General features: G+C 37.1%; 2 protein-coding genes across 5 annotated transcripts; one reads left to right on the forward strand and one right to left on the reverse strand.

The window, feature by feature from the left end:
* Positions 1-10,297: 10,297 nt before the first annotated feature.
* Positions 10,298-44,446, reverse strand: LOC139937042 (polycystin-1-like). Of its 2 annotated transcripts, none has more exons than XM_071932004.1 (28): positions 44,027-44,153; positions 42,783-43,112; positions 40,868-41,104; positions 40,258-40,395; positions 39,596-39,765; positions 36,563-38,927; positions 35,722-35,865; positions 35,212-35,343; positions 34,283-34,474; positions 31,091-33,997; positions 30,373-30,568; positions 29,678-29,844; positions 28,811-29,029; positions 27,382-27,632; positions 26,829-27,059; positions 26,280-26,405; positions 25,534-25,642; positions 24,908-25,072; positions 24,373-24,449; positions 23,841-24,092; positions 22,775-22,868; positions 21,135-21,685; positions 19,135-19,368; positions 18,668-18,754; positions 16,759-16,937; positions 14,510-16,328; positions 13,997-14,147; positions 10,298-13,428 (listed from the first exon to the last, which is right to left on the reverse strand). In XM_071932004.1, the coding sequence occupies exons 1-28, from the start codon at positions 44,076-44,078 to the stop codon at positions 11,990-11,992; spliced, it is 13,014 nt and encodes a 4,337-aa protein (XP_071788105.1). In that variant the 5' UTR covers positions 44,079-44,153; the 3' UTR covers positions 10,298-11,989. The 2 variants fall into 2 exon arrangements, with proteins under 2 accessions (XP_071788105.1, XP_071788104.1); XM_071932003.1 differs by lacking the exon at positions 44,027-44,153 and adding an exon at positions 44,319-44,446 and having other exon boundaries at positions 10,299-13,428.
* A 2,230-nt stretch (positions 44,447-46,676) lies between these two features.
* On the forward strand, positions 46,677-94,045 carry LOC139937647 (protogenin B-like). 3 transcript variants are annotated; one of them, XM_071932890.1, is made up of 19 exons: positions 46,677-46,967; positions 50,193-50,477; positions 72,324-72,471; positions 75,154-75,431; positions 76,194-76,358; positions 78,803-79,069; positions 83,981-84,100; positions 84,647-84,808; positions 85,519-85,679; positions 86,243-86,390; positions 87,101-87,286; positions 87,602-87,697; positions 88,107-88,275; positions 88,641-88,768; positions 89,124-89,300; positions 90,202-90,351; positions 91,122-91,227; positions 91,925-92,099; positions 92,486-94,045. In XM_071932890.1, exons 1-19 carry the CDS (start codon positions 46,892-46,894, stop codon positions 92,894-92,896), a joined length of 3,408 nt encoding a protein of 1,135 aa, XP_071788991.1. In that variant the 5' UTR covers positions 46,677-46,891; the 3' UTR covers positions 92,897-94,045. The 3 variants fall into 3 exon arrangements, with proteins under 3 accessions (XP_071788991.1, XP_071788993.1, XP_071788992.1); XM_071932892.1 differs by having other exon boundaries at positions 91,128-91,227; XM_071932891.1 differs by having other exon boundaries at positions 50,196-50,477.
* The last annotated feature ends 8,215 nt before the right edge of the window (positions 94,046-102,260 follow it).

The following is a 102,260-nucleotide window of genomic DNA, read 5'->3' on the forward strand; positions in this document are numbered from 1 at the left end:
GTATAGCGTTCGGATTTATGAAAGTAAAATGCGAGCTGCGAAATAACACTGCGGTCGAGAGTCATGAATGAACACAACTTGAGGGAAGCCCTCCGTGGGGAATTTGACTCAAGGCTTGAAGAGAGAAGACCCAGGGGTAGAATGGCATAAAAGTTTAAAAGGGAGATCTGACAAAAATTATGTCATTTGGAGCATTCAAATACATCGCTAATATAAACCAAGGCTGTCAGGAGAATGTAGCCCGGTCCTTTTCTTGGTTTGTGTAAGAATGAGCCGTGATTTCACAAAGAACAAGGGGAACCAGACGAAGATGAGGTGATTGATAATGGTATCATGGTGCTTTGACTAAAAGGAGGGTTGGGAACAAACACCTGACACCGTTATCTCAGACACACCAATATTTAGGTTCAGTTACGGCAACACTCAAGACTCACTACAGGGTTTGAATTCGCCATGGGTTGGAATGTGAAAACAGCTCAATCCGTTAGGTACCAATAATATGAAGAGATTTCAATCTTGCAGCCTCTGGCAAGCTCACTTTGTTTTCTTTCTGGCTCCAGTTGAAGGGGAGAGAGGCAATGTTTCACGGATGAGGGGACGAGGATTTTATTGACTGGTTGCGAGGATGGAGAAAGTTAATATATCAGGTGTATTTTGAGATTGAAGACTATTTCTGGAGGACGCTGTGAAGGTGATATCACACATCAGTATAGGTTCTTAGCAAGTGGCCGACCATTAATGAAATGGGTTCTTGGCAAGTGGATATCAACTAATGGTTCTATAGCAACCCTAACCGATTGGTTGACCCCAAGACGGGCAATAATGACCAGGAAATGAATCTGGGAGAGAGACGCATCCTTGAGTAAATTTTGACCCGGGACCCTGTTTTGAATGTAGATTTATTAGAAACACACCACACGTAACCCATTTCATGCGATAAAAACAGAACTCGTATTCTTTGAGTTTGCTTCTAAATGGATCACTGCAAATGGTCCATTTAAGGTTTGACATCCATTCAGTACAACATGCTGTATTTTAAATTGATTATTTGTCTTTAGAAAAAGTAGAGTTTGGAAATAAGCATTTGCTTTTTATTTGTGCGTCGGGGGAAGAACAGCCCCAAACGTACGATGTCACATGTTTTGTTTGTAATGAGGAAGTGAAACTTGACAAACAGAATGTTAACAGTGTTTCATCACCATTGTGTCTGCTGTACCAAATTAAGTCATTCAAAATGCAGTGCTTTTCAACGACATAACAAAGATTGAACATTTTGCTGTCATCGTGTCTATTTCAAGAAGCAAATGCCAATTGAAGTGTTTCTTAATGTGTTAAAACAATTACAGAGTCCGAAATGACATCAGCCAACACTAAACATAGTTCATATTTCAGCAAGTAACTCAATCACATCAACAAGGCATAGGCCTACATCTGCAGTTTGTCAACGAGACAAACAGGAAAGTGTCAGTCATAGTGATACTTTATACTGTGCTTTTCAATATTCAATGGCACATCTGAGAAACCCCAAGAAGAGCGAATCAGCCAATCAGCTTAAAACGAGTTGCATGCATGCCTTCGCAACACAAAGCTTCAATTATAAGTCCTTATAATGTGAATTTTTTGTTCTCACCATTAAGTTGTTTGAATCTTAATAAGCCTCTTTTCTAATTAATAAAGGTATAATTATCTTGTTAGATTTGGAGTGCATGATTAAAATGCAAATTTGAATACGGCATTATAAGGATTATGTCCTACTTTTGAGAAGTTGTAAATTTTAAAATGTCTGGATATTTTTTTTTTTTACTTTTACTTTGCGTAGTATACGCTAATCAAGTGGAAATGTTTAGTAAATATTAAGACAATTTGATTAATGTGAGTCAACTATCTTCAGAAGTAATTGTCTTCATAATGTCTTACTGTTTCCTTGAAGACAGTCTTCGTGTTCCCTTGAGTCTTCTCCCTTGAGAGGACAACCCGGTCATTAGTTCGAGAGAGTTGCGTCATGTTTCAGTGAAACGTAAGCAATTGAATGTTACACCTCGATGATTTCACAGTACACACCAGAGTACGAAGTGTTCAAGCGAAACTAGTTATCTAGACGTCTTTCTGGTCTAACACGTCAGGATGCTACATAAGGAATCACAACAGGTTGTAGAGACAGCGTGAAGAAAAGTTGAAGATGCTTCTTAAGGCCGGTGGAGCGTTCAAGTTATCTCTCATCTACCACCTCCGAAGTGAAGTGTCTGAGATTAGTCTTATTTAGCTTGGTGACGGCATTTCTCCGAAGATGTGAGGACTATGAGATAGTCTTTTTCAGCCTGAGAAAAAGACTAATCTTTGACTCTTTACATCTATGGAGGTGTTAGATGGGAGAGATAACTTGACACCCTAACGACCTTAAGAAGCGTCTTCATAGTTTGTTCACGGTTTCTACAACCTGTTGTGATGTATGGATGTAGCACCTTGTGTTTAACAAGAAAAGTCACTTGTCGTGTGACATGTATTGGTACACCCAAAGTGACTGGCTTTTCGAGAAGAAAAACAACAACAACCCTAAAACCAGCTGTACGAGCCAACTACACAACACTCTCGAGATTGCCATAACCGCTCTATGAAGAGGAAAACAAATTAAGAATTAATAATTCAAAGTTACATACAAATCGTATATATATAGCCCGTTTTCCCGCATGCTGATTTCAACCAAGGACACGAACGTCACACAATGCTTGTCTCGTTAAAGGTAGTGGACACTATTGGCAATTGTCAAAGACTAGCCTTCACAGTTGGTGTATCTCAACATATGCATAAAATAACAAACCTGTGAAAATTTGAGCTCAATCGGTCATCGAAGTTGCGAGATAATAATGAAAGAAAAATAACCCTTGTCACCCGAAGTTGTGTGCTTTTAGATGGTTGATTTCGAGACCTCAAGTTCTAAGTCTGAGGTCTCAATATCAAATTCGTGGAAAATTACTTCTTTCACGAAAACTATGGCACTTCAAAGGGAGCCGTTTCTCACAATGTTTTATACCATCAACCTCTCCCCATTACTCGTCACCAAGAAAGGTTTTATGCCAATAATTATTTTGAGTAATTACCAATAGTGTCCACTGCCTTTAACACAAACTGGTGAAATTGTAGCCAAGGGTCCTGAATTGACAAGATTCCGGAAATGTTTAAATTATTGTTCATAGGAAAATTATTATTTTAAGCTTTACGTTCAAGGAGGAAATTACTTGACGGATGACCAATATGATTGGAAAAATCTCTCCTTAGTGAGAAGGTGCGGTTCATATGTGTGAAACTGGGAATCTTGCGTCTCGTCTACGGCCGGGAATCTAAAAGCAATCACTATGTTTAGTACAGGTATGCCAAGTTTTGTTTTTTTGGTACCCATTTATGTACACCTTCTAAGATTTGACAATGTGATGCAGCGCAGTCTACATGAATACCCATGAGCATCCGCATCCGGGACGCATGGTGTTACGTCCAAGCCGTGTCTCACCAAAAGCTCTTGCTTAATAAAGGGCACAAGTGTCAAGACCGGGACTCGAACCCACACTCTGCTGATCAGAAACACCATGGCCTGAGTCCAGTGAGCTAGACTGCTCGGCCACGAATCGCCACATTGTGACCAATCAAACACCGGACGTGTCGGACCCGGTACATCAAAGCGTTACCATACAGCAATATCCAGTTAGTAATTAAAACAAATTAACAAGAACTCAACATCAATCTTCCAATAATCTACAACAGATTGTCATTTTGAAAGAAAATGTCAATTGCTCTTGAAGTGGCTACTCAGCAGTGTCCAGGCAACCAGCGAGGGAGGAATCTTCAAGTGCTTAAAACAAATCGTTTGTCCTTATTGTGGGTTTTCTTTCAAGTAGGTCTACCGTAAACCCACGACTTTTTACGGAAGCAAAAGATGAAATTATAAGCCTCACTCAGGAGATAAGATTTAAAATCTTCCCACGCCGTTACCAAAAAATGATTAATAGTGACAACAACATTTCAAAACGCTTAATCAAGCTTGATAAATCGTGACAACAAAATCATGACATCTCACTATGTTTACTGCTCTCAAAAACCAATGTCTTTGTTCCAGAAAAGTGGCTGCCATTAAAGTGCAAATATTGCGAATTATAGAGGAATAAATATGCAAATTCGCATTTATTTGCATACTTTCAAAAGTGGTACGAGACGCGAATTATTTAGTCATACTTTCAATATGAATGAATCAGACTATAAGAACGTCGTCTACTTCAGCAAGATAACATAAAATAAATAGCTTTACACTCTGGATATTGACCTATATGAGTTCTTGTTAGTGTCTATCGTACCGTAAGATTCTGAGTTTATAACGACTGAACTTGGGATAAGTTCACGTCCATGTTGGATTGAATGCCGACTCTATTAGATTATTGCACAGCTTAGTCAATAATCCAAAGCAATAAAGCTCAAAGTATTTCGTAACTCGATTTCCAAAAAGGCAGAGATCTTAGTGATAAAAGATGCAACAGAAATGACATGTATAGGCCTACATTCGAGGACCCAATTTCATAGCGCTGCTTCAAACGGTCAGCACATTTTTGTACAAACCGTAGCACGAAAACTTTCTATGGTGTAAGCGTATTTCACAGATTACAAAATAAGGCGGCCATCTTGCACGTTCACCCTCGATTTGCATTGTGACGTCATTCCGCCTCGTGCAGAAAGCACCGGAAGGTAAGCACGCCTTTTCGTTGTGTGCTTACGGTTAGCAGCGCTATGAAATGAAAATCGCACAGAAATGAGCACAACATCGTCCGTAAGCAGCTCTATGAAATTGAGCCCCAAAAAAGTCCGCATTCGCCAGAGAACTATGTCTTTTCTTCGAACCACATGATTAAAGGTCAAGGTATTACGCAAGGCAGGCGTAGATATGAAATAGACATTAGTATCTAACCTCACCTTAAGTGGCGATAGTTTAATTACACAGGATCGTGTTGATAAAATCATTCGTGCGAGGAATTATTGGACCTATGCCAATCATAATGACATCTTCTCTATGAATACATGACAAGTTTGATTAGGAAAAAATGATTTATCTCTCCCATTAAAGAAATTCAAGTTTTTCTTTCATTTCTTCTCGCTTCGGTTTGCGTGGCCCGGTAGCGATATTAAACATGGTTACTAAGCAAATTTGTTAAGATTTTTGTGTGTGTGTGTGTGGGGGGGGGGGGGGGGGGGGGGTGAATGATTGCTGTAAAAAATAAATCTGGACAATGTGCATTTTCTTTATCATTAAAGGCACTGGACACTATTGGTAATTAATACTCGAAATAGTTGTGCGCATAAAAACCTGATAACGAGCAATAGAGAGTTGTTGATATGATAGCATAAAACATTGTGAGAAATGGCTCCCCTTAAGTTTTGCTCACTCAAATAGTTACAAACTTCAGCTGAAGCACTTTGTTAAATGCATCTGAAAGCACACAAATTTATGCAACAAGGGTGTTTTTCTCTCATTATTCTCCTGCAAATTCTGTGACCAATTGAGCCCAACTTTTTACAGGTTTGTTAGTATTCTACGCATAATAATGTTGGGATACACCAAATGAGAGTACTGGTCTTTGACAATTACCAAACGTGTCCAGTGCCTTTAACGATAATGGATTAGACGGTTTCTTGAATAGACAATGAAATGGCTGAATTGCGGTCTATACAAAACAAAAATATAATCAAAGGCAACAATTGCTCACGATTTTGTCAGTCATTCTTTGTTTGAACATTTCAATCAGACTAGCTTTTCAGCATGCTTACATTAGATAATGTCTAATATTTAAGCTCAAATTATTGCGATTTAAAACAATTATAAGAGAATATAAAACCAACTCGATTGTTTCCGTTTTTGTACGACGTCGTAAAAATACTGCATTGACAAAATCATTGATCACAGAAAACATTTGCTCACCTACGCCGCGCACGGAATATAATTTTACAGCCAATCAGGGAACAAACGATACACAAAGTCATTACGTATACAAGTCCTTTGACCAATCACAGACAATGGTAAGTACGTCATCGAATACGAACACGCATTTGGCCAATCAAAACAGACTGTTCAAGTCTACGTCATTATTGATGACGTAGTTGACAAGCTGTTACCACCCATGGTGTCCTGAGGATTTCGCGTGCAATCCAAATCACCTTCGCCGGTCGTTGGAATGAGAATAAATGGACTATGGACAACAATTTGTAATAATTCAGAACCTTTCCTAAACATGATTCTCAAATTTCTTATTGACAACAATCCCTCAATTAAATGCAACTCAAAGTAAATCGAGGTTTACCGGTCTATTCCCCTAGCTAATAAAAAATCACAAACGGTTCAATTTTCCGCTACTAGGTGATCCTGAAACATCCCTTGCGACAGAAAGGAGGTTGCTTTGGGGCAAGTTTCTTGAGAACCATAGGCCGATAACAATGCCGCAAGCCCGGCGGGATAGATACCTCCTAATGCTGGCTTCCTAAAAAGGCCGTTAAGATTTCCCCAGCACCTGCTAGTCCATGCAGGTGCTATAGGTCCTAAAGTGCAACTTCGATGTGAATTTAAATCGAAATCTAAACGGCAAGTTTATTTTAAACGGTACTTCTGGGAATTATTGCAAATAAGTGGGTCACTTTGGCATTGATTCAAAACTTGCGGAGTTGATGTTTGAATGGCTTAGTCTATTTGGGCTAGACTAAATTGGCAGCTAATAATTCGTATAGAGCCACGTAATATACGCGTTTATGAGTTTACAAAGTGGGCTTACTGAGTGAAGTGGCAATGCACAGCATGTACAAGAACAGTCACGTGTGGCCAGGACTGAACATACGTCGAGTGTTGTGTTTTTACTATAAGTTGGTTGTACTAGGTCTACCTGACGATCATCCTACTCACATTTCTCAATATTTAGTTTCACAACTTTTTATGTCAAGTGTTTTCCTTCGACCTACATCGTGCACGTCATATAATTTATAAATTAAGGATAGCTTAGTCTTAATTAGTGCAGACAGCGTCAAATTATTAGTATTTAAATTAAACAAGAACAGGTAAAATCTTCTCAAAATGGCTTGCAAAATACTCGGGTATTCCTTCCGTATCGAAGCGCTGTGCAGTAGCAATGTTCTTTGCCATCTAGCAAACTAGAAAAAGCATCGCTATAACATTTTGGTCAAAAACATTAGCCGAAGTGAGCCATTCAATTACTTCACATTCATAAAGCATTTATGACAATCGAATTCCAACAGTTTAAAAATAGGTGCATGTACTGTGTATAAAGATACCGCTAGATGCGAGGCACAAAACAAAAGTGCGCCACGACCTCGTGCCCAATGTTCAACCTACGTCATAAAGACTCGTCATAGGTATGCGTCAAACAGAAGCAGTCGATACATGGAGATCGTTCCCAGGACAGATGAACGGCCATCGATCACCATAACACCCCTGGACTTCTGAGCAAGACGCCATCCAACCCACAATTACATTAACTAGCTGTCAATCAGAGAGAAAAGGAAAAGGTCTTGCCTTGGCCATAGAATGCATCAAGGATGTATGCCAAGAGAGTCATGATATACAATTTAGCAACTATCCGGAGGGAAAAATGACATTTATTAATAAATAATCAATTATATTGTCGAGTTTAATTTTAGAATAGGTAATACACTAATAGCAGATGTGTTACTCCGAGGCTGACAATGAAATGGTGTATGACGAAGGGTAGAGTTAACTTAGTTAGATAGGTATTGCTTTCCGGAAAATCAAATAACGGAAGCAATAGTTTGTGAATCGTAAATGAGTGCAGACGTGTCGAGGTATGTGACAAAACCTATCACTCTGCTTCTACAAAAATACAGAGTATGACCGAACATTCTACTTATCATATTGGAATGTATTTTTAAGCACGAAAGCCAAGGAAACAACAATTAGCAGTTCTTGTATAGCGCATAATACAATAAAGTTTGTATGTGCTTCTGTAATTAAAAAGGTGGGTTTTAAGTTTAGATATAAATTGTTCTAGCAATAGTCTTTGGCATTGTCGGGAAGAGAGTTCCAGTCTTTGGCATTGTCGGGAAGAGAGTTCCAGTCTTTGGCATTGTCGGAAAGAGAGTTCCAGTCTTTGGCATTGTCGGGAAGAGAGTCCCAGTCTTTGGCATTGTCGGGAAGAGAGTTCCAGTCTTTGGCATTGTCGGGAAGAGAGTTCCAGTCTTTGGCATTGTCGGAAAGAGAGTTCCAGTCTTTGGCATTGTCGGGAAGAGAGTTCCAGTCTTTGGCATTGTCGGGAAGAGAGTTCCAGTCTTTGGCATCGTCGGGAAGAGAGTTCCAGTCTTTGGCATTGTCGGAAAGAGAGTTCCAGTCTTTGGCATTGTCGGGAAGAGAGTTCCAGTCTTTGGCATTGTCGGGAAGAGAGTTCCAGTCTTTGGCATTGTCGGGAAGAGAGTTCCAGTCTTTGGCATTGTCGGGAAGGGAGTTCCAGTCTTTGGCATTGTCGGGAAGAGAGTTCCAGTCTTTGGCATTGTCGGGAAGAGAGTTCCAGTCTATGGCATTGTCGGGAAGAGAGTTCCAGTCTTTGGCATTGTCGGGAAGGGAGTTCCAGTCTTTGGCATTGTCGGGAAGAGAGTTCCAGTCTTTGGCATTGTCGGGAAGAGAGTTCCAGTCTTTGGCATTGTCGGGAAGAGAGTTCCAGTCTTTGGCATTGTCGGGAAGAGAGTTCCAGTCTTTGGCATTGTCGGGAAGAGAGTTCCATGTCATAAATTTGAAGAGTACGAGTTTGAAATAATAAAGAGCAAACGTGCGTGCATGTTCTTCGTAAAAATAAAAAATAAATATGTAAATTGAACAATATAACCAGAGAGATTGATCAACTTTGAAAGTGTGAGGTCAACTTATTAGAGGCTGCTTTGGCATTAGGTGCCCTTTCCAACCAACGCGACATGGCAATCCATTTAACAACTCAAGATACATGTACACGTAAACAGGTTGATGTTAAATTATAAACCCTCCACACGAGAACAAGACGCCATTCTATTTTGAGGGCAAATTAGTGACGACGTGAAAGAGCAAGAGGTAGCAGCTCTCATCAACAAAGGATAACAAGACAGACTTCGTCAGAAGCAACGATATTCGATAGCAGCTTGCTAATGCACTGGCTTGAACGTTCAACATCAACTAAGAACCCCAGGCACTTTGCGTGTAGAATGCTTCACTCTAAACTCAAGTTACATCCACTGCGCTTAACATCAAAAGATGTCTATGTCTGTTTCATAAACTTAGGTGTCAGATGACTGGGGTGGGTGGGGAAGATCCACACTTTAAGATGTCACATGAGATATGATATGCTAAGAGGTGTAAAATGTGAAGACGTTTCTTAAGATACTTGTCATGTTAAACGGACGTTTTCATTGGGAAAGTTCCATTGGGAAACAATTAATGTTCACCATCATGTTAATTTATAATATCAAAGTCGCTTGATTAAAGCTCGAGGCAATTAGCTGGGTGTGTTTTCCTGTGAACATACAACAACAAGGGTGGGGAGGGGGGCAGTGCGGGATAAATACCCCTGGGCTAAGTTCAACGTACTGGCACGGCACCATACGGTGAAAGATAGAACCGGTTTACCAGGAGCTGGGAGGTTATTATGCGTCTTATCTTTATAGATTTATTTACAAGTCACCGTCTTGGGAAACCCCTTTCTTTAAATATGTCACTGTCCAATCATTAGGAGGATCTCAACGGAGATACCGTTATACTGCTCGCCATTGGATAATAATTACAACAAATTGATTGCATATTTTCTTTTCTTAGCTTCCTCATGGGATGTCGCATCATGAAACTTCAAGCATTCCCTTCTACTACAAGTGACAGATGAAGAAAACAATTCGATTGTTTGATTCATATCCTTTGGGTGAATGTAAAGCCATTGTGTGGTACGAGTCACAATATGTCTCTGTTTATATCTAAACAAAATTATGTCACTCACAATCTCTATGAACTGAGAGTATCCTCCGCAGGTGTCATAACACTGCAGGGGTACTTGGAAGTAACACGGCTTGACATGCAAACTGGAAGCAAGGGGTTCGTATCCGACCTATACGGTTGAGTGTGGACCAAAATCCTAGTTTTGGTTTGAATAGGGTCCGATTTTGAGCAGATTTTAAAGGCATATTTAGATTTAAATTTTAAATGGCAATGTTTCTTAGATTCGAACAAATTACAAACCAATGATTGCAGTTAATCAAAAACTAAAAACTGGTTACTTTAGGGATCTGAACATTACATCATGTACAGCCAATTGCGCATGTAGTTTCGTTCAGAGAAAATATTCTAAAAAAGAAAAACCAAAATACCGCAAAACTTCCGGGCCATTTATGGCAAGTCCAGCTTTTGTGCATTGTTAATCAGACAGAAATTAACATATAAGCTCTACAACACCAACACAAAGCAGTTTCTAAATCAACCAAGGAAAATATAAGCTTCAATAAATTCCATTTTAATGGACCCTGAGTTTTGAAGCTACTAACTAACGATGCAAAAACAACAATAACAATATTTCATAACCTATTATTATCAAATGTAAATATGTGAACATCAGTTCAAGAATTAATTTGGTATCAAAGCAATTACTATTGCAATATCAAGTACATTATTGTTTCTTAACAATTCATAGTAAAATTCAGTTTAAAAAATTAGCCTGCAATTCATAGTTAAAATTTTCAATTCACAAATTCGTAAAAAACTCAACTGCAAAATTACGTACAAGAAACCAAATTTAGGAACATTTCATAATTGAAATTATTACAAAAACATTCAATACTTTTATCTTCAACATTAAAAACATGAGCAGCAAAAAGTCAATGATAAAGATGATTTATATTTTCCCCACAACACCAAACCTAAACCAATACCAAGCAGTGATTCAATTCAATCAAGAGTGATTTTATATTGAACCAGTAATTAACTCAATTAGTCTTGGATCGTAAGAGTAACACAAATAAAACATTGTTATTTAAAACAAGAAAGACTCATTCAAATTCTTTGCCTGACTGAATCATCAAATTTTCCTGCAGTAATCCATCCTCTGTTTCCCTCTGCTCAAAATTTATAAAATACAAGTTAATAACAAGTTAAAGGTACAAAAAAAGAGTACAAAAAGAAAAACCCATGTCATTATGGTCCCCTTTGATTTCTCACAGCAAAGGACCTGATTTCCTAAAGCTGTATTAGCCCAAGTACAAAATCTAGCTTAGCACAAAACAAGTTTTCTTACCAGTATAAAGTTACCAGTGATAATATCAATTGGATAATAGTATATTAAACGTCTTTGACTGGTTTCTTGTTCAGCAAAATTTGTTTAAGCAAATCCGTGAAATTGTTCCCTGGATTGGAATAGGACAACCTGTAGAGGGCAGCAGAGCTGATTCCTAACCAAATGAACAACATTTTAAGATGGATCAAGACGGAATCTATTTATAAATTTTGTAAAGTCTATTTATGTACAGACGGTGTCAACTTTAAATCATTTTCCAAAATTTAACAACTAATCTCAAATAATCCCACAGGAATATGGCAATCTAATTCAAACTTTGACATACAAAAAGTGTAAAAAATGTTTAGTAAAACAAATATAATTGGTTGACCGATTGCACATGGCATTATCTTGTACTATTGTAAGGTCATTGTGAACATACCGCTTTGCACATACATAACTAACAATACGTCAGACATCACCTACTGGACACATCAGGATTAATAGTTTCTTCATTGCTTTAATACGGAAGAGGTGTTAATTAAGTATTCATCTATTTCTTTTCATATTGTTGTTGATGTTATGTTGTTCAAGTTGAAAAAACAATTATTGATGAATAGTAGGTCAAGCAAGGTTGTTCAAAGTCTAAACACAATTATATTAATTGTTTGTTCCCTGTGGGGAGAAGGTGTTTTACTTGAGAAGATGAACGTGTTTTACTTGAGAGATCCTGTTTTCTTCAGTGCCTTAAGGAGATTGTACTCTCTTACAATAACTCTAGACAGCATCTTAGTATCACTAAACAAAACCTCATTGTCAGACTTTGCGCTCTCTAACAACCTCTCCACTCGATCTTCAATTTGTTTAATGGCAAGCATTGGAGGAATAACTGGCAGACGATTTCTCAAAGCTCGAGACTGTCGCAGGGTTATATATCTCCTTACCTCCATTTTACGATGTGTCTTCTTCACTATAAGACGATGTTTAAGAATGCAGACATATCTTGTTAAGCATCCTGTACTAACAAACTGAGACATTATCTTATAGAAGCGAGATGATTTATACGTCTGAAGGATGATAACGGTAATAAAGAGCAAGACGCTAAATCCAAAGAATGTCAAGAAGACCATAATGAAGACTGGGAAGGTTCTCTGTTGATTCGTCTCCACAGTTAACCCACCGATGAAGATGTTAAACAAGGTAACAGCACTCCTTGGCAAGCTATGGAAATCTCTCAAATGACCACTGTATAAAGTCCAACCTGTGAAGACAAACGTCATCAACATAGCGACGAACATCACAACAGACTTCAAGACTTGCTGGAACGATGTCTCACAGGAGTAGAGAAGCAGAGAGATCCGTTGATGACACTCGAGTTGAAAGAGTACTTTTATCATCGTTGTGAAGACTAAGACGCCACTAAGGGTTGTTACATAATACTGCATCGACTGAACCGTAATAAAAGCTCCAAATGATGGACTGGATACCATTCCTTGACTGGTAGTCATTAATTGGTAACCCATCAATGCAACAGTGAGCAGCGCAACGATGAAGTTAAGGAAACCAACAAGATGTCTCATAGAGGTGTAGTAAGTCCGACCCCATCGTAACATACAATGAGCTTCAGTAAATATCATGGCATACACTGAGACACCAAGGAGGCCTAAACAACCAAGATACATCATCCCTAACCAATATGAGGACTCACCAACATTGACTAACCCTACACACACAACAGGTTCTTGATAACCAGTGGGTAAGACCTCTGATACAAGTCTCACAACACTCGTCAGGTTTAGCTGCACATTTAGAAGTAAAAACTCCACAAACACTGCTCGAGTGTATTCATCGATCCACTGGCTGGTTTCCAGAGACTGAAACATCTCAACGACCTTGAGGTAATCTCCAACCAGATCAGCGGTGTAACCACCACCGTGATAGGTGGCATACTTACCAACATAAGGTGCACCCAGTAGCTCTTCGGATGTGTAGAAGCGGTAACCAGATGGCTGAAGAGCAGGGGAGATGTCTGGACTAGTCGGTTGCCAAGAGTTGAGGTATTGTGATGTGTCTTCATTGAGAGGGGTGTAGGAAGAGCTGCATGGAGGCGAGGAGCTTAGGGGAACGTCTCCAATTATGGTGTCTCGACAGGTATCTAAAGAATGTAAAGAAAAACATCTGCTATCAAATGTGACACTAATATTTCCTGTATTTTGATCATTAGTTGTAAAGTGAGTGACACATTAAAAGGTTCCTTGATAATATTTTAACATATGTATACTGCCACGTCTCAGACAAAACAATTTTAAAACTTTACAGTAGTCTACTGTTTACTTTTACAGTAGTCACAAAACGAAAATATAAAATAACTTTTTGCTTCATTGTGTACACAATAGTAAGACTCACAGATTTAGACATAACACATATTGTGTGAAGTCATGGTGGAAAAGATCCTTTGAAAAAAGTTTGCCATGAAATGCTTTAGTCTTTTATATGACTAAAACAATTACTCTGATCTTGCGAGTCCAAAGCCAAATATTTGGAAACCATGAAAGATTTGAACTTGTTTTTCTCTATTTTCTTGTGACTTTGAGAACACATTGAGCCTAAACTTTCAACGGCTTGTAATTTCATGTATTTATTGGTTAACATAAAGAGGGGATACTTGTTTATAGCAATTACCAACGTTGTCCAAGTTTTAGAGATTTCTAAACCTGTCTTACCTGCCACAGTCTGATTAACTCTAAGCTGTCTTAGTCTAGGAGTCCCTATCAGCTGAAGATATTGATAATTCCTCTCAGCGGTCATGATTGGTGCTAGTCCAGGCAGGAAGGTTTCATTTGACCATTGCCAGAACTGATCAGCAGTGTGTACCTGTAGCATACATCAATCAGAAGAAACTATCATTATAATTTACTGTAGTAGAAGCAAGAATTAGAAACAAACATGGCCCAGTGTCATCAAGCTGCTTAAAGAGGGTCGGAGCTGTTATTATTTTCACCAGAAAAAAAAATTAGCAGCAAAATACCATGTCACATCTGTGACTGCTACTGTTTAAGCAATGGTGTCGCAGCTCTGTGTCATGAAACAAAACAGTCTTTCCAGTTTCGAGACAAGCTCCAATTGTAACTGAAAAAAACACACACCCAGAAATATATCAATAAAAAGGGGTACATTATGGACCCACTGAACTGACTCAATAAAAAGGTGACTTGTTTATAGAATGATATTTGTACCTTAATAAAAGACATAGTCCTTCTCTGGGCACCATTGATGAACATATCTTTAGTTGTAGACGTCATGTAGAAGTGACTGACATCTCTCTTCCCATGTGCTAAGAAGACTACAAGTGCTAAGAACAGCAAACCAGCAACATGTTTCTTGATAGCTGTCTTGATGTTGCTGCGAGCTCCTGAAGACTCTTGGTGTTTGCCTAGCTGATGACCTCTCATTATACGACTTGTATTTTGTTGAATGTCATTCTCCTCCATTTTGATGTTGGGAGTAGTTTTACTTTTAAAGCTAGATGTTGTTGCTTCATATGCAATAGATGCTCTCGTCAAACAGTCCCGTTTAACAAACAAGGATTCAAATATGGCACTAAGAAATGCAAGAATGGGTTGAATCAGGAACAGATTTTGTGCAAAGGCAATCATGACAGGTAGAAGCCAGTTGATGGCCTTCCCAAGGGTGTAGCCCATGGTTAGATAGACTGTTAAAGCAACTGATCCACTAATTGATAGTAACATTATAAACCAGATGATAATAGAGGACCACCAAGGGAGGAAGAACTGTCTGTTTGTATGTTGTCCGCAGCAAGTCGACTTCCTTTCTCCTTGAGACTCATCCTCAGGCTGGTTGAACACCCTCTTGGAGAAACCAGGTTTTTGAGAGCGACTTTGTCTTTTGTTTTCATCAGCTCTTCCAAGAGTTTGAGCGGGTTTCTTTAGACTGCTGCCTGGGCTTGGGGTACCAGTTTGGGCATTTTGATTTATATTAGGGTTTTTACCCACTAACAAATGCTGCCCGTTCCCTCCCCCATGTCCCCGTTTATGAAGTTTGGTAGGCTCACTGTGGTCGCCATCTTGGGAATCCTTTGGGCTTGTGCTTTTTCTATGTCTAGATAGAGACCATCTTGAATGACCACTGTTTGTCTTGCAGGCAAACTGCAGAGTTCCTGCATCTGAATCTCCTTCAGGATTAGCATTCTGGTTTTGGTTTGCGCCTTTCATGTACTCTTCCCAAGATGGCCAGTTAGCATTCTGATTGATGTTACGGGGAGAAGGAGCATCTTCAAAAGTATCATCATAATCAGACCAATCTTCAGATTCCCAACTAGATGAGGACATTATTCTTGGAATGCCTACTGCAGCAGCAAGAGCTGAGCCAGCTTCGGTCACCATCTTATCTGAACTTCTACTCTTCATCGACAACGCACCAAGGTCTTGAACTTGTTTGTTTCTGATCCCAGGAATGTCAACTTTGACTTCTTCCAGTGACCTTGTTTTCTTTGCCAGCCGAAACCGTCTACTTTTTGGTTTCTTCACATTGACAGCGTCAGAGGTAGTCGCAGATGATTCCTTACTTCTCTTGGAAGCTGTCTTGTTACCAGTTGGTCGACGCCTGCAGACACTGAAGACATAGACTAGGAGGTAGTAGACAAGAAGAGCCACTGCCCCAGCTTCTATTCCAATCATAATATTACTCATGTCTAAGTTTAGGGATACACTTTCTTCATTTGACGAATCTTGAAACCATTTCAGGAGAGTGACAGTCAACGTAGACAAGAAAAATGGAGTAAAGAATGAAGCTACTCTTTGAGAATGTGTGAATTGAGAGAAGATTGATCTTGAGATTATATTCCAAAGTGGGAAATGTTTCACCAGAGGTCTGTAACTTGGTTCAGTTTCAAACAGGTGAAGTTTTTGGTTTAGTTGAGCAGGAGATGCAACATTGAATGTTACTTGAGTGTTGGAGGATGCTAAGACATGATTGCAGAGGAAGTAGATTTTCTCTCCTGTTACGTAATTTTGAACCAAGATGCGACTGAGGTGCCTGCAAATAAATAAAAAAAACATTCTTGATTATTTTGATGAAATCGATATTTCAAACATAAGTTTTGGAATTTTGGCAACAATAAAAAATGTCAAGTGACTTTTGATTACATGTGTTTGTTCTGAGGTGTTGTTTGCAGTAGCACCATGTGGAAATCTCTTTTTAGCAGTGTCGGTTCGGAAAAGAACTGGATGTAATGAACCGGTTCAGAACTTGTTCTTTTCATGAACCACCACTACTCAAAAGAGATTTACACATGGTGCTACCGCAAACCCTGACCTTATTATTCTCCCAGCAATCAAAGTTCAAGACCAATTTGTCTTTATTCTCCCAAACTAATTTTTCTTTTACTAAGTACACCACGATAGTATTGACACCTCCTTATACAAAGACTAATGTTGAAAAGTTAAGATTTTCAAAACCAACTTACCATTGTGGACTATAACCCTGGTCATCATGCCATACAGTCACACTATTCACCTTGCCTAACTCTGTCCTTGTAGTCACTAGGAAGGAATCCACGCAGCTACCTTTGAAGGCAATATGATCTGGATTCTTTAGCTGTATGGGTTCTGTAGTCATAGAAGAACTATGTAGACTCAAATACACCTGTTGGCAAGAAGATAACGAGATCAATGAGTTAACGATTATTATAATAGAACAAAGGATGCCATTCATAATGGATTGCCGTAAAAAAAACAATTAATGATGAAAAAAATGTCATTTGTAATGGATTGCAAAAAAATGTTATTCATAATTGATTGATACAAACATCATTAATTACATCACGTAATGAGTCAACATTAATGCAAAAGTACAACACTAGGATTGACATTACTACTACTACAAGTTCACAGTAAATAATTTATAGACAAATTAAACCGAATGATATGGTCAAGAAATATGTAAAAATATCAAATATTAAAATTATATTTCAATCTTGTATTAATGATGAATGTCTGAAGGCAATAACCTTGTCTACAAAAACTTAATATGTTATCTTTTTGAAAAAAACCTTTAAGCGGGACCCGATTTATAGAGCTGATTCAGCAGATAATACTACTTAACAATTTCCTCGCTAAGCAAGAATAAGCAGATTACCAGTCACAGTAGTAAATGTGAAATGGTATTTTGTCTGGTAACCTTAATCTGGCAAGCATAGCTGTGTTGTGCTCAGCTAGTAGTTTGTGCATATGCAGCTTAATTAGCCTTTCTGAGATATGGCAAACACTATAGGAGTATACAATTTGGTTTGGGTGTATGCACAGACAGATTTACCCCGTACCAAACAGTGCAATTAAAATATGTCTGCCATTACTCAAAACGGCTGATGAAACTGAACCAAGAGGACTTTGCAATAGTGGATTTCAAACACACAGAGGTCAAAGGTTAAAAGTTAATACTGGGATCGGTTCAGGAAAATTGCAATAAGACAACAACATGAAGAAATACAGTTTTGATTAATAAGAATTGCATTGAAAATCAACCATAAAAATACATCTGATAAAACAAGCAGAATATCAACTGGTAATAATGAAGTAGTATTCATTTTATTTATTGCCACACACCAATGTGTGGCAATAAGACCCTTCCACTCAGACCCTTTCAAGATCTGAAAATACACACACATGGAACTCTACCATTACTGAATCTTAACAAGAGAAACCTGCAACAAAATAGAAAAGTAAAATAATCAAAGACATCAAATTGAGACAATTAGTGAATGAAACATGATGTGACGGGCAAGCAGTCAAGCGTGCTGGACTTGAACTCAGCTGAGTGTGGGTTCAAGTACAGGTCATGAGACAATTAGTGAATGAAACATAATGTGACAGACAAGCAGTCAAGCGTGCTGTACTTGAACTCAGCAGAGTGCTGTACTTGAACTCAGCAGAGTGTGGGTTCAAGTACAGGTCATGACACTTCTCAGAATATTAATATTACTCATGGTTTATCAAAACACTGCAATACAAAAATATAAACACACGGGTAACACATGGGTAACAGAAATATTTGTGACAGAAAAACATTAGAAATGAGTACAAAAACATTTGTGGGAACAGATGGGAAGTAAAGATGGGAAGTAAAGCTGTAGATCCCATGTGTTGTGGGATGTACGTCAGAAACTGGAACGTCAAGAGGTTTGCCCCAGTATTTCTGGCATGGTAGGCTGTATTTAGTTTGAAAATCATTACAAGGTGCTACACATATAAACATACAGTAAAACAGGTTTATAATTCCAGATATAGTTCTGCATACCTGTAGTAAAAAACATAATTACCGCTTTTAAGAACTGTGTATTATTATATTACTTTGTTTTGAATCGACAAGAGACTTACTTTTGCTGTAGTTCCTGAGTTTAGATCCATCCCAGTAAAGAACGTCACAATGTAACTAGATTTCTTTAATTCCATGTCACCATAAAGCTAGAAATAAGACAATAAAGTATACATCTCAATCTAGTGTCTCTGATTACTGTGTCTAGAAGCAGACTTTAATAAATGAATTCATTTCCAGGTTTCTTCATATTGAGGTTTAAGATTTGAATTAAAAAAAGTAAGGGGAAGAGAAGGTAAGATAAAAGAAGTACTGTGCAGAGCTGGGAGGTAAACTGGAAGCTGGAAAAAAAACAGTCATGGCCATTTACAATTGTTGAGATTCATTATGATAAAGAACAAAACAACATTACACACAAGCAGTGTATTTAAATACAGCATGCTTGGTGTTCTTATCATTATTCATTAAAGAATCACCTATGAACATTCTGAAAACTATTCAAATCTCTTCTACATTTACTTCACTTTACCTGTTTAGAGAACCTCCAATCAGCTACTAGACCACACCCTAGAACCATAAGAAACACGCCCAATGCCACGCCCATCACATATAAGATCATGAATGTTGTAGTGTGGTCAATTACTTCCACTTGTTCTTCTGGGATGAATACTTGGCGGTTTGGAGGAACAAAGAAAGATCCTCCAAATGACGATAGATGATTGCAAAGACAATGAGTGAAGGATGCAGTAGTTAGGCTTCCAACCTGAGAAATACAAGAATATTATTTAAATAGCTGACTGCATTTCATTCATCAAGCAAGAATGGTAACACTTTAAAATGAAATAAATTAGAATATTCTAAATAGATTTAAATACATTCTAAACACAAAAACACACGCACGAAATTAAATATTTTAGATAAATAGCAAAACAGTTCATAGATACAAAAGTAGGCCTATAACAAACATTACATGATTAATATACATGTCAACAATTGTGAATAATAATAAATACATTTGCCACAAATACAATAAAAAGCACCAAAGAGCAAAGAAAGTAAATAATGTAAAGAAAGGGTTTGAATCTGTTCAGAAAAAAATCTGAACAACTAAAATACACACACAGAAAAATACAAGTACAATGCAACCATTAAAAGGGAAAGGCAACAATCACATAAAATACTTATCAAATATGAAAACAATTCTCAATTGAAAAAGCAAAGGCAACAATTCGAATAAACCACTTATCAAAAATGCAAACTTTCTCAAGTAAAAAGGCAAACTAAACATAAAACATAGCTCAAATATGAAAATAAAAACTTAATTAAAAAAACAAAGGCAATAATTAAAACTGCGAAGAGAGAAATAATGAAGAAATAGACAATGCAGGTAGAATATCCCCCGTTTGGGAACAAGGTCATCAGGTGTCACATACAAGGAGAAAGGTCAATGGAAAGGAATTGCACGCTCTATCTAAGAATTCAATCCTAGACTCTTGGGATCACTAGGTGGCAGTAGACTTACCAGGTAAATCCATTAATCTCACAAATGTGCACTTGCTCAAAACAATGGAGGAGAACCTGGGCCCAATTTCATAAAGCTATTTAGCGGAAAATACTGCTGAACAATTGTATTTGCTAAGCAAATATTTTGTTGAGCATCAGTCGAAACAAAAAAAACCAATGCAAACTTTGTGGAATGCTGGCTGGTAACTTGTTTCTTGTAGGCTAGATTTGTCTGTGCTTAGCAGTTTTTTGTGCTTACAGGCTTTATGAAATTGATCCCTGGTATGCCTGCTGCCTTGCCACTATCCGTCTCTCCAAACAGTTCCTAAGTCTTCAATTGCTTCAACGGAGAAACTCCCTCCCTTTTTCCTGACACAAAATAACAAATGATAAATAACACAGGAATAATAATTGCAAAGCTAGTCATAACAAACATCATTAGTGAAACATGATAAATAACCCAGGTATAATTGCAATGCCAGTCATAACAATTGCCATGTTTAGTAAAATATGATAAACAGTCCACAAACAATTGCAATGCCAGTCATAACAAATGCCATGTTTAGTAAAATATGATTAACAGTCAACAAAAGAATTGCAATGTCAGTCATAACAAATGCCATGATTAGAAAAACATGATTAATGACCCAAAGAGAATTGCAATGGAAGTCATAACAGACATCATTAGTGAAATATGGTAAACAAAACAGGATTAATAATTGCAAAGGTGTAGTCATAAACAATAACTCCTGTTTAGTCATCTCTGCAAGAATGGCTTTGGCAGTAGCTATGGCAATAGATCAATGATAAGACATATTCCTTAACATTGCTGCTGCTAACAGCCATAAGCCCAGTTCATACTTCCTGCAAATTCAAATGCGATACAAATTTTGACGTAACAATTCACAACAAATATTTTTGCGTAGTAGACATGTGCAGAACTTCTGCGAAACATCGCTGCGATGCCCTGTGATGTAAAAATTTGCTTCGTATTCGCAGGAAGTATAAACAGGGTTTCATTCTCACCTCACATCCATGTGGAAACCATTGCTCATACACAGTTGACCAGTACAAACATCTTGCTGTATAAATCTTGACATTCATGTCTACTTCAATCTCCTCAACCTCTACATCAGTCTTATTCCCACCTCCTTGAGATCTGCGTTCCTCTTCATCTCCAGTTAGGGGTCTCACACCCAAGTAATACGCCCCAACAGCATACAGCATGTTCTCAGGAATGAACCATGTATAGGGGTTGGTTGTTAGGTTTTGGGTTTGGTTGAAGATTGATGAGTAGAGATGTTCCTTTGGGATGGGTAGTGTGATCTTAAGATCATATTCCTCCAATGTGGGGTAGAAACCATAGCGGATGAACGCATCTAGAGGAACATCTTGAAGTGTCTCATCGGGATAGATATCAATATGAATGGAACTATGACTCTCAGTCACATTGAAATGAATGTAGAGAAGTTTAATGTTAGAGGCTTTCATTGAATCAAACTGGATGGAGCTATCATCACCTCTTGGAATTAACATCTCAATCTTAGAGGAAAGGTCAGTCACAATCAACTCCTCACCTAAGAAAAAAAACGGGGAAAAAAACACCCCATTTCTATTAATTACAACATATCACATAAATGGTGTTTGAAGCTTTGCATGGTGTGGAGAATAAGACTAACTATGAATAGTAAATTTGCGGGTACAAGCATGAGTAAAATCTCTTATGAAGGAGTGGTGGCTCTGAAAAGAGCCGGTTTGGTCTCGACGTTTTGAACAGTATACTCTGCTTGTTAGTGCTGGGCGAATAGTGAAATTTTGATACTCGGATACCGCTGGCCAACTATCCGAAATTAAGCGGATATTCGAATAGTTTTTTTTGCCGCTAGAGGGCGCTGTTCGTTTGTGAATGAGATCGTATGGGCGGATTGATATTAGTTTTAGACAGTGTCACTCGGTTCATTCATAAAAATAACCGGATCTAATTTAAAGATGGCGATTTGCTTTTTCTTTTGATCGTGATTGACTCTACGTGAAGGAAAACTTTCGTAATCTTTGAACAAATTACGTCAGAAATGTCATTGTTTTAACTCTTCACGGACGTGAGCATAGTTAAATACTTAATTTATGCTGTTTTATGCCGTCTTAATAGAAGTTTCACAAGGATTCAGACAAAACATTCCTATCAGTTGTCGCCCGACGTCCACGGATATTCGGATATTAATAGAATATCCGGTTACTTGGTTGTAATTACAGAACTATCCGGTTTATAAATAGGTATTCGCACCCTATGCGGATATCCGGTTAAGAAAAAAAAGGCGTTCGCGGTTACGGATAGGAAAACCTATTCGCCATTAACCGGATATTCAAATAATTCGCCCAGGCCTACTGCTCGTCTTCAGGAGAATGACATTCAGAGCCACCACACCTTCAAAAGAGATTTTACTCATGGTTGTACCAGCAAGTTTACTATTTATATTTATATTTATAGTTACTCTTAACATACCACATGTCCTTACAATGACATTTCTGAAAGTTCATGTTGTGACCAAAATAATGTTTAGGAAGTTGACTTGGAGCATCTGACTGCCTTGACTGTAGTCGTTGTTTCCCAAATTGTTATTTGCATTTTGTAAACTATTTCCTACAAGGCACTGCTGTCATCTTACCATTGTCATCTTTAAGACTAAGACCAATCACAGATGTCTTGATTTCAGATGCACTTAGATGCCAGGAGTAAGGGTTCTCGGACAAACTTAAAACCTACAAAATAAAAAATAAAACGGAATGGATAAAAGCGAGATCAAACCCCAAATTTCTATGCATGAGTCAAACTTCTTGTTCCAAATACTTTATGACAACAAAAAACCACAAACCCAGGCGCATGGATCTTAAATCAAACAAGTAAAAGAAATCTAACTCAACATGGTTTAAAACCTTCTACACTAAATAAATATTATTTTCTTCTTTTTAAAAAACTGATGCTCCCTTCTCTTCTTGAAAAGTAGTTTATAAAAAAAAAAGCAAGAGATGTTTTAGCTTTGCATGATGTGGATATTAAGAAACAATTTAGTAGTCAATGTGTGGGTACAACCATGTGTACAACTCTCTGGGAGAAATGTTCTGAAAAGAATTGAGGTAGTTTGGACATTGCAAACAGTGTACTCTGTGCTCATCTGCATTCTCCTAAAGAGGAGCAGAGTACACTGTTCAAGACGGCAAGACCACACCAGTTCAATAAAGAGGAGCAGAGTACACTATTCAAGACATAAAGACCACACCAGTTCAATAAAGAGGAGCAGAGTACACTGTTCAAGACGTCAAGACCACACCAGTTCTTCTCACCATCAACACTTCTCTAAATGAGTTTTATACACGTTTCTACCCACAAGTTCACTATTAAAGTCTTTCTTTGATATCACCCATATCACCTTATGGATACACAAAACAGTTTACCTTTTACACTTCCCTCAAATGTACAGTGTGTTTACAATTAATAAACAAATCCATCATCTCAACAATGAACAAGTAATCTTAATTTAATGGTCGTACACCCAAGCATCCAATTAACCCTGGGCACCACAGCAATAACCGTGGTGCCCTGTGCTTTTGCTGTGGTGCCCTTTGCAAAGTTCAAATACAAATTGACCTTCCCCCATCGAAGTGCCCCTTATCAGAAGACAATTACTATGCCCCTTCTAGAGTGAAGTTCAAGACCTGAATCCCTATGCCTACCTGTGTACTGATGTCATCTTGACCATAAGACCCAGCAATTTCAGCCATAGCTTCTGATGGTATCTTAAACCAAGCACCGTCCTCAACATGGTAGAATCTTACGCTGAGGTCTCTAAGGTTTTCTCGTTGAAGCATAAGGAGTATAGCATCTGTATGAATCTTCGTAGCCAGCTCACCAGGAACCTTAGCGCTTAAGATTGTAGTAGACACTTCATCAATTATGGCAAAGACTTTCTTGGTTACGTTACGGCTCTGGAAGAAAGAATCAAAATAAGACAACATTATTAAGGAGAGCAGAGACTTTACCGGACAAAACTGAACACAATAATCTATTTCAAGCAAGTATTTGATTTGACAAGTATAACTGTTTATGGATATTCTAAATCTAGTGACTGGTTTCCTGCTCATTTTGCTTGGCAAACCTATTAAATTAGGCCCTTGTCTCTGGAAAAGAGTTCCTCTGACAGACTATTTTGAAGTATTTTTAATAACAGTCATATTTGTGGGGGTGTTTGTTTGTTTGTTTGTTTACCGTTTGGAGTTGATACGGCACCCATGGTTCCTGCTCTATAATATCAATGTCTGGTACACTCAAATCAACGTCTGTATCTGTCAGAGAGAAACAAGACAGGAAAAATAATTATTACAACTTAGGAATGTTCTACATTTCTAATGACAAACATGAAAAACAAGCCATATTTCAAATTAATACGTCTGATTTTACAATTTAAAAGAATAAAATCCATTGACAGTTCTGTATGATTGAAGAAGTCAGCTGTAATGTGGTAGTTAAATTTTTAGGTAAAAATCAGACACCCGTCTCAGAAATGTCTCTGAGCAGTTTAAAGAATACTTCACTTTTAAACAAGAATTTTGCACATGAACTATGGCTGTCAGGCCAATTTTATTTTTGAAAATTTCTTTTAAAGTTTGTTAATTGTTTACAAATAAATTAATTCAGCCTACAGGCTATGAGAGTTATTGTTATTGTAGTCAGTTTCAACTTCAATTTCAATTGGCCATTTTCGATCTTCTCTCAATTTTACATTCACAAATCCTAAACTTACCTGAGCTTTTGCTGAGTGTCAGAGCTACAGTCTCTGGGTAGGTCACATTACTAAAAGAAGCTCCTTCAGAATTCCAGAAGTTATCCCATTCTTTAGGATCACCTTCTAGTTCCTTATAGAAGCTTTGTACTTGCCTTGCTGCTGCTTGAAGCAAACTTGACGCTCCTAAAATTGTGTCATCGGATAAGACAAAAAAAGCTTAGTGAGAGACCGGGGATTTGACTTTTCGTACAGGATACTCTTTCCTTTCTCCTGATGTCAAACAGAATATACTGCTTGAAATGTTGAGTCCCAACATACTCGACTCCAGTTTTTTCAGAAACATCACTTCTTCAGAGAAGAGATTATTTTTACAGAGTTGAAACCTGCAGTTACTTGTATATCCCAAACTATGCAAAGCTTCAGATGTTACTGAAAGCATTCTGGCAATATTGGAAATTGTCAGAGACAAGTATCTGTGCTTATTTTACTCAACATACACATGAAATAACAAACCTGTGAAAGTTTATGCTCAATCGGTCATTGGTCAAACAAATCACTGTTTAACACCGGTTTCACTCAACGGATTTCAGATTTACGAGATCAAAACTAATTGTAGAAACTAAAAACTTGTTTTGACTTCTCACCTGAGTAGAAGTTTCTTGAAGTGTCTTCAATAACATCAATGCCAGTTCCTTCTCTTGATTCATCCTTTAAGATATCAATCATACTCAGGTATGAATCCGCTGCTAAAACCTGAAATAGTCAATAATAAATAAAGGTTTAAAGCCATTGGACCCTTTCGGTACAGAAAAAAAAAAAAAAGTTCACAGATTTACAAATAACTTACAGGGTTTACAGAAGGTAGTGGTGAAATACTTCTCTTGAAATATTATTCCATGAAATGCTTTACTTTTTGAGAAAACAGTAAAACAATATTAATTCTCGTTAACGAGAATTACGGATTTATGTTAAACACATGTCATGACACGGCAAAACGCGCGGATACAAGGGTGGGTTTTTCCCGTTATTTTCTCCCGACTCCGATGATCGATTAAGCCCAAATTTTCACAGGTTTGTTTTTTGATATAGAAGTTGTGATACACGATGTGTGGGCCTTGGACAATACTGTTTACCGAAAGGGTCCAATGGCTTTAAAGGAAGGACAGGAAGGTTCTGAACAGGTGGGGGGGGGGGTTGCCATCTCTCAATTTTAAGAAAGGAGGCGATCAGAGTTATTTAACCACCAGGGTCCAAATTCATGGAGATGCATAAGGAGAAATATTGCCTACAATATTTCTGCTAAGCAACAATTACCAGGATACCAGTTACAGGTGCAACATGGAAAATGGTTCTTGGTTGTTATAATCAGAGAGATACTAGATGTAGTTACCTGAGTATCTAATGAGATTTCATCTGGGTTATAGATTGCTTGAGTCATAGCAGCTGAAGTTTGTTTAGTTATATCCAAGTTAAGTATCTTTATATCAGACAGCTTCTCCACTAGTTTGAATCGCACCTGTTAAGGAAAGAATCAAATAATAATAATACATTCTCTGTTACTTTAAGAGAGAGGTACTTAAATTGCCCCCCCCCCCCCCCGAAAAAAATAAAAATAATAATAATAAAACAATAAACAAACAAAATAAATGTATATAAAATTTAAAATAAAAGGCTGAAATTGAATGTTCAATACATTTGTGGTTTAATATCTCTGCTTTCTGTTACTGTGTGCCCCACACTTCAATTGAAGTTTTATTTTTTTATTTTGCAGTTAGTAATGTTTATTTTACACCTTTGAATTAAGGTGGAAACACAAATTAAATAAAAATATCTAACCCATTTTTCATAAAATCTAAAAATATACTTTTCAGCGTAATGTCTTTGATCTTTTTTTCTGATAGATCTGTAAGCTTTTCTCAGGGGTATTAAGGTAACTTACGTTTTCCTTTTGCAGTAACCAATCTGCATCTTGGTCTACATCTTCATCATCTAGTCCAGATCCTTCTGACTGTTCCCCAGTGTTCTCATTAAGAACTGAAGCTAAAGTATTAATGAGCTTAGTAGCAGACTGGGTGTCTCCCTTCTCAAGATATAGACCGAGTGTCGATGTAGAGCCTTCGCTCAGAGCAGTTAGCTCTGTAGTTAGCTTACTATCATCTGGAGGTAGTACCTGAGGAATAAAACCAATAGAAACTTAGTCCATAAAAACATGTTGATGTAGAACGTTCACTTTGCAGAGTATCATCGATCCAGAATGGCAACAACTTTATTATGATATGAGAAGTAAATGCCAAAATACATCTGGGGCTAATTTCAGGAAAAAGCTAAGATTGATCTCAAGATGTGTATATATTTAATGCTAAAAGCAAAGTGTCATGTCATAATATAGATCACTATGGGGATATTTGCCACTCATCTGAACATCAATCATAGCTCTTTGTGAATGGGCCCCTGAATCAATTTAAATTCTAGGTTACTTTATGATTACTTACTTTGACTTGAAGTCGTTGATGTACACCGATACCCAATGAATCCGTCACTTCAATATGAATCTCTACCATGTAGGATTTACTAGCCACACCCATCGGTAAGGTCATGGGCGGAGTCACTCCCTCTGGGCTGTAGTACAGTAATGTAAACATCTCATCAGGTGTAGTCTCAGCTCCAGTCACTTTAGTTACATCTTCATTTCCAGTACTGTATAGAAACTCATGATGAAGAGGCAACTCAGCGGAGTGAAAACCTGATGAGAAATAAACAAGACTATGGTATCAAAGTCATGAAAAACCTGTCGTCTTTTCCTGCAGTATTGATGTTGGGTTTACAGTGATTTCATAAACGCATCATTAAGAGCTTGGGAAAGCAACGAGTAAACAATGCTTACCAAATATCAATGTCAAGGGAACTAAAACCAGAATATTACTAATCTCATTTATTTCAAGCTTACTCAATGAAATGATTGTTTAAAAAATGTACCGAGGACCGTGTCACACAAGGCACTTTACAGGCAACCAGTTCCAGGCAATCTTCAAGAAGGGCACAGTTACATGCTAATTGGGTAGTGAGCCAACAACTAATCCAATTTATGATTGGTTCATCAGTTATATGCTAATCAGAGAAGCAAACCATTATCTAATCCAGTTTAGGATTGGTTCATCAGTTATATGCTAATCAGAGTAGCAAACCATTATCTAATCCAGTTCAGGATTGGTTGACCAGTTATATGCTAATCAATGTAACCAGACCCATTTAAGAGCAACAACCTTAGTGAACAAACCAGCCTGGCCAAACGTCATAGAGTTGCTTAAGCACAAATAAACTGATAAGCAAAAAGCATTTTAGCTTTAATGTTAGCCAAGTATTTTCTGCATAGGCAGCTCCATGACATTGTGTTTAGGTCCAGAGCTTGAATTTAGGAGAGTAGTCCACAAGATCGCACGGCTTGTAGGTCAAAAGTTTTACTGGACCAATGGACTGTTTTTACTATCAAAACATTTTACTTGAACAGGCAATCATAGACAAATTGTTTTTCATGGGAGACTTTTGGGACGCTTAGTGGCAGTAGACTTATCGGGAAAAATCCATTGTTCTCGGTAGTGTGCGCATGCTAAGAACTACGTAAACAATGGAAATTTACCTTGTAAGTCTGCTACCACCTAGCGCTCCAAAGTCTCCCATTGTCTTACATGTCTTATGGGTAAGTGTACTTCAATACTCAACAGAACGGAGAGACATTTATCAGATTATTCAAAGTCAACATTTGAACATCAAAGTGATGTTCTTATTCCATTGAAAGAAACACAAGAATGTCGGATTTATCCAGTCATGAGTTTAGTGGCCTGCCGCTTAATTCAGTGGCCTCAGTGGCTTGCAGTCAGGTCTGATCACAGATGGCCCCCAGAGACCTCAAACTGTACCTACCTGTACATGTGATAACAAACTGTGTACTAAGAGCTACACCTTCAGCTGGTGTAATGCTACAGCTCCCTCTATCAGGTACTTCTCCAATCACATACTGGTATTCTGAGTAACCAAATGACTGTAATTGACGGTTATAGACGGTAATTCCTACTGAGAATCTTGAGTCTTGATGAAGGAGAAATAAAGATGGTCTCAAGATGAAGTACGGACCTTTGCTTCCTGTGAATTGAAAATACAAAAATAGATCATCTAAAAAAAAATTACAATATTATTCCTTGTAAATATCATTTTCTCCAGTTAATAATTTGTTTTGTGGGTTTTACTTTCACCCAGTAGTACACTTAATCAAAATTGATATTTCTCATTAATCTACTCATGCTAACTGATTTTTGTTAGTGTGCATTTCTGTTATTTTTTAGTCTCAGCTGTTCTGAACTTAAATATTGCTTCTTTTTATGTAAATAATATCGTCAATGTCATGTAATTCAGCCTGTTTTGTCTGCAATGTAATTTTGTCAACAATAAACCAATTATATACCATCCGAGTAGTATACCTGTGAATTTCTTTCTATAGGAATCAGAAAAGCACTGAATAGTATTACAATAATCTTGGTTGTGCTATTTTGAAAGTCAATGTCCCCAAAAGTTATACAGCGCACTTTAGGCAAACATTTACACTTTTATCTTAATTTTTACTTGCAATTTGACTTTGGCGAGTGAGCCGACAGTTATGTGACATTGGTGCAAGTGGTCAAAGCATACCAGAAAATAACAAGAGATGCAGAGAAGCAATAGATGGTTAGAAACAAGACTTACTGGGTTTAACATTGATGGTTAAAAGTGGGATAACAAATAAGCATTATTTACCAGTGACTGTTTCTACATCCTGCTGAAATCCACTCTGTTCAGATCCTAGACTTGTCACATTCCATGTATACTCCAACTCTTCAGTAGTATTCCAGCATTGAACGCATTCCACTTCTAAGGCTAATCGTTTCTGAGGATTTATTTTATATCCACAGTTACGGATACATCTAAAAGGGCGAAAGTCAAGAAAATATTATGAGTTGGTTTTCAGGCTATAAAACTCTGAACATCTTGCGAAATGATTGTTATGAGAAGAACCAGCGTGAGATCAAGTTTTTTCATTCAGTTCCTCTAAGGAAAAAAATAAAGTAACATAGCCGTACCAGAAAGAAGTATGAACCAGTTGCTCTAAGGAAAAAAAATAAAGTAACATAGCCGTACCAGAAAGAAGTATGAACCAGTTCTAATTTCCCCAGAGTGGGATAATAAAGAGGATCAGGTTGGCCCAGTATTTTTTATCCTGCCATTCACCTCTGTGGGGTCCAGGTTCGAAACCCACCTCAGACCAGAGCCTTGCTTGTGGATCGGGTTTTCACTCCATACCTGATTGCGTGGGGTTTTTCCCCATTTTGGTTTTCCTCCCACATCTAAACTGAACATTTCTTCTTGTTCCCTATTCATCCAAATTGACGCTAATTTTGCTGTTGAATGTATATTCAAATAATAATAAAGTTGTTACAATAATCTCATCTCACCTGATTTGAAGTTTTGGAGGCTCACTGTGGATGACTCTAACAGTCTGAATGAAGTATTGAGCATCTCGTCCCTCCTTGCTACCTACGACACCAAACACATACTGACTACTCCTTGTAAGATTCTCCAATAGGATGTTATAAGATGAAGTCCCTGTTGCTATGGTTACATCAGGACCATCACCAAGACAACCGGGATCTGATCAATTAAGACAAATGGAAACAAAGATTTGATCAAACCTGTAAAAGCTGCACAAATGACATTATTAATACAAAGGTCATTTTTCAGTTTCTTTTTGTTTTATGGTCCGAATCTCTTTCTTTGAGGAGGGACCTGTCTATCGCAATATGTCCTTGATAAATTTTACAAACTACTACTGAGAGAGTTATTGTCACATTAAGCGGTAAAATACGTGCAGACAAAAGGAACATACTAACCAAAAAATTACTCAGAATTCCCCCTTGCAAAAGCTAGCGAATTGCAGCCAAAACGTGTAAATTACAGCGTCAAGAAAAACACATTCCAATTACCTCAATTTAATTCCCTTTTTGAAAAATCCCTGAACTCATAAAGAAATCATCTTTACAAGGAAAATAAAAACTGGATGGCCCCTTCAGAAAAATGAAGAAACAATCCTGGGGATAATTTTTCAATTCATCAGATTTATAAAAAACTTTAATTTACTAATATTTTGAGTGAATAATTAAAAGGTACACTTACTGTCTGGGTTAGGAGCAATGAATCCTTCCTCAAACTGGAAGATCTCATCTTGAAGTCTACAGTACCAGGAGAATATTATGGGATCATTCTTATATAGTGGAGTAGTTTGGTTTCCAGACGCTAGCCTATCCTTCAAGGTCATCTCATCAGGGTCAAAGGACTTGGACGCGTCTAATGAGATACTTTCATTCCAGCTTATGGTCACTGCACTACCTCCGATTATGCTAATTACAAGGTCAGAGGGCATGACCTCTATGAAGGTCTGATTCTTATTCAGGACTTTGGCATCGTTGTCCATAGTGACGGTCAACTGTAAGAGGTAAGTGTTGTAATCTAGAGTACGTCGTGGTATAACCAAATCAGCATTGGTTGCTTTGACGCTAGCTGATAACCCGTATCCAAAGAGCTGGTTAGCAGGAAGAGGTTTATCATTGAAGTATGAGACAACGTATGCATCCCACTGGAACAGCGCCCTCATAGTGGATGCGCAGTCTAATGTGACCTCTGAAACCAGGATGATGAGCTGGTTGCGTTTGACTCGCCAAGGGTTTGAGATATTCTTACTCCCTCCATGGATTACAACATGAGGTAGTCTACATGGATCGTCAGTAATAGGAAGGAGAGTCGTAACGCTGAGGGACGAGGCGTAGTTTGAACCTGTTATCACAACCTCATGGTCTCCTGATGCATTAAAGGTGAGATTATACATAGTGACTGCATGAGTGTACGGATCAAATGGAAGAAAGATGTTTGGATTCATCAGGGCTAAAGCTGATTTAACAGCATCTTCATTAATGACTGGTGTCGTTAACACATTGCTGTAGTTTCCAACTTGTACTGTGTAAGTAGCTTGTGTCCCAGGCTGAGCAGCAAAAACAATCAATGTGATTAACTCAAACTGTGCTACAGGGCCAGAGTGAGCGGCAAACAACCCAATCACACTCTCCTGCAGGATCAGAGTGGCTGACGAATCCTCAAAGTTAAAGATGTTCATGGTGAGTAGACGTATGCTGAAAGTGGTTGAATCAGTGTATAGATGCGCAATGTGTGCATCTGAACTTGACTCGACTACACCATCACCGAATCGCCATATATACTTCACAGCAGTACCTTCCGTGACATGAGCCATTAGATGAACAGGATACTCAACTGGGAAGTAGTTTTGATTTGGGCCTCCACCAGGTGTGCCATATTTCACTCCGGGTCGGTCAACATTGTGAGATGTTATGGAACAATTGAAGATTGGAACTTCAGTTTGGACTTTAACTGTAAACACTTGCTGGCTAACAAGGTTGTGAACCGTTACAACAGCCGGGTACATACCAGGGGAATAGGTATGGGTGAGGGTTAGGAAATTAACAATCGGACCATCTACAAAAGCATCTGTAAAATTGGCGCTACACAAAGGGTTGTTGATGCTCTCCTCTGGGCTATCACAGTTGGTTCCTCTTGTAAGATTGTACTCAATCCAATTGATGATGTCAAGACTTCCTAGATCTATTGTAAGGAGAGGGTTTAACCATTCACCAAAGTCAAATGTAATACTGGCGTTAGTGGGTAGTTTTTGAACACGGGTATCCCAGTAGAGATTGAATGTAATGTTACCATCGGGGTATCTTACCGGCGTATCGGTGGTCAGACTAAACCCCCATACTTTATCCTCAACAGCAATGAGAAGTGGTGTATGCGTCATCATGCCGATTTCATTACTAGCAACGACAAAAGCAGCGTACAGACCCAAGGCTGGATACAGATGCTGCTTGGTGTCCGTCTTCTTTGTTGTTGTTGCATTCAGTGTGGATGTGATGACAAAATTAGTTCCAAAATGCCATTCTAAGAGAACATTAGTCCCAGTGGCTATTGACACATATAATGTGACGGGTTCTCCTAGAGCAACAAATGGTGTCTCAGCCCAGACTTCAATACCTGAGATTTCAGCTTCTATATAGATCTGATCATGAAGAGTTAGTACAGGAGGTACGAGATTCCTTGCTGTAATGCTCACATTCTGCCAGCCTGATTCATTAATGTGTCCTCCTGGTATAATGGCTTGACCAAATGATCCATTCATAACAAAAGTGTAGTTTCTACTGTTGAGTTCTAATACTGACTCAACATCAGTGCCGGTGATGAGACTTATATTCACAATAAGATCCAAACCATACTGGCCTATCTTCCTACTTGTTATATTAAGACCACTAGCAGGTACCTGAACGATAATGACTTTGCTTGCGAAGACCTCAGGATGAAAGAAGTTTGTACAATTCACTTGTATCACATATTCACCAATCTGACTATAGGTATGGTTGATGGGAATGTAAACAAAATACTGATCAAGTTTCAAAATGGTGGAATTATCTCCAAAATCCCAAGTGCAGTTAAAACGGTTACCACGGAAACGGTTTAGCCTGAAGACGGTCATCTGATCCTGAATAGCGGCTTGGGGAGCTCCGACAGCGAGTCCTTTAATCTGATGAGGAGTAGGAGGTAGGAGGACGTTGTAGGTATCGTTGGCTAGAACAAGAGCACTACTAAGATGGTTAGTTGCCATGACAGTCACAAGATGATACCCGATGTCAATGAACATATGTTTGCAGTACAGTTTAGTGGTGACTATTGGATGGGAACCATCGTGGTAATCACATGTATACTCAACATTAGTACCTTGCTGAATCTCGATAAGGATAAATGCTGATTGGTCGGTGTGGGTTGTTTTATTACCACGGATATACGCTCGGAGTCCCTCTATAGCGTACTCAACATAAGCAATTGTTGAAACTGTTAATGAGTTGAGTTTATTAGACGCTGTAACTGTGATATCATAAGACCCTGGACCACTGTAGATGTATTCTACAGACCACACTTTACCAACATCCTTCTGCTCAAATATCTGCTCTGTGCCATCTCCTATATAGAAGAAAACAAAACAAGATTCTGGTTTTAGTTTGGTGTGTAACTCCAAAAAGCAGGAAAAAGCCAAGACACGACTGGTACAGGTCTGGAATTTTATCTTTAAGAGGGCAAGGCCATTTTCATTTTGCAAAGGGCACTTACATTGGAAAACCTTAAAGTCTTAGAGAAACTAAAAGGGGCACCAAGGCCAAGATCAGGGGCAACAGAGGCTGTGGTCTCCATGGCCTCCGTGTAATTCCAGGCCTGCTGGTATAAAATGTTGACAAAATGTTTTCCTACCTAGATCGATGGTAAAGACGACTTCAGTGCCGTACGTTATCTCCCAAGCTAAGAGGATGGGTTGTGATGGGATGACAGGGTATACGTCAGCTAGCAGCATCAGACCTACGACGTGCTCTTGGACATAAAACAACTGCATTATGCTGAACTCACTCACAAGATTCTGGGCTCGTACAGTCACCTCATAATGTCCTAAAATTTAAAAAATTCAATGTTTACTTAAAGTATGAAAACAGTTCCCTTTATTCAAGTTTCAAATAAAAGATTTGAAGATGAATTCCATTGGTAGCATTATAAAGAATCCAGTGATCATTTCAATCCATTAAAAAAAAATATTCAAATTTAACATATTTGTATGATATTGTGAGATTCTGTTTATTCACCTCACTTGGACTGAATGCCCATAAAACTAAAAAGCTTTTTGTAATGAACAAATATTTGAAAATAGCATTGTCATAAATGGTAAAAATGAAGAATACAACAAAATTTAACACGCTACAGTCATACATGCTGGGAGATCTAGGGTCGATTTTACAACGAGTTAGGGCTAGTCCTAACTTAGAACTAGTCCTAAGAGATATCAAACTCGAAATAAGACTAGTCCTAACTCATTGTGAAATCCACCCCAGCACTTATGGCTTTCTAGGGTAACTCTCTACCATTTCAACAAATTGAAGCGGATAGTTTACTATGTATGTTTTGAGAAAGTAGAATTAGCTGTTGCAAACTGATTCCCATTCAAAATGACCTGTGATATAAATGCAAAATATGGTTTAGTGGCCTGATATTTTGACCCTAGTAGAGTCTTTCTTGAAGGCTTTATGACAACACAACAAATACAGACAGGTTTTCATTATTAGCCTTTGAGAAAAACTCTGCTGAGGTAAAAACGCCAGGTCAATATATATTTTTGGGAAAAGTATTATTACCTGCGTCTCTGTAAACATACTGATGAGTAAAAGCGTCTGTAGTAAACTGCATACCATCATCATAATCCCAGAATAATAAAACATCTCGGCTATCACCAACAAACGGAGGCACCACAAAGTCAAAGATTTTACCTGATGGAAAATCAGTACAATGTGTTGTTTATATTTATTGAATATTAAAATGTTAGATATACATTAATGTTAATGTAAAATAATGTTATATTATATTGGACATTTTTTGTAAAACCAGCCAGCCTTGCATATGAATTGAGTTTCCAGTTCCTTCCTAATTGCATTCAAGTGGGTTTTTTTTTCCACTCCATCATCTTGAAGATAATTCCTATGGGTTCAGTGCCATTAAATGGGTGACTTTGGCCAGGCTTAATTTATCTTGAGAAGATAAATCAGTTTATCTCAATGAGGCAAATGTCTACTGGAAGATTTCGAGGGGCACCAAGGCAGTGGCCAGGGGGCATGGAGGCAAAGCATCAGACCAATCAGATTACTTACCTTTAACACAGACCTCCGGTTGGAATAGTAGAGCTACAATTTCCTCCTGGACAATGACTTGACGGAATGTGAATCCACTAGCCCAAGGGTTCTCAGAAAAGCAGGTAACGTTGAAGGTTCCTTCAGATTGGTAGGTATGGGAATCTGTGCATTCAAATCAATAATAATCTCATGGCTGAGTTTTCAATATCAAAAATATCTGTAAGCGTATTACAAGAAAGTTTTTTCTTTCTGAATTAGCGGAAGTGGCTACATCACCATGTCAACATGCATTATATAAACCTAAGCATACACTGTATTATAGGTTGTCCTTAGCAACACCCTTAGCAACAGCCACAGCTGCAGCCAATTCAGACCTGTCTTATCTTTTAACATCTCAACTTGGTCTGGAGCCTCATAGTATTAGACTCTCTATAATTCTATGGGCCATAAGTGCGGAATTCCGTAGTAAATACAGCCATAATTGGCGTTTACTTTCTTAATTATTTCATTAGTGAATGATTCATTCAGGAACAGCAGGCTCAACACCTGAAAACACTTTGCCTTTTCAGAGTAGAAAAGCAATCAATCACTTCTATCCAACCATTCAAGGTTTAACAAAAATGTAATGCAAGTTTGTCCAAACAAGGCAAAAGGCCACTTTTGGTAAGGGGTAAACGAAAAAAAGAAGAAGATGAAAATAGGGCAGGGGAGCTTTTTAAGGTAGGAATTGATATTACTCTTGAAACTCTAGATTGTAGGATGGAGGGAAACATGCACCAGGCAAGGTTCCAAGGAGATATAATATGTGGCATAAAGATGTTTGAACAAAATGTAAATTTGCAACAAATTGCTAACTTACCAGTGTAGTCAGATCCAATGTCGAAGAAGGCTGCATTATACTTGCTGGATACTGTACCATCACCCCAGTCAAACGTCATGAGTACGTTACTACCATTATTAGCAACACACCTTGCTTCTAATACATTAGCTCTGATATGAGGAGTGGTGAGAAACAGATCTGTACTACTGATGCTAGCATCAATTTGGATCGAGGTTGTAGCTGATTCATCACTCACGTTATTGTAGGCTCGGATTGTGACCGTGTATGTTTCTGGGAGGGTGTAGGTGTGAATGAAGCTTGAGTTGAGGAGGTGAGTTACGTTTGAGGAATCTCCGAATACGTAGTCATACCAAACTTTGTTCCCGGTAGCGATGATTGCGGTGATTAAAACTGGGGTGTAAATGAGATTATCTTGAGCTACTGCCTCGACGTCTGTTACTCTCTCTTGAATCTCTACTATGATAGGATCGGATAGCATCCAAGAGACCATGTTGGAGACATTGACGGTAACGTTATAGTAACCAATCCTAGTGTAGACATATTCTACTGAGGGTGCTGAGGTTGTGTCTTCACCATCATCACCGAAATACCAATCAAAATGGACGTCATTACCTCTGGACCATGTTACAATGAACTCTACAGTATCTCCTGTTGCTTGGACGTCAGTCTTGTTGTGAAGTATGACTCCCTCCACTGGGTCTTGGACAATAATAGATTGAATATCCGATACAGCTGGGTAGTTACTAATAGTACACTCTACATCATAGGTATTGAAGGTGGAATAATTATGCCAGATAAAACCTGTGTTTTCAATAGTGACCGAAGCTCCATCACCGAAATCCCAATTGAAGGTTAAACCTTCTCCAGTATGCCAAGTAACCTCACAGAAGAACAGCGTTTGTATCTCACTAGTTGTGTATTCTTGGCATTGGACGTAGTTAGGTTTCACTGCCGTTACATCAAAGGTATGATCTAAAGTACTTGCTATATTGTCTGATTTAATGAGTACAGTGTAGATGCCAGGATCAAGGTAGAAATGATCATGAGTCGTGTCAAAACTCCAATCTCCCGATGTTGATCCGTCACCATGATCCCACTGGTACTGAACGACATTACCGCTCATTATGAATGAACTGTAGTTAAACCAACAACCTGACAGAATGGTATTCCATTCACTGGTCGTGTTATCTCCAGGATACAGCTCAATCGTACCATTGAGTCCAGTGATTCTATACCTAGAGATAATTGATAGGATGATGTCTACAGAGCTCACATTGTTATAAGCTTTGACATGAGTTGTATAGTTACCAATAACTGAGAAGAGATAACTCTGGGTGTCGGTTGTCTTCACATCAGGTCCATCCGTGATATCATTCGTTAAGAATGGTAGACTCGTATTCGTTGAGCTGTCAGGAAAGGTCCAAGTGAATCTTACGTATGTACCTTGGGTTATCTCAACATACATTGGGTAGGCTTCATCATTGCAAGCATAGTAGATACCAAGATTACGAGTGAATTGAAGACCTTGTATGGTGAGTATTCTATACTGGGATGCAATCCATTGAGGTAATGCTTCAACCTCCTTCCCAAGTAAGTTATTGTACTTGGTGTTAATCTCAAACATCCCTGAGGTACTGTAGCTATGTGATACCCAAGACATTGATGGTTTAGAGACATGTGCTCTGATGTAGAAACTAATATCCATCCGGTCCGCATCTTCACGTCTTACATCTCGCTCTTGGGAAAGCAGGTCTTGCTCCTTGAAGAACACCGTTTCATTATCAGTTAGAAAATGTGCAACCTCTCCAACTAGTGGGTAGGCTGCTTGCCGGTAATAGTCAGGGAACTTCTGCTGGTAGGGTCCGAACCCCACCCAATCATGAGACTGGACTGTGAAGCGATCAGTTTCATTGACAGTGAAGATGTTATAACCTTCTTGAAGATACACTATGGTCTGCCCAATGACACCATAAGGAATCCTCATTGATCTTTGCTTTCTTTCCGATGAACACGACCAAAAGAAGTGTTGAGGCATTCTCACAAATGGTTCGGAATAGTTGCACATCTTGATTTGACCATCGGAAGAAATGTTTCCATTAACTGTTCCATTTATGGTCCCATTTGTAGTTCCATTTGTGGTTCCATTATTACTCTGTACGCTTTGTGTCTGATTCTCACATGGTGCAATGGTGAATGTTGAATTGGATTCTGCAAAGTAGTATGTTGTATGAAAAGGTTGGCATGACGCTGACTCCAAGCAGAACGCTGTGTAGTTATCCTTACATGGAGTCTCAGTGACAGGTGGACATGGGAAGTACTTAGTGATACAGGTTCTGTTGTGTGGACAATATTTCTCATTCTCATCGCACAGCGGTCTGTAAACCTACAAAGATAAAAAGGCAAGGTGTGGTTAATATCAATCACAATCTACCATACAAGATTCCTGATAGGAACTGAAATATACCAAGTGAATTCTTCACCTTTCTTGGATTTGTAAACCAATATCTACTTTAACATTGACAATCATGGAGGCTTTATCAAATTTCTGTTCCCCATTTATAATCATGATCATAGAATTATAATCAATGCTTTACACAGATACGGGCCCAATTGATTTTTATTATTTTTTTTTATTACAAATCCAACCGCACATAAGTAGCGCCAAAAACAGGATGAATAGAAAACAAGAAATGTTCAGTTTCTGATGTGGGAGGAAACCCCCAATCGGGTGGAAACCCCCAATTGGGTGGGAAAACCCCACCCATCAGGTGGGTACTGAAAACCCAAACCATATCATAAGGCTCTGGTTTGAGATGGAATTCGAACCGGGGTTCACAGAGGTGAGAAACCACTGAGCCAGCTTGATGCCCCATATTCTGTTTAAGACTCTCACCTGTATTCAATTTGGTTTTACACTGATGTGTGTTAGCACTGTATACTCAGTACTTTCCCGAGTTCTGTAAAAACAAATCACAGGCATATTACTCGGTCGGGATTTGAACCCACAACCTTACCAATTCTAGAGTAGTGTCATACCAACTAGACTCTCACCTGTAGTTTAATTCTTCCTTCTTTGACAGCAAACACCTCCCATGCTTCTAGCTTAGCCTCCTGCATGAATTCCAATGCTGGGATAAGATACACACCTTGAAGGTTTAACGCAGGTTCAATGTTGTCAAGACGTCTTGGGATTGGTGATCCTACTGAGAAACGCTGGGCATCTGTCAATCGATCAATCAATTATATTTCCATTTTATCAATCAGTATCAAATAAACAATTATCAGGTGGATTTGAAACTTTATATGGTTGAAGTACTTTCAGATGAGGTTTGCAGCAGCACCATGTAAAAATCTCTTTGGAGTAGTGTTCAACCACTGGTTCTTTTCAGAACTAAAACAACTCAAAAGGGATTTTCACATGGTGCTATTGCAAAATTCACCTAAACGACAATCAGTTTGACACAAAGAGGTCATAGGAATCTCAAACAAATAAAGCTTGTCAAGTAGATATCCTTATGACAGGTTAACAAAAACAATGTAATGGCATAATACAAAACAGCCTGAAATACTTTACTACACACACAAGTTTAATTGAATAGTTTCATGAAGTCGGTGTAGTTACATGGGTACAATACATCAATCAAAAAATTTTATTACAAAATTAATATTTAGTAAAACAAAAGAAACTGCCATTTACATATTAAAAAACTGACCTGCAATTTTCATATTCACTTCAGTTGAACCATCGTTAAAGTTCCATGTTACATCCATGTTATTTCCCTGTCCGACACGACCTATGCATTCAAATGGAAAGTCAACCTCAATGAAAGAGTTGCATACCGTCCTCAGATCTGATAAGAATCAAAGAAAAGAAAAACAAACATTAATCCCATGTTAATTCAAAGATACAGAGTCTACATTAAACAGATACAAACTTCAACAATGTTCTAAAAGAACAATCGCTCTTAGTTAGGGATATTTTTAATAGCTCAATCAATATTTGAAAAATATCTGAAGACAAATGACAAAATTGAAGTACAAAATTTCATAAAGCCTGTAAGCACAAAAACTTGCTAAGCAACAGCACATATAAATATTGCTAAGAAAAGCTGGTTACCAGCCAAAAGTCCATAAAATTTACACTGTTGTGACTGGTGCCCACTAATTTTTGCTTAGCACAGAAATTTGCTACGCAGTATTTTCTGCTTAACACCTTTATGAAATTGGTCCCTGAAGGAAGTTGAAATTTTTGTGGGATGAAAGCTTGAAGTCATAATGGTATGAGGTCAACCCAGCTTATTAAGAATCACGATGATAACAAACCTGATATAGGAGCTTCTATGTAGACTTCTTTTCTTGCTTCTAGATCTCCAGATGCATCATTCTTGACCCAGACCTTGACGAGATACACCCCAACATCTGAGAAGACATGAGGTTGAGGTCCTGGTGTCCAGTCTGCGATACCAGTAGAATCACCAAAGTCAAAACTATAGACTGCAGTGTCTGAACCAGCCTCTAGTGTCGTCTCTATTACTGCTTCCTTGAAGACTACAATGTAACCTTGAAGTAAATTATGGAACAGATTATTTAATTGATATTGACTTAATTTCAAATGACAAAGCGTCACGACAAATGCTAAGATACAAAAAGTGGATAAGAAATCAAATCAAATAATCAGGCCTAGAATTTCATAACTGAGGGCACGGTCATCTCCCTTTAGCAAATGGCACTTCCGTTGGAAAATCTTAAGGGCAGGGTTTATCAAGGCAAGTCTGCAAGACCAGGGCTGTACAGGCAATGAACTACATGGGTGGTCTCTGTGTAGATTAAAGCCCTGAATGATTGCCATGACATTTGAAAACAATCAGGACAAATTTCATTCAATAAAGTGAACCTCTATGATGATTTGAGGCATTGCATGGTGAGGTATCAATATATATTTGGTTTGCGGTAGCACCATGTGTGTATCTTCATGAAGTGAACCTCATTATATTTAAAGATTATACATGTACTACTTGAAGCACACATAAAATGTAAAGTTTACACACAAACTAGAACCCTCGAGACTCTAATACATTGTTGGAAAAAAAAAACCACACATATAGATTTAACTAATTCTAATCAGCTTTAAGAGATTCTTACAAAATCACCTGAAAAGACTACAGTCATTTGACCAGTTCGGGATCATTGACCAGTTCGGGATCACTTCAACTTTGCAATAACCAAATAATTATATCACTTCTCATTATTACCAATTTCTGTTGATAAATGTGAAGATTAACACCCATTAAACCAACAAACCCAAAATAAGGTGCCAAATATCATCAGCAAATAAATTATGGCTGTTTTCCTGAAGGTTGTCTGCGAAATTTATCATTTTTTTGTTTAAAAATGTTGGTTGAAAAACACTGTTAAAACTTCTTACCTTTAGAATTGGAGTGCCGGGGCAAAAAATATTTATGTAAAATGATAAGAATGTGTAAAAAAACATTCCTGTAAATACTGTGCAGTCATCTTGTTTTTTTGAGGTGACGAAGATCCCAAAATCTTCTTTAGGGGGGCAACTTACCCTTGACCAGTTCGGAATCACTCAACATCTCATTGCGTCAAATGGTGCCGCACTAACTTACTAAGTATGGTAAAATCATACTACTGCAGTAGAAAGTTTATTTAGTTGATTTTGAGAAACGTTACTTCAACAAATTCTTGTAGATTTTTTATTTTGTGAGAAAATTAAACTTGGAGGGGTCAATAATGCTTTTTAGGTTCGCTTCACTTTTTCATTTGCCTTTGCTGTTGTTTTGAGGTTTTGTCGCTGGGTTTTTGCGCTGCTATTGAGGACACTTGCATGACATTCATTAAAGAAAGGAAGTCCAAGTCCATGCCAACACACCTCTGAAGTTTCGTGTCCTTGAGAGACAGTTCTATGAATGGGAGTATGGGTTTGCAATAAAGGGCACTCTACTGATTCAGAATAGATTCAACTGATCCTGAACTGGTCAAACAGGTGACGATATTTTTCTCAAAGCCTCTTCAAAAGAACTAATCTTTTTTTGTCAGTGAATACTTGCTGAGTTTTATGACATGTTTAGGTAAACTGCTAAAAAAATTTGTTTAAGATATCAAAGAGATTGCAACAAAAAACAATGTGAATTCAAAAAGTGATCCCGAACTGGTCAAACGACTGTACCTTGCATTAGATAAAAACAAAGTAACCCTTTGATCATTAAGTCTTTACCTGGATCCACAAGAACGACACTTTTGACTGATGTTGAAGTACTGTACACACTACTAAAGTCCATTCCTCCACAGAAATCAGTTGGACTTCCAGCACATCTTAAGTTACACCCAAACTGGGACCCGTTACTGTGAGTACCAACAGTCTCTCCACATAAACACATGTACCCTCGTTGCAAGGCTGCGTGAGGGTAATCCATAGACTTGCATAATGCTTTACAAAGTTTGGGGTTGACATTGTTGAAGTCATGGTCACCACCGGCAACAATAAACTCTCGTTGAGATGGGTCTTCTCTGAAACATCCCTCATAAGTTTCATCCGTAGAAGCATCTAAAGAATACAACATTCAAATATAAGGACGTTATTAACATTATGTCAGCCAATTTATGGCCCCATGTGCCACAACGAACAAATGTTTTTAAATCTCTTAATTATTTATCAATTCCTTACTACTTTTTACAAGCTATTCTCAGCGTTTGTTGATTGATGAATACAAAATGCGTAATTATTCAAATTTGACTCATGTTTTTGTGGAGAACTTTCAAAATCGTAATCTCAAGCAATTACAATTACTGTTAAAAACCGCAGAGTTCTCCTACGAGAATCTAGTGTTGTCACTGTTTTGAAGTATGGCTGTAGCTATCCCTAACCAACCTAGCTAGACTAATGTTAAAAAAAGAGAGACCATCAGCCCAACTAACTACAAAAACATGAAGCACTTGAAGTGTGCTAAAACTACTCCTAGAACTATGACGTTCATTCTGCTATCGTCTCCCGTTGTTCGTTCCGCTATTATTATTAAATAAAACCTACCCTACTACCCTCCTGGCCTACAGTACACTACACCATTTATAGAGTATAAAGACTGTCCCTACATGCTCTATGACTACACATTGTCACCATGATGCAGTGCCAGTCACTCAGCCCAGGCTGCTGGGTCAGCTACCTAGACTAGAGCTAGTGTTATTTGCTGATGAGTTGTGAATGTGAGTGGCCAGCCCAATGTACACCCCATGACTGTGACATGGGGTTCCTACTAGTAGTAGTACTTGTACTTCTTGCCCGACCTGCCCATGGCATAATTAATAATAAGGCATAAAATATCTATCTCATTATCTGAATTCTGACCTAATTAAAAGTTAAAACTAAAACTAAAAGTTAAAACACTGTTTAATTAACAGAAAGTAGGGGGCCTAATGTGTATATATCAAACCTAAACCAACACAACAGCATGGATACCCTACATGCTCTATGACTATGTAAGAAGTACGATCTCCACTGAATCATTATGACCATGGAGGTAGCACGATGTGACACTGACTCTCACTGTCAGTTCATTCTTTCTCCATTTTTTACCATTCATACAGCGCGGTGTATGACAAATCCAAAAGAGGGCGCTATTTTTACCCGCCATTCGGAAACTGTAGTCTGTGTGTGACCGTCTGACTGGATACATTGACTCTAAAAACAGTAATTTCAGTGAAATTGAGAACTCAAAAATAATCGTTAGGTAAACCGCTTTCACGACAAACTCACCAAACAGGCTCCCTGGAATAGAAAACAAAATCAAAAGAAATATTCTCCCCTTAAAATGGTGGGAAACCATGGTTGGAAGTCACCAACGCCACTGACATAATCGTTGACTTGTTGAAAGTTTGGCGGAGTATTTACACTGACCAAAACCAGAGTTATTCGACCCGTCAGCCACACTGCCATGTCCATACATCTAAACAAAGTAGATCGATGGATATAGCAGCTCATAGAGCTATAATTATAAAAGAAATAGCTCTATGATAGCGGCATGAAAACAAATAAATAAACATTCATAAATACCTCAGACAGTTTCGCTATTCCTCCTGGTGGAGAGCGCGTCACGTGGGTGTGTATAAACCTTGTTTATGACCGGTAAAAGGTGTTAATTCGTGACAAGCGACCTTGCACCTATTCTTAAGACAGTTTCTTCATTCCTATTGGTCGAGAGCATGCAACGGCTGAAACAGTTGTGCCACATCACGCGAAACGCGCGACGCGCACAGCATTCCCTTATATAGACCTTATGCACATGACGTCATTTCAGTAGGGCGCCTACCTAGAGGTACATTGGCTAATCCTGTGTGCCGTGCGTACAAATCTGTGCGTTTCGATTGTTTCGTCACCGCTTTTCCACTAAGATGGCCGCTGGATGACGTCAATGCATAAGGTCTATATAAGGAGTTGTTTACCCGAGGACGGCGGAGGGCTTTACCATTTCATAGCTGGAGGGGTGTTGTGTTGAAAGAAATCACTTAACAATTATAATTTTTGCATTTATTTTACTTTTTTCATAAAAAGTGATGATGTTTTTGACCGAAAAGTTATTTATGAATGGGAATCAAAGTATGTTGAATCGGTTTTCAACTAGTGGTTTAAACCCGCCGAGGCCTGGTTCTTTATAATTTACCTCGACTTCGTCTCGGTAAAATTATCAAGAACCAGCCGTCGATTTCACAAAACTCTTCCTATCTTAAGACTAATCTTATGACTTAGGACGAGTCCTAACCCTGCACTGTAGCATGAAGACTTTAAGATTAATCCTAAGTTAGGACGAGTAACTCGTCCTAACTCGAGATAAGACGAGTCCTAATTCTTTGTGAAATCGACGGCAGGCCTCTCTTCACCACACATTGATTCCCTTATTAAACAAACAGCCCATGCAAGTTCAGTGTCGGTGGGATGTAAACAAATTTTTTTTATAGGCCTACTGGAAATGAGATATTCAATTAGGATGCCCTGGAAAATCTGTTTTTATTTTGTCACTAATCTATGGTATCGGGCGCACCCAGCTGTTGTTTACAATAATTGCATATTGTTCTAAAAAAAGAAAAGAAAGGTAATTTGTTCCTTTTTGCTCCCACTCCAACTTTTTTTTCCTTTCGTCATTTTTGAGCACATCAATCTATACTATAGGTTTTCTCAGTCAAATTCGGCAAATGAGCAGTCAATTTAATTTTCATGCGTTCGATCGAATTAAAGCTGTTTTGCTTTTCCAGTTGTTACTGTGTTTCAAATTCAGAATTCGGCCATTCAATTTCGTTTTGGGTCGAGTCAAATTCCTTAAGCACTCTGTTTAACTTAACGTAGCGTCATTCTTTTTCGTGACACACACGCCTCAAGAAGCGTCTGCGAATTTGAATGCTGCTTTGATGAATTATTAAATTGAATGATTATTTTGTTAATTCGAATGACGCAACATTACATTTGACTAATCCCAAAACGAAATCGAATTACCCTTTTGAGTAGCATTCGATTTTGCGCGAAATAGAATAGCTTGGTGGTTAAATTGGCTGCTCTTTTTCTGAAATTGACCGAGAAAACCTATATAACATCCCCATCGAATGTTAGAAAAGTATAATAAATGTCCTCACCCTTCTCTATAATTTTTTCCCCCAGCACAGTGTAGTTAAAGAAAGAAAAGGGGAATCCTGGCGGTTGATCTTGGGACTGTAAAACAAAATTAAATTTTCCTTTTCTTGTAGTCGTATTAATTTTAAACATTCATCTCTACATTTTCACACAAAGATTTAAAACAATTTGAACATGCGTTAACTGACTGGATCCCGTTTGGACACAACCATGTATATTTTGCACCTGATTGGGCTTACGGTCTCATGGTTTCACGCGTGCGCCCAGCCGCAGTGTGGTACTCTTCATTTATTGAAGCAGCACTTGAAAGGAAGAAGAAGAAGAAGATGACGCAACTCAAGAAGTAGGTCAATAAACCCATTATGGCGTTTCCAGGCCACCGTACTGACATCATGTATGCAAATCTCATTCACGTAGTCGTACCGTTATGTGTGTAGTGTTTGTACGCAGTGTGTACATAAATTATTCAAAGCTAAACCTTCACAATATATGCATGCACTATACAATACAACGTACAACATGTACGAGTCAAATCACGTGTAATTTTCAATCTCGAACGTGGGTATGTTTGTGTAAAAAATGCGCAGGAACAGTCTTCGTTAACAAGCTCCCACGTGTGAAATATACCAGAATAACAGTTCATTGATGTGGCGAATGGATCGAAATAAACTACCGAAAGATGTGAACCATTCTGGTCCTCCAACAGCATGGTAGGGAGATCATATTTGGGAGTATTTGCGGTGCAGGTTTTTGTGACTGCCTGGATAATTGAAACTACGAAAGGTAAGCTCTCGCATTTGTTGACATGATTGGCCGTGTAGTTTGCGGTCTAAGTTTACTAGTTGTGGTTAAACGACTTCCGGCCCGTCGTCAACGGCCATGGTAGGAGTTAGAAAGTAGTAGGAATGTTTGTATGTTGGAGGATAAACCATATAGAGCAATGATGGATAAACCATATCGTATGGAACAAACTCAGTATTGCAGTTGTACTTGTGCTCATTTCTTTGCATGACATCGGTTTGTTTAGCCCCATAATTAAATTGGTCCAATTCATGGGGCTACGGTTTGTTATGGGACTTATGATAGGTAATTTTATTTTCGCAAACTAGGCAGTTTGGATGTTCTATTGCTGTTTTATTTGTGTTGGTGTTTTGCTCATCCTCCTCATGATGATGTTGTGACTATATACCCTGTGAACATGCTGGTGAATGATAGTCACAGTCACTGTTTGTTTGTTTTTGCCTTCTACTAGCAGTCGACTAGTAGAAACCCGTAGGAGAAATGCCAGTATTACAATGATGTATCGGATCTCTCAAAACCAACTACCATCCATAAATCCACTCAACTTTCTGACTCTTGTTCCCCCCGCGGTATATCAACACGCAGTTACCATCCACTGAAATATAATCTCTTTTCACCCCGCACCAACATCTACAAAAACTCTTTTCCCCCAAGAATTACCCCTGCATGGAACAATCTTCCACTGCCTGTTGTCACTGCCTCGCTCTCTCAGTTCAAATCCACTCTTAATCTACCCAAGTTTCTCACAACGTTTTAAATACTTTATAAACCTCTCTCCATTACTCGTTGCCAAGTAAGTTTTTATGCTAATAATTATTTTGAGTAATTACCAATAGTGTCCACTGCCTTTAAGAAGGATTTTGAACAGACTTTGTTAATAAAATAAATTAATAAAAATACCGCATACATTTTAATTTCAATACGCTGTACTCCCTCCTGACATGTTCAGTCCTTTGCCGATTGCCCCACGCCACATCACAGACATGACGACCGAGGCCATCAGGAACTTTGATGTTGATGATCTTTCAAAGGGAAAATCACATTTTTTGGTTTGTTTTAGGAATGTAGGCAGTGCAGTCAACTTTGTGTACAGATTTCTCCGCATACAAACCCCCTGCCCTCTAAAAAAGAGCAAAGCACTAAAACATTACCATTTTCTATGTTTATTATTATAATATTATTTATTATTACTATTTATTCGGCCAAGTTTCAAGGACAATAACGTTCACACACAAAAAGTATACTTGTAAGTAAACAGAATTAAGAAAAATTGCAAAAATATAATTCTTTAAAAAATAATAATAATCATGACGTTTCAAAAACTAAATAATAATACAAACCGAAGTTGGAAGAAAAATGGTGGGATAGGTAGGGGGTGGTTTAGCAACCAAGCAAGACAACGGTGGAAAAAACCCCCAGAGAAAACAACAACACTAGCAGCAACAACAACAAATCAACAACAACAAATCAACAACAACAACAACACAAATAAACAACATAACTATTAATAATTACAGTGTATATTATGCACAAAGATATTGCCTCTGCAAATGTTTTTGTTGACGTACTTCTAGTTATGATCATAATTACGGCGTACTTTGTGAAGGATCCGGAGTTTGCAATCTTTGGAACCATAACAGTATTTTTATGGTTCAGTTAGTAAAGCTGTACCAGCAATAATTGTGATAGCAGATTTGTGGTGCTAGGGTTGGGGATTATGTGCTAAAATGACTATATTCATAGTCATACTGCCCTATTACTCAGTACTCCTACCTGTGTGGGGAACAGTCAAAAATGGCGACCTGATTTCAACGCTATTCAAGGATTGAACTAATTTGAATATATTAAATCAAATTTGCATAATGACTTTTGTTTTTAATTGCACATTGTACCCGATATATGATCCTAAATCTTAACAACCCCATGTAGATAATTTGTGTCTCTCAATAGGATGATCAATTTGCCTCTATGTTACCTAGCAGTTTGGTTTGCGTTGCAGTAGCTACGTTGCAGTAAACAACAAAATATATTGTCATGTAAATAAGAAAATTGTCTTTGTCACAATATTTTGGTATCAAAAGTAAAAATCACCATCACTATTGTATCACAATGATAATATGGCAATGTCATCTAGCATTACCTGATACATTTATGTTGCTGAGGGTGCCGCCCCCCTCCCATAACACACTCCTCTTGTACAGAAATACTCCCCCACAAAACAAATTCTAAAGATTTCATAATATTTCCAGATCACAATAAATATACAGTAGGGGCTGTAGTGTACACCTTGCCACAGATGCACCATTGCATTCTAAGGGTCTCTTTTACCACACACTGTTACATAGTAAAAAAAGTCATTTTCAAAGGCACATATTTGAAACCTAAACACTCAATGGTTTTGATTGAATACTGCCTTCTGAAGCATGGTAGAGTAAGCTATTCCATTGTATTTTATAATATTGAAGTTTAGCAGTGCTTATGAATTGTACCTTTTTGTCAATGTCATTATAGGATGCACGCATTTTTATTTATTTAACAGGGAAATTTCCACATTTCAATTAATGCTTGGAATCCGCAGGGCATGAAGATAGTGCAATTTGCTTTTCCAATTTTTATAATTGATTAAAGTTGTTTCTGTAAGTCTGACTATTTGCCCAGACTTGGAGTTTCATCTTTTCATTTTTCCAAGGGCACTTCCATTGGAAAATCTTTAAGTCAATGGGAAAGTTTTGAAGGGCATGGCATCAAGGCCAAAATCAGGGGTAACAATGGAGGCCATGGACGCATGTCTGTTTCCAGGCATGATGACCCCTTGCTTGCACGTCACACACACAGTGGCCTTGCCATAGAGTTTAATTTGTGAGGGCACTTTGCAATACACAGGGACAATAACTCCTCAAATGGCACAACCAAGATTGTTATAACTAGCGATGACATCCGGTGAACTGGGTCTATTGATGACTTTACTTTGTATCAAACTAACATTCTTCAAAGTATGCATCAACTTGATCGCCTTTTTGATTGGTCAACTTAAAATAGTGTCAATTCTTTTTAAATACACAAATTAAATTGAGCTGCAGAGAGAAGTACTGTCTGTTAAGTATCAATATAACTTCCACTCAGTTAAAGTTATTCAGGATAGGGAAAAAGAAACCTCAGTGAGTTGCTGTACTTTAAATTTTATTTTTTATTTTTTTTTATTTCCAGCAGGCATACCTCAGCTCTATTTTACAACTGAACCCCTAAGTAAAAGAGCTCCAGCAGGCGAGTCGATTGAGTTGCAATGTTCTGCCAAAGGGGAAGATCCGATTGGCATTGCATGGCGTCGAGGTCAGGAACCAGTACATAACCTAGATGGTAGGATAGCTGTACTGTCAAATGGATCTTTGTGGATGCAGTTGAGCGAGGATTTTAAGGATGATCCATACCAGTGCTGTGCGACAAACGCATACGGTACTTTGTGTAGTCGCACGGCAATGGTGGTTGTGTCTGGTAAGTAAGATACTCAGGGTTTTGTAAATTTCAGTCCTAGCAATTCCTTCATCAATCAAGCAAAATGAAGTATCATTGGTGAACACAATGGGAGACTTTTGAGACGCTGGCGGCAGCAGCCATGATATATAACAGTCCTTTTTGCGACTCTGAGCGTGCGCCCACATGGTCAGTGTTACAAGCATAGGTCTGAGCATGCACACTACTGGCCGGAAATTGTAAAAAAGGACCGTCGAAAAGTCTCCCTTTGAAATGATTGTATTCCAACAACTGTCCAAGAGAAGAAGAAAGCCAACGGCTATGGGCAGTGGATGTCAAAGTTGCCCTGCTACAATGTAGGTCCTGGTTTGGTTTTCACCAGTTTATTTCACTGCTCTATAATTTCTTTTCTTCACCCGTGTCTCAAATAGTTTGTTGCTATGGGTTTTGTCACCCTAGGGGGGGGGGGGGGGGGGGTGGCCATTTGCCCCTTAGGGTTTACAAAACACCATGAACCTCACCACAGCGTACAGTACAACAAATGTAGTAAGGGAGTTCAATGACCAAGTACTTCCCATCTTTTTCAGTTGGGGCAGTACAAAAAGAAACAGTTTGGTCATTAGGAAATTTTCTCCAATTGTTTCTCTTGAGATCGTCTTTGAATGATTTCGTAATCATTGTAAAGAAAAATTTGTGATAGACTTTACCAAAAGTCCTGCTGATTCACTTTCCCACATTTATGACGGATATGTACATGTGCATTTATGGAGATATTGTAACCTACATCGTAGTACTTGACTGAGCTGTGTAATAATACTGACTCACTTTAGGGTACTTGAGGTCAGGAAAGGGCCTTTCATCGCCCATGCCATGCTATGTGAGTGTTGTGTGAGCTAATCCTTTGTCACGGGAAAATAAAAATTGTTTTCGGAAATCGCCACTGTCATTTGAAATCCATTGAACGATCACTTACGTAGGGTACACAATATGCAACACACTTCGTACATAGGCCTAACGAAAAATGAGAGTTAAAAGTTTGATAAGATAATCAACATTTTTGCAGGCCTGTATGCTTCATTTGTGAAAGGGTAAGGGTACTCAAGGCGTTTTCTCCTTGGTAAAGGCCACCCTATGCCTACGCTGAAATTGTAAATTTCTACTGGAGCATTTCAAGGGCACCACAGGCATTGACCGGGGCATTTAGGCGATCAAGTTTCAAACCTGCTGTTGTCTGTACATATCATCAGTGTTAGTACAGGGACTGTACTCCGAGTTCAGGAAATTCTGTTTAAGACATTGATACTTTGCATTTGTTGCTGGCAATCTGGATTGAAAGGTCATGGTTGTGGGTCATTGTACACAGATAGCCTTGATATTTTATGACTGTTCTGCACTTAATCATTTCTTTAAAAAGCAGGGTATCTTATATGCAATTACAATTTGGAACTATTTCAAAGTATTCAAGCACTAGATTCGGAGTTCATTGTAGGTTGTCAAAAAGTAGAACAAGTCTGTTAAAACAAATCAATTAGCAAACATATTTAATCAAAAAGTGCATCAGAACAAAAAAGTATTTCACTCATAAAATTGAAGCATATAAATTTTAAAAAGTGAATTTGCAGATACAACCATGTTCTTTTGAAAATGGAAGCAGTGGCAATTGTTAAAATGAAAATAAGGAAACAGAAAAATGACAAAATCTCCTTCGTACAAGTATAGGCCTCCACCATAGTTGTGAGACGATGTTGTGTGTACTTTCTGTAAATTTACACTACATTGTAAACTTTAATAGTAAAAACCATTGTGTTTATATTGTTACCATGGAGCAGTGCAAAGTAGCATGCTTCTACATGTATCAGTAACACTATCAGCATTGACCTATATAATAATCAACAATCACCAAATGTCATTGACAGCACTGTTGCTGGCCTATGTAAACAAACTAGTGGTGAGCTGGCCATAGTGATCTCAGAACATAATACTCCCACCCACCCTGTGTACATTTAGCAAGGAACAAAGCAAAGGGTACAAAAAGTCAGTCATCCAAACATACAGAGAGTGCTCAACCATGTTGATGCTGTAATTCGTATCAGATGGTTTTGTGTTGATTAATAGATGAATAATTTAACAGGTTTTGTCAGGGTTAATGGTGAAGAGGAGATTGCTTGTCAATGTCAGTTTAATTGTTGCCATAAACTGCATTTTCCTGCATAAATAATGCACACAGCATATGAGAAACAGTACCTTTAAATTACCTGCAAATTTAAGTAATACTTACTAATAGCCCAGCTTGTATGGCAAAGTTCTTTAGGCGCAGTGCTGTATATGACGCAACATGACATCCCATGCAGAGCCTGCCAGGTGTCACTCACTGTTGGTACTTCACCACTTACTGGAGGTTCATTGTGTTGATACATGACACTTACAATAACATCATGAGATCGCAAATTGTTTCACCTTTTCCTTACAAAAATTGTTTTCACACAGACCTGTGCAGATTCTTCAGCATTGTTTTTACAAGATACAAAAGTCCAGAACCAAACTGTTTTCAGCTCATCACATCTTTTCAGAATCCTTTTTTTCCAGCCTTTATATTTCTATGTTGACGGGTTTATTTCATAATACAGCTGTGCAATATCTCGGATGGAAAGTGTTCTCTTTCAGGCCTGTATGCTCCGTTTTTGAAAGTGCAAGGGCACCAAGGCATTTCCAATTTGTAATGTACATGTAAATTTCTACTGTTTGTATTTCATGGGCACCAAGTCAATGACCAGGGGCATCTAATGAAGTTTCAGGCTTGCTCTTTCAATCAGTCTTCCAATTGCCTGACTGAACAAAGTTGTCTTTTCATCATAGAAGTTGCCGTGGGGCATGAAATTGACTTGTCCTGGCAAGACCAAACCCTGAAAGTGAAATGGCCCCGGGGCAATGACCACTAGGGCAACTAAACTAGTATGCACTTATGTAATAACAAAAAACAGCCACATGAAATCAGCATCTTATCAATAGAATTATAAGCAGTCATAAAAAAAATAATATATCAAAATATGAAATTGTTTGCCTGTAGAAATAGATGCCCTTTTCTTTAGACTGCTGATGTAATGCAACCTGTGTACTTGAAAACAAGTCTTGTTATTATTGATTCAATTAAAATGGTCAGTAACCTATTAAGTCCAGAGCCCTGCCACTGAAAAATAAACGTACATTGTACGCTGCTTCATGCTAATCCTATTCTTCATACAGTCTATTCTTGTGCAGTTGCTAAATAAGCCATGGCTAAAAGCAAATCTGTTATATAGAAAGATCAATGCTACATTACAAATAACCAAGCCAAAGGGAAAATGAAGTCTGATTTTACAGACTGTATTCCCTCTGTAGTTATATAAAACGTCATCTATACACGTCAAAATGACGCTGGTTGAGTTACACGTAAACAGCCAATTAGTTCTAAAGGAAATTCTCCCAAGTCCCCCTTGATTTACTAGGAGTCTGTCTCAGTTTAATGACATCCGACATCGTATTTATTTATTTTATGTATACATTCAATATCTTTACCCAGGGTAATCCTAAACTAGTCAAAACTGATTTCCACCAGTTGATCACTATATCTACATGAACAATTAACATCGAGAATAATAATAGCATAATGTTTGTTTTTTACATAATGGGCGGTAGTCAACATGTGTGCTTAAAACACATTGAAACCTTCCTGAACACAGTACAATAACTCTCCTGATCAGTGTATGTGTAAAACATGAATAATAACTATTTCTTGAGGTACCAAATCATACTTAATGAGTTTAATTTAAATGCATTCATACAATTTTCTGTTTTTTATGTCTCTAATTGTTGGGTACGGGTTGGCAAAAACCACACCAATAAAAAATATTCAGGGGTAAAACACGGAAATTTCCATCTGGCCCCAATATTTATCACAACAAAGTTAATTAGGTTGATTGAGTTGTAATTACGAAATGGAAAAGCTAGATGACTAAAAACGTTAATAACAAGGCATCTGTTAAAAGTACCATCTGTTTCCAAGCATTATCATCATTTGTGCTGTCCTCATAGTCCAACAGAATATGAAGTTGGGGTTTTGATGGGTTTTGATTGGGGGGGGGGTATTAGACATTGAGAATCAGTCTTGGTAAATGTGTACATCTTCAAGGTTTTGCTCTTCAAGGGTGGTCTTTTATGTTAGCCTAAAACTGTTTACACACACAATGTAAACAACATGTATCTCTTGGCCCCTCATGCAATGATAAACATAAATTGATTGCAGTTTACTACTTGAATTCTCTGTGAAAAACCTGTTGATGTGTGATATTGCATTATGAATAAATCACATTTACTGCTTCAAAACTTTTATTTTAGTCAAAATAAACATCATTACATTTAATTATGTTGAGTGCATGGTACTTCACGGAGGCAACAAACACAGGCCAATTACCATAGGTGCCTTTACCAAGTATATAATGCCAAGTATATAATGCCAAGTGGTGTCCTGTATACAACTGTACCTTTCAAAAACGAAGCATTTAGACTCTTTCCCCCATGCTCTTCAAAAATTTAATAAGTAAAGTGAATTTTGATGTAAAGTAGAAATAATCAAAGCCTCCTATGCAGGGAAACTAACATACTAATAGACTTATTCTACCAATTATTAAAACCTTCAAATTAGCATCAATTATGAAAAATCCATCCTGGTTTGAACCCTCAAACAATAATTGCCTTTGTTGACAACCGCTCCGGGAAATTGCTGATTAATTATTGTGGGAGTTTTGTAATTGACATGTACATTGGAGGTGTGTAATGATTCTTGTAATATGCATGTAATTTAGCCAATCATATTACACACATGGATTGATGTTCTGATAATTGGTCAGCAACAAGTCAATTATATCAAAATTTGTTTGGATTGATTTTAAATAATAATTGGACTTAGAATTTAGTGTCATGATTTCAAAAAGGGATGCTTTTTTCCAGTGTTTTGCAACTTTGCTGAGTTTTTCCGTGGGGACATACACTGTATGTAAGTTCCGATCTATTCCCACTTGCAGAGTCGTAACTTGACCATAACAAGTGGCTCTATTCATATTTTGTCCACTGTGCTGTTCTATTTTAGGAGCTTTACTAAAAAATTGTTTACAAAGAAAGAAAATGATCAGTATCACTATATCAGTGCACTGATACAACTTTTGTTACACTACAGTTACATTCTTTCGCCACTTAGGATCGATACCAATTTCTGTCATGATTTTTGTTTGACCATAGAAAAAAAGTCTTAAAGTTATTTTCACTGATCTTTTTCGAGAGGAGATTTAACATCAATTGTTACTAGAATGTAGGATTCAGTACCTGTTCATAGGGGCACATTGTGTCATTGAGCAAGGGTGGATTTCATTTAATAAGCTAAGACTAGTATGTCCAGTGTCTTCAAGTTTTAATTTCTCAGACTAGTCCTAGGTTAGGACCATCTTTGTGCAATTGACCCCTGGAGAGACTAGTCTTATCCCGATGAGGATGAGTTACTCGTCTTTAATAACTCCTAGGACTAATCCTTAGTGTAAGGACTGAAATTGTAGGTCTTGTGTGGTGTGTTATTTTTGTATCCACGCAAGTCCTGGTAAAATAGCTTTTAGTTTAGCAGGGATGCAAATTTTTCCCAAAGAAATCCGGCACATTCCATCTTTCATCAGGCTACATGTTGAAAGAAATAACTTGACACTTAGGGCAATGCCATGATGTTGGTCGTAAGATACTCTTAGTTGTCAAGACGTGAAAGGAAATTAATTTATACTGGACCGTGGTTCTGAGGTCAGTAATTTTAGCATTGGCTCAGTAAACTCATGCCTGGACAATTCTAGTGTCTTGTGTTTTTTTTATTGAATAAATATCAAAACATTACTGAGAAATATCTTTGGTTAATTACAGAATTTGTAAAGCCTGACTTTCAGTCTGATGAATATTTCAATTCTATTGAGTAATGAAGCATAGGCCTAAATCTCTATATGTACTACATGTGAGATAATTTTTTTTTCCAGTGGCTGATTTTTGTAATTCCAATTCATGCTCTTTAAAAGTGTTGAGCTACAATTAGGCCCAAATTTAGCCATGGGACTTTTCGTGTAAACATAAGTGAAGTTTGTGATGAAGCATTACAATGCAGAGTTAGATATTTAAAAATAACCATTGGTTGACGTACGAGTGGCCAGCTTAGTAGCGCTTAATTATATTCTCTGTCACGCACTGTCACGCAGTGACACTCATTGTACTCTCTCATAAATATTTACTCATAAATATGCAAAAACCAAAAAAGACATCATAGTGGGCCAGCCAAAGTGTGAAATTACACTTTGGACGGCATAGTTTGTTAATGGCTGGCATCCATGCTAGATGTATGGATCATGGGCTCGGGAAGGCGATTAGGGTGGATGCCCAGCTTGATTTTGAATTTTAAGGTCATTTTGGGGTAAAAAGGTCAAAAAAGGTCAAAAATCAATATTTTCAAAATTTGTGTCAAATTTATTTACATTTGATAGATCTATCCATAACATGTATTTTTAACTTTATGTTGATACTACAAACCTATGTAAATAACGTATAAACTTTGATCTTGTGCACAAGTGTATAGCAAAACGAAGTGTAAAAGTGTGATTATCTTGAAAAGGGTACATTTTGAGTACACCAATTGTTTTTGCACTCCCCATCCTCATTGGTGCATATATTGGTTTCAAACAACTTTTTTTGAAAGGTAAATATACCCAGGCAGTTTTTGAGAAAAAAAAATAATTCAAATACCACCTTCATGTGGGGGTCTTAACGACTCATTTTAAGGTCAAAATTTCAAATAAGGCAAAAATTTAGCATTTTTGAAATTTTCACAAAATTTGACCCCAAGTGATAGATCTATCAATAAAATGTATTTTTACGTTAATGTTGACATGCCAAACGTATGTAATTAACGGATAAACTTTGACCATGTACACAAACGTATAGAAAAGCAAAACGTAAAAGTGTGATTATCTTGAAAAGTGTACATTTTTAGTATACCAGCATTTTTTGCACTCCCCAGCTCATTGGTACATATATATGTTTCAAACAGCTTTTTTTTGAAAGGTTAAGGTACCCAGGCAGTTTTTGAAAAAAAAAATAAAAATCAAATACCACCTTCATGTAAGGTCATTTTGAGGTCAAAAAGTGCCAAAAATGTCAAAATTTATTTTTTTTAATTTTTTGCGCCTTATTTTACCCCAGGCGGCAGATCTATCCATTTAATATAGTTTCATCATGAAATTGACATGCCAAGTCTGTGAAATTATGATTTCATCTTTTGTCTTGTACACAAACGTGTAGGAAAATTAAATCTTAAATTGCAATTTTCTCAAAAAGTGCGTATCTTGAGCATAATACGGTGTTTTGCACTTCCTATCCCAGCAATGCATATACATGTAATTGTTTGAAAAAACTTTTTTTTTGAAAGGTCAATACACCAAGGCATTAAAAAAATCATATCAAACTTTCTTATGTAGTAAAATGAAACAAAAAGGTACTTGTATGCTATTCACGCAGAACAGTTTGACATAGTTTTACAGTTTGACTTGGTGCCCTTTGATTTGCACCCTAATAAAACTAGCTCAAATCAAGCATCTCAGATAGGGGTAGTCTTCCAGGTAACCCCACTCTTTCTTTTAAGCTCGTGTGTGTCTGTGTCGGTGTGAGAGATGAGACGTCCATGTATTCCTAGTATATGCTGTGTGAAGTTTCAGTGCATCTCTTGTTGGCGGTAACATCTCCAGACACTTCTTCGCCTTATTTGGAGCCTTGAGAGTTGGAGCCTGACAAGGTTGATGATTTTATACCAAGGTGCACAAGTGTTACCAAACTGCTCAATGAGAGCAAGTTCTCCATTACGGCCGATTCCCTTGACACATATTAACTTTGCTTTTCAGAGACTTTCTTTTCCCAATGGTCATGTAGGAGAGGCTGTGTCGCATCATTTAAGAGCATGTAAGCTGCCTTACAGGTTGGCAAGTCTCTCAGTTACTGCACGTATCGGGTAATTAATGTGCATTTCTTTCCAAGTTTCTGACGCTTTTGAACACACAAAAGTGACATTTCTCCACCTGCAAATCACTCTTATCCTTCATTGACTGCCTCTATGCATGGAGCATCAACCGGGTGTCAGCCTGCTAAGATGTCCTCAAAACGTCATCTCTCCTAAAGGACCATGGCTTCCGTAACATAAAGGAACCCCCGCCTGTACTATTCCTCATCTATCCAGTAGACCCTTTCTACAAAAACGTCTGACAAGAACTTGAGATCAGGTTTGTTCAATAGCCCATACCTGACGTGTAGGAGTGGAACCCCGGTCTATCGATGAACTTTCGAATTGGCTTTTTCTTTCCCATTCTCTTTGACTGTGTCACTGCCTTGGTGGAGCCCTCTGTAGGTTCCAGTGGCAGCAATGAGCAATTGTTGCAGTAACTTTCTGTCCGTTTTGATAGGCTTTTGTACCGTATATAATTCGTTTGGTTGAAACATTTGCATTGTACAGATCAGAGAAAGTTTTTGCGCAATGTTTTCTTCAGGGCGTCACTAAAACCATCAGTTTCTTGAAGCAGACGGTGCTTCCAGATGGTTATTATATACTGCGTTCCATGATCTGGAGTTGTTAGAAGATCACTTTACCACATCAACTGGTGCATTATCTTCTGTTGTCAAAGATACCAGTGGTATCTCTCTCACAATATCAGAGTCTGTGTCATCGTCTTTGCAAAGGTTTGGTTTAGTCGGAACACATCAAATTTTACTGTTTGTTATGAAAGCTTCTAAACATCATCAACATCTCTGTCTTCTTGAGGAGTTTCATATCTGCCAGATGAACACATCCCTATCGATCAAAGTTACTGTGGTCATAGATGATGGGGACGGCAGCATTGCGGAAAAAGCTCCCAGATTGGTGATCAAGTATCTGTCTTTCCGAGTCCTAGATCTCAATCTCCACCATCACAATGTAATGAGACCACAGTTGGGAGTTTGGATTTCTAGAGTGCTTGTTGAATTTGTTTAAGCAGACGTAGTCTTCCCTTGAAAAAGATTTAAATCTCAAACTTTGGACTTGTCCGTTTAAGTTCATTTCTTCCTGAAGTGTATAGTGGCCGGGCAACTGTGATGATGGAATGTTTCTGACCTGTGTGTTATGTCCACAAACTGATTGATTAAAGTGATGAGATTGTCATTGCTGTCTGCTAGTGCCTGAAGAGTAGTGAGAATTCTTTCATCAAAGAAACTTGGCATAAAAGTATGTCAAGCTGTAGTGGTTTTGGTGTGCCTGGTTACATGTAGCTCTGGAGTTACCTTTGACTAATGGCACTCCAGATAAGAAAGTATACAATGTATCACTGCACGATACCCCCTACCCCCATCGTAGCTACAATGTATAGGCCTACCTAGGAAAAAAAAAAAAACATTTAATTGCAAAAAGAATGTTCAACTTTGTTAATTCACTAATTCACTAACAAAAGTTGAGTATTTAACTGCGTACATGTACTTGAAAAGATTGGGAGTGTTAAAATAACTTTGATACAAACATGCATTTTTTGAGCACGTCAAACTATACAACTACTATATCAAACTAATTGCATGAGTCAGCATACGCATTTCTTGTTTCAATTTACCAATGAGGAAGGTGTAATATGAATTTATTTTAAACTAAAAACTGCCTTGGTATATTGACCTTTCACAAAAAAGTTGTTTTCAAACATTTATATGCATTGCTGGGATAGAAAGTGCAAAAACACTGTTTTATGCTCAAGATACGCACTTTTTGAGAAAATTGCAATTTAAGATTTAATTTTCCTATACGTTTTTGTACAAGACAAAGGATTAATTCATAATTTCACAGACTTGGCATGTCATTTTGATGATGAAACTATTTTTTATGGATAGATCTGCCGCCTGGGGTAAAATTTTGCAAAAAAATAAAAAAAAATTAAATTTTGACATTTTTGGCACTTTTTGACCTCAATATGACCTTACACGAAGGTGGTATTTGAGTAATTTTGTTTTCAAAAACTGCCTGGGTACATTAACCTTTCAAAACAAAAGTTGTTTGAAACATATAAATGCACCATTGAGTGCAAAAAAAGCTGGTATACTAAAAATGTACACTTTTCAAGATAATCACACTTTTACGTTTTGCTTTGCTATACGTTTGTGTACAAGGTCAAAGTTTATTCGTTAATTACATACGTTTGGCATATCAACATTAACTTAAAAATACATTTTATGGATAGATCTATCACTTGGGGTCAAATTTTGTGAAAATTTCAAAAATGCTAAATTTTTGCCTTATTTGAAATTTTGACCTTAAAATGAGTCGTTAAGACCCCACATGAAGGTGGTATTTGAATTACTTTGTTTTCTCAAAAACTGCCTGGGTATATTTACTATTCAAAAAAAGTTGTTTGAAACCAATATATGCACCAATGAGGATGGGGAGTGCAAAAACAATTGGTGTACTAAAAAAGGACCCTTTTCAAGATAATCACACTTTTACACTTCGTTTTGCTATACATTTGTGCACAAGGTCAAAGTTTATACGTTAATTACATAGGTTTGTAGTATCAACATAAAGTTAAAAATACATTTTATGGATAGATCTATCAAATGTGAATAAATTTGACACAAATTTTGAAAATATTGATTTTTGGCCTTTTTTGACCTTTTTACCCCAAAATTACCTTAAAATTCAAAATCAAGCTAGGCATCCACCCTAATCGTCTTCCCGAGCCCATGATCCATACATCTAGCATGGATGCCAGCCATTAACAAACTATGCCGTGGTTTTTGTAGAGCACTTTTTAAAGTTTGGCTGGTCTACTATCACTAAAGTTATAACACTAATAGGTCCTGAAAAATATTTGACCTTTTATTTGGATTAATAGAGTTTGAATATCCAGTGTTTGAATGATAACACTCCAGCCAAGCGTTATGTATTCTGGGGTCCCCTCAATTTAGTATTTTTCAAATTATTATGTGGGAACTAAACCAAAATCTGGTAAGCTAAGCTTTGCTGAAGCACGCTGAATAGTACCTGGTCCTCAAAATGAGGAGCAATGCCAACGGGCATTTTAAATGGTTTTTATTATTTTAATGATTTTGTGAAATATACGACTAAAATTTTATATTTTTAAGAATGACTGCAATACACACTTATTTGTTGTGCAATGCTTTCCTGAGTGATAAGGAAAGTAATTACTGGGATAACTTTGTGTTATGTGCCATTCTGGGTCTTTTTTTGCCCTGTATTGTTGGTTTCTTGTGTCGTTTGTTCATTTTAACGTTTTCTGCTTTTTATCGTTTTAACTACCTTTTTATTGTATTTTTAATTAAGTACCATAGTGTATTAGAGACCACACACAGTTCAGTAATTTTACTGCTTGTGTCTTTAATGTACATGTTGATAAGATAAATAAACCATTAATTTTAATTATTTACCCAAACTCATTTACATACCTACATGTAGGAAGAACCTGGATAGCAAAAATAAATACAGGCCTTGCTCTAAAACATGGTACACTTAACCGCACAGTTTAAACACTGCTTAAAAATACAGGTTATTGTACTTCTGCATTAGAAAGGTAAAGGCCGTTCAAGTATCGGTTTCATCCTGCTCAGCATATCATAAATAAATAAGTCAGAAAACCCACCATATGGGATTACCATAGTATTTGAAAATCTAGCCAATTTAATAGATTGCATAATTTGCTGATTAGCAACACATGTATCGTTAATGTCCCAAGATCATCATTACTCCATTACTCACAGTAAACTGTGTGGGCATGTACACACATGTTCTATTCTATCCATTAGTGTGCGCATGTCTTGTTGGACCCATTCCAAATTACAATTGATCACTGAACCACTTTCAAATAACAAGTAGTGTGTCACCAACTACAAGTGCTAAAATTACATCAGAGTTATAGGAATGAAAACAACTTGGCAAGTGTCCAAACACTTAGTAAGGGCAACCCATCATAATCATCCATAACAATTGTATGCTAAACTGAATATTTAGTATTCAGAAGAGCATGGAGGTAGGTCATCTGCATCTTACAAAGGATTGTGGGGTGTTATCAGTGACTTGCATAGTAGACTTTTACCTGCATCTTGTATAGGGACCTACATGTAGGTAAACTTGGAAAGGTTGATGGCCTGAGTGAATAGTACCAGGCATTGCTAAGAGGTTGTTTGGGAACTGTATTTATGTATACAGCTTTGAGGTCATGAGGTCAAGGTTTACTAGGCTAACTAAAGCCATCAACCAATCATCATAGCAGCAGTGTGTGCATGCGAACCTACTGCTGTGTTTGTTTTAAGAAGAATAATGCTGGGCACCTGTCAAACCATGGTCAAACCAAGTTCACATTTATAATGTGAACTTTTCTTCATATTTTTATGATCGATTGTGGGATTTTTTACTCAAAATGTAATGGTGGCTTTTTATTAAATATAGCATGTGCTTAAATTGATTTTACCAAGTACATTGTACATTAACATACGTACATCTACTGATAATTCATGCAAGTTGTACCTGAATTTATTTCTGCTTGTACAGAATACATCATGGACAGACTAGCCTACGAATCAGGGTAATTTATAAAGCAAAGTCCAACTTCGTGTGTATGGACCCACTGTCAACATTTAGGCCTACGGCAGAAATGTTAACTGTTTTAGCACACAATTTAGTTTGTTAATTATTTACATTCATAAATAGTGTTTTGTTTCTTTTTTCGGAAAGAGCTCTTAGATTCCATGATAATGAAAGTAAATTGACATTGTGAGATATGTACCATTACAACACACAGTTTACCAAACTTAATTTGGTTCGAGTAGCATCAACCATGCTTCAACTAATGTACACATTGTTCCAAACACTCACTGGTCCACTGATAAGAGTCCAGTTACCCAACAACCGCACAAGTCCTGCTGTATGGTGTTTTTCCAATCACATATTATTTTGTACGTTAGCTTTTAAAGTTTGAACATCCTCAAAGACTAGTCAGCAAAACAATTTTTAGACGGAATTACTTATTTGGTAATGATTTAAAGACACTGGACACTATTGGAATATGTCAAAAACAGGTCCTCTCACTTGGTGTATCTATACATAATGCATAAAATAACAAACCTGTGAAAATTTGAGCTCAATTGGTCGTCGAAGTTGCGAGATATGAAATAAATAAAAAACACCCTTGTCACACGAAGTTGTGTGCATTCAGATGCTTGATTTCGAGACCTCAAATTCTAAACTTGAGGTCTTGAAATCAAATTCCTGGAAACTTATTTCTTTCTAGAAAACTACGTCATTAGAGGGAGCCTTTTCTCACTATGTTTTATACTATCAACCTCTCCCCATTACTTGTTACCAATAAAGGTTTTATGCTAATAATTATTTTGAGTAATTACCAATAGTATCCACTGCCTTTAAAAGAAAGATAGATAAAAGTAAATGCTATGAATATTAATAATAATAGGCCTATAAAGTCAATTTGCTGAGAATATAGCAACAAAACTTACATCAATGGTTGAATCGATCCACCTTTAGCGAGGTGACAACCAGGAGATACCAAACTCTGCCTGCAGTGTTTGCAAACGGACATCAACCCTCAACAATCTGAGAAATAATTCATGAACAACTTTTCAGATTCAATATTTTTTTGGAGGAAAAATTATCCAAACCAATATTACTCGGAAGAGAATCCTGTCTCAAAATATACTTTCAACAGCTGCAGTGCTTCCCACCAAGGATATTTTTATGGTAATAAATTTGTGGAGTATTTACCAATCTATGACCCTACCTTAAAGTTTGTTTATTGTCATCTATTCCCACTGACCTTGCCTTTCTCTTTGTGTTTGTTTACCTGTTTCTGCCCATTGTCTTAGAGATATAACCTTTTATTGATTATGGATGCGTGTACTTGTATCCTTTGCCAACGTAGCCTTTAGAATGTCATCTCGCCATCACTCTCACTCTTCATTATATTACCATTACTTAACACATACATGTATTGACATTTACATGTGCCTGTAAGTTAGTGACCCAAATATGAACTACTACAGTTCCATGAATTACGTGTTTGAGCAACAATATAATCCAAGCCGTCTTTCAACGCCGGGAACAATCCATTGTTCTCAGGGCGCAGTATATTTTCTTGAATACTTGCCAATATTATACGCCCCCGCTCTATTCCAACCCTGGAATGTACACAGGTTATGGGTAGGTACATGTACATGTAATGTACAAGAGTGACGTACAATACAAGTGCCCATATCATGTAAAAAGTAAGAGTTATTTGACAGTTTTGCAGAATGTTTTACTACTGTGTTTGATAATAAATGTTTACCCAAACATTGACCCCTTTATTCTCAATCTTGTCAACATCGATGACAATGGGAACAAAAGGTCCACAACAAAGGAGTTTAAAGGGTGTGTACAACATTTGTACTTGTTGTTGTAAGATTGAAAGTTGTTCATTGATTTACACATTATTTGTAAAACTTCCTGAGGTGCTATAGTTTTTGAGAAGGGAGTAAAACAGTTAGATTTGATCCTGTGCGACTGAAATCTGATGTTTGAAAACAGTAAAGACAGTGAAAAAAAGTGATGGGGTTTTTCACTTTTTTTTCTCACCGGTTCACTTACTAATTACCTTTTCTCCCTCTTCTTGCCTTTGATTTTGTCCTTTTTGTTTCCAACTTCTTTTGGTCAAATTAGCTCTTTCCCTAAAACTCCCGCTCCCCCTTTCCTTAGTCATTGGTCATCCCTCGTTTTTTCTTAGTGCTTTCTGGCTTGTGGTTCCTTTTTCATGTATACTTGACTGCGTCTGTTTATAAGCGTGTTGTCATACAGCCTTTGAGATAGACTGCTAGGGTTGAAACCTAAACTCATTAACAATTGTTGTGTAATTTTTCAAATGAATTTTTTAATCAGTGTCAATTTATATGCAATTCAGTCTTCTGTTTGTGAGGTATTTTTTAGTACGAAATAATAAATAAACCATTTGTCTATCTATCTATCTATCTAGTTATCTATTTATCTATCTGTCTATATATCTATCTATCTATCTATCTATCTATCTATTTATCTATCTATCTATCTATCTATCTATCTATCTATCTATCTATCTATCTATCTATCTATCTATCTATCTATCTATCTATCTATCTATCTATCTATCTATCTATCTATCTATCTGTCTATCTTGTACAAAACAAGTTTTGATTGTTTATATCAATCTGTTTCTATCATTCGTAACTTGAACGTATGACTTCTGAGGAATGTCCCATCACGCAAATAATTCAAATTTTTACTAAATGAGGTTTAGCCAAATGTGCCAAAAGATCCACATCTACATGTACCTTTAGGTCCAATATTGACCCTATTAAAGGAATTTGCATGAGAAAATCTTCAATGAATTGTCTTGTGTCCACTAGCTGTTTTTATTTAAAACATTTATGTTACATGACTGTGGTTGTTCATTTTGAAACTGCATCTTCTATTAAATTTCTTTCAAATAAAATAAATAAGATAAATATATACTTGCTGATAAAAATTGATATAATTTTTTTCCGTGAAGATCGGTTCATGCACCTAAAGTTGTTTTTATTTTATTAGATTAATAAAGATATTGTACAGTACCAACACTGCCCAGGATTTAATTTGACTTGAGTTGTTTTTATTTGCTCAGTTTGGGTGAAAGTCCTCCAGGTCAGTCTGAACAAAAAAATCACCCTGGAAACATTTTTATCAATCAGTCAATCTACCCTCGAATTTAATTACAGTTTCCAAAGCCTTTTAGCATTTGATTATTATTTGCAACTGTTCATCTTAAAACGTTGGAACTGTAAGCAGTAACTCCAGAAAAGCTGATAATGTTACTGACCTAGAAATAATATTTGGGTGACAAGAAGCTTTGGTAATCCACCGGAAATATTTGACAATTTGATTACTTCCACTAGATCGGGTCTTGAGTTGGACATAAATGATGATCTTGAGTTTACGGTTCATGTGTAGTTCATGTACACTATGATATGCAGTTCATGTAAACTATTATGCGCAGTTCATGTAAACTATGATATGCAGTTCATGTACACAATGAAATGCAGCCAATTCCAATACTCTAAACTTTTACTTGGCACTGCAGAGTAAGTTCTCCCAAGGTTTCTTTCTTCAAAATTAGGGGGCATTCTGGATTAAAAATGTTTGGTAAAATTGGCTGAAGCACGCTGAATTAAAACAAGGTATTTGGAATGTTTTCTACTTGACGTTTACCTAGGTTTTAAAAGACCTACTGTCCCTGTGCAATCTGGACAATTCTATTTGGTTTTCTCTTGAGGTTTTTTTGAGAGAAAAAATAAATAATAATAAAAAATTGTTAAGTTGTTGACGAGTGGTGTTCGGTGTTAGACTCAACTCAACTTGCATTGTATATTGCGTAGTTGGATTTACATACAGTCCTGTTATGCATTCAATGGTAATTTGATTGAGCTATGGTGGGCGAAGCACAATAATGGCACAGTGCCAACAAGTCAATCATAAATGAACCTAATGCACCTGGGAGTTTCTTTCCCTGTATGTTATGCAGTATCAATGCATCCAGGGACAGTTTCCCTTTATGTTATTCAGTATCATGCGCATTCAGGACGATGTGCGCACACGGACGCTCATCATATCTTGACTCTGAAAATGGCAGGCCATGGGTAGGCAGTTAGCCTTTAGTGTGTGACGACAATTACAAGGTGTTTAGTGACAGCCATGATATTTTCCCTACTTATTATAGTCAATTTCCAATTTTGTTTGCCCTTAAAAAAATCCAAACAATGTTGTGATTAAATAGCCCAAAGTTCTATTAACGCCTACACTATGTGTCAATGGAGGTCATCCCTTGTACTGAATGAAATTGTCCAACTGATTTCTAATGGCCGATTCATAAATACATAAGACAGTTTATCCATTCTGATTGGTTGAGAGGGCATCACTAGGGGTTGTTTGAACGGATGATATAACACCAGTAAAAAGTGTTATAACATGGGCGTGACACGTGAGCTTGCACACCTGCGCTTATAAGACAGTTTCTTCATTCCTATTGGTCGAGAGCAACTGCTGAGACAGTTGTGCCACATCACACGATACGCGCGACGGGGGGGGGGAAGACAACCATTGTTGAACAGCCCTAGATGTTGCATCAGTTTGCTGTGAATGAGTTACGTTCTTCCTCCATGCGTGTACAAAGGTCCATTCTATGGTAACAGAGTCAAGTACAGATTCCCAAGGCTACGTTATTGACTTGCGTATAATACAGGCTTCCTCCGCCTTGGATTACACTGAAACTATTGACAAGATGTTTATGCTGAAACCTCGGGTTGAAGTGACCTACATTCCAGGGCATTCATTACCCTTGGCCTGGGGTCACCAAGCTTCCAGGAAAGGGGTAAATAGTTAGCGTGGGTAGTTAAGTTTGGCATCTGACCAATCAAATCCTACAGGAAGGGACGTCAGGAAGGGATGAGGATGGGTAGTCAACAACAACCATTCTTGTCCGAAAGTGAAATCAATTTTATTTAATGCTTTTAATTCTCAAATGAATACAAAGGGGAAAAAAAGGAAAAAACTAGAACAAGTACGGTATATGGATGCATGTATCATGTATTTGTACTGTAGCTGAGTTATTAACGATAGTGTTCCAGTCTGTATTGTTGTTTTCATGCTATAAAATCCCCAGGGAATAACAGCAAGCCCATCACACTTGGATCCTTTACCCCTGATCTCCAGGGCAAAGGGCATACCTCGGGGAATGGCCACCCCTGCTCTACAAGAGGGGTAAACTCCTGGAGTATACTTATAAGTCAAAGCGTGCAGCCTGAGCCCTGTGGAATGGGGACCTAGGTGGGGGACAGTGGGGTTAAAGACGTCTGGGGCCTCCCCAGGGCTGCATTTTAGAGATACAATTTGAACAGGGCTTTTGCAACTTTGATATCTAAATATTGTCAAGTTCAATTAGTGTTTCACTTCGCAAGTTGGCTTTATTGCAAGGGGCTCAAAAGGGGGGGGATGGGTTAAGGGGGTCCAGAAGACCTCAGGGCCTGCAGCTAAAAGTTTCCATTGGACAAGAAAAGACCAGAGAATGAAACTGAAAACAAATTTCTGCACAGTTTAAGTTTTTTGTTTTGTTTTTTTATATATTTTTTATATATATAAGCATAACAAGAATATTTTGTGGTGAGTATATTTCAAAACTCAAAAGAGCTGGAACATGTTTCAGAGACTCAAAGTCAGCGTTTGAAAATTATTTATTTATTTATTTGATTGATACTGAAAGATATACAGTGATATAAATTGAGATCAGACAAATGTTTTTAGAGTAGGTAAATGGAGACAGATGGATACATCAGCAGTCATCTGAAGGAAATTGATGGAATAATATTTGCGAAATGACTTTTATGAGTAAATAAGTTTCAACAATAGTTTATTTACGATTGCCTCAAGCAACATAATCGTCCTTTTCCTTTAGACATCTAGTATTGGGCTAAGGTAGCGCCTGCTTAACGCCATGGTAAGCAATTTTTCGCAGTTAATTAGTGCGTAGGTTTGAAAGGAAATCAAGTATTCAGCTGGCGCATTCACCATGGGTTTCATTTGTTTACTCACAGTATTCAGCGCCTGAAATAAGCGTGCCTTTTCCTGCGCTTTCAGTTTTCAAAGCCTGTTCAGCATCAACATGGGGGACTGGTGTGTGTTGCTTTAGGGTGTTCTGGTTGTGCTATCGTTACATGTAATAGGTCCTATACAAGTGCCGACTGTTTTGAATTGGTGCAGATAAAACACTTTTTGGGGTGATAATTAGCAAGGATTGCCTCCTTGAACAGCTCCTGAAAAAACAGCTTCTTGGCTTTCTGAGGAAGTGCATCCCAGTCACTCAATGTCAGTTTGCCAGAATCTATATTGTTATCATAATGTGAATGTACATGTAGATGAGTTCAGTGGTATGAAATGGGAATGACATAGGATGCACAGACTCAGTAATTAGCTGTGCATTGGTTAGAAATAATACGAAATTGAGAAAACATTAAAGGAACACGTTGCCTTGGATCGGACGAGTTGGTCAAAACAAAAGCGTTTGTAACCGTATTTTATAAAATGCATATGGTTGGAAAGATGTTTTAAAAGTAGAATACAATGATCCACACAAGTTTGCCTCGAAATTGCGTGGTTTTCCTTCTACTGTGCGAACTAACATGGTCGGCCATTTATGGGAGTCAAAATTTTGACCCCCATAAATGGCCGACGTGTTAGTCGACAAGGTAAAAGGAAAACCACGCAATTTCGAGGCATGTTTGTGTGGATCATTGTATTCTACTTTTACAACATCTTTCTACCCATATGCATTTTTTAATAAACGGTTACAAACGCTTTTCAAAGACCAACTCGACCGATCTAAGGCAACGTGTTCCTTTAATCAGTATCATAACAGCAATAACAATATCGAACATTAATAGATCAAACAATGGTAATTTTCTAGGTGTTCCGCCAAGCACAACGCTCGGCCAATGACAAGTCTCCCTGTCACCTCAGTTCGAGTTTGATGTAAGGGGTCGATACACCGAGGAAACAGTTAAACTGTGTTGGTCTATTTTAAAATACAATGTCATAACAAACTACATGTAAACCAACCAGATTTGATCCTTGCTCTTCGAACTACATAACATGGCACAATCTAGGGGTTTGGCCCAATGGTATCTGGCAGTGGCTGCAGAATGTGCCACAGCAGCACTTTTAAAAGGTGCTGTATAAATGGGCCTATTAACTCAAAAAATAGGCTCTGCTTATCCTGTTGGAAAAACAAACAAATAATGAACGCTTTGATACTAACCCCTAAGGGTGTGGTTAAAGCAGTTTATAACAACCCAGTATTATTATTATTATTATTCGCACCCAATGAAGCCCCAAACGGCAGGAGCCAATCTTTCTCTTAACGCTGCAGTGGGTTCTTTTACATGCATTACACAATATTCAGGACCTTGACTCTGTGCACCATCCCAAGGACAAAGTAATCAAAGTTAAAGTGTCTTGCTCAAGGACCGAGTGTCATAACTGGTACTTTGCTGATCAGAACACCAGAACTTGAGTTCCGTGCACTAGTCCCTTCAGTCGTGACACCCCTTACTGAATGCTTACACGTACATGTATTCCATTGTAGTTTGCCAAATGAATTGCATCATTGGTGGTGTGTTATTTACATGTAGCTTTCACTTCAGTTCAAAATACTCAGTTGGTATACTCCTTGTGTGGATACAAAGGTTTCATTACAACTGTATTGTTATATTATTATTTTTGTTCTGCCATGGTTAATTTTATTTTGTGAGTTCTTAGCTCCATGTATACATAATGACCAACTGGCCTGAGGTTTTTGTTCTCGGAACATCAAAGCAATTTTCCAATATTAAAGGGAACCTTTGTGAGGAAAATTTCAATTTACACTGAAACACTTTAAGGAACAATGACCGTGGCCGTGGAGGGAATTAGCTCCTTGGCTCTGTGCAATATCAGGCTTGAACGGTTGGAGTCTATTGTTTACATGCTAGACTTTTTATAGGGAATATACATGTACCAGGCTTGATGTTGTTCCTACATACATCATTTACTTCAGTCTGTTTTACAGGGTTTTTTAGTATATTGACTGAAAAGTCTAGCTATTACTGACGTAAAGCCAGCATGTAGACAAGTCAACTTTTGCTTGATACAATATTTTTACCCTTTAATATCATGCCTGATACACTTTGTACAATAGTTCATGATATAATGCTTTGTTTTAAAATATCTCTTCATATGTCTAATTCACTTTTTATAATGACTCATTATTAGGCCTGTCACATTATCAGTCATATTCATTGTGGCATCAGGTATCATAATATCTAGATAATTAGTATGATTTATGGGAGCTTAAAGTCATGTAGAATATGTGAATATCTCTTATCCACTCCAATTTCCTTTTGATAAGCAGTAAGCACTCAATCATCAACTCAGGAGATTCGGTAATTGCTTTATTAAAGTCACATTACTGTATTGGAAAATGATGTCAATTGTTCATTTGACAAGTAAAGGAAAAATGATGCGTTTATAGGGTTCTCCGAAAACTTGGGGGGTGGGGGGGGGGGGGACACACACATTCTAAACCAACAGTTTTTTAAGTTTCGATTTAACACATTTAGTTGAAACAAGGTCATCAGTGTGTATTTAGCTGGATTTCTACATTTTGTTTTAAATGGTCTTCTTTGCAACATGGAACATTTAAATTTGTTTTGTTTTATGGTTTAAATTAATTCTTTCCTGATCTAAAAAAGAAAATATTTGCTCACTTTAAGAGGACATATTTTGGATGTGCATCAGCTGTGTTTTGTGCATATTGACCTGATGCATTTCAGCCTGATGCTAGTTTGTGCATTGTAGGGAAAAACCCTAACATCCAGGGATAAGAAATGTCAGACTTTTAACTGAATTTAGACTTTTATCAAATCAGCCTGGTGAACAAAAATGCTGTATTTTTCTTCAGATTTAATAAGTCTGGCTTTTTGATCTACATCTCTAGCACTGAGGGCACTGTTCCCAAAGATCCTTGAATCAATAACTCCAGGGGTGAACAAAAGGACGGTAGAAATATCATCATTTGAACGACCTCCAATATCTGGATCCCAGTTTCAGACTGTTTTATCAAAAGAGACTTCATCCCTGCACATTGATCTTACTTTAATTTTTGCAATTTTATTTTTCTTCACAATTTTGTCCTTATTCTTTGTGTACAGCACCTCTGAGCAACCTTCATGTACTACCTCAATACATAGAAGCCGTTGTGAATGGATCTGCAAGATTAAGATGTGATTATTCAGCCCACTTGTTGTACCATCCAGTTCGATGGAAGAAAGATGGAGAGAACTTGGCAGAAAGTCCCAGGTACTTTAAGGGGTTTTGGTACCTTTTGTAAATGAAGTTTTGGGCGATTACACAAATCCTACTCACTGTGATTGAATATGTATGTAATATAATTTACAGCTTCATATTAGTCATCAAGTTTGTCAGGGAAAAAACACAGTGAAAATCACAAACCAATGCTTTAGGAGAGTCATTTAAATGTGCTAAAATAATTTTGGCCTCACTGAGACAAAAAAATATTTTTGGTGAATTGTTTTACCCACTTCTCAAAAATTACAGTACCCCGGTAAGTAATATTTTAAGGGAAACTTCTACCATCATTGTCTTTAAACTGTGTAAGTTTAGTTTAAATCTGTGGACGTTTGTGTTTTGTGTAGTGCAAAAAATACCTGAATCATTTAAGTAAATTGATTGAAGTTATTACTTTTATCAATATCTTAAAATAAACAATAACAGGAACAGCTACTTTCACTTATCAAGTATTATTGTGGTTAAAAATGCATCCTTTTACTTATCTTGTGATTTAAAAACATTTATGGCTATTTTCATTATGTATTTACCCTATCTAGCGCAACCCATAGAAATCTAACTGCATGTTTCATTTGATTCTGTTGGACTGAGGACTGTATTATAGTAAATTGATCGTGCTTTACATGGGATCAGGCATACCACCATAATCAGAGTCCAACAGTTTGGGTGTTGGGTAACTGAATGGTGTTGGACTTAGGACTGCACTGGTAAACTGACCATGCTTTACATGGGATCAGGCATACCACCATAATCAGAGTCCAACAGTTTGGGTGTTGAGTTACTGAATGGTGTTGGACATGAGAACCTTGCACTAGTAAAACTGATTATGCTTTACATGGGTACAGGCGTTACACCATAATCAAACAGGTTGGATGTTAAGTTGCTGATTTGTGTTTTATTAAACCATAAAGTTAATCAATGCAGCACCCACTCCACTACTGAAAGACAAAAACTGAGTATATAGTGCTTAATACACATGAGTTTAAGGGCAAAACCACCATTGTATCAACAAATAATTTGACATTTTCAAAACAGAAGTTTTGCCTGTTATTGTAGATCTTCTGATTTGCAATTTTTTAACGTGATTGTTCATGTTTGCTGGCAAATAAAATGAAATGAAATGAAAAAGTTTACAAGGTCAAATGACACCTATTTAAGTAATGAGTTTTGGCATGTTTTTGTTAGTGTACAAATCCAAATAGTTTGTTGATACCTCCCCGTAAATTTTATGTATTGATACAAATTACTACCATCACTTCATTTTTTACGTGACATTTAAAAAGTGCTTGCATGTTATTGTTAGGGCCTTGTTATTGTTGTGCACCTGGTTCCATAAAGTTGCCCCACAATCAGTTTAAAAATGTAGTGAAAACTTACTCAATCAATCATTTATGACACTCACAACAAAGCTGGTTTAGTAACGTGGCATGTTCGTGCTTTACAAAGATTAAATGCAAGTTAGTTTCTTGGTTTTATACGACACAGTCAGTTATGTTAGATGGTATTATGTTAGATGGTATTATTCATGATCCCAAATGATAACCCATTTAAGGGAATGTTATGATCCCCTGGCTGCCACTTCCCAGGTTTTATTGTAAAATTGGTTTGATACAAACTTGATCCCTGGCTACCCCTGGCAGCTAATGGCAGTTGAAGGTTGTATCATATGGCTTCTGACTGGCATCCTGACATGCCTGAACAAAGATATTGAAAAAACAGGGGGACTGCCAACATACATTGTAGGGCTAAAAAGCTCAGTTGGTTGAGCGCAACATTAATCCGGAGGTCGTTGGTTCAAATCTCGCTCTAGTAAGTTTTCTTTGTTCAACCCCAAAGTACATTATTATTTGAATATATATAGTACAGACATGGTACTTCTCACTTTAGTTATTTGTAAGAAAGACTCTAAAATCTGGCTGGTACTTTTTAATTTTTTTATTATAGCATACAGTCAGGTTATGGGGCGAGGATGTAGGCAAAGCCTGCCACCATGGGCGAAGGCTGTCTTATTTAGTGTGATTTCTTGTTGTTTAAATTTTATATCTTGTTACTGTATTTTTCCTGTGACAGTAATACATTAAATAAAATGAAACAAACTCATGGAATAGTCGTTGTATGGAAATATAGTATGAATAAAAACCACAAGGGAAACTGACTGGGTAAATTTGTACAACGACCTCCAGATTAACGTGCCGGCGCTCTACCAACTGAGCTATCTAGCCCTATATTGGCGGTGTCCCTATTTTGTCTATCTTTGTTCGGGGTGCCAGTCGGAAGCCATACAACCGTTAACTGCCGTGTAGCCAGGGATCACACCCAAATTACGATACACCCTGGGAAGCGGCAGCTAGGGGATCATCTTAAGGGGATGCGACTTTTAGTCAATTCTTTGTTCAACACCAGAAATATAATATGAGTAGTTATAGTGCCCTAGCATATTCACCTTGTTTGCATTACACCTTGTTTACATATACACTAATTCCATACAACATGGAATTAAGATATTTTTCTGAAGCCAGTTTACATGTACATCGGAACTGTTTGTTGTCCCTAAGGTAAAGACCAGCCCTGGGCACGGGGTTAAATGTTTTTGAAGTCTGAGTAAATCTTTTCACATTCTGAAACTAGCCTGAACTGTAACCTACTTCTGTTTCTCCCTCTTTTTCATATCAGATACACATTACTCAACGAGGGAGTCCTACAGATTTACCCAGTCCTCCGTCAGGATGCTGGTGACTACCAGTGTATCACCGGTTACCAAGCACAGTCTCAGACATGGAGTAACTCATCTCAGGTGGTTGTCATTGAGCACTGTGTGAATACATCAGCTGGATGTGGAGAGGATTTGATTGTAGCTGGCCCTAAGGGCATCCAGCTGAATCGACCTGAGAGGGTCGTCTTAGAATGTTTGGCTGCTGGAAACTGGGTCAATATCACATGGAGTTGGACAGGTTAATAAACAAACTCATTGCAGTTCTTGTACACAACCACCATTATGCGTACACTAATACCAAATACAACAGATAAATAACTTTTTATTGATCAGTGACAGCGATTGTTAAATGATATAACCTTTAGATGACTGCTATACATCAGAGGTTTTCAAACTGTTGTTAAGAAAATGGATGTGAAACAAAATGTGTACCCTCCACATTTTTGTAGGTCTATATGTATTCAAGATTCAGGCTCTTATGATTTATCAAATTGTGTTTAATACATGTAGATGTACCAACATGTATAAACATGCAGGCCTATCAAGAAGGATGCAAGTAGTTAAATCAGGGGGGGGGAGTTAAGGCACAGAACTGGTTTTAGAGGCTTGACTGATACTTGTTGAAACATTTAAAGTTGAAAGTTGAAAACCAATGCTACATCAGGCCTTGAAATAACCTACATCATTTGCCATGATGTCCTTTGTTTTTACTGATGGTGCTTTCTGCAAGGTTCCAATACATTTTCACAAAGAAGTGTCCCTTACTAGAGGGAAATTGCTACACCCCTTGAAGAGCGCATGTTCACAAATGTTTGATCTGTAACAGAAACAGCACCATTTATCCAATGTGAAGGAAGGAAGAGTTGTACCAAGTATTCCATGCAGCTAAAAGGTTGTTTCACACCATGCTTATTGTTATAGAAAATTTCCCAAGTCCATTTAGTAAGAAGTTTTTTTAACAGGGAAACAAGAGTGAAATAGATTAATCTTTGATTTACAGGTGGGAAGCAGCTGCCGTCTGGTCGCCATGGTCTCTTAGGACATGGTAACCTTGAGCTTACCGACCTATCTCCAAGAGACAGTGGTGTTTATACATGTACAGCAACACATACAAAGTCAGGCAATACTACTGTAGCAAGGGCAAGGCTGGAAATTACCGATTATTGTAAGTTTGCCAAGTTTTAAAGTTCTTCCACCCAAATAACACTGCAAACATCAGCATTAGTTATTGACAATTTTATTTTCAGTCAAAACAGGACTCGATTTTGGTCTTGTAGCTTACTGGGATGATACAAAAGAGCAGAATGAAACTAAGAAGAGACTAGAATCAAAATTAGATCACATTTTTATAAACTAAACTAATTTGTTTGAACAAACAATAACAGGAGGTTTTCTGGGTGATATTGAAAGCAGGATTGAAAGATAATTGTCAGACTCAACTCAACTTTTGAACATCATTCTTTTGAGACACAGATGTTGAACTAAGAAACAAGACCACTTGACCTGTACTGTCTTGAGTGTTAACTTCAGAAAGTAAACAACACTTATTTTCATGTTTTAGCATTATTTAAGCAAGTTGTAAGAAATGCCATATAGCATACATATATATAGAGATCTTTTGTTTGTGGGTAGACATCTAGATCTAAACTCAACAGATGCGTGGGAATTTCTTTCTTATGCGCTTGGGAAATCATTGAGTTCACTGTGTGTAATCATCATTTTCCGACAAACATAAAATGCGATCAAGCTAAATGAGTAGTTTGTCACAAATATTATTGCGGAAAACAGGCCAACGGGGTAAAATAGTTTTTTATTTTTCCATTTATTTTTTTTAATCTTAAATGCTAAAATGTGTATTTTATTTTTGGCAACTACCTTCATGATAAATAACTTTGAAAGAGGTTGGGCGTTGAAAGAAAGTTCAATAAACACCTTTTCAGTGTTATTCTCTCGAGGTGTTTTTACTTTCACAACTTTTGAACCAAAGGTGGTATCTCCTTGGGGTTTTATGCTCTTTTTCAAATGTATAGACCAATTCACATATTTTAATATCAAGTTACAGTTCAACGGCTTGAAAGCTTAGCAACTTGACATAAACAACAATTTGTACCTGGCCTTTACCTACATGTACGTACAACCCTCTTAGGAGCTGACTGTAATTTCAGACGTGTTGATTTGTTGTTTTGAAAGGAAATCTTCCTATTGAATGATCAGTCATTCATCATAATGATATGATCTATGCAGTAAAATATAGCAGAATACAATATGGTATCATGCAGTAAATCAACCATGACACAAACAGATTTTATTACATTCCAAGTTCATTCAACCAGTAAAACAAACTTTGAAGTTGTCTAGCTCGAAACATTGTCTCAATGAGGTTATTGAATATTACTGATATAAATGTATATGACATTTTAACGTGTATGTTGTTAATAATCAAAGCTGGAATTTCAGGGTCTGGAATTTAGGGCTTCTAGTTTTAGTGTTGGGCCAGGGTGGATTTCACATAGAGTTAGGACTAGTCTTATCTTGACTTAAAATGAGTTACTCATCCCAACTTAGGACTAGCCATATGTTTTAGTTAGGACTAGTCCTAACTCTTTGTGAAACCCACCCCAGTAAACTCAAGTCTAGCAGTCTGTGTTTTTTGTAGTTGAATAGCACATAGTACCTAATATATATATACATACATACATTGAACAAAAACATTTTTGTTTCAGATATCAATATAAACCACAAGGGAAACTGACTTGGTAAATTTTGAAATGAGTTTTGGGATTGAACAAAGAATTGACTAGAGTGGGATTCAAACCAATGACCTCCGGATTAACGTGCCGGCGCTCTACCAACTGAGCTATCTAGCCCTATATTGGCAGTGTCCCTATGTTGTCAATATCTTTGTTTGGGGATGCCAGTCAGAAGCCATACAACCGTTAACTGCCGTGTAGCCAGGGATCACACCCAAATTACGATACAACCTGGGAAGTGGGTTCGAATCCCATTCTAGTAAATTCTTTGTTCAACCCCAAAACTCAAAAAAAAAAAATGGTTCAAATGTTGAATGTCATCTTTCAATTCGTTTGAGTAATCAGGTTTATGAAATACCCATAGAGGCAAATGAGATAAATTTTCCCTTAATATAGGCTATATGACTTGGTATTTGTTCAAGTACAAACCAGATAATGAATGTTAAACTGTGTCCATATGACTTTGTATTTGTTCAAGTACAAACCAGACAATGAATGTTAAACTGTGTCCATATGACTTGGTATTTGTTCAAGTACAAACCAGATAATGAATGTTAAACTGTGTCCATATGACTTGGTATTTGTTCAAGTACAAACCAGATAATGAATGTTAAACTGTGTCCATATGACTTGGTATTTGTTCAAGTACAAACCAGATAATGAATGTTAAACTGTGTCCATATGACTTGGTATTTGTTCAAGTACAAACCAGATAATGAATGTGTCGGGAAGTCTGGTCTTGTACAAACATTTTGTTTAGTTTGTAAATATTCTGATCAACACGCCCTGTGGTCTTGTGGATTATCCCCTGCAAATTTAAGCCCTTATATTATTGAACATTTTCCCCCCATGTGTTTAGATCCACCTATCTTCACGATCCAACCAACAAGTAACATCATACGTGACTTTGGGACAGCTCGTCTTCACTGTGAAGCCATAGGTAACCCTGAGCCTGAAGTCAGCTGGTTCCTGAATGGAAACCCAGTTCATTCACCCTCACAAGTCGCTAATAATGATCTGGTTATATGGAATGTAGAGATGAACGACCAGGGAATCTATCAGTGTTTTGTGTCTAACACCGCGGGTCAGGCTCACTCCAGCGCCTTACTCTTGGTTGATGTCCCAGGTAATTAAACAGTCATAGTACTATTCTTTATGGTGTGTTTTTCCCTGCCCTTTCATTGGAAAAGTACCGTAGGCTTCCAAGTAAATTGTTTGCCCGTGTTCATTGCCTTTGGTAGTTACACAGTCATAGAAGACGATCAGAGCTTACTGATTGAAACATTGAGTTACACTGGTTCTTTTCAGAATAAACAAAATGTAAAGATTGCATTCTGGCGACCACCTCTTTGTTGCTGAGCTTGTTTAACATTTAGGTGAGGTTTGCGGTAGCACCATGTGGAAACCTCATTATGAGTAGTGCTGTTTCTGAAAAGAACCAGCGGTTTTCCGGACCAACACTACTCAAACGAGATTTACACACGATGCTACCGCAAACCTTACCTAATTATATACTTCCCCACCATGCAAAGTTTCAATTCTACATATAAAAATCTTGGTGGGTTTTTCCCCTCTATTTCAATGAAAAAGTAGCGTACCAAGGAAAGCTCATGCTCATGTACATTGACTTGGTACTCCATCAAATGTTCAAGTAGAATTGTTTAGTTGTCTCTGACAGCTAACCTTGATCACACTGCAACCCTTTTTGTCAGGTTCCCTGGTTACACAATTACACATTGACGATGATAGTTTGAATAAGGGATCAGACTATTTTGCCTTCCCCAGCCTCAGTTTGGTTACATTGGTTTGAATGGAAGGAGACAAAACATGGCTGCCCCATGATTAAAGTCGATTACCTGCATAGTGTCAGCCACAGGGGTGCCTTTTGGACCCTGTTCTAAATTTGAACACCCTGTTTTATCTGTCATTTACATGTAAACGTATTGTAAGTGATAAATTTGGACACCCAGTTTTGAAATTTCCAGCTAAAACCTTGATTGCGTGATTATTAGTGGCATCTGTGTGCTTTAAGAGATTACCTTGCAGACACAGTTACAAAATGTAGTTCCAACATCACACAAATAAACTTGACGTGCGTACTTTGAAAAAAAAAAGTCTAAACATGTGGTTGAGGTGTAAGATTTCATTGTCCACACAGCCTGAAGGAGAAAGGGGGTGTACATGTACAGACACGACAGACATGTTTTTGTGTTTTATTGTTTTTTCTCTCAAGATCGTGGTAGTGAAGTTAATGCAGCGTGGGAACTCAAAATTGTTTGTATTTACACATGACTTTGTTGTGCTGTGCTTTCTAACCAGCAGAGAAACAACATAACATAACTGTGCAGGGATTTCTAAGCGTGGGCAGTCATCAAAAGAATCCAGGTCAAATGTCAAATCCAAAGAATTTATTCCTTGTGCAATTCAAATGCATGAAAATAAATCGGTGGTGTGCTTACAAAAGTCACTTGAATTCATTTTGTATCAGAAAGTGTTAAGATAAGTTGCACATGAGAGAACGTATACAGTAATTAACACATTCAAAGTTTCAGCAACAAAGAACGTAGGATAATAGTTATTTTTTATTTTTTATTAATTTTTCGACCACTTGAAGCATTAAAAATGTTAACAAAAATCATTGATTTCCAGCGCAAACCAATAAGAGATCGCTAAAGCCCATCATAAGTCTGAACTTTGTCAAGTCAGTTCAGTGCAGATTAATCTTGACTTCAACCAGACGGAGTCTGAATTTATTTCTGAAACCCAAAGCACAGAGGAAAGCATTTGTTTCCTTCCTCCATGGTGAACAAAGTAATAATCCTATTAACAAGGGATACACAACACAAAGCTGGCATACGTTGTCATGAATAGCACTCTGTACTTATCACGTTTTTTTTGCTCAAAATACCCGGCTGTCAGATGAGCATTTTACCACTTACTGTATAAATGATCAATTTGCCAAACAAGACCCAATGTTATTGAGCTGTTCAGCACAAAATGCAGCTAAACACAATAATATTATGCTTACAAGATCACCAGCCAAAACTCCAATGTCACATGTACAATTTGTGACTGGTATCCGTTCATTTCTGATTAGCGTACAAATGTTTAATAGCATTATTTTCTGCTCAGCTCTATGTACATGTATTTGGGCATTGGGTACACGAAAGTTAGCATGTATGTGCACTACACGTTTTTCAGAGAACCATGATTTTGGCTTGAGTAATTTTGCTTCGTAAAACATTTGGGTTAAGCAGATCTCTAAATTGAGCTGAAGATCTGTTCTTTGGTACAAATAATGAAAGTTTATTATTTAGTGGTAGGAACATGTTTATGAGTTGAAACAATGGAATGTTGCATTAATGTTGCTTGTTGAACAAACCAAACAACAAAAGGTGGGTCATCAGAATTAAATCTTGACATATTGTTTATTCTTTGAGCATCATTCTTCCATCACTGATAACAATCTTGATAAACATGTGTACAATGCAAATGTTAATAGTAACAGGAAATAAGAAATTCCCAAGGTGTAATTTTCAGATCCTGTAAAACGTGTTCCATTCCTTTAACGTGGCCTTCTGACCCCTGTAAATTCCTTCAGGACCAGTCAAACGCTCCTTGGCAGTGGGCCATTAAAGGGACTGTTACCAAATAATTTATGTTCAACTAAAGTTGAGGAAAAAAAACTTTTGACCACCCAGCTTTTTTCATCTTAATTCAAGAGGACCGTTATTTAATTGCAAAATATTTTTGTAGTCAATAAACGTGCCCAAGTTAGTTTGTATTCCTTGAAACTCTGACAAAAATTAGCAAGTGGTGAACGACCCCTTTAGTTAAGACAAATGGGGGTGTTAAACCTCTTCTTGTTTTGTTGACAATGACACTGATAGCCCACTTAAGTAAGAAAGATAAAACAATGATTTGGATATCACCTCTCCCAGTTTAAACAGGTTATCAGTGGATTCTCAGACTGATAATGGCAGACATTTTGTTGATATATCATGACGATTATTTACCTATTGGAAGTGTAGAGAAGTAGACTACTAACCTAAACCCATCAGTAACGGAGTGCACACGAAAGTCTTAAATCTGCCCGCTGAGATTAATCTGTGTGTTATTTGAAAGGTCATTAGAGCTTGTTGTAGGTCAATAACTTGGCCCGATTTTCTTGAGACTGTAGGAACTTTCATGGTCATGGTTTTATATCTTTCCTTCTTTGGGAGTAGTGAAGCATCGTGTGTAGTCTGCCAAGGTTTCTCTGTTTCTAGAACAACTTGGTTTGAAGTCTGACTTATTGGTGTACAGGAAGAAAACAAATTATTTAGAGTGGGTTTTGAAGAAACTTAAGCCACAGTATCACCTTGATATGACTTTAATGAATACATTCAATTAGTCTTGGCGTACCATCTAGAGGTTAAAGACGCATTGTAGTTTGGCTAGGTTTCAAAAACTACAATTGAAATCATGCTTTTGATATCAATAAAAGTCAGGAAAATAATGAATTTCCTGGTGAATTGTGAGAAAACTTCAATAACTCAAATCTAGTCCAATCACTAACTTTTCTTGCAAGGCAGTGGTTAAAGCATATGTAAAACACATGGGCAGTTCATGTTGTATTTATTTCAACTGAAAGAAACTCTCATCAAAAGCAAAGGGAAAAGTTCACTACAGACTGCTTGATTGAATCAGAAGACTATTGTTTTTGTTGTTTGATCAAAGCAGATTAACGCCACATCGGTAGTTCATTTCCTATTATTATTATTTGAATACTGTCTTTCCTTACTTTTTATAAGTCACTTGACATTTGAATGATTGTTTTTTATGCACTTCTTAGACAATATTAAGAAGTGCGTAGGAGTACTATTGAGCTAGTAGTACTCCCTTACAATGATAGGTTGTGATTTCATGAGTTTAAGGATTACTAAAAAGAAAGGAATTATTCTGAATGATAAACCCTTTGTCCTTGATGAATAATTATGAATTCAATCAACAGGTGCAATTGTTTTTATATAAAATATTGAAATGTCAGCTACATGCCTTTGACAATCAAGGGAAGAATGACTTTGGCTCAACTTCATGAAGCTGTTAAACTGCTTGGCAAATTTCCTTGCTATCAAACATTCAGTGGGGCTCGAGCAGCCTTAACAATGTAAACCCAATGTCATTTTGGCTGGTAACCAATGCTATTCTGTGCAAAGCAACTTTTTGTGCTTACAAAATACATGTACAGGCTTTATGTGTTCAAGTCTCTTGGTTTCAATTTGTGACGATGTGGAGAGCGTAAATTCTTGAAAAATGTAACAACGTTGAAAATCAGGGAGTTTCAAGACTGAGAATTAAAACACCCTTTATTGTCATAGATTTTTTCTTTTTTTTCTTGATGTGGAGTTATATTACTCCATTTACTCAACATTCATCAGCAAAGGCATACATCAAATAAACACACTAATAAAAGACACCCCAGTAAAAACTTCTAGTATATAACAGGCAGAGTATATAGATTTGACTTTCTTGTTGCAGTCACACCTTTAAAGCGTTGTAACTTTCTACACATTTCTGTCTTGTCTTTAAGATGTTGATACTTGTTTTTGATTCTCTGATTTGTTGTGATGGATGTATTATTGCAGTTTTGTTGTGGGAGATAAATCAAATTGTATATACAAAAATATGTAGAATGATTGACAGATTTTTGTAAAAACAATTGTAAAGAAAGAATCTTTGTTGATTTTTGGAAACCGTTTTTCGAATGGCATCTTAAACCAAAACCTGTTTTGCCCTGTTTTAGTTGTTAATGTCAAATTTAAGTAAAGATGAAAAAGCAAAAATGAGCTGATTGGAAACTGTAAATGTAAATTTGCATTGGAACTTTGCAAAGGGCACCACAGCAAGCACGGGGTACAATGGAAATTGCTGTGGGTGTCGGGGGTTATTTGAGGTCTGAAGGTATCTTAGCATTGCCTCTGAACACCAGAAATAGCCTTGACATTATTATTATTTCCCCCAGTTTTGTAATGTTGACATTTGATATTTTTTTCAGAGAATCCCCCGGAGCCACCTTATAATCTTACAGCCCTAGCCCTGAATAGCAACACGGTTCTGATTCAATGGGATGCTATAGGAGTTTCACTCTTCGTTCTGCAATACTACCTTGAACCAGGTAAGGTCAAAGGTCACAAGGTTAAAGCTAACCGAGGTGGTTCCCCCCCCCTGGAATCACAACAGCTTTACCAGAAGGGTTTTTCTTTCTCCCTTCTTGCATCATTCTTTTATTTGGAAAGTGAAAGGTGCCAAACAAACAATATTTTGCAAACTATAATTTGTTTTTGTCCTTACATACATCGATGTGTATTAATTACTGTATACCCAGTACTTTCCCGAGTTCTGAAAAAAAAATCCCCTGGCCAATCACCAGGATGGGAACCCACAACCTTTGCACTGCTAGAGCAGATATCTTACCACTAGAATCATACTCAAGTGATTTACATGTGGATTTTTTTCACTGAACTCGATAAAGTACGGATGCACATCGATATGAGTAAAAACAAATTATATTCTTTATCCCATATCAAATAACATTTCAAATCATTAATTTTGTATACAAATTAGCTGAAAATTAGTTAACTTTTTGCATCCATCTGACATGATGATTTATTTATTTTAGAAAATTCTTGTTTTAAGAGTTTGATGATTTTTCCTCTTGTAGATGGTGAAGAAATTCAACTAGTGTTGTCAGATCAGAAGGAGCCATTTGCTTATGCCGTGAGAAATCTTCATCCCTACACCAACTACACGTTTTACATGCGATCAATTACCCATGCTGCTAGCAGGTTTTCAGACCATGTGGTTGTTCAGACAGCTGAAGGAGGTATGGGCAGAGTCTGATTTTGTAAAGTACATGTAGTTGGCGTTTATGTTTTGACCTTGTGAATTTTCAAATGAACATATATAGCTGGATCATTCTGTGATCATCTGTGTCGTACACCCCACATGCAACAGTGGTGTTGGCAGTATTATTTCTCATATGATGAAAGGGACCTGACTATCTTATCCTTCAGCCTGTAAATCAACGTCGTTCCCAGGGGTGATCGATCTCGCCGCTCCATTTTTTCCCAGCATGCCTTGCTTGATCATAACCCCTGGAAGTGTAACTCCAAAATATTCAAATATAAGGGATATTACAATTAGTCCTGTGGTTGATCCGTTCTGTGTGGGGCGTTAGTCGCGCACACGCTGGATGTGCTGTGTGTAATAAAAATCATCAGTGTTGCGCGTGACAAAAAACGGTGAATACGTACATCTTTATACGCACGCGTTTCGGCGTATAGAGTTTTTTGGAGACGCACAATGTTTCAAATTTTGCGCGTAATAGCCAATCAAAGACACGGATCGGAGTTTCCCTCCTAGGGGTTAGAGACGTACGCAGAGCTAGCTGGTGATACGGCGCGCTGCCCGTGGCTTAAATAAAATATTGGATGGAAAAATTAATGACATCCAAATGTTGTTTTGCACATGTACCTAAGATATATTTACATGGTAAGATTTCTTGATTATGGAATGGTTTTGTTTTGAACACAGTTCCGGATGTGGCTCCAGTGTTTTCACTGGCAAGCAGCTCTGCCAACACAATTGATGTTTACTGGGATCGGCTGATTGACAAGACTGTAACTAAGGGACAAGTAGCACATTATCGAATCTGTTATCAAGAAAATGGTAAACAAGACTACACCTGTAGAGAGGTAAGGTTATAAAGTCACTCCAAAATTACTCATATTCTGTATTTAGAAATATAAGGGGATTAGTTGGTCAGGGATGTCAATTCTCCAGGTAAAACCTGAAATTCGTTTTGTTTTAAACCATCCCAATCAAAAAAAATTAGATTTAGATAAAATTTATAAAAACCTAAAGGCAGAACCATTTAGAACGCCCCAGATTACAGAGTGGGACATCTAAAACCAAAGATAAATGTGCTCACAGTTTAGTTTTTTTCTCAACATTCAGAAATTTTGAAGGGGCTTAAGTAATAGACATCAAATCTTAACATAGATCATATCAAAATCTATAAATGTTGGAGAAGAATCACATAAAAAAAATAATACTTCAACCTTTTGGTTTGAACTAGAAGTCAAAGAAAAAGAATAAGACCCATTAAAAAAAAAACAAAAAAAAAAAACACACACACTCGGAACAATAACAATAGGTTAAGGGGTGGAATGCCCAAACACCTCAAATCAAGGAGTCAAACTGGTTGAGAGACTAGAAAATATGGGTTTGATTGATAATTTTATTCTTGTCCCAATAGGTGAGCGGAACCAATTCTTACTTCAAGATACAAGGATTGAAAGTTGCTACTATTTATGATGTTCATATGGCTGCAGCAACCAAGGAAGGATTCGGACCTGAATCTGAACAACAGGCTATAAGAACAACAAACATTGGAAACTGCTCAGGTAAGTCACTCTTTTCAAAGAACTTTAGACAACTATGGAAGTTGTTAAGGCCTGATTTCAGTGATCAGAATGTGTGGAACTCACTTGACACAACTCATTAAGCTTTCTGATAATGATATATTTATTTGTTAATCTTTTGATGATGCAATTTCCCTTCAGATCATGGTATTTTTTGGTTTCCGCCCTTGAACTATGACTCATATTAGTCATAGTGCTAAAGTTATCTTAAAGAGAAACATTATTTTATGAGTGAGTGTCAGGATGGTTGACCTGACCTTGTTCCTTTGTGGGGACATCTTTATTATGACAGGTGTTGAGGCTGCTTAGTTTGAGGGTTTCTGTGTGATGGTTGTTTAAAGAGACTGCTGTAAAAAGGGCTCATTCAAGCTATTGCGGAATAGTAGAGGTTACAAACTTGGAACCAGTGCCCAATTTCATAGAGCTGCTTACGCACAAAAAACAGTAGAAGCACAAAATTATGCTTACCAAAATTTAGTTACCAGCCACACTGCAATGTCACGCATACACTTTGTGACTGGTTACCTGCTCATTCCTGCTAAGCAGACAATTGTTAAGCAATATTCTCTGCTTAAGCAGCTCCATGAAATTGTGCCCATATAGGAGCTTCTACATTTCATAGGTCTATGGGATCACTGTTTATTTATAATGGAGTAATGTTGCACTATTTTAATTCTTGTTCTTATTTCCAGTTCCTCTTAAGTATCCGTTGGACATTCCCAAAGTCCTGAATGACACTAAACTGGTGGTGACTTGGTCGGAGCCTATCGTACAGAATGACATCCCAGTAGATGGCTTTAGACTCCAACTATCTGGAGTGATGGAAGATGGAATAAAACTTGAACATAACATCTTTGAATACGTCTTCACAGATTTGTGTATGTCACTTTCACTACCTTGAACCTTTCCTTTTAAATCCAAAATGTATTTGAATAATAATATGCTCAATTTATTGTATGATGATATTTATTTCTATGTTGGCACAAAGAGTATAGAATAAGCATAATAATGTTAAGTCAAAGATGAATTGAAAAACCCCAAGTGTAAGAAAACTCACAAACAAAGTAGGGTTAAGGAAATACCACACAGTATAGTGACTAAGACAATCCTTTTTAAAAGTAAAGTGGTTAAATTATTTTTGAAAGATTTCTCCCCGAGTAATGAGAGTTATGTTGCTTTTATTTTATACACAGTGCCTGGTTCCGTACATACATTTGAGCTGAAAGCTTTTAATGACTGTGGTCTGGGTACAGCCTCTATGCAGACTATTACCATGCCATCAACTACAGGTAAACTATTAATATCAGACATGTTTGCATTATTCATACGAGACGTGTATTATTCATATAAGATAATTATCAAATGGCAAATCTACAGTAACTTTCCTACCTCTTATATTTCCATCATTGCTTTCAGATATAAGAACTTCTTCCATTTATTTGGCCACGGATCATGTTCTTACGCCACAGTATTTCTTAAGGAATAGTCTTCCTGTGCATCTTCGCGAGGCTTGTTCATTACACTGTTTTAAGTCTCTGTTAACAACTCATTTATTTGTAATCTGCTTATTTGTAATTTGTATCTTTCACTCATTGTTTATTTTATTGTTCTCTTTATGCGCTTAGAGGCTTTTGCATTAGGCGCTTTACAATGTCTTTAATATTATTTATTATTATTATTTATTCTCGTTATTGTAAGATGGTGGTGAACAGACACGCCCTCCTCCTCAGAATGTTGAAGCTTTTGCCCTGTCCTCAACGAGCATCCAAGTAAACTGGGATTCTATCCTTGAGACTCAATTCCAGTATGAAGTGGATTATCGTCCAACCTCTGATAGCCATCACGACACTGGCATGAAGGTCTCAAGGTAATCATGAGACTGCGTGAAAATTATTCAACTCATGAAAGAAATTACTAAGGCTTGCACAAATTAAGAGCAATAAATAAACTTGAACTCCAGGTAATCATGAGACTGCTAGAAAATTATTCAACTCATGAAAGAAATTACTAAGTCTTGCACAAATTAAGAGCAATAAATAAACTTGAACTCTAAAATTATACCCGATGAACAGGTGAACTCTCATGATGTAACTAATAGGATACGTGTGGTATATAAGGACAAAGTATTTTTTCTATTAATAGTTATTATGAATGTCTGCAATCAAATGAGGCAACTTTCATCACCATTAAATAAGTCATTCAACCTTTGGTATCTACCGTCTTTCCTTTAAGCACTTCTGGAACTGTCGTCTTAACGAAGTTGAAGCCTTTTACCATCTACACGTTGAGGGTGCGTGTCAATCAAACAGGGGTCAGGGGTCAATACTGTGATGAGGTCTATTGCAGAACCATGGAGGATGGTAAGAATACATCTCGCTCTTCATTCATTAGTAATTAGAATAATTTAGGGATAATGTGGGACTCCTGGTTATAATTGCTTCTCATCACCCAGTAGTAAATGGTTACCTTCAAGGGTTGAGATTATTCATGTGAATGATTTGTAACCTGTGTGCTCATTTGGCTGCTTGTGCTGCATACTACTAAGGAGATTTGAAATCTTTAGTAGCTCCAACTGACATCATCAACTGATAAACTTTGTAAGACTAGCTCAAAAATCACAAAGATAGTTACACATTTCAATACAATTGTTTGTATGGGTTTACAAAGTTAACTTCAATATTTTAACGATGTATATGTTTGGTTGTTTTATGACAGTACCTTCAGCACCTGTTAACTTTAGTGCCAAGCCTCTTGATGCTCATACAGTCAGTGTAGCCTGGCGCCCACCATTGAATCCCAATGGAGTGATTAAAGCTTATACCATCGTCTATGTTCCTGATACTCAACAACAAGACAGAGAAGAACCACAGTGGAATAAAACTCAGAAAAGAGGTAAGGGTTATCACTTAAGGCCGAGTCACACTGCACACTGAATTGCTCCACGCAGAATACGCACACGCTCATTCAACCAATGGAATGCGTTCTCCTTGCATTGTGATCGTGATCGTTTTTGTTATCGCTGCAGTGTGACTCGGCCTTAAGGGTTGTAATAAAGCAACTAAGTTTAAGATTGTGCACTACCCGCTGCTTAAATGATACAAACTGCCTCCAGCTACTCGGCAAGCTTGGTGGTTTAATGACATGAAAAAGTTCTTTAGTTAGCATCAAGTAATGAGACAAGAGGTGGTAGTGCAGTCATTTGAGCATTCTGCAGACATTTCAAAGCCTGGTTTCATACTTATTGTCAGCAATGAGTTTCCTGTTTTGGGGTTTGTTTTGATAAATGTTTAAAGGAATGCTGCAATACCAAACCAACTTACACTAAAGATCCCTTGCATTGTTTAGCTGAACACAACTCTCATCGCTGTTTGGACTTATGATGTCATCTACATCATGGCCGAGCGGTTAAGAGCACCGGATTCAAGCTCTGGTGTATGATCAGCAGGGTGTGGGTTCGAGTCCTGGTTGTGACTTTTGCTTTGTTAAATTGGGGAGGTAGTGCTTTCTGCTCTACCGGCCAGGCTTTGGATTGATACCCAAGCCTACATCTGTATGGACTGTAAAGGGGTAAACCTGTTTCAGCCCTAGGAGTAGGTGGCAACGGCCTCTGGAAAAAAAAATAATTGTAGCCCACACCTTGAAGTTGGCTTCAGGCCTTGTGTGTCAGGCGACTTGCATAAAATATTCAAAAAAAAAAAAAAAAGATCTACAAGGGGTCTTTTTTTAAAATACTTGTATCTGATCTAATTTGTGTATTGTCTGACTTTTTTTCTGATGTTCCTCTGCCCATTAGGTAGCGAGTTGTCCTCTACCGTTAAGAACTTGACGAGTAATACTCAATATTACTTCTTTCTGCGAGCATGTACATCAGTAGGAGAAGGTCCTCCATCCAACGTTCTCAGAGTCAGGACACCACGAGAGTCAGATTTTATGGTTCAACCAGGTCAGAGATCTTAATCATAGTTCATTGTTCATAGTTTAATTAATTTTCACTCAATCATTTAAAATGATAACAAATATTATTACAGGAGAAAAACTTAGTTGGATTAATTGGAGGAGGTCTCCTAAAAGCAAGCTTGTTGGATGGAAACCCCTCAGAATGTGTGTACATACATGAAAAGAAGAATGTCAAGAACACACTTATATAATTGAAGGTACACATGATTCATATCATTGTTTGGTTTTACCCAACCACCTATGTGTGCAATTTTAACATCTATTGAAATTACTATCAAAGATGAAATAATTCAGGAAATGTAGAAAATAAGTACTGTTCGGTTGGAAAATATCTATAGGCACTTATGGGTCGGATTCAAACCCACAACCACTGACACATCGGTGTATAAGTAAAACCAAAATAAAAGTAAAACCTAAATAATATTCCTTATTCGTAATGCAAGTGTTGCATCTATTTAATATGTTGCTGAACCCTCTGCTGATCATGGATTGGAGTTGGCCCCTCATCACCAGCCATACTCTGTAGTCCCGAACAACATGAACCACATATAATATAAAAAAAAGCAATGAGTATACAGTTCACTTATTGTTCAAATACAGATAAATCCAAAATTAATGTTCATTCAACGACCTAATTTCTCATTTCTCATTTCTGGAAAGTCTGATTTTTTTATGAGCTTAGCCAATTCATTTAGTACTTATAGAATGATAAAAACCTTACATCTTTATTGATTTTGTTTGATTTATTATTTGTAGACACAGGTGATCAGGTGAAGGACATGGAGAAAGGTCTTTTCATCGCCATCATTTTGGGTTCCATCTGTATCTTATTCTGTACACTCATCGCTGCAATACGATACAAGTAAGTCAAACTAGTAGGGTTGTGCTTCTCCGTTTAGTTTCCATTCTGGGTTCCATCTGTATCTTATTCTGTACACTCATCGCTGCAATACGATACAAGTAAGTTGAACTAGTAGGGTTGTGCTTCTCCATTTAGTTTCCATTCTGGGTTCCATCTGTATCTTATTCTGTACACTCATCGCTGCAATACGATACAAGTAAGTCAAACTAGTAAGGTTGTGCTTCTCCGTTTAGTTTCCATTCTGGGTTCCATCTGTATCTTATTCTGTACACTCATCGCTGCAATACGATACGAATAGGTCAAACTAGTAGGGTTTTGCTTTTCAGTGTGTTTTCACTAAATTTCACTGATTTTTTTTAGAACACAGAAAGATACACTTTATGGTTTTTTTTAGGAAAAGAGGAATTTTGGCCTTTGAGAAAGACTCTCTTTGGGTTGGACGATAAACGTTTTTGTATATGCTTTTGTGTGACAACATATTGCCATATTGCTCAGTTCTTAAACCAAGAGGTTGTTGGTTCAAATGCCAATCGTGTCAATTAATCTTTGTTAACCCATTATTGATTCAAATCTACCCATTTAATGGACAAGATTATTATTACTTCTGGTTGATCATGTGTTATACGTTGTGCTTGGTAAGTTTTGGTAAATGCTCTTATAATTTCTATTTTCTCTCGGTTTACTTGATGGTGTTTAGGAGGTACCAGTTTACTCGCGAGGAACAGTTGGCAAGAACATGGAATGGAGATCACAACGGCAGGGTCCCGATGTCTCGTCTTGCTCAGGGAAACAGAGTAGAAATTGAACTGAATGCCATGAGTCCAATGTTGGCAAGAGAATCAATTCGACAGTTTGGACCTCCTAACACTGAGGTACATGTACAAACAAATTTATTAAAAATGGAAGATTCACAATTAAGTTTCTGTCCGAAGACTTTGTTTAATTTTGTTTACACATTGAAACCCCGACTTTTAAAAAGTAAACACAACAAATGTTCGCATAAAAAGCATTGTCAGGATTTTTGTTCTTTTTGGAGAAATGATGGATTGTCTTATTTTAAATAAGCCACTGTCGATAATTGGCCAAAATTTACTTGAAACCAAAATAATCCACACCAACCAAAAGAGGATGCTCTGAAGAGCCATCCACCGTTATTTGGTTTGGAAAAGTTTGGCTGAAAAAGACATCACCTTACATGAAGTGGTTACTGCGACTAAAATGCCTAATTTTTTGTTGATATTATAATTTGTTGTTTTAGGTTCGTTGTGAGTCGCCATTGCTTGGCATTCGTCGTCGTCCTGTCTCAGATTCAGTTATTGAAGATGACTTCCCATCATCTCATACTCATCAGGTTGAAGTTACTCCTCACTGTACCTCTGAAGTACCTCAAGAAGATCCTATGAGGCAATACAGTCATACTTTACCAAGCAGACCAGACTGCGGAGCCTCTGTACCTCTAAGGCACAAGTACCCTACGTGTAGTGCCTCGCTGCCTGAGTCTGGGTCTGAAGATGGAGCCGATACCTCAAGTCGCTGGACACCATTGAGGGAGAGTACCAGTGGAGACAGTGGACTCATCGGAGATTTAGAATTCCCTATTGAGGATACAAGTCCAGATTTTATTGAGAAAGTGTTGCGAGAATACCACCTTGGCATCCACCCTGTTTAATATTGAAATGTTAAAAGATAAAACTGTCAGGGATTTAAGAATGCTCAGTTTTTTCTGTAATTTGAAACAGTTGACTGAAAAGAGCACCTCAGGACAAAACATCAGAATACCTCAAAGAGAAAAATGAATATTGATGTGATAATGAGGTATGAGTTGTGTACCAGTGAGGAATGAATCTTGGCTTGCTTTGTTTTTCAGAGGCTTCAAGATTTTTTTGCGAATTTTTTTTCAGAACAGGCAAGAGTTGATAAAGACCATTTTCTCAGACAGTTCCATCATTAAAAGAGACTCCTCATGCAACTTAATGTCGAAGTTCACCATAAATGCTGCAGTTTGTAATGTCTGGCTACGTCAGACGTTACATTGACTTCGATATTAAAGCTTCACAAAGACACATTGATGCAGTTTGGAACATGGTATTCAGAAGGAAGAGCAGACTGCATGTAATCAAGATGTTTCACAAGACGTTGATGTCACCTCCTACTCAGGGAATAAGATTATTTATGGAGGTTGCCTTGTTAACTTGGGAAACAAGATGGACAGGCAAGCATTGTTGTTATCAGGTCTTAGACATTGATAAATATAATATTATATGAACCAATTATGAGCAATTAACCAGTTAATGCCGGAATCTTCTATTTTTTCACTTACACCCTGGCAAGATTATTTTATCTGAGTTGCTGGAACCAACTTTCTACGAGATCACCGCTGGCATAAAGAAACCATGACTTGACAAGGCTAAGAGAACAAAGGTTCTGATTGAAGCACAAGGATTTGTACTTTCTCTTTTGAGAAAAAAACATGAATCGCCAAACCTTGGGTAAGAGACATGGCAGTCAATTGGTTCCATTGCCGGACCATTGAGACGAAAAACACTGAAATACCAAGATGGAAATATCTCGATGCCACGTAATCTTCTTCAGGAAAAAGACGACGGCCTTGAATCTGGGATTACATAAAGAGAGTATTGCAGGAGTCTTTCTACCTCCATCTCTCCTCTTAATGTGGGGTGAAAGGAAGTGTTGTACAGCCGAGAGTGAATAAGGAGTGCACGATCTGTAGTGTGTTAAAGGAACACGTTGCCTTGGATCGGACGAGTTGGTCTATAAAAAAGCGTTTGTAACCGTTTGTTTAGAAATGCATATGGTTGGAAAGATAATTTTAAAGTAGAATACAATGATTCACACAAGTTTGCCTCGAAATTGCGTGGTTTTCCTTTTACTGTGCGAACTAACACGGTCGGCCATTTATGGGAGTCAAAAATTTGACTCCCATAAATGGCCGACCGTGTTAGTCGACGAGGTTTAAGGAAAACCGTGCAATTTCGAGGCATGTTTGTGTGGATCATTGTATTCTACTTTTACAGCATCTTTCTACCGATATGCATATTATAACAAACGCTTTTCAAAGACCAACTCGACCCATCCAAGGCAACGTGTTCCTTTAAGTACAGGCCACCTTTGTTGCGGTCATCCACAGTGACACAAACTTCAAGAAGTCACTTGTCCTGGCATGCATCAATGAGATAAGACATCTTCCGGAGTTAACTGGTTAACCTCTCAGGTTGAACCCTCTGTCAGAATGTACAGGGATTTTACTGCCTGTGATAATAATGGCAGGTATTTGTTATCAGTTTTTTTTTTTTTTTTTTTTTATATATAAAGTGATGGTATTTTATTCAAGACCCATTGCTACTGTAAATAGATAAATGGTGCGTACAGTGGTATGAATAAGCACTAGCGTATTTAACTGAAATCCCCTTATACATGTACCTCATTATTGTATATAGCATTAATATGCAGTTGGATAAGCTGCTGGTATTATATTAAGCTGTGCTAAATAATGGTTTGGAAGAGATGGCTCAATCTCTCAAAGTGTTTGAAATTCAAGGTTTTTTTTTTTTTTTTTTTTTTTGGGGGGGGGGGTCCTAAATTTTAATGGGATGTTATGAGTTGATTTTTGATTAATTCTGGTCACATTGCCAGCCACACTTGTTGCTATCCCATACACATTAACTGACCGATATAAAGGTTTATACAACACTCCAGTAGATCCTTATAATTTGATTGAAGGATTGTTAGTCACGTGACAGTTATTATTCAAACCGTTACTACTTCATTAATCATTTTTATCCCATCCCATTTTAACTACATGTATTGGACTCTAGACTACACCATGCGCATGCACATGCTATACAATCACCAAACACTTCTGGTAAATGCCCGAACATTATTTTCAAATGTTTTGTTGATAGTTGTTCTCATTCAAACTACAAATATGTACTTAGACAAATGAGGATGTTTTTATTTATTAAAAGATAAAATGTTGAATGGTTCATTTCATCTTTCAATTAATATTTATTCTAATTCATCATAGTATGGTCCATTCGTTTTGATCTTCCCCGTAAGTCAAGTCTTATAGATAAACATTTATGTGTGGTAAAAACAATGCAAAAGAAAGACACTTGAGGAATATGACTTTGGTGTGAAATAATCAGAGTTGGATTTGCACCTTGTTATTCATTAGACTTGCATCAACTCTAGATTGTATCAATTCCAGACAATCATTGTGATTTGGGCTTAGATTATCGGGAATACACCAATCCATTACTTCAAGGTCAACCACAGCTATACTTAAGACCAAGAAATCAATATTTTAAGTGTAGCAACAAAATCTATTTTCCCAAAGAACTTGAATGCTGCTTATCACAAAATACTGTTTGAGATTTTATGAAGTTACAAAATGAATCTTACAATTTGTAAAAGGTCTCTGAAGGAATGAAACTATCAAAAGATTACCCATTTTCATTTCAGGACTGAATTGACTCTGGACAAAATGTGGATCTTTTTAAAGATAATGTGCTGCAGAATCACAAGAATTTTTGTTGCTAACTATAAAGTCCCTTAGAAGTGAAATATAAAAAAAAAAATCAGGTTTACTTCAAATCTACCTTTATTAAAGTTAAATACATTTCATTAGGGAAGCTAAAACTGAAATCAAATAAGTAGGGGCCTCAAGTAGATTTGTTTTCTAACAAATTAATTCAATTACCCTCTTCATCTTTGACAACAAAATGCAAATGTTAGAATTAGAAAGTAAGAAACCAAATTAAATACAACAGATAACTCATGAAAAGATACTTAAAACCATTACTAAAGAAGTTTTACCAGGTTCTTGTTTGAAATAAGTCTTTATAAGTAACCTCAGATTTCTAAGCTGATTTATGCAGTAAACTTGCCTCTAACAGCAGCAAACATTAATCTTCACAAATGTACAAAATTTGTGAAGATATTATTCAGGTCCCTTGCATATTGGCTCCTCAGTGAACATTTACAATCTACTTCATTAAGTAATTGGTTAATGTCTAGTTTATGTTACTAATATTTGTTTTTCTCAGAAGGTAAAACTTCAGGAAAATTTAACCATCAAAACCCACGTGGTAATATATTTTTACTGTTTCATTTTTCAACCTCAATGTATTATCATTTTGTTCTTCATCTTGATTGATACATCTTAAACTTGTGTGATGCAGTTTGACTGAATGGAGGAAGAGAATATGATTGAGTAGACTGGTGGGGATGATATTGAAGTTAAAAAAAAATGGCAAAGTGAATAGAGCTGTATTAGGTCATATACTGCAAACAAAATACAATGTGATAAACGCACATGGTGGCACTCACATAAAAAACACCTTTTTATCTGCCATTAGAATTGAACACAGCTTTATACCTTGGAAGTTTCATTAAGGACTTTACATTAGTAGCTTCCTTGAGTGTAGTTAAAAAAGAAGTGGAATAGAGTATGCAAAGATGTCCATTGGATTTTTACAATCTGATTCTTACCCTGTTTTGTGCTTAGCAATTTAACGGTAGTACCCATTCTTAAAGATGATTTAGGTTTTAAATGCAAGACCGCTGCACACAAAAACTGACATGCAGCTGCAAGAAAAACTTTTGCTTATTTTCAAATCGTGGACAGGTTGATTAAAGCAAAAGAGTATAACTGAAATTTGTATTAATTATAATTTTTTAAAGGAAATGTTGGTAAACTAATGTACCACTTTGTGTTAAAATTTTAAAAGAATGAATGCTTGTACACAGTATATATAACAGGTTTTTCTTTCCTTTAAAAACAATGAAAAAATATTCAAGTTTTACGTATTTTGCCTCCTAAAAAATGTGCAGCCTATTTTTAATATTTTATCATTTATTTCTCCCTCTTTGTTTTATAACTGGGTTTTTTTAAATAAGATTTTATGGGTGAATCTTGATTATTTCTGTAAATAAATGCCCTCATTATCAATCATTATTCAATTGAATTGAATTGTAATTACTGTAGGAATGCCTGAATGAAAGTTCAGTGACACGTCAAATGCCACTGTACTTTGGGTTTGAAGAGTACAGCAACTATCTCTGGGAAAAGTGCAGCAACAACCTCTGGGAAATGTGTACTTTTTTTTAGAAAGTGCCGGCAACAAATGTAATGAACATGCAGTGTGTGTGTGTTTTTGAAACTGTTTATTATTTATTGACTTTTATTTTAATAGAGGACATTCATGAACTTATTATTGTAAATAAAAACAACAATTGTGCTTCAGTGTCTCTAAAGGAAATGGTTAAGTTTTATTAAAATGGGTTTAATTTTATGGAATGTTTAAACTGATTAATACAATTGGATTTCCTAGGACTTTTTTTAAAACTGAGTGTTTTGAGTTTAAATCAAGACTCAACACTTTAAACTAAGATGAATTAGTGACTATGTCCAAAGCTTGATTCCCATAGCAACATCCTTAGCAACAGCCCTAGCTCTAGACACAGCCTCATATGTGTAGAGAAACTTCATTATTTATTTTTCAATTTTATATTTTTTGCAAACTTCTTTGAAACTATAGTTTGTTAATTGAAATGGTCGCCCTTGAGTGAATACAGGATATATAGCTACAATTCTCAATTGATACTAAATTAATTATTGATCAAATTACACTGCAGAGTCTGCATGATGCTGTTAGTATCCAAGAAATCAAACAAATTGAAGATCAATATCGATCAATAATTGATAGGCATATTACTTGTTGCTTGTTTTTCCCTCAATCATGTTGAAATGAAATAATCTTCTGATTGGTGTCTGTAAATAGCTCTTGAGTTTCATCAATTGTAACATTTCTGAATGATGATATTATCTTGAAAAAGTTGAACTGATGATCAAAAGATGACCCCTTTATTTATTTGTTGCCTAGTTTTAAAGGTTTCGGGTAAGTTTTAATTACAAATTAATCAACAAATGAAGAGTACAGGGTTGTCATGGAAATTGACTCCTACTTTAATAATGCTGTCTTCCTTATTTAATTTGATCTAGTTTTTCATCAAGTCCATTTTATTCAAACTTACTCCGTCTCAATTAGTCTTGAACTTTATTTTTTGGATTTGAAGTTTGGCTGTACATTGTACCAGTAGTATTGATTGGTTGAAATTATTGCTTTTGAAGTGGGAGTCATTTCATTTAGTAACTGAATCAGTGAGTTTGTATAACATAAACAGATTATTGAATGTTGAACTCATTTACTTGTTAGACCGTCATACCTCTAGGACGAAGTTCAATCATGATACCAAATCATTGCAAACTTATTTTGCCGATATTCCTATTTTCTTAATTAAAAAGAAAAATCTACATGACATTCATCATGACTGTATGTATCTAAAACTTGACTGGACATAATGATATCCAATTGTTGACTTCCAATTTGAATACCATTACCAATTGATTAAAACTCCATTCTGGTTTAACTCTGGGGGGAGGGGCATCGAGGTGGAAAGAGATGGGATGTTAATTTACATATCCCTCCTACTTAAGTGTGCAAGTGGTGACATTGTTTGAGCTGCCCCGCTAGTTTTTTAAAAATAAATTCTGATAGTTTTGTGTGGGTGTTATTTTTCCAACTGATGTAATTTGTATGCTTGGGTGTTGTTTTTGCTAAATTACTAAGCTGTATCTAATGTTCATGTTATGTGTTTGTTATAAAGGAACCAGTGTAAGCATTGATGGCTTGGGCTGTGGCTTGATGTTTGGTGGCTTGGGCTGTGGCTTTGGCTGCGGCTGTGGCTTTGGCTGCGGCTGTGGCTCTGTCTTGGCTTCTGTCATCCATGTCAGAGCTATGTGTTTTTTGTGCGGTTCTTCACTGTCTAAGTCAAGGGTTAGCAAAAGCCACCAGCGCATTTTCAATAATTGTGTCATCGTTTCCTGGAGATATTGAGTGAAAATCTCTAGTTGTAATTCAAAGCTGTGTATTATTGGATGAGTGTGCACAATTTTGGATTATTGGATGAGTGTGCACAATTTGAACTGCAATTAAAAGTCATCATGTGTTTGAAACTGAAAGTCAATTTGTTTAATACCAGAACCGAGATAGGTCAGTTTGATTCGTCAAGATAAACTTATGCAAACAATAATTCATGGTCTCCTGTTTCGACCCTATCAGAGTCTTTCTTGAGAAAGACTCCGATCGGGTCGATCAGGCCATGAACTATTTTTTCGCATTTATACTGTAGGTCCTTTCGGTTTGTGAGTAGTTTGGAACAGATTTTTTTATATTTTTTTTTATCAATATGGACTGAAGACAAACTATGCTGCTTGTCCTCTATCTATTTATGCACTGATCATTTGTGCACAACTGGCATGGCGTATTTCAAACCACTGGGATTGTTCAGTGATTGGAGAAGAATGACTCAAATATTTTTCTATTTTGGAAAAGGGTTCCCTTTTTGTAAATAGTATCTACCTCAATGTGTATTATATTTGACACTGCACAGGTTTATAAAAGAAATATGACATATACGATAAATATGTAATCAAGAAAATCAAATTAACTTGAGTTCAATAATGACATGATATTTTATGTAATCAACAAAAAAGATCTACTTCTTGGGTGAAGAGAATAACTTATTTTAAGTAGCCCACAGTAACGAGAAACTGAATATTTCTAGTTATATTACTTTGTTAAGTCTCATTTGAGTTTCTGTAGCGCCCAATTTCTTAGAGCTAAGCATCAACAAAATTATGCTTAGCAGAATAACATTACACATGAACCAGCTTTGACTGGCATCATGCTCATTTTTGCTTAACAAGTAGTAAAGCAATATTTCCTGCTTTGGCTTAAGAATCTCTTTGAAATGAGAGTCTCATGTAAGAGTCTGCATGATCGACATTCATTTGGAAATTAATTATAAATCCATTACTAAAATAAGGGAGTTTATCTTAAGCCTTCAAAAATGTTTTAAAGGAACACGTTGCCTTGGATCGGTCGAGTTGGTCTTATTGATTTTAAAGATATTTTAAAACTAGAATATAATTCTCCACACAAGTATCACTTGAAATTGCGTGGTTTTCCTTTTACCTCGTCGACTAACACGGTCGGCCATTTATGGGAGTCAAAATTTTTACTCCCATAAATGGCCGAACGTGTTAGTTCGCAAAGTAAAAGGGAAAACCACGCAATTTCGAGGCAAATTTGTGTGGATCATTGTATTCTACTTATAAATCATCTTTCTAACTATATGCATTTTATAACAAAAGGTTACAAACGCTTTTTAAAGACCAACTCGACCGATCCAAGGCAACATGTTCCTTTAACTGATTAAATTAATACCAACTTGAGAATGTCAAAATGTAATACTCCAAATTCAGTTTTTGTGAAAAAAAAACCACGAAAACCTTTCTTTGTATGAATCGATTTGATGAATTTAGGACACACCCTACAGAAGTAAATGCATATATTTGTTGATACTTGTAAATATTAATATTTGGTCTTTGAACTTTTAATGTCTAGTAAAAATATAATGTTGGTGACATTATGTATATCTATAACCTTTAAGGTTTACACAATTAATGAGTATGTTTCAAGTGTTTTTCTTCTATCTATTGTTGTTTTTAATATCATTTGTATAATGTATTCAGGTTTGGACAGCCTCATAGCTCAGTCAATTGATCAAAATAACATAATATTCAATTTTGTCAATTTATTTATAAAGCTACAATGTGTCTGTACATACACATGTAATTCTGAACATTGTCAGAATTTGTGCACACAATAATTCCTTATCCCAAATTGGTTGCAGTGTTTTGTTTTTTGTTTTTTGTTTTTTTCAATGAAGGCAAGTCAACAATGAGATTAGAGCAAGACTTGTGAAGTCTAGTAATCGTTTCGGCTATGACCAAAATGGCAGGCATGGTTATGGCTATGACTATGGCTGGAAATACAGGTTGCCCTTAGCAACAGCCGCAGCCATAGCCAACAAATAAAACCCTTTTCTATGTGCGTTGTGTGCACAATGTTCCTTTCGTTCCAATTTCAAGTTTCCTTTAGTGTTGATGTGAAATACTTCTTGGTCTGTATCAAAAACCCCGAACGACTAAAGCTTCAAGCGAAACATTTCTTGGAGGCGGCTTTTATTATTTATTGTTTTCTCAAAGTTGGAAATCATTTGAATTGAAACAGATTATTGTGTTAGATTGGATGCAAAGCAGGCTTGAGGAAACGTTGGTTGTATTCAATTTCCTCATTGTTGGGAAACACATGGATAAGTGCCCTTTATCAGAAATTTAAAGAGTATATTTCTTATCGTAAATATTATAATAATAACTGTTACACAAAGTAATTATATCTTTTGTGTTTTTGCTTGGTGACCTCCTATAATCATAAATAAAAAAAGAATTGTTTATATTTACCAACAAGGATGGTTGTCGGTAGTTATTATCGATATTAAAATATATATTTCAGCAAAATGTGATCTGAGTGCGAAATTTGTTTTCTGTTTTCTCTCCTCCCTTATAAGTGACTGATTTAAGTTGACTTCTTTTTCTTTTTTATTTACAACAAATCATATTGAAAAAAAATTACCCAGATGTTAAATTTTGATTTTAATGTTTAGCAATTATTTTAAATACCACAAGCTTGTAAAGGGAATAGTAGACTTCAGTGATGTGAGACTCTGGGTCACAACCATAGAGCTATATAAAAGAACAGCTCTATGGTCACAACCTAAAGTATGTATGTAGTTGTGGCATTCATTCTTTCAGTTGTGGTACAGCGCTTTAGCTTCAAAAATATTAAAACTTTGGTTCAGGGCTTTTACGAAAGACATGGTTTCAGGCTTTGAAAAAAACTATAAGATGGGCTGAATTCCTGTTTTCCTCCTTGGTAATTACAGAGTGCCGTTTCGGTAATTACAGAGTGCCGTTTCGGGGGCGGGGGGGGGGGGTATTTTCTTGTGAACTTGTGCAAAATATTATGGTGGTTTAGTTGATTGAGAGAGAAATACAAAATCTGGGCCCAATTTTATAGAGCTGCTTTATTAGGCAGAAGATATTG

The sequence above is a fragment of the Asterias amurensis genome, chromosome 5 (genome assembly GCF_032118995.1).
Source record: "Asterias amurensis chromosome 5, ASM3211899v1".
Taxonomy (NCBI): Eukaryota; Metazoa; Echinodermata; class Asteroidea; order Forcipulatida; family Asteriidae; genus Asterias; species Asterias amurensis.

Bases quoted from the DNA above. Each gene is read 5' to 3' on its own strand.
- LOC139937647 (XM_071932890.1), top strand. From the start codon at position 46,892: ATGGTAGGGAGATCATATTTGGGAGTATTTGCGGTGCAGGTTTTTGTG. The intron at 86,391-87,100 runs GTAAGTCACTCT...TCTTATTTCCAG, and splicing joins AAACATTGGAAACTGCTCAG to TTCCTCTTAAGTATCCGTTG. The intron at 92,100-92,485 runs GTACATGTACAA...TTGTTGTTTTAG, and splicing joins TTGGACCTCCTAACACTGAG to GTTCGTTGTGAGTCGCCATT.
- LOC139937042 (XM_071932003.1), bottom strand. From the start codon at position 44,388: ATGGTTTCCCACCATTTTAAGGGGAGAATATTTCTTTTGATTTTGTTT. The intron at 29,030-29,677 runs GTAAATAATGCT...TTCAATTCACAG, and splicing joins GGATGTAGAAACAGTCACTG to GAAGCAAAGGTCCGTACTTC. The intron at 16,329-16,758 runs GTAAGTTGGTTT...ATTTATTTGCAG, and splicing joins CAGGGTTATAGTCCACAATG to GCACCTCAGTCGCATCTTGG.